Source organism: Pelophylax lessonae, assembly GCF_965119305.1.
Source record: "Pelophylax lessonae genome assembly, chromosome: 5".
NCBI classification, from domain to species: domain Eukaryota; kingdom Metazoa; phylum Chordata; class Amphibia; order Anura; family Ranidae; genus Pelophylax; species Pelophylax lessonae.
Window position 1 is genome coordinate 430,321,093 of NC_138772.1, and position 144,179 is coordinate 430,465,271.

The window sequence follows — 144,179 nt, forward strand, 5'->3', positions numbered from 1 at the left end:
TGTATAACCACCTCTATTTCAACATCATTGTTAGTTGTATCTGAACATTCCTGTTGTATTTTTATCATATACCCCTCCCAATCCTCCCCCAAGAATTCAGCCATATCACCACTACAGGGGCTCAACTCGCATACACTACGGACAGAGTCTGATATACAGACGTATAGGCAGATTATTGCCTGAATGTCTGAACTAACGGGACTGCTTTAATCTTCTTAACCATGAAGGTAAATTTATTACTCTAAGGAAATTTATATATAGAGATATAGGAAATTTTTTTATATAAGTGTATATTGACAACTTATATCATAGTAAGAATGATCGTACTACTCCCACATTGACACGGATAGGAAAGGGGGAAGAGAAGGGTGTGTTATCCACCCAAGTTGCAGACTATATAAAATTACCGTGTAATATAGGCCCTTACCCCTGTGAGGGATTTACAAAAACAAAATGATAGAAAAAGATGGGGCTTTGCGGGCCAGTGGGAGTAGAAGGATCAGACAGAGAACCGTTTATAAAACCAAAATTGCATTTTATTTGTATAAAGACCAATAAAACTAAGCATGGACTACCATGCATGTATGATAACAAAGGACTGACATAACATACAATGATAAAATCAAACAATTAACGTCACTATTTATAGAGAAACATATCCCCAGAAGGGGTTGTAACCAAAATCTGTATAAGGTGGAAATTGGGTCTCAAGCTGGATTCGGTCACGGTAGGTCCCCAGCAAGCCGACGCGTTTCGCTCAAGGCTTCCTCAGGGCCTGAGAGACCATAACAGACCGATGTTTTCTATGAACAACATAAAAGCATAATCAAATGAGTGCCAGTCAATCATAAATTCCATGATATATCATACATAATAACATTATATTTCAATTATTACATAGGTATATTTGGTTTTAGTTTTTGTACTGACCCTTCTTGATAGTGACTTGTGCTAGGCGACAAAGCTGTAGCGATACTAATGCTGCTTGGAGCTATATTGCTTCGGTATTTATCATAACAGACATCAAAAATGTATTTCTTGCATAGGATCCAATGTATTACGTCCCAGATTGTGTTGCCAGGGGCAAGGCTGTAAACCAAAATGCCAATAGATATATATATGTGTCTACCGTATGATTTCGATTTTCATATGTTTATAATCTCATAACCAACCTTTTTTGGCTATCCCCCTTATGAACTTTTTGGAGTGAGTCCCAACTCACAAGGTGAAGGTCCTCTCCTTGATATATTCGCCCTTATATATATATTCACTCCTAGATATAATAGATCTATGAACATGAGAGCATAGGTTATTCTTTATCAGTGGAAGAGGGAAGAGAGCTAGTGAGGATAGCTTATTGGTTGAGTGGAGACAGTTAGATGGATAGACTAATGATTTGATGGTAGTATCAAAAATATATGTAATATAATATAATAGTAAAGTCAAAGTGTTCACACCCACCTAGTATTGTGTTACATGGCTTGAATAGGATAGGCAGCACCTTTCTTTCTGTAGTTCAGAGATATAGTGTATATTTCCCCAGTTACAGGGTCCTTGATGGCAACACAACTGACCTAGAAGGAGGACCGGGATTGTGCATATAGAGGGTTGTTAATATTAAAGGCCACAGTGCCATATAACATAGTTAATGGGGGGAGGTTTATGTATGCTAGGAAAAAGATAAGGAAGCTGCATAGACGCATACATACCTTTCCTCAGTCTAAGGTAGACTCCAGGCAGGAAAGGGAGACATGCATACAATTTCAGCTATATGGACAATATGGTCCTGGGCTGTATAAGCCCTGAAAGAGATAATTATAGGAGTTAATGTCAGATCTATAAGTCCTCCAGTCTATATTACATAGAATGTAGCCCTACGAGCATCTATCCATCCTTCCATTACGGGGTTAGCGTTACTTACCTCTATGTCTGGTTCACTTAGCAGCCTGCCTGTTTGCCTCCACACTGTTAATCCTATATATAGGGGGAAGAAACGCCCACATTAAAGCGCATTGGCGCCCAATTCGGGGCAATTCATGTGGAACTGCTTACTACATAATTGCGGTCGGCGGTGACGCTGCCTGACCGCATCACTTCCGGTCGCTCCGGAAGTGAGGACACACTCTCCTCTGCCCAGGACTAGGCCGGCGATGGCGCCGCGCATCCACATCACTTCCGGTCGCGCCGGAAGTGAGGTCGTTACCTTAAAGGAAGTGTTGACCAACTCAGGACCCGCCCGGATGCCAGAATCCAGCATCCGATTGGATGAAATCATATTAAGGGCTGCGTTATTTTGTTGCTCAAGCTCCATCTAGTGGAATAATAGTAAAATATCTTGGCAATATTCCTACCTCCTGGAAACCTGCAGAAGACCAAACATCGGTCCAATAGTGCGAGGCCACATATATATAATTGGTATATCGGGGTATATAATAGTCCCAGGCAGTGCAGTATCAGATGGTTATTTTGATCGTTCCAACACAGCATATGCTACAACAGTGTCACCTTACAAGTCATCTATTATATAGCACAAAATACATATATGTGTTACGTCACTCTATATATACAGAATCATTACTTTATTGCGGTATCCATATAGGATCCATTCTTAATTTACTATTCTATTCTATATCTACTTGACAGTCCCTATTCCAATGGAAAATCTTCATCTGTCCCTTATAGTGATGCAAGGAAAAGGACTCCCTGGGGGGAGAAAAAGAAAAGAGGAGGGAGACGGATCTGTGGACTCAAAAGGAGGATTGTTTTAGTGGAGATACTATAAGAATGATTTATAGCTGATCATATCATTTAGGCCTGGATACACGGTCGCCCTTAGATCGTATATCCATCTGGCCTCTCGTGCTAACACTTTTTTATCAACATCTCCTCCTCTTATGTCCTCAGGGATAACATCTAACACAGTAAACTTAACCATGTTTCGGTCATATTTGTGTTTTAGCCCAACATGGCCACCTATCGGGGTATTGATTTGGCCGTTATTGATATACGATATATGGTCTGAGATCCTTTTCCAGAGGGGTCTTATGGTTTTACCCACATAGAACGCCCCACATGGGCATAACATTATATATACTACCGCCTTTGTTTGGCAGGTGATATGCTGATTAATATATCTTCTATGACCATTAGGCATTATGAAGGACTCTCCTTCAAGGATATATGGACAAAAATCACAGCATCCGCATTTGAATAGGCCTTTTATATGTGATATTTCATTGGGTCTCCGATAGTGACTCGTGACTAAATCATCTCTAATTGATTTCGCTCGTTTATATGTGATGTTAGGGTGATCATCTAGGTATTTTTTAAGGATTGGGTCGCTTGTCAGGATCTCCCAGTTCTTTTGTAAAATATTGCGAACCTCATTATATTGCCTAGAGTATGTGGAAATAAATCTGACCTTATCGTCTGTTTTTTTCGTTTTTTCTTTGAAAAGCAGGTCATGCCTCGTGTTTGCTTTTGCCTTATTATATGCTTTTCTGAGCGTTGTCGCACTGTACCCTCTCTGTAGCAGACGTGCTTTCAATTTGTCTGCTTCCCTTTTGTAATTTATATCTTTAGAACAATTTCGTCTCAATCTGAGGTATTGGGAGTAGGGGATGCTTCTGATTAACGCTTTGGGGTGGGAACTTTCCGAATGCAGTATTGTGTTTCCTGCTGTCGGTTTACGAAATAAGGTTGATCCAACACTACCATCATCCTCAAAATAGAGAGTGGTATCAAGGAAATCAATCTGTTCTCTGCTCCAGGACATAGTAAACTTCAAATTGAAAGTGTTAATCTGTAACTTTTGAAAAAAGGTTTCAAATAATTCAATATCCCCGTCCCATATGATGAGGACATCATCTATGTACCTGAGCCACGTGACTACGTGGCTCAGGTACATGGAGAGGTCCTCATCATTAAAAATATTTCGTTCCCATCCACCCAGGTGCAGGTTAGCGTAGGCCGGGGCACAACATGTGCCCATGGCCACGCCCTGCACCTGGATGAAATGGGAACCATCAAATGTGAACACATTATTATTCAAAATATGTGCCAGCCCATCCAAAATAAATTGGTTGTGTGGTTTTGCTTGGGGGCCTCGTTCATCCAGGAATCTTTTAATTGTCTGTAGCCCGAGTGCATGTGGGATCGAGGAATATAGTGCCTCGATGTCCAACGCAATCATGACACATCCAGGGGGCATTACTTGATCATATAACACCCTAAGTAAATCTGGTGTGTCCTGGATAAAAGACGGCAGACTGGTTACATGGGGCCTGAGATATTGATCAATTAATTTACTTAATGGTTCTGTGTAGGACCCGATTCCTGATATGATTGGGCGTCCTGGGGGATTTTGCGGGTTTTTATGCGTTTTTGGCAATGCATAGAATGTAGGGACACGAGGTGAATCAATTTTTATAGCTTCATATGTGTCTTTGTTAATTATACCATTACTATATGCTTCAAAGATAAGTACTTTATATTTACTTTGAGCAGACAGAATTTTTTCTTCATTGATGGGCTTGTACCACTCCCTATTTTTTAGGATGTCCCAACACATATTGCGATATTGTAGGTGATCCATGATTACAATATTGCCCCCCTTATCGGAGGGCTTTATTATAATCTGGGAATTCTTTCTTAGTGACTCAAGAGCTTGTTTAAGATGATCATTTAGATTCTCTTTCATAGGGTTACGAATTTTCAAACGGTTGATATCTGCTGTGGTCTTATTCACGAAAGCCAACACGTTCGGATTGGTTTGTAAGGGAGGGAACCTATTAGACTTTTTTTTTGGCCATAGGGGCTTGTATCATGTCCATTTTTTGCTGTGCTAGTGTCTGTATCCCTTCTATATCCATACACTCGTCCTCTGATTCTGTTCTTACTTCCTCTATGTCTGAAATTGTGGGGGAATCGTTCTCGTCCAAAAGTTGGATGAGATCCTTTAATGCTCTAAAATCTTTCACTGAAAAATCTTTCCATAGTTCAGATAGTTCTTTGTCTTTTTTAATTTGTTGTCTTTCTTTATCGAAAATATAACGGTAAGTTAGCTTTCTCGCAAACAACTGTACATCCTTGACGATGTCAAAGTGTGTTGTATTGCTGTCGGGGCAAAAGCTAAGACCACGGCGCAGGACCTCTAATTCGTCCTGTGTGGGAGTATATGAGGACAAGTTAATAATCGAGAAGGCCGATTCAACTATAGGCTCCGTGTTGTGTATCTGTGCATCTAGTGTTTCGTCAAGTCATTGTCTTTTTATACTTTTGGGTGTGGCGCCCAGATTCGCATTGTTAATCGCTCCTGCATATGATGTAATTAGTGCTTGTTGTGTACCTATGGTAGTGCTGTCATTTGCTCCTTGTATTTTAGTGCGAGTTTTCATATTACCTGCTTCTGTAAGCAGTGACCATAATATGATTTCATTTAATGTTAGCTGTAAGCAAAAACCGCATACAGGAAATACAAAAGCACTTAACTTTAAGAGAGCAAATTTTCCAAAGATGAGGGCTGCTCTCCAGGATTTAGACTGGGAGGGAATATTGGCATCGATGAGCTCAGAACAGAAATGGCAAATTTTTTAAAAAGACTTTATGCAAACTCACTGCAAAGTATATTCCCATGGGCAGGAAGTTTAAAAGACTAAAAATAAAACCTATGTGGCTCACGGCCAAAGTTAAAAAAGTCATAAATAAAAAGTATAAAAATGAAGGAACACTATCATTGTTTAATTGTTACAAAGAATATAACAGAATATGTAAAAAGGAAATCAAGGATGCAAAAATTCAAAATGAACGACAGATTGCAAAAGATAGTAGGACAAACCCCAAAAAATTCTTCAAATATATTAATAGTAAAAAGGTTAGGTCTGAGCATGTAGGCCTTTTACAAAATAATCAGGGGTGGGTGACTGGGGACAAAGAGAAGGCAAACTTATTAAATACTTTCTTCAGCTCTGTGTATACAAGGGAGCATGGGGAGCTCATGACCATAATGTGGATGGTATTGACACCGCCCCAAATGATCCACAATGGCTCAAAAGTGATATGGTCCAGAAATATTTGTTTCTAATTTTTAGGGACTCGTTAAGGACTGGAATAGTACTACTGGATTGGTGTAGGGCCAATGTGGTGCCTATATTTAAAAAGGGATTTTTGGAAGTCTTTGCCAAGTAACTATTAGTTTAACTTCTATAGTCGGAAAGATACTGGAGAGTTTAATAAAAAACCGCATTGATGAGTTCTTGCTGGAAAAAAATTATTTTAAGCAACAGACAGCATGGATTTATGAAAGACAGAAGTTGTCAAACAAACCTGATTTCTTTTTATGAGGAGGTAAGTAAAACCTTCAACAGAGGGGTGGCTGTGGATGTAGTATACTTGGATTTTGCAAAAGCGTTTGACACAGTTCCCCACACACGGCTAATGTGTAAGCTAAAGGCTACAGGCTTGGAAAGATCAGTTTGCAAATGGATAGAAAATTGGCTAAAAGATAGAATTCAGAGAGTAGTGGTTAATGATTCTTACTCTGAATGGTCTAAGGTTATCATAGGTGTACCCCAAGGTTCAGTGTTGGGACCCTTACTTTTTAATAACTTTATAAATGATATAGGGTCTGGGATTAAAAGTACCATTTCAGTCTTTGCAGATGACATCAAGCTTTGCAGTGGAATAACTTCTTTACAGGATGTCTCCAACTTACAAGCTGACCTCAATGCATTCTTTCATTGGGCAACTATGTAGCAAATGAGGTTTAATGTTGATAAATGTAAAGTTATGCACTTGGGGGCTAAGAATATGCATGCATCATACATACTAGGCAGAGTAGAACTGGGGGAATCCATAGTGGAGAAGGATCTGGGTGTTCTGGTAGATCATAAGCTTAATAAGAGCATGCAATGCCAAGCTGCGGTTTCGAAAGCAAGCAAAGTCCTTTCTTGTATTAACAGAAGCATGGACTCCAGAGAGAAAGATACAATTTTGCCCCTGTACAAATCATTAGTAAGACCTCAATTGAAATATGCAGTTCAGTTTTGGGCACCAGTTCTTAAAAAGGATATCGGGGAACTGGAGAAAGTGCAGAGAAGGGCAACCAAACTGATAAGAGGCATGGAGGAGCTCGGCTATGAGTAAAGCTTAGAGAAACTGATTGTATTCTCCCTTCAGAAGAGGAGATTAAGGGGGGATAAGATCAACACGTATAAATACATAAGGGGTCCATATAGTGAACTTGGTGTTGAGTTGTTCACTTTAGGGGCACTATAGCCTTTCACCAGATGCAGCTTGTCATTTGCTACTGTAAAGTCTGCCACCAGATGCAGCTTTGTCAGGGTTTTCTCTGTGCAGGCAAACATTTCTATTTGTATTTGCACACTCTCCCTAGTGCTAGAGTCTCAGGTCCACCTCAGATCAGCAGGCATCTGGCATTCGATTCTCAGGTAACAGGAAACCTAGATCCCGCAAATGCACAATTTAAAGTAGGGTTAATCTCCTCTGGGTTAGCCGCTGCTAATCTCACAGGAGGCGGAATCCTGGTAACTGAAAAGAAACATCAAGCCTCTCTGCTCCCCTGTCGCTCACCTCCTGTACTGCGGCCTGTGTGGCCCGGTTTTTAACAGGCTATGGACCAGTACTGGGGGCAGGGGCTGACTGGCAACTTTCAGCCCAGGGGGCAAGTACAGTCCAGAGGCCCATGGTGCAGCGACTCGACCCCCTCCCACTCTCCCTTTTCCTGGCCACCTTCTGACCCCCATTCCAGGCTGAAGCTCCGCTTCAGGTACTCTCTACCCACTGTCCGAATCAGGATTCACAACCTGGCCAGGTTGGGGCTGGCTGGGGGAGAGTCTCCAGTGGGGCATGGAACCGGTTTCTGCTCAGACACAGCTTACACCATCCATGCTGCGGGGGAGGCCTGCACTCTGTCCTTTTTCATCATCCTGCACTCAGTAGGTCAGCAGCGGAGGCTTTTTACTTCTCTTCACCAGGAATAATTTAGGCATGTCTCTGGCAAGGGGAAACATTTCTGATACTTTTTGAACATATAAAAATTTTGAAACATGAGCCCTTACATTATATGTACAATCTGATCCTCCTCTATGCTAAGAGAGATTTTGCTCTGAGCTTTTTGTCCTTTCTTTATCCACTCATCCGAAGGGTGATCTGGCCTGACTTCATTAATACATTTCCACATTACTGCTCCTAAGTAGCATTTTCATCTTGAATTTTCAAGACTGGTAGTTCTGGTTTGTTAGATTTGAAAATTAAAGCTTTTTTTTCAGCTGTGTAACTGTACATTTTCTTTTATATTCTGTTGCAGTCTTCTTTCTGTTGCTGTATCTTGCACTTCTGCTGTAGCTGGCTATGACTTTGCGTCTGTGTTATGTCTAGATCCATAACCTGTTACAAATTCTGTATATAGCCCTACAGAACAGACAGTGCACAGTCATTGGCTTTTTTACTACAGTGATACCTCGGTTCACGAACGCTTCTGTTCACGAACAACTCGGTTCACGAAAAGAAAAGTTCATAAAAATATGCTCCGTTTCACGAACTCCGCTTCGGTTCACGAACAGGAGCCGTGGCCATTTTAATGCTATTTCCAGGCTGTCACACGGTCGTGACTTCCTGTAGGAAGATCGTGGAGAGAAGAAGAGACACAGAAAGAAGTACTGTGAGTACTGTGAAGACACTTTTTGCTTTCTGGTGTGCTTTTTAGCACATACAGTACTGTACTGTACTACTGTACAATACTGTACTTACTGTATTGTATTTCACAGCCTCCCACCTGCCTTCCTCCATGCCAGAAGTCATCTCAAGCAAGGTTAGTGTTCTCTCTTTATACATTACTATACTGCACTAATGTGCATTGTAATTTGTTTCATATTTTTGTGCTTCAAAAACAAAAAAAAAAAAGGTCAGAATGGATTAACCAGATTTACATTGAACCCTATGGGAAAATGTGCCTCGGTTCACAACCAATTCGGTTCGCGACCAGAGTCAGTTCACGAATTAAGTTCGTGAACCGAGGTATCACTGTATTTTGCTTCTTTACTGCAAACAGGAACTTTTATTATACATAGAAAAGACATAGAGTATAACCATAGATGCAGCTACAAACAAAATAAACACTGCCATCTACTGGCTGAGTTGTTGCACAAAATACATGAACAATGTATTCCAACACAGACAGAACCCGCAAAGCTGGCCAAGACAGACATGTACACCACAGTCCTCATAGCCCTCTATTATTAAAATTGATTCACAGATGGGTGGGAGCACTCTTGTTCTTGGAGGATGTCATGTGACCTTCTCCTATTCTTGCCGTGCATGCCTGCCCTTGGACACAGTGCATCACTGGTCACGGTAAAGAGCCTATGACGTAAACTCTTTATCATGTGATCAGCAGTGTCCAGCCACAGCTGATCGCAGATTAAACGGGAAATGCTGGTTATCGGCATTCCTCTCCTCACGCTGACAGCAGGTGAGGAGAGGAGAGCCAGTAAGCGGCACTCCTCAGCGGAGACATCTACACTGACAATCAGGGCAATGATCATTAGTGCTCTGATTATCAGTGCAGCCCCATTAGTGCCCACTAGTGCTACCAATCAGTGCCCATCAGTGATGCCTGTCAGTGCCCATCAGTCCTGCCTTTTTTTGTGCCTATCGGTGATGCCTGTCAGTGCCCATCAGTGATGTCTGTCAGTGCCCATCAGTGCCATCTATCAGTGCTGCGTATCAATTCTGCATATTAGTACCCATCAGTGCTGCATATTAGTACCCGTCAGTGCAGCCATCAGTGAAGGAGAAAAATTACTTGCTTTCAAAATCTGGTATTTATGTTTGTTTAGCAAAAAATAAAAAACCCAGTGGTGAATAAATGCTAACAACAGAAATTCTGTCTCAACAAAATGATAACATTTAGTTTGGGTACAGCGTTGCATGGCGGCACAATAGCCAATCAAACTGTGACAGCACTGAAAGCTGAAAATTGTCCTGGGCATGGAGTGAAAGTGCCCAGTAGGCAAGTGGTTAAAGCCCTTGACTTTTCCAAAAATACGCCCACCAAACCATGAACTATGTTCGAGACACACAAAGATCTGAACCTTGTATATCGGTTTGAAAACGCCTCAAAACCATGTTTTTACACTGGGTTTGGATCTTTGCCAACATGCAGAGAAACTTGCTGTCCTTTAGCAGACTTGCAGTGGTGTCATGGTTAATAGCACCCCCAAGCCTCTGCCAACCTGCACAATTTCTGCATGCGCCAAACCACCACAGCATAGTTGCCAACATTTAAAAAAAATTTCCAGGGACACTTTGCAGCACAGCTATCAATTACCACACCCACTTCCCTGAAGCTCCGCCCACTCTGCATAATTAATCTCACCTATTTATCAGATTATAGTGTCTACTCAATAAAGAGAGAATTACAGGAAATTAAAAAGGGAATTTCAAACTTAAAGTGGAGTTCCACCCTAAAATGTAACTTCGGTCCATCTTCTTGTTCCGGGTCACCTGAAAAACAAATGGATAATCGCAATTTATTTATTTTTTTACTTACCTTGTTTTAGAAGATAATATACTTACCTTACTTCCTGTTCCTCCCTCGGCGGCCATGGCAAGTCGTCACTTCCTGGCTTGCAATGATTCCTGGGAGCTGAATGTCATCGCTCCCAGGAATCAATGCGCCGGCACCGGCCCCGACGTCAGTTCCGGTGCAGGCGCCGTCATACCCTTCTTAACAGCTTCTGGGCATGCCCAGAAGCTGTGCAGGGATGACGCTGCAGCCCCGGAAGTGCCGGCGGGGCCGGTGCAGTGCATCGTGGGACCGAAGAGGACAGAAGAGGACGCAGAAGAGGACGCGCTGGCTTCAGCTGCCCACACCTGAGATGGCAGCGCTGGACAATACATTTTCAAGGTAAGTATTTCTTCTAAAAGATAAGTGCAACCTGGGACACAGATCAGAGGTTATCCATTGTGGAATGCACTAGCCCTGACTGTCCCGGGGGTATTTTTTTTTGGTTTTAGGTGGAACTCCGCTTTAACCACTTGCCAACTGCGCACAGTATATTTACTGCGGCAGACAGCCCCAGTCAGGCAGAGTGACGTAGATCTACGTCGCTAGCCTGTCACCGGCTTTTGAGCCAATAGCGGCGAGCGCGCGCCCGCCCCGGCTCCTTCACAGAGGAGTCCGCGCGTGTGACCGGTGGACCCGATGTCCGCCGGTCACACTACGATCATTGGTAGAGCGGGAGAAAGGCGGGAGGCTTATGTAAACAAGCCGCCTGTCATTCTCCCTGGTGTAAAAATGGAGATCAGACGGTTCTACTATGTAGAACCGTTGATCCCTGTTTTTACAATAGTAGACATGTCCCATCACAGTTAGAAACACGCCCCTAGGACACACTTAACCCCTCCCTCTCCAATACAGTTAACCCCTTCCCTGCCAGTGTCATTTTTACAGTAACAGTGCATATGTATAGCACTGATTACTGCAGTAATGTCACTGGTACCCCCAAAAGTGTCAAAAATGTCATTCAAGGGTCCGATCTCCGCCGCAATGTCGCAGTCCCGCAAAAAAATCGCAGATCGCCGCCATTACTCGTTAAAAAAAAAAAACACCAAAAATGACAAAAATCTTTCCCTTTGTTAGTAAACGCGATAACTTTTGCGCAAACCAATCAAAATACGCTTTTTGCGATTTTTTTTACCAAACATATGTAGCATAAAACAAATTGGCTGAAAATGTTAAAAAATTTTGATTTTTAAATTTTTTTTGGGGAATTTCATATAAAAAAAAGTGAAAAATATTGTTATTTTTGCAAAATTTACGCTCTTTTTTTGTTTATAGCGCATGATCAAAAAATCGCACAGGTGATCAAATACCACCAAAAGAAAGCTCTGTTTGTGGGAAAAAAAGGACGTGAAATTTATTTAGGTACAGCGTCGCACGACTGCGCAATTGTCCGTTAAAGTCACGCAGTAAAAAATCGCAAAAAACCCCCTGGTCAGGAAGGGGGTAAAATCTTCCGGGGCTTAAGTGGTTAAGGCCACAGTAGCAGAGTTGGAATAAGTCTCCCATTCAGCTGCACTATTTCTGCGTAACATTAATGGGCAGCCCGATTAACAGGCGCTTCTAGGGACAATATAAATTACTTGGGACAGGCTCCTATTTGCAGGGACTGTCCCAGGAAAAAAGGGACAGTTGGCAAGTATGCCACAGCGCCATGCTGATTAGCACAACATGTTTATAGAAAAGAGGTTTCTCGCATGTAGGATAGCCTATTGAAATGAATGGGCTAATATGGCAAAAAGGGGAATTTACAGCTTTGGTCAGCTAAAAACGTCTTTGTACCAGAAAATATGGACAAGCTGGTGAAGAAAGGAAAACCATTGGCAACTCGATGGCTGTAAAACCGGTGAAAGGAAAATAAAGCTCATTTTGTGCTTCAGTTTTTATACTCAGGTCTTTCACCTTTTTATTACACAGTGAATAGGATAAGAAAATGTTCTGTACAGAAGGTTCATAGCAGCCTGTGTTTGATATGTGGATCCAGCCCTACAGGAGCTCCATGTGCGACGTAGGACAAGACAGACTGTTCAAACGCTGCGCACTTCCAGCTCATTTCTGTGGGAGGATGGGTAAACCTCCAGGCAACCGCCAATCCACGTCCACATTGAGCGCAATTTGTAAACCGCACAATCGCTGTTCACCTGCTACAGCTTGTGAACCGTCCATCTGACTTACCCTGGAAGGACCTCTACACCAAAAATACAAGTTGACCTCAGATACAAAATAAAGCTGAAACAATGTATCAAGAAAAAAGTTCCCTGTCTGTGGCAGAAATAAGTGGCTTGCTACACTCTGAGCTAAAATATCTTTCTGCTTTACATTGGAATAAAGTGAATTCATTCTATTTCATTGTAATAAAGTGTATTCTATTGTATTCATTGTAATAAAGTGTATTCAAGTATATTATATTGTATTACATTGTATTAAAGTGTATTATATTGTATTACATTGTATTAAAGTGTATTATATTGTATTCATTGTAATAAAGTTTATTATATTGTATTCATTGTAATAAAGTGTATTATATTGTAATAAAGTGTATTAAAGTGTATTATATTGTATTCATTGTAATAAAGTGTATTATATTGTATTAAAGTGTATTATATTGTATTCATTGTAATAAAGTGTATTATATTGTAATAAAGTGTATTAAAGTGTATTATATTGTATTCATTGTAATAAAGTGTATTATATTGTATTAAAGTGTATTATATTGTATTCATTGTAATAAAGTGTATTATATTGTAATAAAGTGTATTAAAGTGTATTATATTGTATTCATTGTAATAAAGTGTATTATATTGTATTAAAGTGGAATTTAACTTGAAAATAAAAAAATAAAAAACCAAATGCTGCCCTCGTGGTCTGTATTGGTGTCTTCCATCATAACTGCTTATTAGTGATAGAAGAGACTGTCTGTAGTTCTCAATGGAGCACAAGTGAGGTGATGTCACTGCCTTTGGGATCCATTGATACTTCCCGTTCCCAATCCCGTAACTGAAGGTCCATTCCAAAGGAAGGACCTGAGGCAGGAGGAATAGTTTGCAGGGACCATAACTCTGCTCCTGCGAGTCCCTGAGCACAGTTGCCATTCTTTGCTGGCTCCAGTGCAGAAATAATTATACATTTCTTGTGCATTTATTATTTTTTTGTGTGCAAAAAGTGGAACTAGCCTTTAAAGTACTCTTTAACTTGGAATTGGAGATGTTAAAGCAAAGCTCCATCCAAAAGGGGAAGCTCTGCTTTTTTGCTTCCTCCCCCCTGTGCTGCCACATTTGGCACCTTTTGGGGGGGGGGTACCTGGTTTTGAGAGGTACCCATCCCCACCTCTGGGAGACCTCCTCCTTCCACCGATGCTGGGCCATTCACAAAGCGCAATGCCCTTCCCTTTACATTTCAACTACAATGAATGGCAGCGGCACCCCGAGAGCCAACTAGAAAATGGCGGGATCTCTGGATAGCTAAGTGTCCTATTATTAAAAGTCAGCAGCTGCAGTATTTTTGCAGTATTTGTAGCTGCTGACTTTTCATTTTTTGGTGGGTTTTCCAAACTCCCAAACGTCACTTTTTTGAAGGTGATAGAAGGTTCCAGCAAGTTTCAAGTTGTGCCAATGCTTGCTGAAGTCTAGCAGCTCGTTTAAATTGCCCGTCGGCAGTCTCATTAGAACACGCCTTTCATGTCTCTGAAATGAAACTGAAGGGTGCTTTAACCACTTTACCTCCGCCCACAGTAATATTACTGCGGCAGAGTGGCTCATTATCGTCTGACGACGTAGTACTACGTCGTCAGACACTCCCCCTTCTGGGCGGCGCTTGCGCGCCGCCGGAGGCTCGCTCCCGCTGTTTTCATTCACAGCGGGAGTCGGGCCAGGGGAGGAGCAGCGGCGATCGCCGGGGATCTAGTGTGGAGATCCGCCCGCCTGTGTAAACACAAGCGGGCGGATCTCCATAGTGACAGGGAGTGACAGATCGGACTGTTCAGCATAGCTGGACATCCGATCTGTCCCTGTCTCACACAGTCACCTCCCCCCACACATGTCAGTAAGCACCAGGCATACATTAACCCCTCCCTCTCCAATAAAATTAACCCCTTCCCTGCCAGTGTCATTTTTACAGTAACAGTGCATATATATAGCACTGATTACTGCAGTAATGTCACTGGTAACCCCAAAAGTGTCAAAAATGTCAGTCAAGGGTCCGATCTGTCCGCCGCAATGTCGCAGTCCCGCAAAAAAAATCGCAGATCGCCGCCATTACGCGTTAAAAAAAAAACACCAAAAATGACAGAAATCTTTCCCTTTGTTAGTAAACGCAATAACTTTTGCGCAAACCAATCAAAATACGCTTATTGCGATTTTTTTTACCAAACATAGGTAGCAGAAAACAAATTGGCCAAAAATTTTTAAAAAAATTGGTTTTTACATCTTTTTTGGGGGGAATTTCATATAAAAAAATGTTAAAAATATTGTTATTTTTTCAAAATAAACGCTCTTTTTTTGTTTATAGCGCAAAAAGTAAAAATCGAACAGGTGATCAAATACCACCAAAAGAAAGCTCTGTTTGTGGGAAAAAAAGGACGTAAATTTCGTTTGGGTACGGCGTCGCACGACCGCGCAATTGTCAGTTGAAGTCGCACAGCGCCGAATCACAAAAAGTGGCCTGGACGGAAGACAGCAAAATCCTCCGGTGGTACGGTGGTTAAGGGTGCATTTCGCCATATTACCCCAAAAACTTCTCTGTTGTACTTTCTGATTTGTATGGGTTCAAAGCCAGATTCTGACGCCCGCCGTCTCTGCCCCTCCCCTTTTCTCCTTGATTTTCACCATGCTGTTTTGTTGACTTCACTGCTGGAATTTATTGTTCATTTTATTTTTACACAATACAAAAAGACGAGAAGCAAAAAAAAAAGAAGAAATGAATAGGCTGCCATACACACAAAAAACGCACAGCAATGCACTCCATGCTTGGTCGCACCTGTAGCTGTGAGCCAGGCCTTATTTCTGTGACTAGGAGCTCAGGACACTTCAATATTTTGTAGTAATTTGCAGGCTCTGATATTTTGGGATGGGCTGAGAAGGACAGGAAGGATTTATGAGGGAATTATCTGTGGGTATAGGAGTCAGGCCCAGAGCGGTACTACCGTAGAAGGGCACTGTGCAGTGTATCACATGGGGGAATGACGTCACTCGCAGCACACAAACACACGCGAAGAGCCTAGCGAGTCTGCGCGGCATGGAGGGTTGCTATAGCCACGGGCTGAGCGCCGGTTGGTGACAGACATGTCGGGGGAAATGTAGGCCAGCCTGTGACGTAAGCTGCGGGGACGAGCTGGCCGCAGCATTTTACAATAAACATGGAGGAGACAGAGAACGAGCTAGACGGAGAAGTTCCGACAGGAGAAGCGGGAGGAGCTGACGGCGGAGATGAAAGCACGAGGGAGGAGATAAGAGTGGGGGCGGGGCCACAGCTCAGGCCGTCAGTCCTGGACATTCAGGTGTGTGAATCGTGAGTGTGTGCAGCTCAGTGCATCTCATGTGTGTTCATAGAGCACGGCTTCATCAGTGTGTGTGCTGGCATTGGGTGTCACATTATAGAGGGCTGGGAAGGGTCCTGACCACATTAGGGGCAGGCTTGGTAAATAGCAGGGATAGAGCGAATGTTAGATCCAGGCGTAAATTGGGACTGAACATTTGATGTTTAGATTAGATTATCTGCACTGTAGGGACATTTGTGGGATTTCCACCTGCTGAATGTTCCATGATTCATTGTTTGACTAAGGACGTGCACTTGAAATTTGGCCAGTAGAAAGCTGCTCATAGATGGCGTAGGGGCCGATCATAGATGGCGTAGGGGCCGATCATAGATGGCGCAGGGGCCGATCATAGATGGCGCAGGGGCCAATCATAGATGGCGCAGGGGCCGATCATAGATGGCGTAGTGGCCGATCATAGATGGCGTAGTGGCCGATCATAGATGGCGGAGGGGCCGCTCATAGATGGCGGAGGGGCCGCTCATAGATGGCGGAGGGGCCGCTCATAGATGGCGGAGGGGCCGCTCAGGGCCGCTCATAGATGGAGTAGGGGCCGATCATAGATGGAGTAGGGGCCGATCATAGATGGAGTAGGGGCCGATCATAGATGGAGTAGGGGCCGCTCATAGATGGCGGAGGGGCCGCTCAGGGCCGCTCATAGATGGAGTAGGGGCCGATCATAGATGGAGTAGGGGCCGATCATAGATGGAGTAGGGGCCGATCATAGATGGAGTAGGGGCCGATCATAGATGGCGCAGGGGCCGATCATAGATGGCGTAGGGGCCGATCATAGATGGCGCAGGGGCCGATCATAGATGGCGTAGGGGCCGATCATAGATGGCGTAGGGGCCGATCATAGATGGCGCAGGGGCCGATCATAGATGGCGCAGGGGCCGATCATAGATGGCGCAGGGGCCGATCATAGATGGCGCAGGGGCCGATCATAGATGGCGCAGGGGCCGATCATAGATGGCGCAGGGGCCGATCATAGATGGCGCAGGGGCCGATCATAGATGGCGTAGGGGCCGATCATAGATGGCGTAGGGGCCGATCTTAGATGGCGTAGGGGCCGATCTTAGATGGCAGAGGGTGCATGTATACACACCCCTTGCATACATTCAGCTGTGGGGGTCCTTTTTAGGATGACTTTTTTGTGTGTCAGTGGCAGGTTCTGTTTTTTGGGGGTGTTTCCTTATCATTTCTTAATAGTATTTTTTTTTTTTTTTTTTTTTTTTTATTAAAACTGAACTAAACCCACGAAAACAGTAACATTCTAACTGTCACACGCCCCACATAGGAGCTTCAAGTTATAGCGATCCCCCACCCTTGCACAGCCAGGCACACCAAATCTTCAACAGCACTTTCAGAGCCAGAACAATCTATAGCTTTGCTTTTATTTCTTATTAGGGGATTTAAACTTGGATATAAATTGGGAATTATGGGATGCCCACTACAGACTTTGGGGACAACTTCCTTCACACTCCACTTCTTCCTCCTGCACAAACTTGCTTGCAGAAACCCAGCTATGTCACTCTGTGTTGATTGTAGCAAAGGCCCATTACAGGCAGGGACTTGCAACCCCCATACTTGTAGAATGTAGAGTGACACAGCTCACTCTTTCCCAGCACTTCCTGTCTGTGGTCACTGATCCCAGCACCACCTCTTCAGGCCCTGCCAGACCTCCTACAAGTAAAAAGAACAAAGAAAGGGCGCACCGACCTAGCGCATTATCCTCAATAAAAGGCTTTATTTATGTAACATTAAAAAATGGCTACTCACAGACGTAGATAAACATAAGGCGTGTCAAGCTGAATTGCTCAATTGTCCGTGTTTAGTCCATATGATCGTCCATGACCGATGAGATGACTGACGCGTTTCGAGGCCTAGCCTCTTCCTCAGAGCCACTCTGAGTGAATTGAGCAATTCAGCTTGACACGCCTTATGTTTATCTACGTCTGTGAGTAGCCATTTTTTAATGTTACATAAATAAAGCCTTTTATTGAGGATAATGCGCTAGGTCGGTGCGCCCTTTCTTTGTTCTTTTTACTTGTAGTACCGGTGGACGACCCCAGTCCGTTAAGGGCAGGAAGACCGTAGCCATTTGAGAAGCCATTTGTCAGTCCCGTGAGGAGTGTGGTTGAGGGGCTTGGATACCAAGCGCAGGAGAAGGGTGGTTTCACCTTATTGTTTCCTGCCAGACCTCCTGGCTGCAGCAGCCCCTTTACTAGCACTCCAGGCTAACTTTCTACACCGCAGTCCTCCAGACTGACACCAGCCTACTTAGCTGACTCTCAGGAGATCTCCTATTAGTGCTGACCTGCTCCAGCTGTCCTCTCTCCTTGCTCCCATGCCTTCAGAAAGGATTCCCTTTGTGTGCTGTGGTAAGGTCCTCCCAGCTCTGGAGCATCCCAAGGTCAGCCCCCCACACTAGGGGGCACCATAAGGACCACCAACCGCCTCCCCAGCACTCCATCTCCTACTGGACAGCCCCTGCTGGCATGACTCGTGTCTATTTATAAGGTGAATCTGCCCTTTGGTAGCCCATTTTGCTGGGGATTGACTAAGGCCCTCATAAATATGCCAAACAGCTCATCCTCACTTCCACCCACAAGCTCTACATCAGGGGTCTTCAAACTACGGCCCTCCAGTTGTTCATGAACCACAATTCCCATCATGCCTAGTCATGTCTGCGAATCTCTGAGTTTTACAATGCCTCATGGGATGTGTAGTTCTGCAATGGCTGGAGGGCCGTAGTTTGAGGATCCCTGCTCTAGACGTTTCTGCAACCTTCTAAACCAGGGGGAGGCACCAGAGGAGCTGTCTGGATGAGTCATTCAGCCTGACCTAAAGTAACCCTGACCCAGATTACACAGCTCAGTTCTGAGCTGAAACAAAGTTTTCTCTACACTAATAACAACCAGTCTAGCACACACTAGAGAGTGCTACACTTGTGTATCCAACCAAACTGTCAAATTATCAATTGGTGTCACAATTGATCACATGGGCAGCATCATAGCAGTTGAAGATCAAACAGAGGCCAAGATGGCAGCTTCCTTGGCTGAAAAGGATAGAAGGGTTTAGTTCTGCTTATGTGCATAAAACTAATGGAAAAGGCACACAGATTTTACATGCAGAGACACAAGTTTACATCATTTTTTCATGCTTGTTTCAGTGAGTTTTTATGCATGTTGACATTCGTTTTCATTTGCTTTTATTGCACAGATAGAGATCACACCCTGTCATTACTTTTTCTTCTGCGCTGTTCACACCACAATTTTGATGTTATGCCAGTTTTTTTTTTGGCACCTAAAACGACAAACATGTTGCTGATTTACCTGAAAAATAAATCCGCACGTGATACTAGTGTTGTGGTGTAAACAGGGCACATAGACAACAATTGCAGAACACGTGCAGAAAAACTCACGTCTCTGCATCATGGTGTGAACGAGGTCTTAAGCCAAAAAAAAAATACAGTTTTAGTTTGGTCGTTTTCAGGTGTGCTTGGGGTTTGTTTTTATTTTTTTTTTAATTTGACTTTCTTGTAATTTTTACCTTTTTATTTTGTTTTGTTAGGATATACAATATATTGTCAAAAGTATTGGGACGCCTGCCTTAGTCCGTAGGGTTCAATATTGAGTTTGCCCACCCTTTGCAGCTATAGCAGCTTCAACTCTTCTGGGAATGCTGTCCACAAGGTTTAGTAATGTGTCTATGGGAATGTTTGACTTAATTTCTGAATGTATTTGTTTTGGTTTCTTTGTATGTATAGATTGCATGGGTTGTAACCGACATGTGAAAATTCTATGTCATACCTCCCTGAGGGAAGCTATGGAGGTTATTACTACTTTTGGCTCTTTTTCGGGCCTGCTTATTAATTGGTCCTTGATGCTGCTTGATGATACCCAGGGTTCACAGTAGGGCTGGGGAATATAATCGAAAGATCGATGCATCGCGATTCGACCCTTCGCGATTCTGCATCGATGCGGGCTGCCGGAATAATCGATTATACGAAATGACGTCATCAGCCGCGGCCACGCCCTATCGCGCAAGGGAAAAAAAAAATCACAAGATCGCAGGATCGGCAGCTGATTGGTGGGTTAGTGGCGGGAGCTTAATAAAAAGGCTCCGCCCCTCCCCTTCCGCCTCTTTGACCCGGGCCGAGGCGCAGCAAGACATCCCCCGCGTGTATCGGCGTCCCACCTGCGGCCTAGAAGCCAGCCAGCCATCCAAGCCAGAAGCCGCCAGTCCAGTGAGTCCACACACAGGAGCGAGGAGCCCCAAGTGCGTCCCCATCGCAGCCAGCCAGCGCCGCCAGCCTCACCTCACCTCACCGTAGCCGACAGGCCCTGGAGGCCCAGCCCCCACGCCACTGCCAGTGACGCCAGCCGCCCGCCACAGAGCCCAGAGAGCAGCACAGCACCTGTCCTCCTCTGCAATGCAGTGCACAACAACCCACACAGTCACACAGCAGGTATGTCCGAACAAATAATTGTGTAATCATTCATGGGGGTCTCTCGTCTGTATCTCTGGGGGATGTCTGTGATGGGGGGGGGCCTGGGACAGGGGACGGTCGGTCGGGGCCCGGGGGTACTGTTCTGCTGTGGCAGTCTGGCAGCCAGGGGGGTCAGTCAGTGTCAGTGGGGGGGGTCTCTGTCAGTGTCAGTCAGCTATGGTTGTCTGGGCAAGGGGGGGACTCACTCAGTGTTTGTCAGTGCTGTGGGGGATTGGGGAAGGTGTGGGGGACATCCAGGTCTCTGTCAGTGTGGGGGTCTGGGCAAGGGGGGGGGACTCACTCTCACTCAAGTGTTTGTCAGTGCTGTGGGGGATTGGTGAAGGTGTGGGACTTCCAGGTCTCTGTCAGTGTGGGGGTCTGGGCAAGGGGGGGGGACTCACTCACTCTCAGTGTTTGTCAGTGCTGTGGGGGATTGGGGAAGGTGTGGGACATCCACCCAGGTCTCTGTCAGTGTGTCAGGCTGCAGTCAGCTCAGCTGTGGGGGGAGGGGGGTCTCTGTCAGTGTCACTGTCACAGGCAGCTGTGGGGTAAGGGGGGGCCCCGGGGGTTTTGGCTCAGTGCATGCAAGGAAGGGAGTCTGACAGACAGACAGACAGTCATATTTTATGAAAGATGTTGCTTGGTTGATTTGTTGCGGCTTAGTTTACAAGTTTTTTTTTTTTATTTTTTTTTTAAACACTGACAGAGTTTGGCAACTTACGTCATCCGTCTCCGTCACATACGTGGTAGTATGGTGGTAAATATGGCAGAAGGAGAAAAAGATCGAGAGATAAAAAATGCACCTAGCGTTTTAAGAGCAAACATCTGGGCACATTTCGGATTTTACGAACACACAGGGAAGCGTGAGTTGGACAAGACACACGCCGTATGTAAAGCCTGTCACACAAAAATTAAATACCTAGGGAATACTACGAACTTGAGAAACCATGTTAGCCATTTTCACTCTGAGTTAGTAACACCTGTCGCCACCAGCAGTGCCACCACTGCCAAGGAAAGACTGCTAGACCCAGATCAGCCAAGAATTGATGCCATACTGTCAACTTATCCGCCCAACTCAGAAAAAGGGAAGAAACTAACCAAAGCTGTGGCAGCTTTCATCGCCAAGGACCTACGGCCTTACTCAGTTGTGGACAACGCCGGGTTTCGCTACCTTGTGAAGACGCTAGAGCCACGTTATAAGATCCCATCATGCAGGCACTTTACAGAAAACGTTATACCTGCACTCTACCACGACACCAAAGCTCAGGTACTTGCGTCAATGAACCAAGCCAGTCGAGTCGCAATAACGTGTGATTCATGGACGTCAGTCACAACGGAGTCCTATGTTACAATAACAGCACATTACGTTACTAAGGACTGGCAGGTCTTGTCACATGTGTTGCAAACAAGAGCCATTTATGAGTCTCACACAGGTGCTCATCTGGCAGAGCTACTGTCTCATGTTGTGGAAGAATGGCAGCTGTCTGATAAATCTGTAGTGCTTGTGACCGACAACGCGGCGAACATGATAGTTGCAGCTCAAGTTGGTAAATTTCCTCATGTTAAATGTTTTGCCCATACACTCAATCTTGCATGTCAGCGGGCACTGAAAGGGGCCACGCTCTCCAGGCTTCTCGCCAGAGTGCGACGAATATCCACATACTTCCATCGCAGCACTAGAGCAAGCCACTGTCTAAAAGAGAAACCGAAATGTCTGGGCCTGAAGAATCATAAGCTAATAACTGATGTGCCAACAAGATGGAACAGCGCATATGACATGGTCGAGAGGTTCTTAGAACAACAACCTGCAGTTTGTGCCACCTTGCTGTCTCCAGAAGTCAGAAAAGGAGAGTCTGATCTCTCTCAATGAAACACTGCACTCTCAATGAAACAGATGTGTCAAATGCAGAGGACGCTGTGAGTGCATTAAAGCCAATGAAGGATGCAACCTTGCTGATGTCAGAAGAGCGCAACCCAACAGTGTCTCTCATTGCCCCTCTAAATGCACAACTGCTCCAGAGCATGACAGACACCATGGGAGACACACCCATGAGATCAAGAATGCAATCAAAACAGATCTCCTGAAGAGGTACAGCAGTGAGGCAGAGAAGAAGATCCTTCATACAGCCTCTGCTCTGGATCCTCGCTTTAAAGGACTGCCTTTTATTCTCACAGAGGAGGAGAGATCGGAGATATACAGAGGAGTGACTGAGGAGGCTGCATCTTTGGTAATTAGAATTTCATCATGTTTTCTGCCAGACAGCTAGAAGCTCAGCTACATTGTGTTGTGTAATAACATGCCCTGATTCACTGATGCGGTGTGGGAAGTGGAACTGTATGGTATGGATTACCGTGCAGTTTCCCACACCTCATCAATGAATCACGCTCTTAGTGAGTTCAGCTCTTCTTATACTATTATCTTTTGTTCAAACACACAGATTACATCTAATAGAAGGACAAATGTGGATGAAGTGCCTAGGGAAAAAGGAACTGTGGAAGAAGAAACAACACCCATTGAGGACAGCCATTCTCCTCCCAAAAAAAAGGCCACAACATCGCTGCTCATGACTTTGCTGGGGCAGTCTTTCACTGATGGTGCAATAGAACCTAAGACCCCCTATGCCAAGGCAGAAGACGAAATGGAAAAATATTGTAAAGCCCCACCTCTGACTCTCACTGAGGACCCTTTAAAATGGTGGCATGAGCATGAGGTCATATTCCCCCTCCTCTCTCAGCTGTCAAAGCAATACTTGTGTATCCCAGGTACAAGTGTATCTGCAGAGCGGGTTTTCTCTACTGCAGGAGATGTTATAACAGCGAAAAGAAGCAGTCTTAAACCTGAGCATGTGGATCATCTAGTGTTCTTACAGAAAAACCTACATGTTCCCAAATGCTAAGCACTGAAATAATTACTAATTCATGTTTTTAATGAATTAGTAATTACTAATTCAGTCTGCCGCCAGTCACCAGTCAGTCACATCACCAGTCTTGTTTTATAGCTTTATAGCACTGATGGTTTGTTTTTGAAGATTGTCCTGTCCAATGTGTCCATTTCCAATCCATAATCCGTTCCGTTGCTTCACACTAAAAGTGTCTAGGCAAGTACTAGGGGTTCATTTAACCCTCAACCAAATAAATAATATTAAAGTGTATTTTCTTCTAGACAACTGACACCAAGCCAGCCACGGTGCAGCATTATAGGAAGGAAAATCATTGAGAGAAATAACTTGTACATTTGAAGCTTAACCTTGAGTAAATCTTATCTTATTGGATTACAAACACCAATTGTGGATTCTTGTGTAATATACTATATTTGTGAGTTTGTGAATGTGACCCCCATAGGATTTCCTCAAGGTTAAGCTTCAGTTTACAATTTTATTCTCTCAAGGATTTTCCTTCCTCTAATGGTGGCTTGTTGGCTAGCTTGGCTTCAGTTACAGATGTAATCGACATGGTAGAGTGCTGCTCAGTGCAGTGCAGGTAAAGTTTTCTTTCTGTAACGTGACTGACTGACTGACTGACTGACTGTCGTGACAACTCAAGAGCTTATAACGCAGCTCTAGCATTAACTCAACACACACACACACAGTGTGTGTGTGTGTTGAGTTGATGCTGATGAGGCTGCGTATAAGCTTTTGAGTAGTCACGACACACACACACTGTGTTTAGTTGACTGGCAATGGCAGGGGCAAACACAAACGCAGTGAACCTGGAACATTTTATATTTTTTACAGCTTTTCTAGCACTGGAGAGATGGAGAATGGCTTGTTTTCAAAAATGGTCCATTCACATAAGTGAATTGATAATTATTTAAGCTTAAGCTTATATTTGTATAACTCCCCTCTAGCAGCCATCAACTCACTTCACTTGAGTTGACTGGCAGTTGCAGGGGGAAACAAACATCACGGTGAACATGGAAGTCATGCAGCAGTGCACTATTGCCAGGTTCACCTTTGATATTTGCTACTAGTCAGGAAGTGCTCTGTTTTGTAGAGGACAGGTTATGGCACACACCTGGAAATTATTGCAACGCATGTCTGTCTGCTGGTCTGTGGAACTCTGTAGCAATAGCAAGTGTAGGGGGTTCCCTCAACCAAACAAATACTAAAGGTAAAAGTGTATCTAGACAACTGAAGGCAAGCCAGGCAGCCACGGTACAGGAAAGGACATCCTTGAAAGATTAAATCAATCATACATTGAAGCGTAAAACCTTGATTAAATCTTTACTGGATCACAAATACACACAAACCTGACCTAACCTATATGCCCTGAGTTGTACCAGTGTGGCAATGCCAAACCTTTCTTCAGTTCTCATGATTCTGATGCAGACAATCGTGTTGTGTGTTTTTTTGTGATCCCATGAAGATTTACTCAAGGTTTAAGCTTTAGTTGATGATTTACTCTGTTAAGGGTTTTCCTTCCTCTAATGGTGGCTTTGGCTTGGCTTCAGTTGGGTTTAATCGTGGTAGAGACAGAGACTGTCTGCAGGACAGGTAACGGTTTCTGTAAAGTAAGTGACATAAAAGTGACATAAGTGAATTGATAAGCTTAAAGCTTATATTTGTAACTCCCCTCTAGCAGCCAATCCATCAACTCACTTGAGTTGACTGGCAGTTGCAGAGGGAAACAAACATCACGGTGAACATGGAAGTTATGCAGCAGTGCACTATTGCCAGGTTCACCCTTGATGTTTGCTACTAGTCAGGAAGTGCTCTGTTTTGTAGAGGACAGGTTATGGCACACCTGGAATTTATTGCAATGCATATTCACATAAAAGGATTTATATATAATGTTTTGTGGGAATTTATGATGACCATTTTCACAAGAATATTAGCTTGGCTGGCTGGCTGGCTTCTTCTATCTTGGCTTGCCTTAAAGTACAACTATAGGCCAAAAAGTTTGGCCTTTAGTTGTACTTTAAATGGTGGTAGGCCTGGCTTATATTAATATTTTCTTTTATGAAGCAGTAAACTGCACTACTACAGTTTTTTACTAATTTTACTGTTACTTCTAGTAAAATACTAGTGTTGTTGTCTGTCTCTGCTATGCTGTTTGCATTTTCAGACCTTCCTATATGTTTGCAGTGCAAGTGCACTAAAGTATGCAGGGCTTGCAGGCCATGACAGGGTCCAGGAAAGTGTCCTTTGAAGCAAATGAAAATAAAAAGGATTCTTTTATTTGTGACTGCTTGATTGTTTGTTTTTTTTGATAAAGTTTTGAAAACCATTGGGCAGTGGGCTGGGCATGGGCATTGGGCAGTAATCTTGATGCATCGTGATGCATCGCGGAATCGAATCGTATCGAATCGCGACCCTAATAATCGTAATCGCATCGAATCATGAGGTAAGTGAAGATGCACAGCCCTAGTTCACAGGAGGTGGGGGTGACAGGGATCCCCATATCCTCTGAGTTTCGTTATTTGGGGTTGCAGGTGACTCCGCAGCCCTTGGACTATGTCCGCCTTAACTTAACCCCCCTCCTCGCCTGATTCAGGGATAAGGTCAAGATCTGGTCTAGGTTGCGCATGTCTCTGCCGGGTAGGGCCAACCTCATAAAAATGATACTTATGCCCCAACTGCTGTATGCCCTTCAACTCTCTGGTGATAATCCCCTTGCGATTGTTTCAAATTATCAACACCATTTTTAGATCTTTTTTGTGGCTGACTAAGAATCCCCGCATAAAGTTGGAACACCTTCAGCGACCTAAGGAGCTTGGGGGATGAGTGAGAAGGGGGAGGGGTCGATTGCGAGCCTTCTAGCCCACACTGTGGGCCGAGGGGACTTGGCGGCCCATTTGGAATCTTTGCGGTTTGGGAAATCTAGTAAACGATATCCAACCTATGTTCTTGTGCAAAAAACTTGGAATAAAGCTCGCCAATTGCAGCAAGTAATGGGGTATACAGGATTTAGCCCTATATGGAAGGATGCTAGGTACCCTGAGTTGGCTGGACTGCCGTATGGTGCTAAGTGGTTGGGATATGGCATCTCTCATATGACCCACATATTCCGCAATGGAGTGCTCAGATCTTTTGCTGCACTGCTCCAACTCCCTCAGTCCATGCATTTTTATTATGTACAGCTGGTGCATGCCGTTGGGGCCCAGGGAGGGGATGACCTTTGGGTGCACTCTCCCACACCGATATTTCACTTTGTCCACTGTTTCTGACTTTAAGGGATTTATTTCCCATTGTTATTCTCTACTGATGAGTTCCTTCATGGACCGGCACCCTCTTCGAATGGTCCCCCAGTGGGAGAAGGATGTGGGAGCATTTGAGGATGAACAATGGGAGGAGGCTGTGCAGTTGAGCTCTCTGAATGTGTCTCAGAGACTGTCTCAGCTTTACATTTTGTACAGGACTCACTACACACCAGGCCGGCTGTATAGGATGGGAAGGAGAGATTCTCCCACTTGTGGCCGCTGCATGAGGGATCATGGGGATTTACTGCATCTCCTCTGGCGCTGCCCCAAGCTTCATGTCTATTGGAGGGGTGTGCTCACGACACTTTCAGGGGCCTTCGGGGTTCAGGTGCCAGAGGACCCTAAGGTTTGCCTGCTGGGTATTCTTGGTGGAGTCCAGGCCTCTGAGCTGGCTCTGCAGGCTATCGGCCGAGCATTATTTCAGGCGAGAAAACTAATTCTGAGGCACTGGATTTCTCAGAGGGCCCCACTGGTTAAGGAATGGGTTGCGGCTACGGGGGACACACTTAGATTGGAAAAATACATATACCAACATAGGGGCAGCGGAGGTAAATTTGAACGCTTGTGGGCTCCCTGGCTGGCTGTGCCGGGTCTTGCCCCGGTTGATCTGGTCCTCAATAATATACTGGCAGGGGTGGGTTGAGGCCTGCTGAACATTGTTGTATGGGCGGTCACTACTGGTTCTGTTTATGCATGGTTCTTTTGATGGGGCTGGGGGGAGGGGGGCGGTTGGGACGGATTTCTATATATTTTCCTGCTGATTGTGGGGATGTTTGCTGGGAAATTGTTATGCTATCGATGTATGCTTTTGGTACATTTGATGATTACTGACTGTGATGCGTATGTTCTGGACTCTGTGTTTTTCGTGTTCTGTTTTTGCTTGTGAACCTTAATAAAGTTTTTTTGTCTGATAAAAAAAAGAAAATTCTATGTCAATAACACAGGGTTCGTATGGTCATGAAATTCCTGGAAAAGTCATGGGATTTTGACATGACACTTTCCAGGCCTGGGAAAGTTATGGAAAATTAGTAAACCCCACTAAGTGTTAGAAAAGTCATGGAATATTGAGATCTCACCACTGTGGAGCAGATGCTTAATGATTTTATTGACACATTTTTTACATTGGTGTACATCGGAAGCGCATAGTCACTGGAGGGAGGGCCGGCTGCATTAACCCCCGCGTCATCACGTTCATGCGGCAGGCCCTCCCAGTGACTATGCACTTCCGCTGCCTGATTGGTTGTCATCTCTCGGCTGCTGCTGCTGGCCAATGACAGTCTCAGTCTCAGGGCAAACCGCAGACCCGGAAGGACGCCTACCAGTCCTATAGATGCTTGCATCAATGTAAAATATGTGCCAATAAAATTATTAAGCATCCGCTCCACTGAGTGGCGCCTTTCTGTTAACTCTTTTCTGCCTGTTCGTGGGACTGTGGCTTCAGCCTAAAGAGTAAGCGCCGCATTTGTGCATCTGTGCCATCCATACCAGTCCACCTGCACCTCCATCATGACTGTGGCTTGGGCCGAAAGAGTAAGCGCCGCATTTTGTGCATCTGACTGTGCCACCCATACCAGTCCGGCTGCACCTCCATCATGACTGCCTGAACTGAAGCTTTATCCCCAAGCAGGAGCGGCCATTAATCTTCTTTCTCCAGTTACAGTATATTGGTCAAATTACAAGTTAACTTTATGGGGGTAACACAGTTTTAGCTAAAGTTAGTGTGTTCACAGTGTAGCAATGCCAGGGAAATGCAGCTTTAAAAATGTATGGCTTCATAATGAAAAGTTTGAGAAAGATCAGGACCCAGGACGTGCTAAATGTACAGTGTGTCATAAAACGTCTGACTTTTCGAACATGGGAGAAGCATCGCTGTTTAGCCACGCTAAAGGGGCAAAGCACCAGTCTGCAGCTGCGTGCTCGACAGCTTCCAATCCGATCGCTGGCTTTTTCACCCGTGCGCCTGAAGTGACACCGGCTCCCAGCTGCAGCAGTGGTGCTTCCATCTTATCCACTGTAAAACAAGGGACCATTTTGAGTCACGCTGTATCCAGAAACGAAACCCTAACTGCAGAGGTACTGTACACTACAAAGCTTGTCATTTATTTTATTAAAAATATGCTGGGTGTGACATGGATTTTCTTCCTGTTTAACATGTATACATAGACATTTCATGAAACATTAGGTCAAAAATATATACGTGAAGTCATGGAAAAGTAATGGGATTTTATTGGTAAAAATGTGTATAAACCCTGATAGCACCTCTAGAAATACACTGCTCAAAAAAATTACATGAAATCCATCACATCTCAATGGGGTAAAATCTCATGCTGGATATCTATACTGATATGGACTGGGTAATGTGTTAGGAATGAAAGGATGCCATTTTTATTGAAGAATTTTAACAGATCCATTATAAAAAAAGCGCAGAGAGGTTAATGAGTACAACCATAAGGCACAGTAAAAGTAGTCTGGAAGGCATCTCGCTATATATCAAAATGAACCAAAAAAAAAATACTCGAAGAGAAAATAAAGGACAAAATCTCATAATTGACATTATTGCCAGATTTGTCTTGCTAGGATAATTCAGACCTGATGAGCAAATACAGATCAGAAAACACATACTGAAACAGTGTTGATGGTTAATAGGCCGACCAGCTTTCCCATTCATGGTCAAAAATAGACATGGGGTTCATGAGAGTATGATGCACCCTCTCAATTAATCTGATAGATGCCGTAAGGAGAAGCACTTGCGACCAAGGTACTGACAGGGAGAAAATCAAATGATCAACCTACAGAGGGCTGAATTCAAAGACACCCTGAAAATCTAAGTTTTGCCGAAATGTCATTGCAGCAACTCAAAATAGCACTTAGTAGTTTGTATGGCCCCCACATGCTTGTATGCAAGCCTGGCAACGTCGGGCATGCTCCTAATAAGATGACAGATGGTGTCCTGGGGTATTTCCTCCCAGATCTGGACCAGAGCATCACTAAGCTCCAGAACAGACTGAGGTGCAACCTGGCATAGGGTCTGACAGCAGGTCCAAGGATTTCATCCTGATACCTAATGGCAGTCACGGTGCCATTGTCTAGCCTGTAGAGGTCTGTTTGTCCCTCCATGAATATACCTCCCCAGACCATCACTGACCCACCACAAAACTGGTCATGCTAAAAGATGTTAAAGGCAGCATATTGTTCTCCATGGCTTCTTCGGGCTGTTTCACGTCTGTCACGTGCTCAGGGTGAACCTGCTCTCATCTGTGAAAAGCACAGGGCACCAGTGGTGGACCTGCCAATTCTGGTGTTTAATGGCAAATGCCAATCAAGCTCCACGATGCCGGACAGTGATCACAAGGCCCACTAGAGGACGTCAGGCCCTCTGGCCACCCTCATGAAGTTTGTTTCTGATTGTTTGGTCAGAGACAATCACACCAGTGGTCGGCTTGAGGTCATTTTGTAGGGCTCTGGCAGTGCTAATCCTGTTCCTCTTTGCACGAAGGAGCAGATACCGGTCCTGCTGATGGGTTAAGGACTTTCTACGGCCCTATCCAGCTCTCTTAAAGGAACTGCCTGTCTCCTGGAATCTCCTTCATGCACTAGAGACTGTACTGGGAGACACAGCAAACCTTTGAGCAATGGCACATTTTGAAGCGCCATCTTGGAGGAGTTGGACTGCCTTTGAAACCTCTATAGGGCCCAGGTATCGCCTCACGCTGATCTTTATTCTAAGCAAAAAAATTGTGATTCTCATTTTATCTAGAATCGTGCAGCTCTAATAAATATATATATATTAGAGATCGACCGATTATCGGCAACGCCGATGTATCGGGGGCCAATATGCACTTTCTCCGATATATCGGAATCGGCTTTTGTATTTACCGATTATTGCCGATATTCGTGACGTCATCGCGTATGTTGCGCCACGCGCCTCCACGCACTGGACAGCTTTTAGGCCTCCTCCCTCTGCCTCCTTACAGTGTCTTTTACCCGCCGCTGCCACACTGGAGTCTGCATGCGGCACAGGCGGTCGGTCGGGAGAGTCGGGACAGAGTTCTTCTACATCTAGTGAGTGCAGTGGCCAACAGTCTGACACACGTTCTGTATTCTGATCTGTGATAATTGATAACAGTGACCCAAAAAAAAAACACTCTCTCTGACACATGTTCTGTATCTGTTCTGTTCTGTTCTGTAACATAACTGCCGCAGCCACCCACCCACCCACAGCGTGCCTGGCCATCCACCACACAGGGTGCCAGCCAGCCAGCCACAAAAGGGTGCAAGCCAGTCACCAAAGCGTGATGACAGCAAGCCACCCACCCGGTGCCAGCCAGTCAGCCACTAAAAGGTTCAAGGCAGCCAGCCACCCACCCACCACAGGGTGCCACCCACCACATGGTGCCTGCCAGACAGCCACCCACCACAGGGTGCCAGGCAGCCAGCCAGCCACAACAGGGTGCCAGCCAGCCACCCACCCACCACACGGTGCCTGCCAGACAGCCACCACAGGGTGCCAGCCAGCCATTTTGTGTAAGCCTAAATTAGTGCCGGACTCTTGTTTCAATGGAGTTGGATGGAGATAGAAAAATTAACAGTGTGGTCTGGGAGTATTTCTCTTCTCCATCACCAGGAAAATCAGTAGCACTGTGAAACACATGCAAAAACAATGTGAGCATGGGATCAATAACTGCAAAAACCAAAAATACGTGTAGTACCCTACAGGTAGGTGCTAGGTGATTGTATAGAGGGCCTTGTCTGCCTAACAGCATGGCCATAATTTCTTTGGTTATGGCGTTATGGTTTCCAGGTGTGCCTGCTGAAGGGGAAGTCTCCCCACTGGCTCCTGTGAAAGGCTTCTCATAGGGTAGTGGAGGAAGCCCAATCAGGAGACACATTCAGGCTTGTAACTACCCCAGAAGGCAGATTATGCTGCAAAGGATTTTGGGAGTGGGTATAAGTTTGGGGGAAGCGCGTGACCCGGGGTCTTTGGCGGGAGCAGAGTCCCAGGAGAGAGAGAATGGCTGTCTCTCCTCCTGTCTGAGGAAGAGGATGTCTCGGGTGTCGCTCGAGAATCCAGAGAGTGCTAAGTTGAGCTTAGGGGATCCGGTGTGCCGAGAACCAGCGGAGAGTGAGAGGGGTTATGTCTGTGAGTACTGAGGATTGCCCCTGGGAGTCTTACTGGAGAGTTAGAGGAGACCACTCTGGAGGAGGTTCTGGGATCCAGTGTCAGCTAGCTGTATAGGGGGTGCCTAGGTTGAGGACCCTGAAGTAGCAAAGGGGGCACATAGTCAGTGGACCCTGAAGAGCTAAATGTGTAAAGGGGGGCGCCTGCGGTTTGGGCCCTGAATTGTGCAGAGTGCCAGTTGAGAGTTGCAGCTATACAGTAATTCACAGCAAGCTACCTCAAGCCAGTGCCAGGCTGGAGAGGGTGGTCAGTGACTTTGCAGTGCAGCAGTGTCAGTAGTTCTGTGCTTCACAGTCCTGAGTCTTCTGGACCTAGAGTCAAGGATTCAGCACTTCAGTCAAGATACAGTGTGTTCTAAGCGTCAGTGAGCTATGGCTAGCGTCGGCTGGCGTCAAGGCAGCGTTAACAGACATTTTCTGGATAAAGTCCCGAATTGTATTTAGTTAAGCCTAAAGGAGTATCCCACTCATTCCCTTCTCCCATCCCCTTTATCTACAATAAAACCACAAAAACCAAGATGCCGGAGTTGTCAATGTCTCAGTTCTCACACCCAGGGTCGCAGCTCACATGGGCTGGAGAGGTAACTGGTAACAATGGCAGACCCACATCAGGCCCAATGCCTGGAAAACCTGCTACATACGTCTAATCTTTGGGCGCATCTAAGAGTTCATCATCTTGAATTGTAAAATGCAACACAGAAAAAACCAAATGAATCACAAGGTGAATCATCCCTATGCCAGGCAACAATAACAGATATGTTTCAGAAAAAAAACAGGTGGCTAAAATCTGATGGAAGATCACAACTGCTGGAGAGAGTAATTACTGAGATGATGGTCACTGATAACCAGCCATTTACAATAGTGTCTGACTCTGGATTTAGGCGGTTGATGTCCATAGTTGAGCTAAGGTACACACTGAAGAGTGACAAGTTTTATCTAACTGAAATGCTGCAAAAGATCCACCAAAAGGTCTTTGACATGGTTAAGACTATGCTGCAACCAGAGAATGCTGGCAACTCACTCTCATTCAGAACGGACTGCTGGTCTGGACAAACAGAATCAATAAGGAGTCTTACATGCCACTACATTGACAGCGGATAGACAAGAAGGCATTTGGTGTTGAATACAAAAGTAATGCAAGGATCCCACACTGGGGAGTACATTAAAGAAAAGTTTCTAGGCATGCTAGAAGAATGGGGAATCAGCAACGACCGAATGATGCTTGTGCTGCGAGACAGTGGAGCGAACATGGTTAAAGGTATGAGACTTGCTGAAGTGTCAGACCTCAGTTGCATGGCACACACCCTCCAACTGGTAGTAAATTATGGTCAGTCACACCAGAAAGCTTTGCTGGACATTATTACCATTCTGAAGAAGTGCGCAGGCGATTTCCACCATTCTGTTCTTGCCAAGCAGCGACTGCGGTGCATTCAGGAAGACTTTGGCCTACCCAAAAACAACCTGATACAGGCTGTTCTAAACTGATGGAACTCAACGCTACACATGTTACAGAGGATGCTGGAGCAGAAGCGAGCTCTCGCTATATATTCTGGTGAATATGGACTTGGAGGACATTTTTGCCCTACTGCAGATCAGTGGGACATAGTAGCCAACATTATAGAGATGCTCATACCCATTGAGGAAGTGACACTGGAGGTGAGTCATTACAACTCATCTGTTTCCTCTGATCCCATGTGTGAGTCCTGAAGATGCTTCTTCAACAGAATGAAGGACCCAACACACGTGGCATCAAAGCATGTAGGCAGGCCATGAGGGACAGCCTCGCCAAAAGGTTTGAGAAGCATGAGGAGAATAAGACTGTTGTGCTTGCATGTCTTTTGGATCCTCGATACAAGAACCATCCTTTCTCTTCTGATGATGTATTGGCCAAGGCAAAGCAATGGTTGACAGAAGATATTCAACAGAAGGTGCAGGAGGTTCCTCCTGATGAAAAGAAAAGTCAAGGACAAAAAGAGAAGGTTTCTGATGTGGAAGAGCAGGATGCAGGAGAAAAATGTCCCAAAAGACAATGGACAGAAGAGAAAATTTATTGTGGTCAAAAAGATGCAATGTTCAACGTTTTATTGGGGCCTCATGCAGAGGATTCATCAGAATCGGCAATAATGAGCCTGGATGATGAACTTCATCTCTATTTGAAGGAACCAGTAGTTGACAGAAGAAGTGATCCTCTTCAGTGGTGGAAAGAAAATGAGCCACGCTACAAAAGACTGGCTTCTCATGCTAGAAGATACCTTTCTGCTCCTCCTTCCTCAGTACCAAGTGAGCGTGTTTCTAGTGAAGTGCCAGCAATTTATGAAAAGAAAAGAAGCCGTTTAACTGGTGAACATGCTGAAACTTTATGCTTTCTGCACTAAAATATTGTTCTACTTAACTGGGAGTATTGATTTGAAAGTGTAGCTAGTCTATAGTAGTGTCTGTTCAATCCACTGTCTAGCGTGTTTCCTATTTTTTTTTTTTAACAGTTTTGCACTAACTGCGCTGCAGTCAGTGCAAAAGTGATAGGAAAAAAAAAATAGACCTAGACAGTGGATTGGAGTCAATGCTAGTGGACTACTGCTGCAGTAGAATGCCACTCACTGCTGCAATAATTTGAAATCGCTACTGCAGTAGTGATTTTAAAATTATTCCAGTGAGTGCCCTACTGCAGGGGTAGTACACAGTCCGAACTGTAGCTGTTGCCCTGCTTTTCTTCTGCAGTGAGTGCCATACTGAAGTGCAGATAGTCCTCCACTGACTCCAGTCCAATCCACTGTGACATGTGCAGCTGTTGCCTACTTACCTTGCTTTTCTTCTAGCAGTATTGCACTGACTGCACTGCAGTAGTTGCAGTGAGTGCCATACTGCACACAGAGGTAGTCCTCCACTGACTCAGAGTCCAGTCCAATCCACTGTGACATATGTAGCTGTTGCCTTGCTCTTTTTATAGCAGTTGTGCAATGTGTATGTATATTTTATTGTGTAGCTGCTATTGTTGCCTAGTTTTTTTCCTAGCAGTTTTGCGCTGACTGCACTGCAGTAGTGAATTTAAAATTTTTATATTGCAGTGAGTGAGTCCACTACTGCAGCACTTTATTATACATTAATGCACTGTCCGATGATGTGAAATGCTAATGTCCAACTCCTTGCAATTGAAGTTTTCCTATCGGTTTTTATGCAGTTAAGGTGTGAAGAACGAGCACTTAATGTTAAAAATGTTATTAATTAAAGAGTAACATGTTTGTTAAGGGTCCTTTCACACGGGCGTTCCGTATGTTGACATCCGTTTTTTGTCAGTTCCGTTCAGTTCCGTTTTTTTGAACGGAAGAGAACCCTATTTTTTCTTCCGTTCAAAAAACCGAAAGGACGCAAAAACGGATGTCAGTGGTAGCGATGCACCGAATGTTCGGCAACCGATCACAGATCGTGGTGAATGGCCAATCACAGCGGCCATTCACCACGTGATCAAGCCGTCCAATGAGAGATGATCTCATATGTAAACATATGAGATCATCTCTCATCGCCGGCGCTCCTTCCTCACACAGACACTGCAGTGTGAGGAAGGAGGGGGAGCCCACAGCCGCCGGGGACACAGCAATGTAATCAGGGCACTGACGCAATCAAATAACCCGCATAGAGTGAGAGGCGCGCGCTTTATGCAGCAAACATGTCAGCAGTGTGGAAGCATATAATGGAAGCAAATGAATGGAAAAAATGCGAAACACCGCGTTCGGTATTCGGCCAAGCATTTCATTATTATTCGGCTTCGGCCAAGAATTTCATTTCGGTGCATCCCTAGTCAGTGGTGTCATCTGCTGACATCCGTATTTACATAGACATACATTATGTCCGTTTTTCATCCGCAAACGGATGGGATGAAAAATGGACATACGGACCGGATGACACAAGTGTCATCCGTGTCCGTTTCAAAAAAAAAAAAAAGGAACTGATCGGGCATAAAAAACTGAACGCCCGTGTGATAGGAGCCTAAGAGATTTGTATCGAAATTTTGTGTTTTTTTGGGAAAATTTTACATGTGTAAAAATATCGTCCGACACCGATATGCGATCGGCGAAGTATCGGCAACCAAAAACAATATTGGTCGATCACTAATGTATGTATGTATGTATATATATATATGTGTGTGTGTATGTATATACACACCATACACTATATTGTCGAAAGTATTGGGATGCCTGCCTTTATACGCACGTGGACTTTAATGACATCCCAGTCTTAGTCCACAGGGTTCAATATTGAGTTGGCCCACCCTTTGCAGCTATAACCACTTCAACTCTTCTGGGAAGGCTGTCCACAAGGTTTAGGAGTGTGTATATGGGAATGATTGGCCATTCTTTGAATTTGTGAGGTCAGGCAATGATGTTGGAGAGAAGGCGTGGCTTGCAGTTTCTGCTCTAATTCATCCCAAAGGTGTTCTATCAGGTTGAGGTCAAGATTCTGTGCAGGCCAATCAAGTTCCTCCACCCCAAACTCACTCATCCATGTCTTTATGGACCTTGCTTTGTGTACTGGTCCAAATCATTTGGTGGAGGGAGGGATTATGGTGTGGGGTTGTTTTTCAGGGGTTGGGCTTGGCACCTTAATTACAGTGAAGGGAAATTTTAAGGCGTCAGCATACCAAGACATTTTGCACAATTTCATGCTCCCAACTTTGTGGGAACAGTTTAGGGATGGCCCCTTCTGGTTTCAACATGACTGCCCACCAGTGCACAAAGCAAGGTCCATAAAGACATAGAGGAGCGAGTTTGAGGTGGAGGAAGTTGACTGGCCTGCACAGAATCTTGACCTCAACCTGAACACCTTTGGGATGAATTAGAGCAGAGACTGCAAAGCAGGCCTCCTCTGGAACATCCGTGCCTGACCTTTACAAATGTGCTTCTGGAAGAATGGTCAACATCCCACAGACTAAGACTGGGATGCCATTAAAGTTCATGTGTGTGTGTGTGTGTGTGTGTGTGTGTGTGTGTGTGTGTGTGTGTGTGTAGGCAGGTGCCCCAGTACTTTTGACAACGTATGTATGTATGTATGTATGTATGTGTATATATATATATATAATTATATTCGGGTGAAATTTTCACCACATGTCGGTAACAACCCATGGAATCCATACACACAGGAAAATCAAAACAAATAAGTTCTGTGTAATAAAATGGAATGACACAGGGAAAAAGTATTGAACACATGAAGAAAGGGATGTGCAAAAAGGCATGGAAAGACCAAGACACCAGCTGAAATCAAACAGTAATTAGAAAGCAATCCTGCTGCTTGCCAGTGCAAATTAATATCAGCTTGTTCAGTCTCATCTGATGGTAAAATAAAATGGTGTCCCATTACCCATTACCAAGGTGTCACACAAGAAACATCTCATAATGGGTAACAGCAAAAAGCTCTCTCAAGACCTTTGCAACCTTATTGTTACAAAACATACTGATGCCATTGGTTATAGAAGGATTAGAGAAGGATTTCTAAACTTCTAAATGTACCAGTGAGCATTGTTGGGGCCATAACCTGGAAGAAGAAAGAACATACTTTTTCTATAATCTGGCCCCGACTAGGTGCTTCTCACAAGATTTCTTACAGAGGAGTGAAAAGAATTATCAGAAGAGTTGTCCAAGAACCAAGGACCACTTGTGGAGAGCTGCAGGAAGACCTGGAATTAGCAGGTACATTTGTTTCAAAGAAAACAATAAGTATGTTGAAGCTCATTTCAAGTGTGCTGCACAACATTTATACAAGCATGTGAAATAATGGGAGAATTTTAGTCTGGTCAGATGAGACCAATATTGAACTCTTTGGATGCCATAATACACACCATGTTTGGAGGTCAAATGGCACTGCATATCACCCCAAAACACCATACTAACAGTAAGGTTTGGAGGTGGGAACATCATGGTGTGGGGCTTTTTTAAGCATACGGTACTGGCAAACTTCATGTTGTTAAAGGAAGGATGAATGGAAAAATGGCATGAGGGGGGAAGGTGTGGGACTTTATATGAGGCGCACGGGGGGATTATACCATGCACCTCCATCCCTAATTCAATGAAAATGGGAGAGGAAGTTGAGACTTTAAATGAGAGACATTGCAAGGCTAGTTGGATCAAAATAAACACATTTAATGGTACATACAGATATGCCAACATGACAAAATAGTGTATAAATACAAAGTAGTTTGAGAGCTGGTAAGTGATCCCCAGATCCAGATACAATATAACCAACAAGGCAAAAAATATAAAAGTATTAAAATACAAATCATGACATCATAAACTCTACGCGTTTCGTGGATTTAGTACAACACTTCTTCAGGAGTAGATGTGTGATATGTATATGATAGCTCTAGTAGCACTGGCACTGGAGGTAAAGACACGACCCTGCGTGTCTCCCACGGGAGCTGAGGGAACACAGAGAAGGCAGGCAGGGAGAGATGCCACACAATAAGTAGGTATGAGTTGTTCAAGAAGAGTATTGGCAGTAGTAGCAGCATGATAGTATCTATGGGAAATAAAAATATATATTGCTGTATATATCAATGGGAATACATGATGCTGCTTGCTGAAAATATGAGAGAGGTGAGGGTCCGATAGAGTGAATAGTGAAAGTAAGGAATAGAGAATGGTGTCTGGTCAGCACCAAGAAAAAGTATGTAAGCCCTGTAGTGAAATCAAGAAACCATGTGAAGGAGCTCAAGAAAGGGGGGAAGAGAAAGAAGAGTATTGGACCCCAATTGAATGAGTATCAGAAACAAAACCAAGAAAGGAGGTGACCAGAACCAAACCCAGAGGGAAGGAAATAATGAAGGGGAATATACCCATGAAACGGAACCCGAATCTCAAGCATGTGTGTGTCCAGTCTGCACCAAGAGCCGCCAATTGCTGTGGTCCCAGCGTCACGTCGGTGTATTGGAAGGGAGGTATCGCGGGACCGGTAAGAGCCATGGCAAAACCGTCCCGCAGGCCGCCTAAAATACACTAAGGTGGACAAACAGCCGTCGGCGCAATGGCGCCAAAATGACATCATGCGCCACGCAGGGCGTGGCGCCGATGCGCGGCAGGACCGCCCACCAACCCCCCACGTCACCGGGCGGGGAGGGAGAAGGAGGACACCCGCTGAGCATCGCAGCTCCCAGAGGAGACAAAGCGGTCGGTCTGACCAGCCAGTGCATGTCAAGGTGCTGTGTAGAATATGGTACTGAGATCATGGAATTGCCTAATGTGTACTGTATGTACATCGATGGTCTATAATCGTAGACGAGGTATATATACAACCCCCTACTAGTACAGGGGGAATGTGTGACACAGCATGTAGGCTGGGAAATATCAGCCATCACATGCAGTCAAAGTAACATCGTATAAGTGTATGAACCAATCTGCCAAAGAAATGTCTCTCCATCCCTGTTTAGCATAGCATGAGGGGGGAAGGTGTGGGACTTGATGAATGGAAAAATGTACCAAGACATTTTTGATAAAAATCTACCAGGATGATGAAGATGAAACAAGAGTGGACATTTCAACAAGACCATGATCCCAAACACAAAGCCAAGGGAACTCTCAACTGGTTTCAAAGAAAATAAAGCTGCTAGAATGGCCCAGACAACCACCTGACTTGAATCCAATAGAAAATCTATAAAAATAAATATATATCAGAATTCATAGAAGAGGCCCACGGAACCTTCAAGATTTGAAGATTGTTTGAGTGGAAGAATGGGCCAAAATCACACCTGAGCAATGCATGTGACTAGTTTCTCCATACAGAAGGCATCTTGAAGCTGTTGTTACCAACAAAGGATTTTGTACGCTGTATTGGGCCCCTTTCACACTTGTGCGACCTATATGAGTCGCGCGATTTTGACTGGACTTGAAGCAATGCCTAAGTCTATGAACCTCAAAACACGTCAAAGTCAGACCAAAGTAGTGCAGGGACTACTTTTGAAGTCATTGCAACTTGAAGTCACACAGATATGAACGGTACTTATTGGAAATCATGAAATACGACTTGTCATGCGACTTTGCAGTCCCAAATCGCAGGACAAGTGGCACAAGTGTGAAAGGGGCCTAAAATAAATTTCAGTTAGTGTGTTCAATACTTTTTTCCTTTTGTCATTCCATCTTATTACACATAACTTAATTTCTGAACTTATTTGTTTTGCTTTTTCGTATGTACGAGTTCCATGGGTTGTTACCGACGTGTGGTTAAAATTTCATGTCAATAGCACCTTTTGGAAATATATTCACCTAGAAAAATGGCGACGTGTCCAGTACTTTTTTTACTCGCTGTATGCACAGTGCATTCATAAAGTATTCAGACCCCTTCACCTTTTTTCAATTTTGTTATGTTGCAGCCTGATACTAAAGTTGTTTAAACTCTTTTTTTTTTTTTTTTGTTTTTTTCTCATTTACACCCAGATTCCCATAATGACAACACAAAAACAGATTTTTAGAAATGTCTGAACTTATTAAAAATGAAAAACTGAAATATCACATTGATTTCAAGTGTTCAGACCCTTTGCAAATTTAACTCAGGTGCCTCCTATTTCTCGATCATTGCTGGGATGTTTTGTACACCTTGATTGGAGTCCACACGTGGGAAATTGTGTAAATTGATTGGCCATGATTTGGAAAGGCTCACACCTCTGTAAAAGGCCTCTAAGCTGACAAAGCATACTGTATCAGAGCAAAAGCCAAAAGGTCAAAGGAACTGCCCGCCCAGCTCAGACACAAGATTATTGCAAGACAGATCTGGGGAAGGCTACAAAAAAAATGTCTGCTGCGCTGAAGGTTCCCAAGAGCACAGTGGCCTCCATAATTCCCAAATGGAAGAAGTTTGGCACAACCAGGACTCTTCAACGAGCTGGTTGTCTGGCCAAACTGCGCAATCGGGGGAGAAGGGCCTTAATAAGAGAAGTGACAGAGAACCCGATAGTCACTCTGACTGAGCTTCAGAGATCCTGTGTAGAGATGGGACAGAGTTCCAAAAGGACAACCATTACTGCAGCCCTCCAACGAACTGGGCTTTATAGCAAAGTGTCTAGACATAAGCTTCTCTTCAATGCAAAACTCATGAAAGCCCACTTGTAGTTTGCAGAAAAGCACCTGAAGGACTCAGTCTTCAGACTGTGGAGGAACAAGATTCTCTGTTCTAATGAAACCAAGATTGAACTGTTTGGCCTCATTTATAAATGTTATGTCTGGAGGAAACCAGGCACCACTCAACACCCACCCAATAATATCCCATTAGTGAAGCATGGTGGTGGCAGTGTTTTTTTTTTTTTAGCAGGAGGGACTGGGAGCTGAATGGAGCAAGGTACAGAGATATCCTCAATGAAAACCTGTTCCACAGCACTCAGGACCTTTTTAGACTGGGCCGAAGGTTCACCTTCCAACATGACAATGATCCTAAGCACACAGCCAGGACAACACATTAGTGGCTTAGGGACAGCTCTGTAAATGTCCTAGAGTTGGCCAGCTAGAGTCCTGACTTGAACCCTATTGAAAATCTCTTGAGAGACCTGAAAATGGCTGTCCACTGACAGTCCCCTTCCAACCTGACTGAGCTTGAGAAGATTTGCAAAGAAGAATGGCAGGAAATCCCCCAATCCAGGTGTGCACAGCTTGTCATACCCAAAAAGACTCAAGGCATTAATTGCTGCCAAAGGTGCTTCAACAAAGTACTGAGTAAAGGGTCTGAATACTTAAGTACATGTAATATTTCAGTTTTTTTTGTTTAATAAATTCAGACATTTCTAAAATTCTGTTGTCATTATGGGGTACTGAGTTCAGATAAACAAGTAAAAAAATGAATTTAAACAAATCTAGTATCCGGCTGTAAAAGAACACAATTGAAAAAAAGTAATGGGGGTCTAAATACTTAATGAATGCAGTGTATATTGTTTATTATCATTAAGGAGCTGTTTAGTACACCCAAGCACCACATTTTACAGGGCATGACGGCTTACTGTACACCCAAGGAGCACTCCCGCCCAAACACCATACAACAATCCCAATATCTGCAAATAACATTCTTGAAAAAACCCTGCATCATGTCTGGGAAGCCAACAGGGGGAGGCAGAGGTTTCTGTTCAGCTATAAGGGGGCAAGCAGTCTCTGTGTCCACAAGTCAAAGTGGTGGCTGTGGACTTGGTACGCCATCTGCAGGTAGGGCACATTTTCCATTTTTTTTTTTTTTTGGTGCTGGGCGTGCTATATAGCCACGGCACATGGAGGAGGTGGTGGAGTGACTAACCAAGCTATCCTCATTCTCCCCCTCCACTGTCACTTAGGCCAAGACTAGCTTGCAGTCCACTACAGCTCCTAAAGCAGCATATTTGGACTCCTCATCCACAGCTACTCCTGCTGTTTCTGCGCCAACTGACAAAAAGGAGATTAATTAATTCAGTGGTTCTTAACCACTTTACCGCTGAGTACCGTAGTACTACTGCGGCAAAGTGGCTCTTGTAGGTCTGACGACGTAGACCTACGTCGCCAGACTCCTCCCCCTGTAGGCGGCGCTCCCGCTGTTTTCATTCACAGCGGTAATCGGGCCAGGGGAGGAGATCCGCCCGCCTGTGTAAACAGAGCGGGCGGATCTCCTCAGTGACAGGGAGTGACAGATTGGACTGTTCAGCATAGCTGGACATCCGATCTGTCCTTGTCTCACACAGTCACCTCCCCCCCCCCCCCCAACACGTCAGTAAGCACCAGGCATACATTAACCCCTCCCTCTCCAATAAAATTAACCCCTTCCTTGCCAGTGTCATTTTTACAGTAACAGTGCATATTTATAGCACTGATTACTGCAGTAATGTCACTGGTACCCCCAAAAGTGTCAAAAATGTCAGTCAAGGGTCCGATCTGTCCGCCGCAATGTCGCAGTCCCGCAAAAAAAATCGCAGATCGCCGCCATTACTCGTTAAATAAAAAAAAACACCAAAAATGATATAAATCTTTCCCTTAGTTAGTAAACGCAATAACTTTTGCGCAAACCAATCAAAATACGCTTATTGCGATTTTTTTTTTTACCAAACATAGGTAGCAGAAAACAAATTGGCCAAAAATTTAAAAAAAATTAGATTTTTACATCTTTTTTGGGGGGAATTTCATATAAAAAAATGTTAAAAATATTGTTATTTTTTCAAAACAAACGCTCTTTTTTTGTTTATAGCGCAAAAAGTAAAAATCGCACAGGTGATCAAATACCACCAAAAGAAAGCTCTGTTTGTGGGAAAAAAAGGACGTAAATTTCGTTTGGGTACAGCGTCGCACGACCGCGCAATTGTCAGTTAAAGTCGCACAGTGCCGAATCGCAAAAAGTGGCCCAGACGTAAGACAGCAAAATGCTCTAGTGGTAAAGTGGTTAACCTGGGTTCGATCGAACCCCAGGGGTTCGGTGGGTCAGTCTCGAGGGTTCGGCACACCCTCCGCTAGTACCACTTCGCTGTCAGGGACTATTTCTCCAGTTTCGGGCATGTCCTTCCACTCCCGCTCCGTCATCATGGAAATACATAACATCCAGTGGCGTAGCGTTGGGGGTGATGGGTGCAACATCTGCCTGCTGTAAGGGAGGATCTATATGGGGGACCTGGGATCTATATGGGGGACCTCACCCTGGCCTGCTGTAAGAGGGGATCTATATGGGGGACCAGGTCCCCCATATAGATCCCCCCTTACAGCAGGCCAGGGTGAGGTCCCGTCCCCCATATAGATCTCCCCCTTACAGCAGGCCAAGGTGAAGTGATGTCCCGTCCCCCATATAGATCCCCCCTTACAGCAGGCCAGGGTGAGATGACATGAGACATGATAATGACATGAGAGTGGCACTTGCCAAGATAAAGCCGCGCATTTCTGAACTGGTCTCTGAAAGACAACAGCAGAAGTCACACTAATTTGCAGTAAATATTCATTATTATGTTTTTGTTTTTGTGTGAAAATCATGTTTTAATGGTTTTGTTCATTTTGTGCACCTATGTATAAATATATACCTAAAATAATATATACCTATGTTTTAAATTTGAAAAAAATCATATTTTATTTTTCCAATTAAGAAGGGTTCGGTGAATGCGCATATGAAACTGGTGGGGTTCAGTACCTCCAACAAGGTTAAGAACCAATGAATTAATTATTTGAGCATAGTGTCAACCACTTGCTGCAAGAGGATGCACAGCAATTATTTGGCCTTGATGTTGACTTTGAGGATGAGAGTATTAGGAGCCTGCAGGAAGGGGACACCAGTCATCGACAACCAATAGGCAATGATGTTGCCACAGCAGTAGCATACTGCCATGTTGCCTCCAGTGATGAGGGATGTGATGATGGGGTCTCAGAGTATACGTGGATGTTCAATAGAGGAAATTGAGGAAGAGGCACAATCCCAACGAGGCAGGCTGCCATCCCTGGGCAGCTGGCAGAGAAGTCAAGGGAGCAGCTGCCCTATTCCAGCGGATGGCAGATCTCCATGGGCACAGGGCACAGTTGTCCCCTGGTCCACTCCCCAGAGCTCAGCTACATGGGCCCTTTTCAGCACATGTGCAGCAGATAACACTGTTGTTGTTTTGCAATCTCTTCCTCAACACACCTGTATGCTATTTCCATTGTCAGCGTCCATTTTTACAGATGCTAAATGCTGAAGTTCGCAGAAATTACGGCCTCTCTAGCCTTGCCGAACGTGTAAGTGTGATCCGCAGTATGGATAATGAAATAAAATAAAATTATAAATAAAGCTGCTGCCCCCACTTTAACTACCAAGGTAGTGTCTGGTGTGGATTTTTTTTTTTTTTTTTTACAGGAAATGCTTTTGGTGCGGCTCTGTGCATAATACAATAGTGTTAGAACCGACCAATTGTGATAAAGCCAATCTTTCACAAGACCTCAGAATAACAAAGAAATATCAAAACATATATATAGTGCAGCTAAAAACAGTATATCAAAATTCATATAACGTATCTCATAATGAAAAAATAGTGCATAAAATGATGTATTAAAAGTGCTAGTGCCAAGTGAAAGTGCCCAGTGTGGAAAATCAAACCTATTACACCTAAAACATCAATCAATCTAACAAAATTTGTATAAAATAACAAGGAGTTATATAAAGTGATGAGTGCTCTAGATGGAAAGTTTATACATAGTAAGCAATAATCCTTCCATTAGTCCAGCATTCCAACCATCATGTGTCAGCACTGCAAGTCCTTATAACGGTGCTGCTAGAAAACGATGTTTGGTGGTGTTGCTGCATGGGGAGTATCATGCAATGTGCCCCGTGTCTCCACACGTGACCCCCCCCCCCCCTGTTGCTTCACTCACTAGAAAACTCTCCCCTCAAAGGGGTAACCAGCATTCACAGCTCCACCTGGCTGTATATGGATATCCAGGACCATCTCTAAGATGTTTTCTCCTTAACGTAACTTCCAATCCCCACCAATCTCAATCATACATGTAAGTGGTAGAAACAAACTCCATAGCATAATAATGTCGATATAAATCTATTACAATAAATAGTATTGCACTTACATTGCTTTAAAAGTCATTCAGCATGAAACAAAACAAGAAGTCCGGGACGCAATGCCTTTCCATCAATTTCTGATCAATTTATATCAGCCCTTGTTATTTTATACATATTTTGTTATATTGATGTTTTAAGTGTAATAGGTTTGCTATTACACTGAGAACTTTCACTTGGCACCAGCACTTTTAATACATTATTTCTAGCTTTGCTATCTTGGCTGTAGATGCCATCTGAATAAAATGAAAATTGGTGTCAGTCATCTGACTCCAATTAAATTGTATTAATGCACAAAAAATACACATTTGATGTTCAATAAAAAATAATATGGAGCTATAATATAGTTTTTGATATTTATAATTTAATTTAAATTGCTCTTCTGAAACCTGTTTTTTTTAGTCATGTGACCGGTACAGCACCAACCAGGGCTGTGCAGACACAGACTCGCACTGTAGAGATCATAGATCAAGAGAGTAAATGAAAGCCCCTCCAAAGGATTTTCTCTGCAGATGTCAAAGAACAGGGAAAGATCATGTGACCACACAGCAGCCCTGCAGGAATGAGGTACTAAAAAACAAAATGTATACCCACCAGTAGAGATGGGCTCGGGAGTGTTCGGGATCCTAGTCCCAACCCACCTGCTCGATCCCGCCAGGAAGCCGACACTGCACACCGCTTATCACAGGCAGTGAGACATTTCCAGGTCTGCAGCTGCACAGACTGGGAAATGTCTCACTGCCTCTGATTAGTGGTGTGCAGTGCTGGATCGGGCAGGTGGGTTGGGACTAGGATCATGAAAACCCCTGAGCCCATTTCTACTCACCAGCTACTTTATTAGGCACACCTGTTCAATTGCTTTGTAGCACTAATTGCTAATCAGCCAATCACATGGCAGCAACTCAATGCATTTAGGCATGTAGACGTGGTGAAAACGACGTTCAAACTGAGCATCAGAATGGGAAAGAAAGGGGATTTAAGTGACTTTGAATGTGTAATGGTTGTTGGTGCCAGACAGGCTGTTCTGAGTATTTCAAAAACTGCTGATCTACTGAAATTTTAACGCATAACCATCTCTAAGGTTTACAGAGAATGGTCCAAAAAAGAGAAAATATCCAGTGAGTGGCAGTTGTGTGGACGAAAATGTCTTGAGGTCAGAGGAGAAAGGCCAGACTGGGTCGAGATCATAGAAAGGCAACAGTAACTCAAATAACCACTTGATACAACCAATGTATGCAGAATACTATCTCTAAACGCATAACATGTCAAACCTTAAAGCAGATGGGCTACAGCAGCAGAAGACCACACCGGGTTCCACTCCTGTCAGCTAAATACAGGAAACTGAAGCTACAATTTGCACAGACTCACCAAATTTGGACAGTAGAAGATTGGAAAAACCTTGCCTGGTTTGATGAGTCTCGATTTCAGCTGTGACATTCAGATGGTAGGGTCAAAATTTGGCGTAAGCAACATGAAAGCTTGGATTCATCCTGCCTTGTAGCAGCGGGTCAGGCTTGTGGTCGTAGTGTAATGGTGTGGGGGATATTTTCTTGGCACACTTAGTAATTGTGCGTTGTTTAAATGCCACAGCCTACTGAGTATTGTTGCTGACCATGTCCATCCCTTTATGGCTACTTCCAGCAGGATAATGCACCATGTCAGAAAACTCAAATCCTCTCAAACTGGTTTCTTGAACATGAAATTGAGTTCACTTTACTCCAATGGCCTCCACAGTCACCGGATCTCTATCCAACAGAGCACCTTTGGAAAGTGATGGAACTGGAGGTATGCATCATAGATGTGCAGATGGCCAACCTGCAGCAAGTGCGTGGTACTATCATGTCAATATGGACTAAAATCTCTGAGGAATGTTTCTAATACCTTGTTGAATCTGTGCCATGAAGAATTAAGGCTGCTCTAAAGGCAAAAGGAGGTCCAACCCGATACTAGCAAAGTGTAACTAATAAAGTGGCCGGTGAGTGTATATGATATATAGTTTATGTGAATGAATTAGGAAAATAAACACTTCTTTGTTTATTATCACATTATGACATCTGCATCAACTTTTTACAATTGTATTGGTATACTTTCTGAGGAAAAAAAGGTATTGGGGGGGGGGGGGGGATTAACAAAGAGCGGTGCAAGCACAATGCTTTAAAAGACAAAAAATGGAGCAGATGCTGCTCCCAATTAACAAAAGGGGGTGCAAGCCCTTTTATTAACCACTTCACCTCCTGGAAGGTCTACCCCCCCTCATTACCAGGCCATTGTTTGCGATACGGCACTGCAATACTTTAACTGACAGTTGCGCGATAATGCAATGCTGTACCCAAATAAAATTTGTCATTTTTACCCCCACAAATAGATCTTTCTTTTGGGGGTATTTGATCATTGCTGCATTTTTGATTTTTTGCGATATAAGCAAAAATAAATCTAGTTTATTCATAAATTTAGGCCAACATGTATTCTGCTACATGTTTTTGGTAAAAAAAACATTCCAATAAGCACATATTGATTATTTTACGTGAACGTTATAGCATCCACAAGCTATGGTATACAGTACTTAATGTACACTGAGAATATGGTTTGGATTACTTTAAATGAGACAGTAATATTTATCAACAATATCCCTCAAATATATGAAGATTTAATCCCACCTTACACTGTGAGACTTATAGCCTGTTGTAGACCGTTCCCATGATGTGACGCCTAAATAAGCAAAGCATTGCTTTGGTTAAATGTGTCACCTATTGTTTGTCTGTCTGCTAGTATTGTGTGCACTCCACCTAGGCTGATTTAATTGATTAGTTAATTAGCTTAAGTTAACTAAATCACTGTCCGCTATTAGTTGCTAGTGGGAAAGTAGTATACTGTTTATGTTTGTTGTTCCTTGGATATGTTAATTATATTCTGTATACAATTTCATCTGCATACGATAATGTAATCAGGCACCTGACCTGGTGAGGTATACAGTGCCTTGGAAAAGTATTCACCCCCTTTGCATTTTTCATGTTTTGTTGCCTCACAACCTGGAATTAACATGGATTGTTTGAGAATTGGCATCATTTAATTTACAGATCATGCCCACAACTTTTAAGATTTTGTGTTTTTTTTTTTTTTTTTTATTGTGAAGCAAACAACAAATAGGATAAAATAACAGAAAAAGCCAATGTGCATAACTATTCACCCCCCCCCTAAAGTCAATACTTTGTAGAGTCAACTTTTGTGGCAATTACAGCTCCAAGTCGCTTTGGATAAGTCTCTATGAGCTTGCCAGATCTTACCACTGGCAGTTTTGCAAAACTCCTCCAGCTCCTTCAAGCTGGATGGTTTGCACTTGTGAACAGCAATCTTTAAGTCTGACCACAGATTTTCTATTGGATTGAGGTCTGGGCTTTGACTAGGGATTCGGTGTACCGGAAGGACAGGGTAGGAAAAAGAGGGGGAGGGGTATGTCTCTATGTCAAGAACAATATAAAGGTGATAGAAAGGAGTGACATTACGGATGGGATGAGCATGGATTTAGAATCTGTGTGGGTTGAACTCCATAGGGACGGAGAAAAGGGAAAAGTAGTTGTGGGGGTTTGCTATAGGCCACCTAACCAAGGGGAGGAGGTAGAGCTGGAATTTTTAGCACTTTTGGGTAAAGTGGCAAGATTGGGATCAGTCATCATATTGGGGGACTTCAATTATCCCGACATTACAAAAAAGGGACTTCCAGCGCTAACTGTGATATCTCTCACTCTCAGGAATGAATAAAGTCAAATTACCGTGTGGTGCTGCTGCTAATTAATGCTGATTCAGCATAAGTCAGTGAATGGGGGGGGGGGGAGGGGCAGCAGCGCTATCCCACGGTACATAGTCTACAATGTAACTCAGGCAGGCTTGATGGAAAACCTTGAACAGTTTATTTATAAAAATTATATATATTGATGATTAAAACATAATAGAATGTATTCCAAACCAGATCTGTGGCGTTGCTGGGGGTCACAGGATGACCGAGCCGCTGGGTGAGCCGGAACTGTGTAGATGATCACAGCAGGGAACCAGGCATAAGGGAGAAGGATCTTATGTGCCAAAAGCAGACCGGACCAGCCGGTAAGGTGGCGTGGCTTCCTCCCACCCTTGACAAAGCACAGCAGTGCGAAACATGTCGTCACGGCAACTCTGATGCTTTCCAGGCCAGGTCCCAACGCTTGCTGACGCCGCTTACGAGTAGCGGCCTCCGCTGTGGATACCTCTGGTTGGCGGCTCCGCGGCACGTCTACACTGCTTCAGTGCGAGCAGCCACACTATCGGGTGGGAGGAAGCCACGCCACCTTACCGGCTGGTCCGGTCTGCTTTTGGCACATAAGATCCTTCTCCCTTATGCCTGGTTCCCTGCTGTGATCATCTACACAGTTCCGGCTCACCCAGCGGCTCGGTCATCCTGTGACCCCCAGCAACGCCACAGATCTGGTTTGGAATACATTCTATTATGTTTTAATCATCACTATATATAATTTTTATAAATAAACTGTTCAAGGTTTTCCATCAAGCCTGCCTGAGTTACATTGTAGACTATGTACCGTGGGATAGCGCTGCTGCCCCTCCCCACAATTATCCCGACATTGACTGGGATGAGGGGACTGCACACTCTCAGAAGGCCCGTCTATTCACGGAAAACTTACAGGACAACTACATGTCACAGTTGGTGGATTCCCCTACCAGAGAAAACGCAGTCCTGGATCTATTGATCACTAATGACCCAGACCTAATCTCGGAGGTAGGAGTCCAGGACAACCTGGGCTCTAGCGATCACAGGATGATCACATTAAGTATAAATAACAATATAACAAGGCAAGTTGGGAACATAAGAACCCTAAACTTCAGAAGGGCAAACTTTCCAAAATTCATTGATGGAAAGGGTAAACTGGGACCAAACCCTGGGATCACTGACCACAGAGGAAAAATGGGAATGCTTTAGGAACATATTAAGCAAATGCATCTTGCAGTGCATTCCTATGGGAAATAAATTTAGAAGAGACAAAGCCAAACCTGGCTGGCTAAACCGTAGCGCTAAAAAACTTATTAGGGGAAAAAAATTGGCCTTCAAGAAATATAAATCAGAGGGCACAGTATCGGCTTTCGAGCAATACAAGGAGGCTAATAGGAAAAGTAAACAAGAAATCAAGATGGCTAAAATCAACTTTGAGAGACAAATAGCTGAGGATAGTAAAAAAAAAACCCAAAGAAATTCTTTAAATATATCAACAGCAAAAAAACTAGGGCAGAGCATATTGCACACATAATTAACGATGATGGGAGGATGGTTACAGAGGACACTGAAAAAGCAACCGTGCTGAATGCTTTTTTCTCATCAGTCTTTACACAGGAAAAGGAGGGGTACACTGACCATGACTGTATGGTTAGTAGTAATACACAGGACTTGCCACTATGGCTAACAGAGGGTGAAATCAGGGAAAGGCTGGATAAACTTAACACAAACAAATCACCAGGCCCGGATGGCGTACATCCGAGAGTATTCAAGGAACTCAGTAAGGTTATATCTAGACCACTGTTCCTGATCTTTGCTGACAGTATTAGGACAGGAGATGTACCAGGGGATTGGAGGAAAGCTAACGTGATTCCGATATTCAAAAAGGGGCAGAGGCATATCCTGGGAAATTATAGGCCTGTCAGTTTGACATCAATAATATGTAAACTTCTGGAGGGGATGATAAGGGACTATATCGTAGAGTATGCTAAAGACAACAACATCATCAGCAGTAATCAGCACGGGTTTACAAATGGGCGTTCTTGTCAAACCAATCTCTTAGCATTCTACGAGGAGGTGAGCTGTGAGCTAGATAGGGGCAGACCAGTGGATGTGGTGTACTTGGATTTCGCTAAGGCGTTTGATACAGTTCCCCACAAGTGCTTAATTTATAAAATAAGGTCTGCAGGTATCGACAGCAGGGTTTGCTCTTGGATACGAAACTGGCTAAAAGGCCATGTCCAAAGGGTAGTAATAAACAGCGCATACTCAGACTGGTCTGAGGTAGTAAGCGGGGTGCCCCAGGGCTCAGTCCTGGGACCAACTTTGTTCAATTTATTCATAAACAGCATTGAGGACGGGATCAGTAGTTCGTTATCAGTTTTTGCAGATGACACAAAATTGGCCAGGGCAATAACTACATAGCATGAAGCAGATATCCTACAGAATGACCTGGACAAAATAACGGAGTGGGCAACGACATGGCAAATGAGGTTTAATGTGGAGAAGTGTAAGGTTTTGCACTTGGGGACTAAAAACATAAAAACACAATACACGTTAGGAGGGGAACCCTTGGGGGAATCAAAAATGGAGAAAGATCTGGGAGTCTTGGTTGATGATAGATTAGGCAACAGCATGCAATGTCATGCGGCAGCTGCCAAAGCCAGCAGATTATTAGCATGCATAAAGAAAGGGATGTATTCCAGAGATAAGACTATAATCCTTCCACTTTTATAAAACTCTGGTCCGACCGCATCTGGAGTATTCTGTCCAGTTCTGGTCGCAAAGTCCTCAGGAGGGATGTGTTGGAGCTGGAGAGAGTCCAGAGAAGGGCAACTAAACTGATTAGGGGGTTGGAGGACCTGAACTATGAAGAGCGGCTGCAATCGCTCGGTTTATTCTCCCTGGAGAAGAGACGTCTGAGGGGGAACATGATAGCAATTTATAAATATCTTAATGGGGATCTCAGCTTAGAAAAAAAACTGTTCATTCGAAGGAATTGCATGAGGACTCGAGGACATACAATGCGATTAGAGGAGAAACGTTTTAACCTCAGGCAACGAGGAGGGTTCTTTACTGTTAGGGCTACAAGATTGTGGAATTGTCTACCACAAGAGGTGGCTTCTGCGGGAAGTATGGTGGCTTTCAAAAGACTCTTAGACTTGCATCTCAAGGATCAGGACATTAAGGGCTATGTGAGATGATTACGGCCACACACACCTACACAGGTTGAACTGGATGGACGATTGTCTTTATTCAACCTCACCTACTATGTAACTATGACTAGGCCATTCCAACACATTTACATGTTTCCCCTTAAACCACTCAAGTGTTGCATAGCAGTGTGTTTGGGGTCATTGTCCTGCTGCAATGTGAACCTCTGTCCTAGCCTCAAATCACGCACAGAGTGGTACAGGTGTTGCTCAAAAATATCCCTGCATTTAGCACCATCCATCTTTCCCTCAACTCTGACCAGTTTCCCAGTCCCGGCTGCTAAAAAACATCCCCACAGCATGATGAAGCCACCCCCATGTTTCACTGTGGGGATGGTGTTCTTTGGGTGATGTGATGTGTTGGGTTTGTGCCATACAGTGTTTTCTTTGATGGCCTGAAAAGTTAAATTTTAGTCTCTTCATACCAGAGCACCTTCCTCCATACATTTTGGGAGTCTACCACATGCCTTTTTGCAAACTCAAAACCTGCCATTTTGGTTTTTGCTGACAGTAATGGCTTTCTTCTGGCCGCTCTGCCATAAAGCCCAACTCTATGGAGCTTACGGCTTATTGTCGTCCTAAGTACAGATACTCCAGTCTCTGCTGTGAAACTGCAGCTCCTCCAGGGTTACCTTAGGTCTCTGTGCTGCCTCTCTGATTAATGCCTTCCTTGCTCGGTCCATGAGTTTTGGTGGGTGGCTGTCTCTTGGCAGGTTTTCTGTTGTGCCATGTTCTTTCTATTTGGTTATGATAGATTTGATGGTGCTCCTGGGGATCATCAAATATTTTGATATTTTTTTTTATAACCTAACCCTGACTTGTACTTCTCAACAACATTGTCCCTTACTTCTTTGGAGAGTTCCTTGGTATTTGTGGCAGTATTTGGTTAGGTGTTGCAGCCTCTGGGGCCTTTCAAAAAAGGTGTGTATATGTAATGACAGATCATGTGACACTTAGATTGCACACAGGTGGACATAATTTCACTAATTATGTGACTTCTGAAGGTAATTGGTTGCACCAGAGCTTTTTATGGGCTTCATAACAAATAGGGGGGGGGGGGGGTACATACACACATGCCAATTTTCTGTTTTCTATTACTAAAAAATAGTTTTATGTATTTATTTTTCTCATTTCACTACACCAACTTAGACAATTGTGTTCTGGTCCATCACATAAAATTCAGATTAACAAAACATTGAATTTAAGGCTGTAATGTAACAAAATAGGTAAAAAGTCAAGGGGGTGAATACTTTTGCAAGGCACTGTATATTCTAGGGATAGACCGATATGTTTTTTTCAGGGCCGATATCGATATTTTGGTCGCAAAGTATCGTTATCAGCCGATATGGGCCGATATTTTGTACATTTAAAGTTTTGAAAAATAAAGACAATTTTTGACACAAATTGTACTGGACAGGTTCATGTTTGTTTATTAACATTTTTAACATTAAAGGCTCATTGTTCACACCTTACCTGCATGAAAACTGATGGGAAAACCGCACAGCTTTCACTTGCAGGGACATCAGTTTCACATCATGTGATTGTGAATGGTGCATGAACTGCTGCAGTAGTGCACTCACTCACTGCAATGATTTTAAATCACTACTGCAGTCAGTGCAATACTGCTAGAAATAAATCTAGACAAAAGCTAGACAGTGGATTGGAGTAGACACTAGTACTACTACACTTTTCAATACTCCCAGTTAAGTATAACAATATTATAGTGCAGAAAGCATAACATTTCAGTAGGGCTGGACGATAAATCGATTTATCGATTTTTTTTTTTTTTTGGTTGGAAACGATTTTTTTTTGTTAAACTCGAGTTTTTTGTACAATACTAGCCACCGAACTCCCCACCGCCGCGCCTGGATGTGACGTCAGCTGCGGGGCGGGCTGTGCGCTGTGATAGGTAGTCTCCCTGGCATGGATGTGACGTCAGCTGCGGGGCGGGCGGTGCGTCTGTACAGGCCGGGGCTGCGGCACGCTGTGATGATCACAGCGCGCCGCAGCCCCGGCCTGTACAGACGCACCGCCTGCCCCGCAGCTGACGTCACATCCAGGCCGGGGAGACTGTCTGTACCTATCACAGCGCGTCGCAGCCCCGGCCTGTACAGACGCACCGCCCGCCCCGCAGCTGACGTCACATCCAGGCGCGGCAGTGGGGAGTTCGGTGGCTAGTATGTGGCTAGTATGGAGAACAGCATATGAAGTGGCATACAATGTGGACAACCAGGGATGGTGGAAATGAGGGAAAACTATCTAGGTCCGCTAAAACTGAAGTGGTAATCCCATTTTGGAACCAATATTCCCAGTGATATGAACACACTTTGCATCTTCCTAAAGCTGAAAACACCAAGTTAACTTGTAATGAGACATGGACATTGAATATAAAACATGTAATAAAGTCTGAATTCTTCTTACTGCAGCATTTTAAAAAAAACAAACAAACATACTAAGTAAAAAGCAGTAGAACTCAAAAAAAAAAAAAAAACTCGAGTTAAACAAAAAAAAAAACCGTTTCAAACCAAAAAAAGGTCAAGTTTTATAATAAAAAAAAAAAACGTTTCAGCCCCGGTTCACACTACTGCGAGTGCCGGGTTCGCATGTAATGTCGGAGCGCACTGCTCCTTCATTACATGTGATCGGCTGTGCGGTGCGAGTTTAGCCATACACTTTGTATGGCTAAATTCGCACCCGCACCCGCAGCAAACTCGCACAGGACCCTTTTTGGAAGCCGCATCAGGATCGGATCGCACAGCGGTTCACACTTGTGCGATCCGATCCTGTGCGAACTGCACTATCGCACTGCGATATGCGATCAAACTGGGGGTGTCGTTAAGATTACATTGACACCCCCAGCGTATCGCATATGGCAGTGTGAACTGCCGGGGGTGCGTGTGCCATGCGGGAACAGACTGCGAGTTCGCAGCCTTCCCGCATCGCATAAGGTCCGGTTCACACTTATGCGATGCGGGAAGGCTGCGAATTTGCAGCCTGTTCCCGCATCGCACACGCACCGCCCGCAGCTGACGTCACAACATCCAGGCGCGGCGGTGGTCCGTCAGAGTCAGACACACATATACAGCGCTTCTCCTTCCTCAGTCCTCCCTCAACACAGTGAGCTCTCCTCCCTCCCCGCTCAGCGCGACGCCCCCGCGTCTTCTTTTACTCTCTAATGTCTAGTAGTCTATTAAAAGAACAACACAGTCAAAAAATTCTTCGCATTTTAACTCTTGAGGAGTTAAAATAGCAATAAAGTTGCACTTTTGACACTATATCTGATGTCTGCAGTCATTTTTTAAAGCGGTAGTATCCCGCTTTTTGACACTTTTACCTACAGGTAAGCCTATAATAAGGCTTACCTGTAGGTACAAATAATATCTCCTAAACCGGCACGGTTTAGGAGATATTTACAGTGCATGCAGCCGCTCGCGTGAGCGGCGCATGCGCTCTGAAGGTCCGGGGGACCTTCAATTAAGTTGCCGGGAGCTTGCCGGAAAAATCACTCCCGCGCGCATGCGCGGGAGTGACGTCATCGCGGCTCCGGCCAATCATCGCGCCGGAGCCGTCTCTTCCGGCCAATCAGCGCGCATCCCGAACCCGGAAGAGACGACGAGGGATCATGGCAGCGCCCGCAGCGATGTCCGGGGGTCCGTGTCGGGGCTTCGTTTTAAGGTAAGTTACACATAATGGGCTAGTATGCAATGCATACTAGCTCATTATGCCTTTGTCTTGCAGGTTTTTTTTTTTTTATTATAGGGTTTACAACCGCTTTAAGTGCATTGGAAAAAAAAATCGAATCGAAACTCGAATTTTTCTTTAAAAATCGAAGATTTTTTTTTTTAGGCCGCCCAGCCCTACATTTCAGCATGTTCACCTGTTAAACGGTTTCTGTTTTTTTCATATATTGCTGCCACTTCATTAACACGCTCACTTGGTACAGGAGAGGAAAGAGGAGCAGAGAGGTATCTTCTAGCATGAGAGGCAAGTCTTTTGTAGTGTGCCTCATTGTCTTTCCACCACTGAAGAGGATTACCACTTCTTCTGTCAATTACTGGTTCCTTCAAATAGAGATGAAGTTTATCATCCAGGCTCATTATTGCAGATTCAGAAGAATCCTCCACATGAAGCCCCAATAAAACACTGAACATGCCATCAATTCGACCACGATGAAGAAGATTCTCTTCTGTTCATTGTCTTCTTTTTGGACATTTTTCTGTTTTTGCAGCAAATGCGGTTCTGGACTTGACTTTTTGGCAGGAACCTCCTGCACCTCCTGTTGAATATCTTCTGTCAGCCATTGTTTTGCCGTGGCCAATACATCCTCCGAAGAGAAAGCATGGTTCTTGTATCGAGGATCCAAAAGACTTGCCAGCACAACATTTTTAATCTCTTCATGCTTCTCAAAAAATATATATCGATCAAAGCTCTCTGGCTTGACAGACCATCATTTAGAAGTTGGGAGGGTGTTGTGTGCCATGACTGAGGTCTGACACATCAGCAAGCCTCATTCCTTTCCGCATGTTTGCTCCGCTGTCTTGAAGGAGCACAAGCATTGCTCAGTCTTTGTTGATTCCCCAGTCTTCAAGCATGCCTAGAAGCATTTCTCTACTGTACTCAGTGTGGGATACTTGCATCACTTTTGTATTCAACACCAATTGCTTTTTTGTCCATCCGCTGTCAATGAAGTGGCATGTAAGATTCATTAGTGACTCTGTTTGTCCTGACCAGCAGTCAGTCGTGAATGAGAGTGAGTTGCCAGCATTCTCTGATTGCAGCATAGCCTTTACATTCTCAACAACATTTTGGTGAATCTTTCCCAGCATTTCGGTTCGATAATACTTCTCACTCTTCAGTGTGTACCTTGGCTCAACTAATGGACATCAACCAATTAAATCCAGAGTCAGGCACCATTGTAAATGTCTGGTTATCAGTGACCATCATCTCTGTGATTACTCTGTCCAGCAGTTGGGATCTTCCATCTGAATTTATCCACCTGCTTTTTTTCTGAAACATATCTCTTATTGTTGCCCGGGATAGTGGAGGAGGTATTTCACATTGTGATTGTGATTCATTTTGTTTCTGTGCTGCATGATGAAATTCAACATGATGAACTCTTAGATGGGCCCAAAGATTTGATGTATTTTGTTTTTTTTGCAGTTACTGATCCCATACTTACATTGTTTGTGCATCTGTTGCACACTGCTGGTTTTCCTGGAGATGGTCTGTCTGCATCCATCTCCATTGCAATTTGAAAGAGACAATATAAGGTTAAAAAAAATAGCTGGCTGCTGGCACCCTGCTGTGGGTGGCTGGCTGTCATCCTGTTGTGGGTGGCTGGCTAGCTGGAACCCTGTTGTGGGGTGGGTGGCTGTCTGGCACCCTGCTGTGGCTGCTGGCTGGCTGGCTGGCACCCTGTTGTGGGTGGCTGGCTTGGTGTCACCCTGTTGGGGCTGGCTGGCTTGGTGTCACCCTGTTGTGGGTGGCTGGCTTGCTGGCACCCTGTTATGGGGTGGGTGGGTGTCTGGCTGCTGGCAACCTGCTGTGGGTGGCTGGCTGTCACCCTGCTGTGGCTGCTGGTTGGCTGTCACCCTGTTGTGGGTGGCTGGCTTGCTGGCACCCTGTTGTGGGTGGCTGGCTTGCTGGAACCCTGTTGTGGGGTGGATTGGTGGATGGCTGCTGGCACCCTGTTGTGGGTGGCTGGCTGTCACCCTGCTGTGGCTGCTGGCTGGCTGTCACCCTGCTGTGGCTGCTGGCTAGCTTGGTGTCACCCTGTTGTGGGGGTGCTAGCTTGCTGGAACCCTGTTGTGGGGTGGGTGTCTGGCTTGGTGTCACCCTGTTGTGGGTGTCTGGCTTGCTGGCACCCTGTTGTTGTTGGCTGGCCTGCTGGCACCCTGTTGTGGGGTAGGTGGCTGGCTGGCACCCTGTTGTGGGTGGCTGGCTGGCACCCTGTTGTGGGTGGCTGGCTTGCTGGAACCCTGTTGTTGGGTGGCTGGCTGCTGTCACCCTGTTGTGGGGTGGGTGGCTGCCTGACACCCTGCTGTGGCTGCTGGCTGGCTGGCACCCTGTTGTGGGTGGCTGGAACCCTGTTGTGGATGACTGGCTTGGTGTCTCCCTCTTGTGGATGGCTGGCTTGGTGTCACCCTGTTGTGGGTGGTTGGCTTGATGTCATCATGTTGTGGGTGGCTGGCTTGCTGGCACCCTGTTGTGGGGTGGGTGGTTGGCTGTCACCCTGCTGTGGCTGCTGGCTAGCTTGGTGTCACCCTGTTGTGGGTGGCTAGCTTGCTGGAACCATGTTGTGGGGTGGGTGTCTGGCTTGGTGTCACCCTGTTGTGGGTGTCTGGCTTGCTGGCACCCTGTTGTGGTTGGCTGACTTGCTGGCACCCTGTTGTGGTTGGCTGACTTGCTGGCACCCTGTTGTGGATGGTTGGCTTGCTGGCACCCTGTTGTGGGTGGCTGGCTTGCTTGAACCCTGTTGTGGGGTGGATGGGTGGCTGGCTGGCACCCTGTTGTTGGGTGGGTGGCTGGCTGGCACCCTGCTGTGGCTGCTGGTTGGCACCCTGTTGTGGGGGGCTGGCTTGCTGGCTTCTGGCACCCTGCTGTGGCTGGCAGGCAACCTGTGGTGGGTGGCTGGCTTGGTGTTATCCTGTTTTGGGGTGGGTGGCTGGCTGGCACCCTGCTGTGGCTGGCTGGCTGGCACCCTGTGGTGGGTGGCTGGCTGGCACAGGGGCTGTGGGTGGTTGAGGCCAGGGCCTGTGGGTGTCTGGCTGTCACAGGGCTGCTGTGGGTGCCTGGCTGACTGGCTGGTACCGAACTGCAGTGGGTGGCTGGGTGGCTGCTTGCTGCCGGTCCGTGGCGATACAGAATTGCGGATGCATAGCCCAGTGCACTATGAATGCACATTGTCCGAGGCTGTCCAAGGCGAGGGAGGCGGCCTAAGAAGGTAGAACATGTATAATTATAGGCCCAGCGCACAGAGACACGTCAAGCAACACACGCAATGACGTCACGTGTGCTCCGCGCAATATCGGTAATATCGGCAAGTTCCGGGGCAGATACCGATATATGGGGAAGTAAAAATCGGCCCTCCAATAATCAGCTTTGCCGATAATTGGTCAATCCCTAATATATTCTTTTTTGAGTTTGTTAAATAAACAGTTCCAGATCTCATTCAAAGAAAGTTGTCGGCTAGTCTCGTATGTTATGCGGCTATAATATCTGATATCTATGCTCAAGACTGGAGGAAGCAGTATACTGATGGAAGAACTCCAGCACAGCGTGGGTCGGTTCTGTCACACAGACAATCAGGGCCTGACGCTAACTGACACTGGCTGGGAGGGACACTAACTGACGCAACTTTTGCAATCGATACTAAAAAGAGGGATTATTAATAATACTGTCGCTGCTCTAATGACACTGGCTGGGTTACAGGGGTGACTTCAACATGTTTTTTGATGTCTTTCTGATGCTTCTGTGATACTTTGGTGGTGCTTCGATGATGCTTCAGTGGTGCTTTTTTGAAGCTTTAGGGCTCATTTACACTTGCTTCGACTTCAACACACATTAAAGAGCCTACCACTTAAACATGCTTTTTTGATACTTCTGCAATGCTTCTGTGGTGCTTCGATGATGCTTTGGTGGTGATTTTTTTAAGCTTTAGTGAATCTTGGCAGGTGTGTGTGTGTTGATATCTCATACCTGCAATACCTCCAAAACAAAGCAAAGCTAAAGCTGAAGTAAAGCCTCTCAAAAGCTGCAGGCGCTTCAAGCGTGCTTTGTCATAAACTTCTCTGGAGCCTTTGAAGACGCTTTGAAGTTCCACTAAAGTGACATGGTGTATCAATTTTGATGCAAAGCAAGCACAAGGTGTAAACTGGACTCTAAGCTAACCATTTTAATTAGTGACAGGTGCTTTGACTGGCGTTCAGAGATTTAAAAAAGCGTGTCCGAAGTTATGTTTTAAAGCAAGTGTAAACGAAACCCTAATGTAACATGTAATATGCATGGCAATGCATTCAATATAACAAATACCGGTAGATAGTTTACATAGTTAGGTTGAAAAAAGACACAAGTCCATCTGGCTCAACAAATAAAAAACAAAAAACGGTAAAGAAAACCCAACCATACAATCCCATATACACAATACTATACCCGCATAGTGTGTATGGACCTTAGAGAACAATTAGACTTTTTTTATATAAAATTGACACTGTAGTCAGCAAAATTGTGATGTTACAATGTATGAGGCTACACGTCTCACATGATTATCTAATGTCATGCTTGGTGAGTTCTCCTAGCAATGCATGTTCTACTTTTTTTTCATTTAGCTGGCTTTGGAACGCCTATGTGAGGATCAGTCCAGAGACCAACCATCAGAGTCTGATGGGCCTGATTCTTTGTTGGAACCTCATCCAGAGCACCATGAAGAAAGGTAGATAATATATGTACATATTGTTTAGTTGACATTTTAATCATGAGAAACACTCTCAGGGAATTTCTTTAAAACTGGTATAGGCGGAATCTGCGGCAGCTGTACATGGAAACCAACCATCTTCCTTTTGTTTAGTTAAAGCCGAAATTAACCACCTCCCGCCCGTCATATAGTAAAATGATGGGCGCAAGGTGGCTCTTTCGTTCTGGGACGATGTCCTAAAAAGTCACCCTACTCTTGTCATGATTGTGTGCCCGCGGGGGGTTGCACAGTGTGGTGATCAGCAGCCGATCTCGGTAAAGAGCCAATGACAAGGCTCTTTTACCCATGTGATCAGCTGTGTCCAATCACAGCTGATCACATGTAAACAAGGAAATCCCGGTTATCAGCTTTCCTTTCCACACACTGACAGCATGTGAGGAGAGGAGAACCGATCAGAGGCATTTTCTCACAGGGAAGACCTGTACTGATAATGAGGGCACCGATTTTCAGTGCAGCCCCAACTGTGACCAGCAGTGATGCCAATTAGTGCCCATCAGCGATACCAGTCAGTGCTGCCTTTCAGCGTCAACCGGTGCAGCCTGTCCTTGTTGACAATCAGTGCCGCCTATCGGTGCCCATTAGTGCTGCATATTGGTGCCTCCTCATCAGTGGCCTTCAGTGCTGTCTCATCCGTGCCCATAAGTACAACCTATCAGTGCCCATTAGTGCAGCCTCATCAGCGCACATCAGTGAATGAGAAAAATTACTTACAGTATTTACAAATGTTGTAACGGAAACTAAGAAAAACTTTTCTTTTTTTGTTTTTTTCAAAATTTTCAGTCTTTCTTTCGTTTTTTGGCAAAAAATAAAAAAACCCATTGGTAATTATATACCACCAAAAGAAAACTCTGTCTCAAAAAAATTATAAAAATTTAATTTTGGCACAGTATTGCATGACCACGCTATTGTCAATCAAAGTGCGATTGGCCTGGGCAGGAAGGGGGTGAAAGTGCCTGGTATTGAAGTTGGTAAACCTCCACATTTTTTTTTAACTTGGGCCCCAGAAGCTTTTAGCCATACTATGTTGGTAAGCACAGCATATTCGCACATTATGGTAGACTTTCCTGCCTAGTGATCTCCTCCAGCACTGCTCTATCAGCATTTCAGTTAGTCACAGATGCTGCCATCTTTTTGGAGTTTTCCTTTTAGGTTCTGACTTTTCAGCTGCTTGGTAGGCTGGGCTATGATTTCATTCTCGCTCATGCACACAGGAGTCACACGGGATTGCAGATCCCATAAACACCCTTTTCCCAATGAATCTTCTGAAATAAAAGGTGTTATTTAAATTAAACAGCAAACACAAATTTCTTTGTGTGGGGTTCAAAGCTTCTAAGTAAATGTTTTTAATAAACTTCCCTTAGTCCCCATTCACACTAGCGCGACTTGTCAGGCGACTTGGTCGCCTGACAAGTCGTGGTGGGTCGCCTGCCATTGATTAGCACAGGACCCGTTCTAATAGGAGCGACACAAGTCGCTCCGGCTTAGAAAAAGGGTCCTCTACTACTTTGGGGCGACCTGGAGGCAACCTGCATTGACTTCAATGATATGAAGTCCGTGCTTGTCGCGGCGAGGTCGCGGTGCACGCTGTGCTCCGCGACTTCACAGGTCGCCCCGGCAAGTAGCGCCGCCCCTGTCTGAACGGGCTCTTAAGCTATTTTAAATTACTATAAACAGACCAATAATATTTTGAACAAATGGCTAACCTAAAGCTCAGTCACCATTACTCGAACTGAATGTAACAGTCGATTAAAGGATAAGTCCACCCTAACACTAAAATCTCTCTCTATCTACAGACATCCACAATCAAAGACTAACTTTTCTAACCCTGTAAAGAAGATATCAGTATACATACCTTTTCTGAAGCTGCTCCGTTCTGGTCCCACAATCTGTGGCGGTTCCAGTGTGTAAACAGGTGCAGAGGAGGCAGCCGACAATGGAAGCCCCATAGTAACTCTATGGGTGACCTCACTTCCCATTCATTTCCCAGCCATTGGTGGCTGCAGAGCTTCCGCCGCTGTGCTGGAGACTGGACAGAATCGGCTTCAAAAACAGGATGTATAGCGATTTTCTTCAGGGCTTTTACAGGGCTAGATAGGTTAGTCTTAGAACCTGGATGTCTGTAGATGTAGAATTACACTGTTCACCCACAATAGTGGGCGACCTAACCCCCAACAAAGGGTAGCCGTGACTAAGGGCAAGGTTGGCGGGACAGTTGGTCTTGATTGAAGATCACCTCAGGAGACAGACATTATATAGGTAGGTGAAAATCCTAATTGGTTCCTGTTTTTTCCTCCGATTCTCCCTAACCAATCCTAGCTCAATGTGCAACGAGCTGATCTGCTTAGCGACAGAGAGTCTGCCAGGATACAGATCAGGGGAACCTGAAATAGCTCAAAGACCTTAACAGCTAAATAAGCTTTATTTCATTTTAACAAGGGTGCCAGGGTCCTGTCAGGGTTTTTTTTGCACTTTGAAAATGAAATATAGAAGCTGATTGGTTGCCATGCACAGCTGCTCCAAGCTCTGGCTGCTCAAGTTTTGATTATAATAAATCAGATTACGGTTAATATGTCCAAGTCTTTGGAACTCTCATATTTGTTTCTGGATAGGGTATGGCAAAGCAAAACTGTCTGGTCACGAGAAGGCAGGCCTACTTCTGCAGTATCTTAATAAAAACTGTTATAGAAACATCTCGTTTTTTTGTCTCATTGTTAACAAGTCAGTGCAGAGAGACAATTTACCTCAGGGACCTCAAATGAAAACTTTATTTAGAAATGTTTTGTGTATTGTTACCCATAGTTCTGTTTCACACTTTCCTGGTTTCCCTGCATGCTCCTCTTCTGTTTATCTTCAATTTCTAAAGACTACAAATCCCATGGTACCTTGCTGCCAGCATTTTGAAAAGTTGACCATGAAAGTAAGTGCTTGGCGGATTAATGTATCCCCTATTTCTTTTACAGTACATTATTAAAAAAAAAAAACTATTTGGTAATTTTCCCCCAAATTTAAAACAGTTTGTTTACTATAGCAGTGATAGGCAAGGTTATTGTGTGCATCCACAAATCAATGAAGCACATTTCACTTTTCTGTGGTTTAGTGTGAGTTAGTTAGGTAGCTGCGGGTTCCAATACTTTGCACGTTGCTCTTTAAATGGTTCCCGTACGCCGTATAGTGACGGCCAAGCGGGACCGCTATAGTTCTGGGAGGACATCATACTGTATGACACCCTCCCACTCTGTCCGTACATATGTGCCCTCGGGGGGGGGGGGGCATGCAGGGATTGGTGGTTAGCTGTGTCCCTAGCATACAGTGCATCACTGATCAGGGTAAAGAGCTAATGATGGCGGCACCTCACCACGTAATCAGCTCTGTCTAGTCTACAGTTGATCGCGATGCAAACACACTTGCTGGTTATCGTCCTTCCTTTTCTCACGCTGTCACAGCATGAGTAGAGGAGAGGGACTGTAACAGGCTAGTGGGAATGGGGACATCTGCACTGATATTCAGGGCACTGATCATCAGTGTCCTGAATATCAGTGCAGCCCCAAGAGTGCCCATCAGTGTTGCCTGTTGGTGCCAACCTGTGCCCACCTGCTGCCATTTAGTGCCCATTAGTGCTGCCAATCAATGCTGCCAATCAGTGCCCATCGGTGCTTCCAATCAGTGTCTCCTATCAGTGCCCATCAGTGCCGCCTATCAGTGCCCATCAGTGCTGCCTATCAGTGCCTCCTGTCAGTGTCCATTAATGCTGCATATTAGTGCAGACCCATCAGTGCCTCCTCATCAATGCCCATAAGTGCTGCCTGTGACAGGAGTCACTTTGGGTGTGGGACTTGTGGAATCCAGCTTACCTTATAGAGGTCAGGAAACCCCTGTTTTGGCTTTCCAGGCCCTTCTTATGTTTAAGTCAACATGTGTCTATTAGGGGCACAGGGTGGCCGAGAAAATGATTGACAACTACTTAATCCCTGTGGCCAAGAATGGAAATCATGTTGACTACCTATGTGAGTTCACTCTGCCCTCAACTAACAAAAGATGGATTTCCTGTGGTAGTGGATGGGACTACGGTCTCCACTTGTATACCCCAGGGATGCTGGGCAGTTGGGCCAGATCCCCAACAGCATGACAGAGTGAGCCCAGCCACCCTGTCTTCTCTCCAGTGGTTGAAAGGACTCGAGGAGTGGGTATATTCTATGAGAGAGGCAGAGGTTGGCTGGGTAAGTAATGCTCTGTTAGAGACAATTTGTTTGCGCTATGGTGTGGGTACGGGCATTGGGGGAACTGAACCTACGGACTAATTTTGAAGTCAACCCGTCTAGGGTCTCCTTCTGTGTTAGTCTCCTTCCAAAAGAGACAGATGTGATGGGAGTCACTTTGGGTGGAGGACTTAGAGAGGTCTGAAAACCCCTGTTTTGGCTCTCCAGGCCCTTCTTATGTATAAGTCACCCTGTGTCTATTGGGGCATGGGGTGACTGAGAAAATGATGGACAACTACCTAATGGACACTGAGAATATAGTTTGGATTACTTCAAATGGGACAGTAATATTTATCAACAATATCCCTCAAGAAATATATGAAGACTATTCCTGGTTTGTTAGATTCTGAACCATACATGTTCATTGAAAGAGCTGGTCACATTGATCTCTGTTACACGTACCCCAATGTAGGAGCTGGACAGTCTGCTATTGGGGTCTCCTGCTATTGTCTCTTTAATAAGGTGTTCTGTGTTTATACGCAGGATAATGTGTAATATACTTTGTTTTAGCCTTGTTGCCGAAGTCTGGTCACCCAGGCTGGTTTAAGTGCTGAGTTAATTAGCACGTTAATTATATCATTATCAGCTAGTAGTTGCTAGAGGGGGAGATCACTGTTTGTATTGGTAATTGTGCTAATTAACTCACCTATTGTCTGCTAGGGGATGTATTTACACTTGTAATAATGTGTATTGTACAAGTGATGCCGGCAAGTCTAACATGGAATGAGATCCCAGGTGGCTAGTTTAATTAACTTAATGTTTAGATATGGTAATTATATTCCTGCGTACAGTTTGTATTGTTAGGGTAATATAATCAGGAGGGACGATGTCCTCCTGTGGGATATATATTCTGTGTGAGTTTGTTCAATAAAAGTTCCAGGTCTCATACAAGCTATTTGTCGGCTAGTCTTGTATGTTATGCAGCTCTAATATCTAATATCTATACTGGTATACTGACAGAAGCACTCTAGCACAGTGTGGGTCAGTTCCGTCAGTGCTGCCTATTAGTGCCCATCAGTGCAGCATCATCAGCGCACATCAGTAAAGGAGAAAAATTACCTGTTTCCAAAATTTATTAACAGAAACTGTGAAAAATTGGTGTTTTTTTTCTCTAAAATTTTGTTTTTTTCTTTTGTTTAGCACTGTTGCCTAAATACCAGCGAAAGAGAGCTCGATTTGTGTGAAAAAATTATAAAAATTGAATTTGGTTACAGTGTTGCATGACCTCATAAATGTCATTTTTAAATTGTGACAGCACTGAAAGCTGAAAATTGGTCAGGACAGGAAGAGGTTAAGGAACAGGGCAGGAAGAGAGGTACTGTGCTCAGTAGGCAAGTGGTTAAAGAATAGGTTCACCTTTTTCGGGCAGAATTTCAGTTTTCATATTAAATTAAAGCGTTTTCCAATATCATCTGGGCCAGCTATTCCAATAAGCTTTTCTCTCACTTACCTTATCCACTGGAGGTTTAAAATCTAGTCAGTATATTTGTATTTTTAAAAGGATTTTCAGATTCCATCAATTTCTGTAGCTTGTATCAACTTTCACGTCCTGTTAGTTCATCTTGTTGCATCACAGAAGAGGGTGTGATAGGGTGTGTTTCCCACTGTGGACAACACCTCCCTCATTACAATACCACCTGCTATACAATCTGATTTGTACAATCTCCTTTAGATCTCTCATCAGCTATGTAGTACAAGGGCCTGTCTGATTTGATACAAATTGAATGGATTGTTTAGGTGTGTCGCCTATCCCATAGTTCTGGTAAATCCAAAGGAAAATGTACAAAGATTGTACAGTAATATTTAATAGTGTATGGTCTTCTTTATACAAGTACATAGGAGGGAGTAGACAGAGACACTTATTTGTCAGGCCTCATTCACATCTCCACGTAGCAAAAACTCACATTCCTGCATGTGTTTGTTTTGGGTGCTTTTAATCATTTTCAGTCATCATGCATAGGGCAGCCCATTCACTTAAATGGGCTGCCCTACACACAACAATCACCCCAGAGAAGTTTCAGAAGTTTTGGAGCGGAGTATGGTTCGTTACCGCAGTTTTAGTGGCTTTTACCACTTTTGGGGCACCTTTCACATGTAATGACAACACAAGCACGATGTGGGATATTTTGGTGCGGTGTGACTTGTGCGTTTTTTTTATTGCATTTGTCACCTGTTTTTTCATGTGGCAAAATGTGTGTTTGCTTCTGTGTTTGGTGTGCTTTTAACCACTTCTTGACCGGAAGGTTTTACCCCCTTTTCTGCCACTTTTTGTTTACACAAAAAAATTATTTTATTTTACTAGAAAATTACTTTGAACCCCCAAGCATTATAAATTGTTTTAAAGCAGAGGCCCTACAGAACAAAATGGTGGGTGTTTTTTGTCATACGGTATTTGCGCAGAGATTTTCCAAACGCAATTTTTGTGAAAAAAAAAAATGTCTTTTATTTAAATTGTATGCACAAATTCACTATATATTGCCCAATTGTTTGGTAAACTATAAAAGATGGATCTTATGCCAAGTACATAGATACCAAACATGACATGCTTTAAAATTGCGCACACCCATGCAGCGGCAACAAACTACGTACATTTTTAAAAGCCTTCACAGGTTACCACTTTAGATTTACAGAGGAGGTCTACTGCAAGAATTGCTGCCCTCGACGTGACATTTTTGGCGATCCCTCACATGCATGCTGCAATTGCTGTCTACATATGACACCACCAAAACGATGCTTGCGTTCGCAGGGGTGCTTGAATTCTTTTTTTATTATTATTATTATTTATTTTGCTTTTTATTTTATTTTGACACCTTCCCTTTTCATTTTTTTTTAAATAATTTTTATTGTTATCACAGGTAATTTAAATATCCCTTAAGATAGCAATAAGTAGTGACAGGTACTCTTTTTTTTAATTCTATTAGACTCTAGATCTTTCCTCTAACCTTAAAGCATCTGACCACATCAAGATAAGTGTGATAAGATGCTTTCCCAATGGCAAAACCGAAGTCATGAAATGCTCGTAGCTTCCGGTATCTTGGGCCATAGAGATGATTGGAGCCATTCTGGTCTCTAATCAACTCCATGGTCAGCTGACTGAACCACCGGCTGCAGTCTTGGGTTACCCGGTGGGACAGGAGAGCCCGAGAAAATTGTGAAGCTGGCGGGAAAGGGGGGGGGGGGGTCCCCTCCCGCTGCTTGTAAAAGCAGTCTAGTGGCTAATTGCTTTTACATAGCTGACCGCTGGCTGTAAAAGATACCAGAAAGTGTGTGGAAAGTGGGGTCCCCCAGGGTTCTGTCCTGGGACCAATCCTGTTTAATTTATTCATAAATGATCTGGAGGAGGGGATATCGAGTACAATCTCAGTATTTGCAGATGATACTAAATTAGGCATGCCAATATCTTCTATGCAGGATGTGGAAACCTTGCAAGCGGACCTGAACAAAATAACGGAGTGGGCAACTACATGGCAGATGAGATTTAATGTTGAAAAATGTAAAGTAATGCACTTGGGGGCCAGAAACCAGAAAGCAAGCTACTCGCTAGGGGGGGGAACCTCTGGGTGAGTCTAGGATGGAAAAGGACTTAGGGGTACTGGTAGACAACAGGCTTGGCAGTGGCATGCAATGCCAGGCCGCCGCAAGCAAAGCCAACAGAATACTGGGATGTATATAAAAAAGGGGATTCACTCCAGAAATAAAGAGATTATTCTCCCGCTCTACAAGACTCTGGTCCGGCCACATCTGGAGTATGCTGTCCAGTTCTGGGCACCGGTCCTCAGAAAGGATGTGCTGGAACTGGAGAAAGTCCAGAGAAGGGCAACAAAAATAATTAGGGGGATAGAGGACATCAGCTATGAAGAAAGACTACAAGCCTTGAACTTATTCTCTCTGGAGAAGAGACGATTGAGGGGGGATATGATATCAATGTACAAATACTGTACTGGCGACCCGAGCATAAGGAACAAACTATTCAGAGAAAGGAGATACAATAAGACACGTGGCCACTCACTAAAACTAGAGGAAAGGCGGTTTAACCTTAAAGTGCGTAAGGGGTTCTTCACTGTAAGAGCGGTAAGGATGTGGAATTCTCTTCCACAAGCAGTCGTATCAGCAGGGAGCATTGATAGTTTCAAAAAACTGTTAGATGGACACCTTAAAGACCACAACATACAGGGGTATACAATGTACGGCTAAAAGCAAACACACACACACACATCATAGGTTGAACTGGATGGACTGATGTCTTTTTTCAACCTCACTAACTATGTAACTATGTAACTATGTGTGGCATGCCCACCATTAAACCTCCCAGCATCCACCCACTTCTAATGATGGGCATACATGCAATGTTCTTTTTCTTTTCTTTCAGCCCATGGACTGATTCCTCCATTCGTATAGATCGATGTGGATGAAGAAATCTCTGCAGAGAAAAGTGTTAAAAATATATGGTGAAGCATAGGGGAGATGCCCCCTCTATGACCACCCCCATCCCCTATGCTTCACTATATATACTCTTTTTTATTATAAACTGTGGTGGTGAAATCACCTCCTACAGCGCTGCAATCATTGATTTACGTATATACTGAGAGCAAACGCTGTTGCTGTCAGAATAAACAAATCAGTTCTGCAGCTGATGGGCGTACCTGCAAAGCAAACAATGGTTAACAAAAAACACACAATAAAACATTACAATATAATAGTATGCAGTGCAGTAAAACAGTAGAATGGTGGTATCTGCAAAGAAAACTATGGTTGCCAATGAAAATCACAGCAACAATAAAACATTACATTATAATAGCATAAAGTACAGCAGAATGGTGGTATCTGCAAAGAAAACTATGGTTAATAATGAAAAACGGTAACAATAAAACTTTACAGTATAACAGTATATTATATAAAGTACAGTAAAAGTAGAAAAGTAGAGTAGGAACATAAAATTAACTCAATAAAACGACAACTATTTTTGGCTTTTTAATTTTTTAATTTTGTTTTTTATTTTATTTTTTTACACTTTTTTTTTAACTGTAAAAAAATTGTTCCAGGCTATAGTCTCTAAAAATGCAAAAGCCATCTAACATCTTTTGAGCCCCTTTGTGAAAGTACCCTATACTATTAGCCTACTAGTGTGTGGTAGCGATGGAAACAGTCCCCGATGCAGAGACCAGGTTGACCAGGACAGAAGGGACAAAAATAGTATGTGTCACGCCAATATATCCACGTTTTCTACAGACACGACATCTTCGTTGGGGTGCTCTTTGGGTAGGGATACCAGGGAGGTCATCTGGAAATGCCTCTAATGCAGCTGGCTCACTGCATCTGGATTGTGAATTTGGGCCACAGCACCTTCTGGATACAGAAGGGCTGTGATGATCTCTTCCTGGAATTTTAGGAAGGATCCACCTCCGTTCAGCAGAGCCAATTAGAATAAGTACGCAGACACTTATTTGTACCAAAGTCTGGCCTTACAGGCAATTAAGTAAGGCGCCATCATCTGGTCGTTGAAATTCATCCCTCCCATGTTAAGGTTGTATTCGTGGACAAAGAGAGGCTTCTCAACAACACAAGTCGGCTTTGCAATTTGAACTGTTATATCACTGTGAATGGAAGACAGAACGAAAACATTCAGTGTGTCCCTCTACTTCACTGCAAGCAATTTATTACCATTCAAGCAGGCGCTCACCCCCCCCCCCCTCCATCCTAAATCAGAAATCTACAAGCCGTTGGGGAGGGGGGATGCCACATGCCTCAATTCCAAAATCAAAAAGGGGTCTAAAAAGTGGCATGCTTGGGGTGCTTTTCAAGGGTGACACCAAGTCCCAAACAAACTTGCCACTGCTCCCCATGTAGTCTGGGCTGTTGTGGGGCTCCACATTGCTATATTTTCCCTCGTAAATCGGGAAACAACATGTATAGCCTGTTGTCCTGTCACAGAGCTTATACATCTTGACCCCATATCTGGCACGCTTGCTGGGCAAAACTGTTTGAAAGCAAGGCGGCCAGGAAATGTAATCAGGGACTCAACACAGACAGCTTGTTGGGGTGTATGCAAGGCTGAAAACTTCTGGTTGAAGTGATTTACAAGGGGCTGAATTTTGTGGAGCCGGTCACCCCGAGGACGACAGAGTTTAATGTCACTGAAGTGCATGAACCGCAAGATTTGCTCGTATCTAATTCTTCCCATGGCAGTAGAAAACACGGGCATATGATGAATTGGGTTAGTGGACCAATATGACCTCAACTCACTCTTTTTAGTAATGCCCATGAGGAGGGATAGGCCCAGAAAGGTTTTAAATTCATAAATAGTAATGCGTTTCTATGCATAGTCTCTGGCAAGGGTCAAATTTGGATTTGTGGCGATGAATTGATAGGCATATAAATTGCTTTGGTCCACAATAGATCTGTACTGATCATCTGTGAAAAACAGCTCATAAAAAAAGGGGAGTAAAATCCGCTGTTTCCACCTGAATTCTGGGTTGGCCAGTGAATGAGGGAAGTACATAGGATATGCCTTCAAATTATTTGTGGCTGCAGAACACTACTTGTGCTAGCCACCGCACCAGCTTGAACTGCACTTATGGGACTCGCCACATCACCAAGTGTTACTGCAGTATTGGTTTGACTATGACCAGGATGTACTAGGCCGCTGGTGCTTGCCAGTTCACCTGAAGGTTGAGCGGCACTAGTAATGACACTCTGCTGCATACGAGAACCCTGTGGTTGTTGCACCTCAGCAACAGAAGAACGGGGTCGAGTACGCCTGACAGCAGGGACCACTACTCCGTAGTCAGAGCTGTCTGTCAGGGTGCCGCTGCTCTCTACAGGTTCGTATACTGAGCCTGATTCTGACAGTGAGGACTCCCCATCGCTCTCATCTGTCATGCTCAGCATCGTGTAGGCCTCTTCACCAGTATACCCCTGTTTGGTCATTTTGGCCAATAAATTTATAGGTACCTAGTGTAACTCACAGGTAAAAAATCACGTGGTTGTCAAGAACTGTTTGAACCAAAAATTGTAACTGCTAGTGCTAGCAGAGATCTAGTGAATCTAACTAACGCTGCAGTTTAGTGTGCTGTGTATTGGAAGTGACAGTAATCTGCTGATTCTGCACTTCTTGGGTGGGCAGAGGGGCTAAACGGAGGTGCTGGGAAGGGGTGGGGCTGATCCTGCTAACACTGGGTTAAAATGTATTGCTAAATATGCGGCGGGCAATTTGACGCTATCCTGTATTGACGCTAACTAACGTTAACTGATGTCACCTGAGACACTAATACAGTGATCAGAAAAAGATCTGTACATTATAATAGTGACACTGTAATAGGGAAATAAAGGGGTTAACTAGGGTGATCAAGGGGTTAAATCTTTATTAGGGTATGTATGGCGGTACCCTAAACTCTGCAATTGGTCAGAACCGATCACCAGGTCCAGGCCAAAAATCATTGGCCTGGACCTGACGACTGATCGGTTCTTAACTGAATCAGAAAAAAAACAGCGGGCACATGCGCACGCCCCCTAGCCTCATGTGCGACCGACATAAAGATATGTAGATTCACGCAGCCAAGCCACCTTGCCGCAGTAAATCTGTGACGGGCAGTCGGCAACAGGTTAACGAATAATGACACTGAAAGTGCAACTAGGTAATTTTAGGTGTATAAATGTGTCCATACACTATACAATCTGATTGTACAATCTCCTTTAGATTTACCAAAACTATACAATAGGAAAACACACTATCTATCCAATCAGGCACGCCCTTGCACTACACCAGGAGTGTCCTGTGGGTTGCATGTGGCCCTAGGGGTTTGATTGTAGGGAATTTTCTTTATAGGCCTCATTTCTTTTTCTGAAAACAGTAGAATGATGGGCTTTACCAAAAATATGTAATTTTGTTTCGTCTGTCCACAGCACATTCCCCCAAAAGGATTTTGGCTTCCTCAGGTAAGTTTTGGCAAACTCTTTGATCATTTTTTCTCTCAGATTAGCTTCCTGCCATGCTATGGGCTTTAAACTTCTTGACATTGTTGAACATTAAGATCTCTGGAGATGGATTTATAACCTTGAGATTGTCCATACTTTTCCATAATTTTTGTTTTCAAATCCTCAGACAATTCTTTGCTGCTCTTTCTTTTCTCCATTCTCCATGTGGCACATAGAGACACACAACAGAAAGGTTGAGTCAGTTTTTCACCATTTTAACTGGTTAACGTGTGATTGCTATATTTTCAGGACCTGTTTATTAATGCAAGTGAGTTAAATACAAATTACAGGAGCATCACACACTTGGAATGCAATTATTTCTTACAATTTTAAGAAGGTGCCAATAATTTTGTCCAGTCCATTTTTGGAGTTTTGCGTGGAAAGTGTCAGATTTGGCTTTTTATTTCTCCACTTTCTCCTCTTTTTTGTGTCATACCAATACAAACAAAATAAATAAACATGAGAATGCCTAAACATGTGTAATTGCAACAATTTCTTTATCGTACATCACGGGACACAGAGCCCTAAATCATAAAATGGGTTATACAGCCACCTTCAGGTGAAGGACACTGGTAACCATCAGAAAGGATGCCCCCCCCCCTATATAACCCCTCCCACACAGGAAGTTCCTCCCGTTTTTTCGCCAGTGTCTAAAGGGGAAGGTCACTGTGGAGAGTCGCTCCACATATTTTTTATGTTTTAAAGAAGAAAAAAAAAGATTATGCTACAAAACCCGATCAAAGATCACTGAATCTAAGGGGTTAGCTATCAGATCCATCCTAAACAGTCAATAGACTAAAAAGATGGTACCTGTGCCTCGGGTAGCAGATACAAGGTTTTGCCTGTAATGCTGTCCTGTTTAGGGGCTGGACCCTGGGATCCAGACCTTTGGAATACCAAACCCCAAAGGCGCTTCGTGCAGGGTGCTCTACAGGTCCAAGGCCGTGGCCCCTCTAAAACAAGGGGAGCCAGTCCTTGAAGGTCTCCAAGACAAAGCTTGCAGTGATGGGTGAAGATTGGATTCCTGTTTCATATAGAATCCTGCAGCAGGACTAGTGAGTCCAATTTAAAATATTTACACATACAGAAAACTTTGAATGTAAAAATTGCTGGCATAATTGCAGATTGTAAATATTTTTTGCACTGTTCCCTTTAAAAGGATAACAGAGACTGAGTGCCATGTGAGTCTCTGCATGAGACTAAGGATGTTAAGGCATAGGCAAAATACATCTTGTCTGTGCTTGTTTTTCTGACACACTGTTTTCACCTGTGCTGATTACCTGAAAGGTAGAATTTGTGGCAAACCAATGTGTGCATGAAACTCTGGCTTTTTCTCAGGGAGTAAAATGTGCTATTTATATCAATGGTGATTTCATAAGCTTGTGCAGTTGTGGGATGATGAAAAGTTTGTTTAAACATTATTTCTTTGCCTATTGTTTTCACACTGTTTTCTTGCCCTGGGCTGATCACCTGAATGGCATGAGCTGTGACAAACAAAATTCAACCAAAGCTGCTCTCACCCCATGTGGTGGCTGTTTTCACCTTGGCGCATAAGCGCCCTTATGTTCATCTCCTCCCTTGATAGCGTGTCTGTGGTGAAGGCTTTTTTGTATGCGAGAATCTTCGTTTTTAAGTACAGTCGCACGCCGCATGGAGGGCATGTTTCAACGCAATTGGCGTGCATGTGGACGCAACATAGCATGCTGCGCAGTACAGCATAAATGGGCACAATTTAGAAGGTACTGTTTCTAATGTGCTAGCCTCTGCTGAGGCTGAAGGGGACACAGAGCAGCAGCAGCAGCTGGGTTGCGTAAGTCACTGTGGGTGTATGATTACTGGCACAAACAGCTCCTGTATCTTGGGATAATCAGTGCTATGTGTCATAAGCTGTATAAGCTTGGCACAAGCCTTGGGTACACTTAAGTTAGTACCTCAAGTCTGTCTTGCTATAAAGCAATGTCTGCCCCAAAGAGGGCTGCGGGGGGGGGGGGGGGCACAGTTGGAAGGCGCACTGTAATTCCACCGTCAGGCCTTAAAGGTCCTAGCCTAGCTTTCTATGTGTCTACTCCCCTGAGCAGCCAGAGGCGGCTAGCCAATCTGAGCCATTACGGTTGTCAGCCATAGTAGCTACCCCAGGTGCTTCTGCCGCAACCTACGTCACTAAGGACAATTTGGCATCGGCATTAGCCAGCGTTGAGGGTAAGATTGCTGACATAATTGCAGCATCACAAAGAGGGAAGAAACGTGATAGATCTCCCTCACCTGAGCCACCCCCTGAATTCAGTTCGGGATTGGGCAGAGGAGTGGAAGAAGTAGCTGATGATGAACCTATAGAAGGTCAAGCTGAGGTTTCCACTTCTGGGGAGTCGGGGTCAGAGGAGTCTGTCAGCCTCTCAAACCCAGAGATTGTTGGTTCAGTCTCTTACTAAAATGGTCCAGTATGGACACAAATTTTCTTCCTTAGCGGCTGAAGTCTCTTTTTCCTCTCTAGGCTCATTGAGCCCTCCTCATAGTCTTTGGACATTTCCCATATATCTGCTCTTGGAATAAGAAATGTATAATAATTTGAACCATCCTGTTAGGCTTTTTTTTTGTTCCTTCTAAAAAAAATGTTTTTTTGTATCCTATGGAGGAAAAAGTTTACTAAGAAATGGTATATACCCACTGTGGATGCTGCCATTTCTTTGGTTAACAAGAGTTTAACCTGTCCTGTGGCTAATGCCCATCTTTTTTTAAAAGCTCCTTTGCGATCGCAGGATCTGCGATACAATCAGCAGTAGCGACCATAGGAGTTTGTCAGTCTTTAGAAGATCGCATGAAGCGAGTGACCAAGACAGTTCTCCTTCTTTCCCAAGGAGAGTCTGTGGAACATCTGTCAGATCTACCTCACACTTTGTTTCGCAGTGGATGCTATTATGGACTCCATAAGCCTAATGTCACGAGTTGTTCTGATCCTTTGAAGAGTAAAAGTTACTGGCTGGCTTCCCTTTCCAGGGAATGTTTGTTTTTGTTTTGTTTGTGATGATCTGGATAGGTATATCCAAAATATATATCGGGGGGGGGGGGGTTTGGGTGGAGAGTACATTGCTACCTGTGAAAAGGAAGAGCAAGAATTGTTTTAGGATTCCAAGGACTCATACTACCAGTTCTTCTAATTCCAGATGGGGGCGACGGCCTCAACCATCTGGGTTCCCTGAAAAGGTCTCTCTTTCTGGGATTGGATCTCAAAGATGTTTCTGAACGTTCGTACCTTCCATATGGAGTCAATTCGTTCAGTCATACCCTCCCTTCAGGGAGAGGAATTTCTAGCATTCATAGTCATCAAGGATGTATATCTTCACGTGCCTAAATTCCAAACCCATCAAAGGTTTCTATGCTTTGCAATAGGAAACCGTAATTTTCAGTTTGTGGCCTACCCTTCAGGTTAGCAACAGCTCCAAGAGTGTTCACAAAGATCATAGCTCCAGTATTGGGAGGAATATCTGTAATAGGATATCTGGACGATCTATTACTAATAAGATCGAACGGCTTCGGCTCTAAGCCAAAATTTCTTCCACACAGTACAATTTCTAGAATGTCTGGGTTGGATACTGAACTTAGTAAAGTCAGCATTACTGCTGGTCCAGTGTCTGGAATACCTGGGTCTTCTTGTGGACACCGTACAGGCAAAGATATTCTTGCCAGCAGGTCTCGGACCTAAAGGATCTGGTTCGGTCCGTAGTAAGGCGGAGATGTCCTTCTATATGTCTTTGCATGATGTTACTAGGAAAGATGGTGTCTGCATTCAAGGGAATTTCCTATGCTCAATTCCATGCCAGACCCTTACAGAACAACATTCTGTCTACATGGACCGGAAGGGTTCAGTCTCTGGACTGGTCCGTGCCTCTGGTACCAAGAGTACATCAGAGTCTGAATTGGTAGTTGCTGATCAGTTATCTGGAAAACGGGAAATCCTTTCTTCCAGTGACCTGGAAAATGGTGACTACAGAGGCCAGTCTCTCCGGCTGGGGAGCGGTTCTGGAGGAAGCCACTCTTCAGGGAAAATGGTCTTGGGTAGAGAGACGTCTCCCCATCAACATTTTGGAAATCCGAGCAGTCAGGCTTTGAAATACTGTACACCCAGACTTCGGGGTCCCTTCGGGGTGCAATCCGACAATGCCACGGCATGGCTTATGGCAACCATCAAGGAGGCACAAGGAGTCAGTCAGCCCAGAAAGAGGTGGATATCATCCTGTCCCAGGCAGAGGAGTTTGTGCCAAGCCTGACAGTGTTTTATTCCAGGAATAGAGAACTGGCAGGCAGATTTTTTGAGCCGTCAACAGATGTTTCCAGGGGAATGATCCCTACATCCCAAGATTTTTCAATCAATCTGCGTTCGCTGGGGGGTCCCAGACATGGATCTGTTGGCATCCAGGTTCAACAACAAGTTGAAGAGATTTGTGTCCAGGACCAGGGATCCACTCGCAGTCGAAGTGGATGCTTTGGTGACTCCTTGGGAGGAGTATTCCCTGATTTATGCCTTTCCCCGGTACAGCTGATAACGCATTTACTGCGCAGGATCCAGCTAGAGGGGAAACCAGTAATTCTGGTAGCTCCTGCATGGCCAAGGAGGGTTTGGTATGCACAAATCCAAGGGTTGGCAGTGACGAGGCCTTGACTTCTTCCACTGCATCTGGACCTACTCTCTTAAGGTCTGATATTCCACCCTGCTGTACAGTCTAGCTTCCTTCAAGCAGGGATAGATATGAAATTACCCTTGAGCACTATTAAAGCGCAAATTTCAGCCTTATCGGTTTTCTTCCAAGAACCGGTCATTTCCAATTTGTTGGTTCAGACCTTCATCCAGGGAATGTTACATTTATTTCCACCTGTGAAGCCACCATTGCGTCCTTGGGACATAAATTGGGTGTTGGCAGTTTTACCAAAACAGCCTTTTGAACCTCTGGGGCAGGTTCCCCTGGATCTTTGACCAGAAAACTGATCTTTCTGATTGCAATAACTTCAGCTAGAAGGGTATCAGAACTAGCAGCTCTTTCTTGTAAAGAGCCATTCTTGATTTGTCATGAAGATAGAGTGAATTTATGTCCACACCCAGGTTTTTTACCCAAGGTGGCATCAGCCTTTTATTTGAATCAGGACATTATACTACCTCCCTGTTTTCCAGATCCTCACTCAGAGGGGGAAAAGTTTTTTGCATTCTCTTGATGTAAATAATGCGTGCACTTAAGTTTTACTTAGAAAAATCATCTCGTATTTGTAAGACCTAGAGCTTGTTTGGGCTACCAGAAGGGCCCAAGAAAGGGTTGGCATTATCTAAGCCTACGATTTCTTATTTGGATTTGCCAGGTTATTACCCAGGCGTATGAGTTAGTAGGGAAGGTTCCACCTTTTCCTGTAAAGGCACATTCTACCAGAGGAGTAGGTGCCTCCTGGGCACATCGCCATCACGCCTCTATGGCTCAGATTTGCAAGGCCGCGACCTGGTCGTCGGTGCATACATTCACTCGTTTCTATCGAGTGGATGTTAGGTCCCAGGAGGAATCTGCATTTGGCTGCAGTGTTCTGAAGGCAACGGTGTGATCCTTTTGGTAATCAGATGGCGGTATTTTCTGGTCTCCCCCCTCCCCTCAGATGCATTGCTTTAGGACATCCTATATGTTATGATTTAGAGGTCAGTTTCCCGTGATGTACGATAAAGAAAATAGGATTTTTCCTACAGCTTAATTGTAAAATCCTTTTCTTGGGAGTACATCACGGGATGCAGAGGTCCCTCCCCTCTTCTATGGGGTCTTTATTGTTTGCTACAAAACTGAGGCACTTCCTGTGTGGGAGGGATTATATAGGGGGGACATCCTTTCTGTTTGGTTACCAGTGTCCTTCGCTTAAAAGTTGCTATATAACCCAAATGTTATGATTTAGGGCTCTGTGTCCCGTGATGTACTCCAAGAAAATAATTTTACAGGTAAGCTGTAGGAAAAATCCTATTTTTCTGGGTGAAGTGGTGCATTATCTGACAGAAATGCAGGGGTGCCAATATGTTTGGCCATGACTGTATATTTTTTTATAAATCAGTAACTATTTTAAATAGATACTGTTACCTCAGTCACTTTTAGCCCCGGTTCACACTGAATGCAGATTTGAAATCGCGCTACTTCAGTGCAATTTCAAAGCCGCCTGTCAGTGAGATTTCATGTGCGGCTTGCCAACATCTGTGAGACTTCATGCACAGATATTTATGCAAGTCACACATGAAATCACCAAAATTAGTGCAGGAACTATATCAAAATCGGTGCACTGAATGAAACAGTTCCATAGGCCCAAATAGGGTGCAACTGATCATGTGATTTAATAAACTGTCCAAAATCGCATGACAAGTCACACCGGTGTTAATTGGGTCTTAATTAAACTTCTGGAGTTTCCTTCCAGTATAATATAAGTGGGTTGTGACCTCCCAATGTTTCTCATCCATTGTCCTTTCATAGGCAGGGGAGGTGGCTTGGTTATAAAGTTGTACTGCTTATATTAACATGGCTAAGCTAGCCTAAGACGGTGCCAGAATCAAACAGCTGGCTTCATTAAGTTAGTAATTTGAAAATGAATTTGTTAATGCATATGTATTTCAAATTGTGTATTCAATTTTATACCTGGAGTTCAGCTTTAACAATTGTATGTTAGGGAATAGTATAATGTATCCTTACTGCATTTGAACAAGAAGCAAAGACACCTTGTCCATCTAGCAGTTCACAGCCTTTAATGTTATTGTGGCTTACAAAAAAACTGGTGTTAGTCCTAGATTAGTACCGTACATCATTGTGGTCTTTAACAGCTTCTGGATCTCCCGTAATACAATACAGTACATTTATTGCGTGCGGGCGGCACGGCCAGGCTGGCTCTCGTACCTGTACATCATCCAGCCAGTTTTGGGTTAGGGGTGCTCCTGTAACAACTTCAGAAACATTGCCATGCCTCTTACTAAATACTTTAGACTGTCTACTTTCAAAAAGGGGTAATTTGGGGGGTATTTGCGCTGTCCTAGCATTTTAAGGGCCTCAGTACACCATTGATCAATTTTCAAATTGATATACCATCATTTGTAGACGCAATACCTTTCACACAAACCAATTAATATACACTTATTGGGATCTTTTTTTTACCAAAGACATGGAGCAGAATACATTTTGGCCAAAATTTATGAAGAAATTTGATTTTATTGGATGCGTTTTATAACAGAAAGTAGAAAATATCTTCTTTTTTTTTTTCTTCTTTTTCTTTTTGTTTATATAGCAAAAAATAATAGAGTGGTGTTTAAATACCACCAAAAGGAAGCTCTATTTGAGAAATTGGGGAGGGATCTGAGCTAAATGTCAAGTGTTGCTGCAAAGGGTCTGAATATTTAAAACCAATGTGATATTTCAGTATTTAATTTTTTCATACATTTTGTAAACATTTTTAAAATTCTATTTTCACGTTGTTATTATGGAGTACTGAGTGTAGATTAATGAGAAAGAGAAAATGAATTTAAACAACTGTAGTATCAGGCTACAACATAACAAAATTTTTAAAAAAATTGACGGAGGTCTGAATATATTATGCACTGTATATGTACTTACACAACAAAAATGTGCATTTAAAACAAAAATGAAAGATTATCCATCGACATTTGAAAACTTAATAGTATAGGTGCATGCTTCAGTCTTGATATGCTCCACCACCAACCCTTGTGGACACTTGCTCAATGTGATGGGTGGATTTTTCAGCCAAAAATAGTCCAAAACCGCATGTTTTGTTTTCGTTTATAGGAAATTTTTCAACTGTACAAAACAATTTGCAGTATAAAATACAGAAATTGTGGCCACATCGATAGTGCAAGTACAATTCAAGTAGAAACATATTAATAAATCCCCTAGATCAGGGGGATAATTATCTATCAACTGTGGCTGCTGCAGGGCTCTAATGAGGGAAGCTGCTGGGCCTGCATCCCTTTAGACGTGCTCCTATTGGGAGTATCTCACCAAAAATTACATTTTTGTTGCAGGGGATGCCTGAAATCTGACTTGTATCTTAGGCAGACTTCTGGGAAAAGTTTGACATCCATTCAGAGTTTGACCATCCCTAATGGGGAACAGTGTTCTTTGAGTCTTGTGAAACAGGAGCCAAAGCTGAATGTGAGCTGCTAGGAATCACTGGTGGTGGAGTCTTTTTGAGCACCTGTTTTTGAGTTGATTATCTCACACAGAGGTGGTAGGATTATCCGTTGATCCTTTGAACTGATTACATTTATTATCCCTCACAGAGGAGGCAGGATTCATTTGTTTGTTTATTTTTTGGATCGATTGAATATCACTGGAGACTTTTTTTTACTTTGAATATGATGTAATACATACATTGTATATTTATTTTTCTTGGAGTTTTTTGTATTTAGTCACTTTGTATCGATCCTTACTTACGATACTTAAAGATCTTTTTGTGTAGAAACAATGTTGGTTATTCACAGATGAGTTGAGATTGCGCTGTATTTTTATTACAGTTATATCTATTGGAATGAAGTGAAAGCACTTTTTAATACGGACAGCAATTTAATAATTAATAATAATTTTTGCAGTTGTGCACTAATATTGGGGTAGAGGCTATTGTGTGGTTTATATTTTTTAGATACGGTATTGCGCTGATTAATAATAATAAAATATTGTACATTGTTCTTACTTTCATGTAAGTTGATAATAATCAATAGGATTTATAGCATTTCTAGGCTCCATTCCCCTGGGAAAATTGTGAATGAGCTTTTTAAAGAAGCAAAAGAACACGGAGCTATGACTGCAGATGAAGTCAGCAAATCTTTAGAAAATAATGTCCTTAAAGCTAAGGTAAGCTCTTCTGTGCATATCTATTGCCTGGGTTTTTAAGAAGCATTTTACTGAACTTTCAGACAAAAAAGAGAAATAGGAACCAATCCCCTGTGTGTCTCTCCCTGCATGCAGCAGCTGAAAGCCTGCGGGAGGGAAAGGAGGAGAAGCAGACTTTCAGCTGCTGCAGAGAAACATCGGATCGTCCCTGTAATTCCCCGCCTGCTGCACTGATGACCCCCTCTTTTGCCCACATCCAATTCCTCTGCTGCCAGGCCCAGTACAGGAGGACCAGTGCTACCTCCTTATCGGAGGCCCTATGCAGACCAAATATAGGGGAATTTCTATGATAGTATGCTAATTTGTCTTACAACAGAGCAAACAAAAATAGAGAAAGATATGTTATATATTGTATATTAGCCATTATTTTCAGATTATACAGTATGAATAATTGTATTTAATATAACTATACTAATAGTAAACTATGCATTAACTTTGTAAAATACGGTATGTATTTCTTGTTTCTTTTTGTGTTTCTAGTCATTTACTGGAGGTGGTTATAAACTGGGTGATTCAGCCATAAAGCAGTCTGAATATATAAGAGATGATGAGCTTTTTCCCGGAGGACCAGATGTAAGAGTGTCCTTCATATCTGTCGTTTGGTTGACATTATGAGTGTGTTGCTGCTACTATCACAGGCTGAGGGAAGGGGGACCTGCAACCAGTCTCTATTACCTAAATGCTGCGTAGTCTGCAGGAAGATCCAGGACCTTACATTATTATCTGGAAAGGTTTACTAGACCACAAGAATAATGTGCAAGTATAAATCAGATCTTTCAGCATGTAACTCTGGTTGAGTGCTTCTACAGTGAGGGAAAAAAGTATTTGCTCCCCTGGTAATTTTGTACACTGACAGAGAAATGATCAGTCATTTCAATCATAATTTTAATGGTAGGTTTATTTTAACAGTGAGAGACAGAATGACAACAAAAATATCCAGAAAAACACATTTCAAAAAAGTTATAAATTGATTTGCATTTTAATGAGTGAAATTAGTTCATGACCCCTTCCTAAAACATGACTTAGTAGTTGGTGGCAAAACCCTTGTTGGCAATCACAAAGGTCGGATGTTTGTTGTAGTTAGCCACCAGGTTTGAACACATCTCAGTAGGGACTTTATCCCACTCCTCTTTGCAGATCCTCTCCAAGCCATTAAGGTTTCAAGGCTGACGTTTTGTAGCTCAAACCATCAGCTCCTTTCAAGCAATTTTCAATGGGATTAAGGTCTGGAGACTGGCTAGGCAACTCCAGGACCCTAATGTGCTTCTTCTTTAGCAACTTCTTTGTTGCCTTGGCCCTGTGTTTTGGATCATTGTTATGCTGGAATACCCATCCACTACCCATTTTCAATGCCCTGGCTGGGGGAAGGAGGTTCTTACCCAAGATTTGACGATACATGGCCCCGTCCATCGTCCCTTTGGTGCATTGAAGTTGTCCTGTCCCCTTAGCAGAGAAACACCCCCAAAGCATAATGTTTCCACCTCCATGTTTGACGGTGGGGATGGTGTTCATGTGGTCATAAGCAGCATTTCTCCTCCTCTAAACATGATGAGTTGAGTTGATGCCAAAGAGCTTGATTTTGGTCTCATCTGACCACAACACTTTCACCCAGTTCTCCTCTGAATCATTCAGGTTCATTAGCAAACTTCAGTCGGGCCTTTACATGTGCTTTCTTGAGCAGGGGCACCTTGCGGGCGCTGCAGAATTTCAGTCCTTCATGGCGTAGTGTGTTACCAATTGTTTTCTTGTTGACTATGGTCCCAGCTGCCTTGAGATCATTGACAACATTCTCCTGTGTAGTTCTGGGCTGATTCCTTACCTTTCTTATGATCATTGAAACTCCATGAGGTGAGATCTTGCATGGAGCCCCAGACCGAGAGAGATAGACAGTTATTTTGTGTTTCTTCTGTTTGTGAATAATCACACCAACTGTTGTCACCCTCTCACCAAGCTGCTTGGCAATGGTTTTGTAGCCCATTCCAGCCTTGTGTAGGTCTACAATCTTGTCCCTGACATCCTTGGAAGCCTCTTTGCTCTTGGCCATGGTGGAGAGATTGGAATCTGTTTGATTGATTGCTTTTGTGGACAGGTGTCTTTTATACAGGTAACAAGCTGAGATTAGGAGCACTCCCTTTAAGAGAGTGCTCCTAATCTCAGATTGTTACCTGTATAGAAGAAACCTGGGAGCCAGAAATCTTGCTGATTTATAGGGGATCAAATACTTTTTTCATTTATTAAAATGAAATTTATAACTTTTTTGAAATGCGTTTTTCTGGATATTTTCGTTGTTATTCTGTCTCTCACTGTTATAATAAACTTACCATTAAAATTATAGACTGATGATTTATTTATCAGGGGGCAAACATACAAAATCAGCAGAGGATCAAATACTTTTTTCCCCTCACTGTACTTCTGCACTTCACTAATAGTGTTCAGTGAGTCTGCTTATCAGATATAAGGGCAGGAGTGCTGTCTTCCTGCTTTTGCAGTTTATTAAACCAAAGCAGGTAGAAACCATGTTCCTAGTAGGTCTGCTGTGGTCCTAGATTTGAGCCCTGCCAGCTGCAATATGCCGTGGTAGAGCAGAAACCATATGTGGCCCCTATTTTTAAAAAAACATTTCCCAAGCACACATACACTTTTTTTTTTTTTTTTAGATAAACCTATCATATATTTATATCATTTAATTCCTGAAATTATTCTGTATCCTCAGTTTTCTCTGATTTTAAATTTACCTGTGCATAAAGTGAATTAAAGCTGGTATCTGGCACTGTGCATGATTGGCAGTTATAATTAGGTTGGGGTGATTCCAGCTACCATTTGTTTCTGCACATCCAGTTGCTCCTTGTATGTGTTAAAAGCCATGTCAAGCATTAAAATTGGGTGGGAGGATTTCCAGTACTCACAGGCCTACAACACCCTTAGGGACGCCCTAGATGAGCAACTGTGACACTGTGCATGCGTACCCAACCCCCCCCCCCCCCCCCCCAAAGTTATTTCCTATAGAACCTGTTCATTCTCATTTCCTTTTCACTCTTGCTTGCTTGTCATCTAACCTCAGTGATGTCATGTTTTTCCTTTTTTCATTAAAAAAAATTTCTTGTACATCAGCCTTGGGCTGAGCCTATTGTTCCACACTGTTGCATTTTCTTCCAGAGTACTGAAATTCTTGGTTGCTGCTCTGGCATCATCCCTCATGTTTTGCACTTTGCTTATGGTTTCATTTTATTATATATTTGTGTAACAGTTCATAAATATTGTACCCTCTATCAATACTGGAATTGTATTGTTTTTCTGGGGTGCAAAATAAAACTTTAAATGAAAAAAAAATGGGTGGGAGGGAATAGCAGGAAGCAGTATTTAATGGATTGTGGAAAGTAGGTTTTAAAAAGGTACAGGTGAAATATTACACGTTTAAAATGTGAAAACTGTCACCTTGGGCTTTAACACTAGCTACTTTATGCTTTATTGTGACATTTTGTGATTACAGTGGTGTAGAGTCGGTGTCATCATGTTTTACCTTGAGACTTTTTAGTTTGACTCTCTACATATAACTGTTATCATTTAGCTGCGTCACTGATTGTCATGTCAAGGCTGACTGACCATTTCAAGGGCATTTCTCTGTGTCCGTGGTAATCCCTATCTCCTCTGATGCCAGCGCTACCGATTGTCCATGACCTTTACCATAGTTCTGCTGAAGCTAACAGCAAAAGTCCAAAAATCCACAAAAGCAAATACAAAGCTGCATCATTTGTGTTTAATTTTTTTTTCTATATGATGAAGAGATAATTGAGGTGTTTTAGTATACTGTACTTTATTATATACAGTTAATCTGTAGTCTGAGCCTGGTCTTTAGCTTACCACATGTATAAATAATATGCCTTTAATGACATTGGTGAATTTAATCAGCTTTATTTTGGCAGGTTCAAATATTGCTTAAACTCTGGAGTAATGGGTTCAGTTTAGACGATGGAGAGCTGAGACCTTATACAGATCCAGTAAACGCCCAGTTTCTGGAATCCATTAAGAAAGGGTAATATTTTTTACAATTATGTGGAAATGTAGTTGTATACAGCTGGTTACATTATTTAAAGTAGAGCTCCATTCTACAGGTAACATTAATGAAATATTGCAGCTGTGCTTAAGTTAGAAAGTCTGTTAAGGGTATCTGTGATATGATTTTATGGAATCTATTGTAACCAGATTCAGCAGGTTGTTTGGCAGATTTACAGCCTTTATAACATGATTCTGTGTTTTCTCAGTTTCTATTATTCTAAAAAAATATTAAGGTGGATCTAAAGTCTAAAGGTTTTTTACCGTAACGCATTCTTTACATCAAGGTAAAAAAATCTTGCACAGTGTGTGTCCCCCCCCCCCCCCCCCCCCCAAGGATTACCTGACTCCTGTATTGATCCAACGCTGTGCTTGGCTGTAGGTCTTCTGTCCTTCTGTTCTTGGAATTCTCAGACTTTGCCATTGGCTGCTGCTGCTGTCAGTCAAGTCCAGTGAGCAGGGAGCGGTGGCCAAGCTGCAGTGTGTGTGTCTCTGAACACACACAGCTCGGCTCATTCCTGAGCCACATGTCTGTCCCCATAGCAGATTGCTTGCTATGGGGGCAGACAAAGACAAGGAAGAGCCAAGATCACTGACAGGGGACCCCAGCAGAGGAGGTTAGGGATTGCTCTGTGTAATAGTGTGAGAGCCGGTTCACACTGAGGCGACACGACTCCTTACTACTTCGAGGGCGACTTGTGCATTACATTGCACCACGACTTCGGAGCGAATTGCAGGGACTTCACATAATGGAAGTCTATGCAAGTCGCTCCGAGGTCGCCCCGAAATAGTACAGGACCCTTTTTCTAAGTCGGAGCGACTTGTGTCGCTCCTATTAGAACGGGTCCTGTAGCGGTCAATGGACCGCGAGGGAGCGCGACTTGTCAGGCTGACAAGTCGTGCTAATGTGAACCGGCTCTAATACTATTTCACAGAACCGGTAAGCATAACTTTTATTATTTTATTTACAAAAATAGACTTTACAATCACTTTAAATACTTATGGAGCAGTTGTGGATAAAAGTAGTTTCCTTAATTGCCAAAAGGTCTAAATTACATAACAATAAAAACTTACAACAGCACTCACATAATTAGTAAGGATGTAAATCCTAATTTTAATGCAATCCAATATAAAATATCCTATATTTATTATATACAGCCATGCAATGAGAAAACAAACTGCCAGAACCTATAATAAAAATGATATTTGCATCAGAAAAGTTTCATCCTCAAAATAAAAAAATATAAAATTAAAAAACAAAAAGTATATTCCACTAATAAAAATTTTGCAGGTAATCCACAAATAGAGTCTTAATTTCTAATTTGAAACAAAAGCCTCTAATTACAGAATACTATACCAAATGCTCCAGTGGTGCACAAAAGTAAAGTTACTGCCTTAATCTTCATACCACCATTGATAGACAAATGTAAATATACAGTGCATCCGGAAAGTATTCACAGCGCTTCATTTTTGCCACATTTTGTTATGTTACAGCCTTATTCCAAAATAGATTACATTCATTATTTTCCTCAAAATTATACAAACAATACCCCATAATGACAATGAGAAAGAAGTATGTTTAAAATCTTTGCAAATTTATTAAAAAATAAAAAACAAAAAAAAAATCAAATGTACATAGGTATTCTTAGCCTTTGCTCAATACTTTGTTGAAGCACCTTGGGCACCAATTACAGCCTCGATTTTTCTGAGTATGACGCTACAAGTTTGGCACACCTTTTTTGGGCAGTTTCTCTTCTCTTCTTTGCAGAACCTTTCATGCTCTATCAGGTTGGAGGGGGAGCATCAGTGCACAGCTATTTTCAGATCTCCCCAGAGATGTTCAATTGATTTCAAGTCTGGGCTCTGGCTGGGCCACTCAAGAACATACAGAGAGTTGTCCCGTAGCCACTCCTTTGTTATCTTGGCTGTGTGCTTAGGGTCATTGTCCTGTTGGAAGATGAACCTTCGCCCCAGTTTGAGGTCCAGAGCGCTCTGGAGCAGGTTTTCATCAAGGAGGTCTTTGTACATTGCTGCATTCTGACTAGTCCATGAGACCATGAGAGGTCCTGCAAAGAAGAATGGGAGAAACTGCCCAAAAAAGGTGTGCCAAGCTTGTAGCATCACACTCAAAAAACTCGAGACTGTAATTGGTGCCAAATGTGCTTCAACAAAGTATTGAGCAAAGACTGTGAATACTTATGTACATGTGATTTTTTTTTTTCCGTTTTTTATTTTTAGAAACATAGAAACATAGAATGTGTCGGCAGATAAGAACCATTTGGCCCATCTAGTCTGCCCAATATATCTGAATCCTATGAATAGTCCCTGGCCCTATCTTATATGAAGGATAGCCTTATGCCTATCCCATGCATGCTTAAACTCCTTCACTGTATTTGCAGCTACCACTTCTGCAGGAAGGTTATTCCATGCATCCACTACTCTCTCAGTAAAGTAATACTTCCTCATATTACTTTTAAACCTTTGCCCCTCTAATTTAAAACAGTGTCCTCTTGTGGTAGTTTTTCTTCTTTTAAATATGCTCTCCTCCTTTACCGAGTTGATTCCCTTTATGTATTTAAATGTTTCTATCATATCCCCTCTGTCTCTTCTTTCTTCCAAGCTATACATGTTAAGGTCCTTTATCCTTTCCTGGTAAGTTTTTTCCTGCAATCCATGTACTAGTTTAGTAGCTCTTCTCTGAACTCTCTCTAGAGTATCTATATCCTTCTGGAGATATGGCCTCCAGTACTGCGCACAATACTCCAAGTGAGGTCTCACCAGTGTTCTGTACAGCGGCATAAGCACTTCTCTCTTTCTACTGCTTATACCTCTCCCTATACATCCAAGCATTCTGCTGGCATTTCGTGCTGCTCTATTACATTGTCTTCCCACCTTTAAGTCTTTTTAATGAATTTGCAAAGATTTGAAACAAACTTCTTTCATATTGTTATTATGGGGTATTTTTTGTAGGATTTTGAGGAAAATAATGAATTTATTCCATTTTGGAATAAGGCTGTAACATAACAAAATGTGGTAAAAGTAAAGCTCTGTGAATACTTTCGGGATGCACTGTGGGTAGCAGGCAGTCCATTATGCCTAACGGTTCCAATCCTCTGCAATAAGACAGATGTATTTTGAATACAATGTCAGACACTGGGGTTTGATTTACTAAAACTAGAGAGTGCAAAATCAAGTGCAGCTGTGCATAGAAACCAATCAACTTCTAACCTCAGCTTGTTCTATTAAGATTTGACAAAAAAAACTGAAGCTGATGCACTCAACATTTTTATTCAATCAACCCCTATGTTTTTGGCCAATGAGTAGCAGTCTTGGCTTGTAGGCTCCAACTGCATGATAACATACCCATATCTGGACAGCTGACAGCTGGTAGCAACACATTTCAGGAAGATTCCATTCCCTTTCTTCAGGGGTAAGTCCGTTATAACATACCATTTTTTGTGATAGTCATCTTTTAATTGCAAAATCTTGATGTTTAAAGTGAAACTAAAACATTCGTTTAAAAAGAGAGCATTTTATTCAAGTATATATTAACCACTTTGCCACTGAGTACCGTAGTACTACTGCGGCAAAGTGGCTCGTTATTGTCTGACGACGTAGACCTACGTCGTCAGACACTCCCCCTTGTGGGCGGCGCTCGCGCCGCCGGAGGCTCGCTCCCGCTGTATTCAGTCACAGCGGGAGTCGGGCCAGGGGAGGAGCAGCGGCGATCGCCGCTGCTCTGCCCCGATCGTCGGGGATCTAGTGTGGAGCTCCGCCCGCCTGTGTAAACACAAGCGGGCGGATCTCCCAAGTGACAGGGAGTGACAGATCGGAGTGTTCAGCATAGCTGAACACTCCGATCTGTCCCTGGCTCACACAGTCACCTCCCCCCACACACGTCAGTAAGCACCAGGCATACATTAACCCCTCCCTCTCCAATAAAATTAACCCCTTCCCTGCCAGTGTCATTTTTACAGTAACAGTGCATATATATAGCACTGATTACTGCAGTAATGTCACTGGTACCCCCAAAAGTGTCAAAAATGTCAGTCAAGGGTCCGATCTGTCCGCCGCAATGTCGCAGTCCCGCAAAAAAATCGCAGATCGCCGCCATTACGCGTTAAAAAAAAAAAAAAAAAAATGATAGAAATCTTTCCCTTTGTTAGTAAACGCAATAACTTTTGCGCAAACCAATCAAAATACACTTATTGTGAATTTTTTTACCAAACATAGGTAGCAGAAAACAAATTGGCCAAAAATGTAAAAAAATTTTGATTTTTACATATTTTTTGGGGGAATTTCATATAAAAAAATGTGAAAAATATTGTTGTTTTTTCAAAATTTACGCTCTTTTTTTGTTTATAGCGCAAAAAGTAAAAATCGCACAGGTGATCAAATACCACCAAAAGAAAGCTCTGTTTGTGGGAAAAAAAGGACGTAAATTTTGTTTGGGTATGGCGTCGCACGACCGCGCAATTGTCAGTTAAAGTCGCACAGCGCCGAATCGCAAAAAGTGGCTCAGATGTAAGACCGCAAAATGCTCTAGTGGTAAAGTGGTTAAGTCAAAAAAGTAAATTTTTTATTGTTCTCTGCCTCCCCCAAGTCTCAAAATTCTTCTTCTTTTTTTTTTTATTGCTGCTGTGATCTGACTTCCATTTAGAGAGAGGCTACTTTTTGTTCTTGAAGGTCCCACTCTATGTTGAAGAATACCCTCTCTTGCTTTCCCCTGAGATGGACTATGGGATTTGTGCACGTGACTGCAACAAACTTGCACTGTTTGTTCCAAGCCAACAGAAGTGAGGGGGAGAATAAGGATAATTTCAAATTATGCTTTTACTCACATAAAAATCATTTTTAAAACTAGTAGGCTTTGCCATGGAAACCACACGAGGAAATGTACTCTCATAACACATAGCACTTAGGCTACATTCACACTTGCCAAAAATTCTAATGCTGACACCTATAGCCTTTAGGAGGCCTATAGCATGAACATGCTTTTTTGATGAGTTTAAAGTGTATACAAAATGTACTCCAGTCACCCTCCAAGTGATATTTTATTAAGGGGATTAGAGTTTTTTTCCACCTAATTGATATTTGATAACCGCTTGTCAAACACGCTATAAATGTCCTGTAAATGAGCTGTAAATGCTCCAGGCACAAAGCAGAAAAGATGAAAAGTGCCTCTAAATGTAGTATGAACAGAAAAAATGTATTGAACCCCTAAATAGCGCTACTCACACATAAGCTCATCACAGGCTCATCTGTCATGAAGAGGGATCCATGCGTTCATACACATAAATCCCTGTTCATAACAGATGAGCCTATGATTTTAACACTTGTGTGAGTAGCCCTATTTAGAGTTTCAATAAATGTTTAGTGTACATACTACACTTTGAGGCGCTTTTCTTCTTTTCTGCTTCTTTCCATTTTACCAACACAGCTACATCTCTTGGATCAGCTTGCCCTAAGTGTTTTGGACTTACTTATGGTAAAATTTACTTTTACCAATAAACTTTATTGGACTGGGTTGTTGCCTTTGCGCTTACCATTACCCAAAATACTGCAGGCTTAAATGGATGGATCTGAAAGGCTTAAACCCCTTCCAGACTTGACATGTAGCTCCGCTTTTGTCACACAGCGACGTGAAGCTCTGTTTACTGTCCATATTATCCATTGTAGGCTGCTCTGCTAGGCATTGGGGGAGCTGCAAAAACGTGCCCCAAAAGCCTTTTTCTAATGCCAGTGTGAACAGGGACTTAGATTAAAATCAATCAAAAGGCAGCGCTAACAGGTATATAAATATATATGATGTGAATATTAATAAATAAATCCGTGCTTAATGTAATCATTGATCCTTGATTTGAAAGTGGAGAGGAGCCATTATAGAGATATCCTAGAGGCTGTGCTGGATCCATCCATCTGTCCAGGGGACAATGCCTCAGCTTAAGGCTTGTTTTTATCCTTGATTTGGTGAGTGCATCCCCATAGGGGGTTTCCTTCCTGAGAGCACCTGGGCACTTATGTGGATCACTTGAGCACCTTAGTTCCATTCAAGGGAACCATTTTTGGACTGCACTTAAATTTAATATTTTTGCACTACTGCATATGGTTGCACTATGGACAATTTATGATTGCACTTTACTTATGCACTTTAATATATATGAATTCTATATTTATTGATCACATTATGCACTTTATTTTGTATGAATTTTATAATTTTTGATTACATTAAGCATGGATTTATTTATTAATATTCACATCATATATATTTATATACCTGTTAGCGCTGCCTTTTGATTGATTTTAGTAATTCTGGTCTTTTACCTAGTGAGTAGCAGCTTCAGGACTTACACCTTTTTATTCATATCTAGTTATGCTCTTTTAGCGCGGGTTTTAATAATTTTGTTTTACAGGGACAGGAGATTGGTAACTAGGTGTTAAATTTGATGATTAGTATACATGATACATATTGACAAATAACATGAGAGATCTAATCACAGACTGTTCACAGAAATAATTACAAAATAATATTGATTGAGTGATTACAGTTGAAGATGAAAAGTGGCCATTCCCCAGGGGACTTTGACATCGCTGTTTAGGTATAAAAATGCAAATGATATTTGAGCTGAAAGATTGTTTAAATACTGTTTTGTTTCAGGGAAATCCCAGTGGAACTCCAGCACTTGGTTCATAGTCGCCAAGTCAGCTTAGATATGAAAGACCATCAAGACCAAGAATATATTAAGCCAAGATTACATTTCAAAGCCTTCAGTGGTGAGGGGAAAAAACTTGGAAGGTACACATGTAGCCTGTTTTGTGTTTTATTAGCCTACTAATTCAGTGACGGTCGACTTGAAAACTATAACACTTCCAGATGGCAGCACAATAGCAGCACATTTTCACGTCTCAACACCCAAAAATGTCAGTCTTGTTGCATTTTTTTTTTGGTGGTAATGGCAGTAAGAGTTACCCCCCCCCAGATCACTTACCTGATCACACGCTCACATACCGCTCTATTCGCTCAGGCCAGGAATTTACTGTATGAAAAGATAACTCACAGAACAGTACAGTCCCTTTTTCAATGCTGGGTGGTGGAACACAGACAGTGTTTCAATGCTCAACACCCTGCTGCCTATATGGTTCCTAATAGCCAGGCTGCATGCAGAGGGCCTTGCATTAAGCACCAGGATACTAATCACTCATTTTGCTATAGCATTGAAAACCCATATTTGATATACAGTAAATAACGTAAAACCTTTTTACAATATAATTAGCATACAGTATAACTAAAGACAACACTTTCCAAGAGGGATTACAACACCTTTCAGGCTGTTTTTACTGCCTGTGCCCCCACAAGGGAGTTTCTCCATCTCCATTTGTCATGTTTATAGTACTGTTATCACCAAGAGTGTAAGAGAAGGAACATCCCCAAACAGTAATCAATGGGAAATTTTCTAGTGGGGATAATAGTTCTGGTAACAGTCATTGATTCCCTCACTTTAGAGAGATTTTCCCTCATTTCCTGTTTTGGCTATGGGATGTGAAATGAAGGTAAATCTCCCCAATGGGGCACATTGCAAAAAAAATAGACTCCTGTTATAGCCCTTACCTTTGCCTTTAGACCTCTTGCACATGGTACTGATGTTTGAGCATCAACATTTCTGCACGTAATTTCAGGCATTTTTTTTTGCATGTATTCGTGCGTATTTATGCACGCATTTACGTGTACAATACATTTCTAGGCAAAATAGTTAATATTTATGCTCATATGCACGTTTACGCACATTTGCACGTACCGGCACAAAATACTGACCGGGAACGCAGATTTTTCTATTTTTTTTTTTACTCAAAAATAAGCAGCGCTTGTAACATTGTAAACATTAGGCTGCATTTAAGGCTACATTTAAGAACAGTAAAAAATAAGCTGTACTGAACTTTTTTAAGCTGCAGTGTGCAAGAGGCCTTAGTTCTACATTATTTTATAATTATAAAGATAATGTTTTGCAAACAGTTCATATACTATATATGTATTTCACCCATGTATTTAGCTGCTTGCTCAAAGTCCTGCGTTAGCTTAAAAAAACTTGACACTGTTCTTGTTTTGTACTCTTATAGCTTAACACCTGAAATAATAAGTACACCTTCATCCCCGGAAGAAGAACACAAGCCATTTTTAAATGCTGAAGTTGAACTTGATGAACATGTGCCAACAACAAAAATTCAGATCAGACTGGCTGATGGGACTCGTCTAATCCAAAGATTTAATCTCAGCCATAGGTAACTGTTACTAGATGCACGCAAAAATGATGTACAGATCCAGAACTAATGTGTTAGCAATCTGTAATGTTCATGATTTTTTTCTGTAACTCAATAAGCATAGCATAGCCTCAAATTAAAATGTTTTTGCTGAATTGTATATAGTTAGGTGAAAAAAAAGGTTTACGTTATTTTACAAATCATCTGCCCATTGGTCCTCAATTTCTCTTGTTAACCAATATATTTCTTGTAATTTAATATAAAATCTAATGATCACAGCGAGCATGTTATATCTGTGCCGGAAAATGATTTGTCTGCAACATGCTCTGTGAACCCCCCCGTATCGCACATAATTGGACAGTGTCAAAGATGTAACTTTCTGTCTTTTTTCAAAACCATGAACATTTATTGAATGATAAGAGTTTTTTCACCTAACTATATACAATAAGAGAGGTAAGGGGATCCACTACAACCCAGCAGAAATGAGTTACGGGTGTCGGGTGATGTGTGGGGATGATTAGGAGTTGAGGGTGGCGAGGGAAACCAGCAGTAGAACCCAAACAGTCATCTCAAGGATGACAAGCTCTTTCCCTTGATCCTGACTAGTCTCCCAGTTCCTGACACTGAAAAACATCCCCACAGCATGATGCTGCCACCACCATGCTTTACTGTAGAGATGGTATTTTCTCCAGGTGAGAAGCATTGCCTGGGTTACTCCATACATGACACTTGCCATTTAGACCAAAGAGTTCAATCTTTGTTTCATCAGACCAGAGAATTTTATTTCTCATGTTCAGAGTTCTTCAGGTGCCTTTTGGCAAACTCCAGGCGGGCTATCGTGCCTTTTACTAAGGAGTGACTTCCGTCTGGCCACTCTACCATACAGGCCTGATTGGTGGAGTGCTGCAGGGATAGATGTTCTTCTGGAAGGTTCTCCTCTTTCCACAAAGAAATGCTGGAGCTCTGTCAGAGTGACCATCAAGTTCTTGGTCACCTTCTTGACTAAGGCCCTTCTCCACGATCACTGAGTTTTGCCACCGCCCCACTCTAGGAAGAGACCTGGTGATGTCAAACTTCTTCCATTTATGGATAACAGAGGCTACTGTGCTCATTGGGACCTTCAATGCTGCAGACATTTTTCTGTACCCTTCCCCACATCTGTGCCTCAATACAATCCTGTCATGGAGGTCTACAGACAATTTCTTGGACTTCATGGCTTGGTTTGTGCTCTGACATGCACTGTTAACTGTGGGACTTTATATAGACAGGCTTGTGCCTTTCTAAATCATGTCAAATCAACTGAATTTACCACAGGTGGACTCCAATAAAGTTGCAGAAACATCACCAGGATGATCAGTGAAAACAGGATGCACCTGAGCTCAATTTTGAGTGTCATGGCAAAGGCTGTAAATACTTATGTACATGTGATTTTTTTGTTTTTTATATTTAATACATTTACTAAGATTTCAAGTAAACTTCTTTCACATTGTCATTATGGGGTATTGTTTGTAGAATTTTAAGGAAAATATTGAATTGAATACATTTTGTAATAAGGCTGTAACATAACAACATGTGAATACTTTCCGGATGCACTGTATTAATCAGACTACACTATAGAAGCTGTCTGCCACATAGACCCATTTGTAGCTATTTAGGGTGATCTAAACCCATACTGTGGAAATATGAAAAAAATAGAACTGACATCCTCCATTAGTAACACATCTTACACAGCAATAATGGCAGCATTATTTGACAATTATCTGCAATAAAATGTAATTTGTTTACAGGAAAGCATTTTACATTAAAGTTTGGAGACCCCTATCTTACAGGAACAGTAGTAATATAAGTAGGCTACAGATTAATGCAGGTGCCATTTTTTCTTATTTGCAGCAGGTTTGTCTTACATTTATAAAATGCATTTTTTTTTCCCACTTATAAAATGTATTTCTTTCTTGTCCATTAAGGGACACAGTCATATACTATCGGTTACTGCATACAGGATGATTGGAAACTGGCAAACAAAAACATTTTAGGCTGGCCCAGGATAACCTCTCCCACTAGTTTTTTGATAGTACCCTAGGAGGATGGATGTCTTTTTTTTTTTTTTTAAGCTCCGCCTTTAAAAGTCTAACTATGTTTTTACTAGGATTTTTTCTTTGATTTTCTTCAATCCAGATTCCTCACTACATTGCTGCTCGTGCTGGTCTCTATATAGTAGCTATGCAGACCTGCCTTTCCTCAGGCTAGCTTTGTAGTGCTATACCTAAACCCTCTGGACTGGGCTGTTGCAGGGCTACTAGGAAGTGGCACAGAGTGCATTTCAAACCCAGAGCCATTGCATTGTCTCAGAGCTTGCTCTGTCTCTCAAGACTCACTTTGTGAGTAGGCCATTTGGTCTAAGCATTGGGAGCCAACTCATTATTTCGACTGCTGAGAGCCTTCAAACTTTTAGCTTTTTACCAATTTTACCACAAATGGGATTAACGTAGAGGAATTGTTCACTGACATCATTTACTTGGTAAGGTGGAGTGTCACTCGCACTGTCTTTCCCACCATTCAGCATTGAGTTGGCATTTTCCTGCTGCTGTTCCTGCTTGAATGAGGCATGTGGAACTCTGATTTAGTGACTTGATCATCTCTGGCCGACTGACCCTACACCTGCATCCAGTGGTTTTGGTTTGTGAGTACCTGAGGCTTTGCCTTGTACCTTGTTCCCTTTGTGCCTCGCAGGTGCAATTTTTACAATTCTAGACATGGGGGGCAGTCCTGCTGTTACATGTGCCTACAGCTTACACTCCACTAAGGACTCTGGTGCTCCTTGCAGCATACCTACTAATATGGCTGAGGTTTGTCCTCTGCTGGAGTCTATGCCAGATGTTTACTGACTCTTACCGCAGAGGCCACAGATGCTCCATTTGATCTGCTTTAGTGGCCTCTCAGCCATTAGGACCATAGACTCTTTCTGAATCACACTTCTTTGATGCCTGCCACAGACTTTCCATTTCATCTGCTTTAGCGGCCTTTTGAGCCATTTTTTACTGAAATTATCTCTGAAGCTGAGTCTCTCCAGTCCCTGACGGACGTACCTGCCTCTGAAGAGTTACAGTCTTCTGCTATCACTCCCAAAAGTAACAAGACCACTTCAGCCGTTATTGATTCCGTATGCACCATTTTAAAACTAGAGAATAAGCCTGTTGCCTCCACAAGTGTTGTCCCCAGTCTAAGATTCTTTAGAGCTCCTAAGACCATCAAGACCTCGTGCCGGCTGCCCCTACCAATGCCAAATGTCATCCAGTTTTTTATTGAACCGGCCGAAATTCGGCCCAGGTGTACTAGGCTTAAGTGTAATGGGTGTGTAAACAGTTATTAATGGAAAACAATTAGCAACACACAAAGCAATACAAATTATGCTTATCATGGTTTTCAAAAATATTCCCAGCTGGGAAGGACACCATGGAAACTGTCACAATGGATTCACTGGATATGGTCTGGATGGCACCTGCAGTAGCTAAGAGAGACAGCAAATGGGCACTAATCTAAGTGCAGCAAGGTGGAGAGGTGGATACAGCACAGAATAATTGGCAACTCACGGTATTTGGATGATCTCATGCATTACAGCCTTTGGTGCATCTGCAGCTGGGAGGAGGAGACATTCAGGGTCCCAAGATGGAGCTGCTGCTGCAGCCTCAGGACAGGAAGCAGCATGTGTCCTGAGGCTACCTGGTCATCCCAGCTACCACACTCCACTCCTTGCAGCAGCCGGTTCTTCTTGGGATCCTGGATGCCTCCTCCTCCCAGCTGCAGATGCAACAATGACTGCAATGCATGAGATCATCCGCATGCTGTGAGTTTCCAGTTATTGTGTGCTGTACCCACCTCTCCACCTTGCTGCACTTAGATTGGTGCCCCATTGCTGTCTCTTTTATTCTTTGCACTACATAGTTGATGTTATATCTAAAGGATATTGTACAATTCAGATTGTATAGTTTATGGTGAGCTTTACAGACTTCCAGGGAAAAACTTCTCCCGTTTTTAACACTACAGCTCTGCTCAACATAGGCTGTTATCTGGTTGCTCAGCTCCTGCATACTCTGCCAAATGAACGATCTATGCAAGATGAAGGAGAGAGAGAGAGAAATTGATGGCTGTGTATTCAGTAAAAAAAGTGATTGCATTGTAAAAGCATGAACCTGCACAGGTAGGCAGGAGCACTCTCCTGGAGGAGGGGGAGGACAGGTGCAGGGTGTGTGTTAATGCGATCAGCTGGTGAACTGCTTCCTTCTACTGGTTCTTCCATCCTGAATACCAAATTCAGGAGGGCTAATGGAGGAGTTTTTAACAGAAGACTGAGGTAATTCCTAATCTAGGACAAATAGGAAGCTTTTTCTTTTCTACAAAAGAGGTTAATTAATGGTATATTGATACAGAGGGAAGCTGGAATTTAGAGGAAAAAAAAGTGAACCTAGCCTAGTCAAGTGTGGAGTACAAGGAGAAAACCTATGCTAGCAGTGGGAGATAATGCAAATTCCATGCAGATCGCGTCCTGGCAGAAATCTAAAGTGAGGGCCTCTGTACTGCAAGACAAGTGCTAACCGACCAAAAAAGAAAGGTCCTTTTCTTTACTCCACTGCCTCAGATTCCTGTTCAGACTCTGGTCTCCAGTCCATCTGCAAACCTTACATGTTAAGGTTTAAGGTTACAAGTATCCCAAACCTGCAGAAAATCATCTTCAGCATGAGAGCACGTCCCCACTTTAGAAAAGTGGGAAGATGTCCATTAGCTTTTGTGAACACTTAGGCATCCTGCATGTCAAATGCTTGGGTGCAGGACATGGTTTCAAGGGGCTACAAGCTCTCCAGTTCATCATTTGCAACCTCCTGGTTACACCGCACAGATCAGCAAATCTCCAGGTAGCCCTAATGTGTTTTCTGGATCAGTGTCTCACTGCAGTCCTTGTGTCAGAACAGTTTCCCTCTTGCATCTCAAAGCACTTCATTTGGGCCCAGGAATTCAGCAAAGAATCCACCAGGTTTGTCATAGCCTCCCTCCATTAAGGAGACTTTCTAGCCTCTATGGACATTAAGGACTCCTACCTGTATGTCCCCATTTTTCTTATGCATTTCCAGTCTTTAATTAATCCTATCTTCTGAAACCTGGGTATTCACTAAAGTGTTTGCTCCAGTACTAGTCTTACCACGCTCTTGAGGCATTTCCATTGTGGGGTATCTAGACAATCTTCTACTCGGGGAACAGTCACATTCTGTCAGACAGCATAACCCTGACCTTACAGAAGTTTAGTTAAACCCTGAACCTTTAAAAATCTGCTCTGGAACTAACTCATTGCTTGGAATATATGGGTCTAATAATTCTACTCCAAACTCTTTTTTCCAAGTCTCATACTCCTCAGTCTAGGAGTCGCCTCACTCTTAACTTTTGCATGAAAGTTCTGGGGCTGAGAATAGCCTCCTTTGAGGCAGTCCCATTTGCCCAGTGTCACTCCAGACCCCTTTGACACAATTTACTGTCGTCGTGGGACAAGTCATTGCTGTCCTTAAACAGACTAGTTTGTCTGGCACTGGAAGAATAGGTTGTCCCAGGCTTGATGTTTCAGGAATCTGACTGTGGAGGTGGAGAATTCCTTACTTTCTTTCCTATAAATGTTCCTTTGTGTGGGGTGCCATCCTGTCGAGCTGGGGAGGAGACCCTGTCACCCTGTTGATGCAGGGAATTAGGACTTTGGAGGAATCTCATCCCCAGATCAATATTCCGATACTTCAGGTGATTTTGGTTGTCTCTGAAACATGACCTCCCAGCTGGATGGTCCCCATTTAATCCCGATTTAGCCAAACACTACAGCAGTGGCTAATATCAATCACCAGGAAGAAACCAGAAGTCTTGCTGTGGTAAGAGAGGTAAAGTGGATCCTGTCCTGGGCAGAACTTTAGGCTACAGCCTTGCTCGCCATTTATATCACAGGTGTAGGCAATTGACAGGCAGACTTCCTCAGCCAGCAGATTTTGCACCTAGGAGAGTGATTTTTACACCACACCTCTTTGCTTTCAGGTTCAATAACAAACTATAGGTTCCTATCCAGGTGCAGGGTCCTCTAGCAGAAACAATGGATGCTTTAGTGGCTCTGGGATCAGTACATCCTTATCCTGTGCTTTTCCTCTTCTAAAACTCCTTTCTAGCCTTTCTTTGCAGGATCAAGATGGAGGGCATTCCAATTGTCCTCATAGCTCTAGATTAGCCTAAGTGGATTGGACTCTCTCACTTGATAAAACACATGGCAAGACACCCTGCAGGCTCTTAAGATCTTCTGTCTGGACCAGCATTTCACTCTCCGCACCAATCAGTGGCTCAGACAGAAACTCAAAGCTTATGGTCTCAAGAGTGAGATGCCACTGTTTCCCATCAAACATGTTCTAACTAGATCTGTAAATGCCTCTTGGGCTCTTTGGGATTGAGCTACTCTTTCTCAAGGCTGCGACCCTGTAGTCTTCTGTTCATATGTTTTCCAAGTTTTACCAGGAGCATGTTTAGGTCCCATCTGATGCCACCTTGATGTGTAAGGTCCTTCAGGTGGCTTAATGAGCTGCAGGCAGTTCACAGTTCTGTTTTTTGTTGTTCATGGGCCTGTTAATGTTTCGTTTGCTGTTGCCCACCCATTATTTTGACTGCTTTTGGACGTCGTGGACAGTATATGATTTATGTCCCTCAATGGACTCCAAGAAAAAGATATTATATTGAGTAAAAAAAATCCTATTTTCTTTATCTGATTTCTTCCAGGATCATGGATGTGCGCCAGTATATTACGCAGTCTCGATCAGAATTTGCACACACTGACTTTACTTTGGTCACCACTTTTCCAAACACAGAACTGACAGATGAGAACCAGACGCTGGAAGAAGCTGATCTACTGAACACTGTGCTTCTTCAGATAATAAAATAATGATGTTTGTTCATGAGCTATAGCTGAAGAAATATAAAGTGCCCTTCACAGCCTCCGACCAGTAAAAGCCAACTCAGACTCATGTGACTGTTCCATTTATGCATTTGATTTTTGTATTTTGTTGGTCTCTAGAAATTTGATTGCAATTTTATCATTTGTTTTGATAGCAAGTTGCATTTCAGAAGGTCCTGCTAAACTTGATGAGGTGTATAGTGTGTTACTCCTGTTTGAGATCACTGCATTTTAATGCAGATCTGGACAGGTTCCAGGAGACAGGTATACAGTTCATTCTGGACACTCTAGATGGTGTTTCTTTATTTTTCAGTATTGTCAGTAGAAGCACTTATTTCCTGGCAGCTTAACCCCTTTAGTCCTGGAGCCACTATTTCAAGCATTTCAAGCCTTAAAATTGTGTCCATCTTAGAAATGGCGGAAAACTTTCATTACCCTATATTTTGCAAAAGCGACACTTCAAAAGCCCCTACAGGTCATTACACACAAGCTCTGGTGCTAAAATGATTGCTCTCAATCTGATGTGCGTGGCGATATGTAACATTTAGGGCAATCGCCATTTTCATACGTAGGGGTCACAGTGCATGTGTTTTCGTGTCTGTGGGGCCCCAAAAAAAAATTTTATATGCTTTTTTTCAATTTTTTTTTTTTTATGTATCTATCTAAATGTTTTAAATCTTCTTTTTTTTTTTTTTTTGTTTTTTACATAACTTTTATTGTTCTCACATAGGGACCAACAGCCAACTATGTAATAACATATAGGTGACAGTTTTTTTTTTTGAGACATCTGGGGTCTATTAAAGCCACTGGTATCACTTCCACATGAAAGCCAACAGTCAGTTTTACAAATGTAAACACACTTGCGGCCAGTATAGCAGCAAGAATGTGTTTAAAACACATGTTGCCAGTGCTGTCCCAGCGCTGTTTTAAAATGGAACTGGGACTAAAGTAGGTAACATGCTGTCTTTATGAATTTAGATTGGACTGATTGGATTCTTCTGTCCTTTGTTCAGCCAGATTATGTTTTCATAACTAGGACTCCTTTTCCTAAATTTTGTTTGAAACTTTTATTCGATACACTGTTTTAAAATAAAATCTATATTTAATGTAATTTTATTTATTATAATTGTACAGTACAGGGCAAGAGGTCATATACCATGGGTCATATTTCTACACCTTTAAGTGATTGAACAATGGCAAAAGCTTTGCTGGGAAATGCCCCCAGTGCACCCTCCTACAACCTCATCTATTCCGTGGGACTCCAGTTTTTTCTAATGCATTTAGGTGACTGACATTTCCTATGGGTAAGTTTTTCTTTTTAAATTATTTTTTCATTTTTCTTTACTACTTCACCAGACACTTTTATCAAGATCCAACTGCTTATTGGCTTGGAGCTCAGTAATAGTTTCCAGATTGGTTACCCTCGATGTACATCTTCGGAACTGTACCTAGACTGAGCAGCAGCACATGCAAGCCTGCAATGTTTGCTTCAGACACTGGTTACTGCATTAGGAGCACACCTTGGCATGCAGTACAACAAGTGTAGTTAGCTGAAGGGTGCTATACAGATTCAGGGCTATGTTCCATTCCTATGGCACCCAGACTGTGAAGACTTCTTTCAGGGTATGCCCACTGTGACGTGGGAAGTTTGGCTCCCACTGAGAACCTGCAGTGGGCATAAAGTGAGACAGGGTTTCCTTGCATATGTGACTATGTCCTTTTTTTACATATGGGTGTTATTCAGTGAGGTGGAACGCAGAACATCAACAGTGTGAGCTCGCATGTTGATGCAGTGCATACTACCTTTTGCCTAGCAGCACCAGAATCTCCTCAGTCTACAAAAGCTCCTATTGGCACTAAACGGCTGACAAATTCTGGAAACACTTTTCTATTGCACACACATATTAACTGTGCCTTGTATGAGAATGGGCCACATCGTAAAAAGGTATTCATTCCTCCTAAACTCTTTGCATTTTATTCTGTGGAAAAGGAATTTATGAAAAAATGTCCTGGTGGTGGATCCTGCCATTCTCAACAAGCATCTTACTGTTGCTGTTGAAGATATTTCCTCCTTTAAGGATTCTGTTGATAGACACTTTAAAAACCCTATTTGAAGGCAACCTTTGGGTTTTCACTTGCTGGTCAAGACCTTTATACAAGGTGTTGCTTATGTTAAATCCCCATTCCAACTTTCTGTGTCTCCATGGAATCTGAAACTGTTACTTTCAGTTATTTATTAACCTCCCAATAACCAATTAGGGATATTCCATTGAGGAATAAAGTGGCCTTTTTTGTGTCCATTACCTTTGTCAGACTTGTCCCTGAGTGGGTTTCTCTCAAACTAAGCCTTTTCTTGTCTTATATATGGACAAGGTGGTCCTGCAACCCAGACCCTCATTCCTCCCCAAGGTAGTCTCTTCCTTTCACCTCATTCGGAATATTGTCCTACCTTGCTTTTGCTTCAAGGAGATTTTTCTCCACAGCCTGAATGTGGTAAGAGTGGTTAGGATCTACCTAGCTGCAACATCTTTCTTTAGAGAAACTGAGTCCCATTTTGTCCTCCCTGAAGATCTCAAGATGGGACATTCTGCTTCTTCTTCCACTTGTTCTTAATCTAGGTGGCTTAGGCTGCTCGTTTCCAGAGCTCAAGCCTTCAAGTAATGGGTTCCTCCTTTCCCTATCATGGCCCATTCCACCAGATCTGCGTGTGTTTCTTGGACCTTTCAGCAACTGTTTTACAGGTTGCCACTTAGTCTTCTGTTCATGCTTCCTAAAGTTTTTCTGAGTGAATGTTTAGGCTTCTTCTGATGCAAACTTTAGCAAAAAAGGTGCTTCAAGTTATCATCATGAGTGTTTCGGGTCTGTTGACTTCTCCTTTGTTTATTACTTGGGACAGCCTATGGTCTATATCTTCCTGTTCTGTACTGTACAATTTTTGTAATTAGTGAAAGAAGCATTTACAGGAATGGGAACAGGAACATTATGGGTGGGAAGCCGTTAACCACTACACATTGTATTTTAACCACTTCAAATAGCAATGTAAACCACAGATAATGATCTCTAATAGTAGATTTTTTTCTCATTTGGTGGTTCCAACTTATTCATTGAATAAATTGTTACACAAAGTGGTGAGAGAGCCAAAAATTTACCAACTAGGTTTTTACATTTTAGTCCAAGTCTTCGTTGTGAGTGCCATTAATCCAACATCATGCGTAATTAAGTAATTGACTAATGTAATGGGAATGTCTTGTACAGTATGCACATAATTGTTTAGGTGTCCTTTAGAAAGGAAGGTTTCATGGTCAAAAACCACCAATCATCTAGTTAAAGGAAAGTACATTCCCTGTCTGTGTGCGTGGCAGTCCCCTATCTCTATTCGTGGATTACACAACCTGCAGCTCTCCCCAATTTACAATCCCTGCTGGTTAGTTCCTCCCTCCTGCCCTGAAGCTGCTTCCCAACTCACACATTGCCCTAACTACACTCACTCTATCTAACAATCATCGCTTCTCGGCCTTTTGGCTAAGATCAAGTGTAGTATCTGTTCTTATCAGTTGGTATGGACCCTGAAGGTTAGTAGGGGCAGGGGCTTAAATGAACCAGGGCGCCTCAGGAGAATCTGGGGGACTGGGAAGTAGGCACTGACATAGAAAGCCAGATGGGTCCATTGCCTTCTGATTTGGATGGGATCCGCCCCTATCAGTTTGAAGGGAGCGAGAAAGCCGGCTTAGTACCATCGGTTAGTACTGCTCCTGGATGTGATTGGTAAGGAATGGTGATGGCGGTGGGAGGGCTTTTCCTCCTGGGTTGAATCTGGTCTTGCAAAAGGCTTGTCCCCAGTTGAAGGTAGGCTCTTCCTAAGCCATCTAAAGTTCCTGATGCCTCCTGGTAGGATGGGCTACACTGGGTCTGGCCGGGGGCCGAGACCGAAAAAAGCTTGTGGTATACGTGCCCCTGGGGTGGCAGCCCAGGGGTGCCTTAATTCTGACTGGTGAGGGGCAGCTCGCTTAGAGTTTATCGGCACCTTGGTCACTGCACCATACACACTTTTCACACCTGCCTCTTGGGCCAGGCCTTTTGGCTTAGACCAGAGGAATTTTTTATTCCGGCCGAAAGGCCTGCCATTGTATCTCACATTGGCACTTATGCACTTCCCCACCTTTTTGTTTGTGTGTGTTTTCTTTGTTGTGAGTCACTGCACTATCAACTTTTTTTCCATGCACGACTTGGAGGGTGTGGGTCTTCGGGCCCAGCCTTGAAAGTCTTGGGAGGGGGTGGATATGGCCTTCTGGCTTAGTTCGCCCTCTCTCCCCCTTCGGGGGAGCCCCAACTAGTACTTGGGGTGGGCTGTTTCGGCAGTCCCCCTGGAGAACGGGGTTTGCCTGGTTTCGGCCAGGCAAACCATTGGAAGTACCTCAGTCCCTGTCAGGAGTCATGCGCTCCGGGGGATCAAGGTCAGGGTCCAACCTCTTCGGAGGGAACGACCATTACGCACACCCTGTGCATTTTTTGTGTTTCTCACGTTTGCCTGTGTGCACTTTTTTATGCACCTGGTGTTAGTTTTTGAGTGTGTTCACACACCACAGGCTTTAGGAAAAAAAAAAAAAAAAAACACAATCTGGCCAGACTGCAGTCCTCTCAAATCTCCTGTAATAGCTTCTATCATTTCCTGTGGCTTACAGCTGCTTCTTTACTGATCCAAATCCATTGGGCAGTTTCTGCTTATTAGGTGACAGCTCAAACACAGTATTGAAGAACTTCTGTGTGCACTGTAGTTTTGATAGTGCGGCTCCACTGTCAATTAACTGAGCAGGACTGGGAGGGGGTTTGGCACTAAACTAACTACAGCAGATACAGGACACCGTTTAAAACAGGAACTGGCAGGATCACCAGATATTTTTTCTAGCAACATGCTCAATAATAAAGTTACAGGCAACACTCACTAAGCAGTTTTTATAATTGAAAGCATATATAGGTTTTTAATTATAGGGGTAACAAACACTTTACCCACTTGCTGACCAACCGCCATAGTTTTACTGCTAAAGGTTAGCTCTGTCCCGCGAACCGACGTACCTGTACGTCGGTTCGCGGGACTGCTAGTTGGGGCGCACGCACGCACGCACCGATTGGCCACAGGCACCCGCGATCACTCCCCGTGGAGACAGAACGGCGACCTGCCGTTGTAAACACGGCAGATCGCTGTTCTGTCAGTATGTCAGTAATGAACACAGAGATCCTGTGTTCCTCCTATTTAGGTCTCATTAGGACCCATTAGGTCTCTGTGTTCATTTAGCAAGCCCATCCCCCACACAGTTAGAAAGCACCCCCTAGGGACACATTTAACCCTTTGATCGCCTCTGGTGTTACCCCCTCCCTGCCAGTGTCATTAGTCAACTGCATATTTTTAGCACTGATTACAGTAGTAATGTCACTGGTCCCCCCCAAAAGTGTCAAAAATGTCAGGTGTGCGATCTGTCCGCGGCAATGTCACAGTCCTGCTAAAAATTGCTGATTTGCTATTACTAGTTTAAAAAAAATAAAAATTAGATAAATCTTTCCCCTAGTTTGTAGACTCGATAATTTTTGCGCAAACCAATCAGTATACACTTATTGGGATTTTTTTTACCAAAAATATGTAGAAAATTACATATTGGCCTAAACTGATGAAAAAAATTAGATTTTTAAATTTTTTTATTGGAAATGTTATATAGCAGAAAGTAAAAAATATATATATTTTTTTTTTCAGAATTTTCGCTCCTTTGTTTATAGCGCAAAAAATAAAAATTGCAGGTGATCAAATACCACCAACAGAAAGCTCTATTTGTGGGAAAAAAAGGACATCAATTTTATTTGGGTACAGCGTTGCACGACCGCGCAATTGTCAGTTATGGTAACGCAGTGCCGTATAGCAAAAAATGGCCTGGTCATTAAGGGGGTAAAACCTTCCAGTCCAGAAGTGGTAATGTGTCTGTTTCATGAAATAAATTGTATTTAGCAGATTGCTGGTCTGGGGGTGTCGTTAACTTTGAATTGACACCCCCAGCATATTGCATATGGCAGTGTGAACTGCCTGTTCTGCGGATGCGAAGCGGGAACACGCAGTATATTCGCAGTGTTCCCGCATCGCAGTAGTGTGAACCGGGACTTAAACATTTAAATTCTCAAGGCCATTCATAGCTGATGTTCTGTGGTTTAAGTGATCCACCAGCCTATTTTCTTTCTTAGGGTCTGTGATTTGAAAGTGATTGTAAAGTCTCTTTTTTTGTTAAAAATAATAAACAAGTTATACTTCCCTGCTCTGTGCAGTGGTTTTGCACAGAGTGGCCCAGTTCCTCCTCTTCTCGGGTCCCTCTTTGATGCTCCTGGCCCCTCCCTCCCGTTGAGTGCCCCCACAGCAAGCAACTTGCTATGGGGGCAGCTGAGCCACAGCTCCGTGTGTCTATTCAGACACTGAGCCACGGCCCGCCCCGCCCCTGCCCCCCTCTCTCCTCATTGCCTAACTGAATTTGATTGACAACAGCAGGAGCCAATTGCGCCATGCTGCCATCTCAGCTAATGAGGAGGGAGAGTCTCTGGCAGCCGAGACACTCCTGCAACATCGCTGGATAGAGATGGGCTTAGGTAAGTATTAGGGGGGCTGCTGCAAACAGAAGGCTTTTTATCCTAATCCATAGAATGCATTAAGATAAAAAAATCTTCTGACTTTACAACCATTTTAAGATATCCTTTCTACACCTTGTGACACCAATGCAGTAAGGCTAGTGGTGCTGTGGAATCAGAAAATATCTTGCTATTGGAGTGGCTAAAAAAATGAGGGTCATTTACCTCCATAATATCCATTAAATACTGAAGTATAATTTCTTTGTGTCCTTGCTCTTTATATATTTTCACATTTAGTGATAAAAAATATAACTGTAATCAACCTCTTATCCAGAAGCTAGTAAGCAGCTACAATGTACAGTAACTGCCTGTTTAATGTTAACTAAAGGTAATATCACAGTCCCTATGGTGCTGGTTCTCTGGTTCTGAAATCTTGTTTACACCAAATTTGAGACCTTCTGTCTGGAACAGTGTTGTCAGTTTGACTGGGCTGCTGTTGAACAGTCATGGGGAGGCAAAGAGGATCCAGCCAGTGTGTTTTATTATAAAGGCAGTGCAATCGCTTTTTTTTAAGTAGATCATTTTTGAAAATGGAAAAAAAAATGCCACCTGTTCTTTTAATTTTTACTTTAATTCCACATTAAATCATGTGATTCCACTTGCTAACAAGTTTTCAGAACTTGAGTCACGTTTGGGTGGAGGTGGCAATCTTAGCACTACACACCACTGGTCCTAAACTGGACCAAGTAGGAAAAAAAATCAGTCTTTTAAAGATCGCCTGACAGTCCAGTTAAATTACCCTTCTTGAATGTTTTGATCACCTAATTCTATTGTTGGTGCCAAACTGTGTAAAAAATCGATGTTGTATACATTCAGGGCCTACACAGGGTTAATAATATCCTTCACATCTTTATGTGAGTGTTTAGGCCAGGTGAATGGACAGTCCTACAAGCCCTGTGTTGCTTTGGGTGAAATAAAACCCCGATTTTCTCAACCAACAAGCCAGCCTGAGCATTGCCACACTGGAACATGTATATAGATATGCAACTGAACATCATAAAGTCACTTTCCAATCAATAAAGATTGGAGACTGACGAGGAAAAAAAGCCAGCGCAGGATAAACCCTTCTACTATCAGCATGCCTCAATTTTTGCTAGTGTCCTGGGAGGATGGGCATCTTTTCTTAAACTCTGCTGGGAAAAGTCTTGACTATTTTTGCTAGCCTTTTTTGTTTCTTTCTTCAGTTGTTTCTTAAATTAAGATTTTTCACTGCATCACTTGCTGATGTCTACTATGGCAGCTATCCAGATCAGCCATTCCTAGGCTTGGAGTGCTGCACAGGGATAGCCTGGAAGTGACCTTTGATCACTGGATTCTTTCAGATCCCATTCTGTTTTCAAGAAATCGCAGTCTTCTGCCATTACCTCAGATTTACAAGAGATTGTTTTGTCCCTTAATTATTATTATGTATGTACTAGTTATCAACCAATATCGTTTTTTTTAATGCCGATACTGATATTTTGGTAATCGGATATCGGTATCGGCCGATATCTGCTGATATTTTTGGACATTAAAAATTATGTTTTTATTTATTTTTTTAGGTACTTCTTGTGGAGGGATCTGGGGGTCTTTGAATTTGGCGCCGAGTACCCGGAAGTGATGTAATGACATCACTTCCTGTTTTTTTACATGGAGACCCGATCAGAGCGGAATGCAGCTTTGATCGGGTCTTTTCTTCGGCGGCGGTGGAGGTAGGATGCCCGGGTCTCCCGGTGGGACGGGAGACCCGGGCGAGCCACAGAAGTCCCCTCCCGCTCCTTTTAATGACAGCTGAGTGGCTTCTTAGCCGCATCGGTTGTCATTACAAGTCAGCCGACCGTCGGCTATGGACACCGGTCCCGGGGTGATGCCTCTAGCTGCAGGCATCAGCCCGGTACATGCACGTTCCCTAAATATCGGCAAATCCAAACGCCAATACAGATATATCGGGGAAAGTGCATATCGGCACCCGATATATCGGTGTTGCCGATAATCGGTCGATCTCTAGTATGTACTACTCTGAATGATTAGCCTGCTGTCTCCTGTCTTGGGTCTTTCAGATACCCTACAGTGGCAAAGACCTTCCCATTGCACCTTCTCTTTGAGATATTTCTCAGTAAGGGTTGGAAGCACCCCAAGGGATTCTAGACTCCCTCTACTGTATGCTGGGTCTGTACCTGTTTGGAAAAAAATTTGTTAAACAATGGTAGTTACCCACTGTGTGCATGGAACTGACCATTCTAAAGGCAGTAAAAATCCAACAAAAAAAAATATAAAATTAAATTCAGTATGAAAGAAGTCATAAAGGAGAAATGTGTTTGATAATTATGATCAATGTGTGTAAAATACATGGCGTTATTATTTCCCAGCTGCTGACAGCAGTGCACCGGGTTCTTTTTAGCTGGGGCTGCTGTCAGTCAGTTGTGCTGCTCCAATGATGTACTCTTCCAGAAATTAGAAAAAGGAGCCAGGAAGTGCTCAGTGGCTTCATACCCCGGCACTCTAAAAAAGGCTATGATTTATGTGATCTGAGCCTTCCCTCACCAAAGGAGACTCTGTCTACCTTTACAAGGACATTGTTTGAAGTGCCTCTGTTCTATCCCAATTCTTAGAGAGGTGTTCAATTTTGGTCACACTAAAGGCTCGTACACACTTGACGAAAATCGGACGAAATATCCTCCAATTTTTTTCTCTCTCATACTCAGCGGTCATAACCATTTTTAGTTGACCGTGCATAATGTTCAGGAAATTTCTCGTCCGATTTTTTTTTTTTTTTTTTTTTGGGACATTTGTTCCTAGACTTCTGGGTCGTCAGTAACTTCAGATCATGCGCTGTCTTTCGTATCCGTTTTTTCGGGTGGTCGTGCTGGGGACGGACGATAAAAATTTTGGTGTTTGTCCCTCCGTTTTTTTCGTTGAAAATGCCAGCATCGGATCCTGAAAGTTGTGTACACACTAGCCAAAAATCGTACGATTTTACCTCGGACAGGAATATTCGGCAGATTTTCTATAAGTGTGTACCCCACTTTAGGCTGTGAGCCCTTTCCTGTTGTTTTTAGTTTCTTCTCCTGTTTAGATCAGGCAAAACCAATTCAATGTTATGGGGAATGTTTAGGTGTGCCCCCACTAGAGTGTGTTTTCTTGATCTTCTGGCATCAAATCTCGTGTTATTGCCACCTGGCATTGTTCTCTTCTTGCCAGGTGAGATGTTCAACCGTATCCAGTGCTAGCTTCTGGAGTTAGTCTTTAAGAAGCTTTTTGAACCAAACATAGTCCCCAGTTGTTGTGCCTGATAACGGTTGTTTGCAGTTTCCCACCCCTCAGTTGAACTGCTTTTGGACAACCTGATACTATATGACTTTCTGTATCTCTCAATGGACAAGAAATAAAATTATTTTTTTGTAAATTCCTGTAACACTCGTCTGCGTTTATGATCATGCACTTAGCACTGCTTTGCTACAAACTGAGGCATGCTGATAGTAGAAGGGGTTATCATGCTGGCCTACAGTATTTTGTTTGCCAGTGTCCATTTCAACTGTAGGCAGCGGTATAACCCGACTGTGTATGACTTGCTGTGCCCGTCAATGTACTCCAAGAAAAAGATTTTATGGTGAGTACAAATAAACAATTATGTGCACAAGGTTCTATGTGGCATAGCTCCCAACTGTCCCTATTTTCGAGGGACTGTCCCTGATTTTGAACAAAGTCCTTCTGTCCCTCCTTTCCTTCTCATTTGTCTCAATATTTTCTTTCTACTGTCCAGTTACAGTGCATATGCAAGTAAATAAACCTATATTGCAGTTGGTTTCTAAATTCCTAAACCTTTTCTAGCTTTTGTAAAGTGTTACTTTGTTAACATAGCCTGTACCTTACCTTTGTATAATTGTTCACCTCAGGACTCATGGAAAAAACCTTTCCATGACACTTAAACAATGCTTTACTCACTATTTAGTGTAAGTGCTGTGAAAGAGTTGGTGCGGTCTTCTTCTTTTTTTTTTTTTTTCAAAGGAAATTTTGTGCTTTAGCTTTTTATATGAAATTGTGATTTTTAAATGACTAATCCAGCCACAATTATTTTCTTGATTTGTGGGTGGAGTGGGCCTAGTTTGATCTCCAGAAGGTCTTTTCTGTTATTCATCACCATTCCAAGATAATTTCTTCCCACCCCCACAACACTCTGATAAGCCTGTATATTTCATAGAATCCTATAGAGATCCTTATTGATATTTTTTTCTTTGTTCTGTCTTCTATTCTTTGTGGCAGTGTTTAATAATGGTGTAAATGTATAACATTTTCATTAAATACATTTTGATAAAAATGAATCCTATAAAGCGGGGGTCTATGGCCCTCCAGTTGTTCAGGAACTACATTTCCCATCATGCCTAGTAATGTCTGTAAATATCAGAGTTTTCCAATGCCTCATGGGATGTGTAGTTCCACAACAGCTGGAGGGCCATATTTTGAGGATCCCTGCTATAAATGGTCTGCTAAAGGGTGCAGGATACTGAAAAGCAGTATCTTTTTCCCTCTCTGTAGATAAGAATATGGGGAGTCATCAGGCAAGTGACACATTTACTCACTGAAGGTGGGAAAGAGATCCCGCAGCTGTGTGGCGGAGATCCTCTAAAGATAGAACCATGAGCATTTCACCCAAATTAAAAAAAAATCAGCTTAGGTGTAGCTGTAATGTAATGTTAGCATTGTTTCTTTTCATCCAGGCTATGTTAAGGCTCATTCACACAAGAATACATATTGCAGTGACATGCATTGACGCACATCGTCAATTCTCTCTTTTATTTGAATGGAATGGCAGATTCTCTTTTATTTGAATGGAATGGCAAATTACATTTTCCCACTGTATTCTAAAAGATGAGGTTGTTTTACTAAAGAGGTAGAAGCTTTTCACTTAGCAAAGTGAAAATAAACTTAGCAAAGTGAATGTTCGTTAATAAGATGAAGCTGTGTTATTTTTAAATACAGTTACATAGTTAGTCAGGTTGAAAAAAAACAAGTCCATCTGGTTCAACCAACAAAAAAACACCAGTATTGAAAACCCAACCATACAATCCCATATACAAAATCCTATACCCGCAGTTGATCCAGAGGAAGGCGAAAAAACCCAGCAAAGCCTGATCCAATTTGCTACAGCAGGGGAAAATAAAATCCTTCCTGATCCCCCAAGAGGCAATCGGATATTCCCTGGATCAACTTTACCTAAAAAAAAAAAATTTTAGTACCCACTTACTGTATATTAAGTACACCCAGGAAAGAATCCAGCCCTTTTTTAAAGCAATCTAGTGAGTTGGCCAGAACCACTTCTGGAGGGAGGCTATTCCACATTTTCACAGCTCTTACGGTGAAGAAACCTTTCCGTATTTGGAGACGAAATCTGTTTTCCTCTAGACGTAAAGAGTACCCCCTTGTCCTCTGCGTTGACCTTAAAGTGAACAACTCAACACCAAGTTCACTATATGGACCCCTTATGTAGTTATACATGTTGATCATATCCCCCCTTAATCTCCTCTTCTCAAGAGAGAATATATATAGTTCCTCTAATCTTTTCTCATAGCTGAGCTCCTCCATACCTCTTATCAGTTTGGTTGCCCTTCTCTGCACTTTCTCCAGTTCCCCGATATCCTTTTTAAGAACTGGTGCCCAAAACTGAACTGCATATTCCAGATGAGGTCTTACTAATGATTTGTACAGGGGCAAAATGACATCTCGCTCTCTGGAGTCCATGCCTCTGTTAATACAAAAAAGGACTTTGCTTGCTTTGAAAACCGCAGCTTGACATTGCATGCTATTATTAAGCTTATGATCTACCAGAACACCCAGATCCTTCTCCGCTATGGATTCCCCCAGTTCTACTCCACCTAGTATGTATGATGCTCGCAAATTCTTAGCCCCAAAGTGCCTATCTTTACATTTATCAACATGAAACCTCATTTGCCACATAGTTGCCCAATGAAATATGCACATGGATATTTAAAGTGAAAGTCTCTTCACCTTATTCACTAACATTAACTTTCACTTTGCAAAGTAGATTTTTTCACTACTCCTTTAGTAAATAAATCCCCATGCACTGGGGGGAACAGACCCTATTGTAGACAATGGATTTTCTGAGGTTGAAAAATGCTTTGGAAAATTAATGCATGACAGCACATCTGGATAGGAGCCCTCAAGGTTGCATCTGTCTGGCATTGCCAGTTATTATTAGAAAGACATTTCTTACACCAGCTGGATCTTTGTAATTTTATGTTGAATAATGTTGTTGCATGTTTCCTTATGCACTTTAATACTATTAGCTTTCAGTGAAAGCCTGGTAAAAAAAGAACTATTTGTGATTCTATTTAGTAATGTGTTTATTTAATTTTATTACATAAGTTGATTTGTGTTTTAAGCTGAAATCTAAGGGCTCATGCACATGGATGCAATTGGGCATATACTGCAAGAATTTAGAGTATTTCTATGCCTGGTATTCACAGGTGTTGGCAAACAGCCATTGACAGTGAACTGTCTGCATCCAGGGACGCTCATCCATCCTGTACATGTGTAACAGGCGTACAATCGCAGAGTCTAACAGCCTGTCATTGACTTGTACAGGCTGCTGGCCATGACTGTATACCAACACCTGTGACCCCCGTTTGCAGAAATACGCTGAATTCTTGTGGTATATAGCTGGATTAGTCCAGTAGACCTAAACATCCTAGAGCATGTGCACGCTACATATTAGCTATTAATCATGCAAGTTTGTGTAGTACATTGTAGTTTATTGTACACGAATGGTCCTATTATGGCCTTATTTAGTAAGACAGCACTTTAAAGGTGATCGCTGCTTGGCTACCTGTTGCCCTTTGCCTTTTAAATTAAGGCCACATCAAAGAACCCAGAACGTAAAATGTTTAAACACATCATTATAGGCTCTTCATCTGGCAATGTGTTCTAACAAGGTACAATTAGCATTTAACATAAAATGAATAGTGTTTGCATGACATAATCACCTTTAGATTGCATGACACTGTTGTTACTATTACTAAGCTTGTTTGAATAATTTTGATGATGTATGTACCATCTCCTGGCTGTAAATGCACTGCACAATGTCACAGTGTGCAAATAGGAAAACTGAACATGTCTCATGGATGAATACCTATGACTATGTTTTATATTTTATGTATTGCATTAAAAGCAAATGTTCAATACTCTTTTTATTTTAGACACCGTATTACAATAAAAACATATTAAAATGACCACATGCTTCCTTTTTCAGTTTTGGCTGAATTGTTATGGGGCAACATGTTAGGTGGATTGCAACTGAAAATATTGCAAAGGCATGAACACCCTAGATGTACCCAAGTGCAAGAAAAGGTTGGCAAAAATGAGAATTAAAGGATAAGTCCACTCTAAGACTAAAATCCCTGCATCTATAGATCTCCACGATCTAACACTAACCTATCCAGCCTTGTAAGGAAGAAATCAGTATACATACCTTTTTTGAAGCCGGTCTGACCCGATCCCACACTGAGCTGTCAGCTGCAGCTTCGCTGTGGAGGCGGGTACAGAGGACACGGCCAACAATGGAAGCCCCATAGTAACTCTATGGGTGACGTCACTTCCCATTTATTTCAAAGCTGTTGTCGGCCATGTCTTTTTGCAGAGCTTACTCTGCTGGAGACCGGGTCAGATGGGCTTCAAAAAAGCAGAGAGGGAGAGTCTATACCCACGAGGCAGCATCCTCCGGCGAGGTAAAGAACTTTGTGGTGTCCCCACATGACATTTAGTGGGAAATAGCATACCATATTGTATCCCCTTGGCATAAACTATGGCTTATACAGCATCAAACAAACAACAAAGTCTCTTAGTTTCCACAGAGTAGTCTGGGAATAGTCTGGGAATAACATCAGCTTGGCATTTTCATAGCGCAGCTCACCCTGAGCCCTGGCTTCGCAGAGTGCAAGGTTACTGTCCCAATAGTTAAGGAGCTTAAAGCAGAAGCTTTTCCTCCCCCAAAAAACAGATGCATTATGCATGTATATGAATCACGACCCCACTGTAGGTTTTTCTGTATCTTACCTCATGTAGCTGTATACAGCAGGTTTCTGTATCTGTGATGTCACTCCTCCTCCTGGCTGAATTTCTAAGTTTTCTGACTTCCTGTTTCCTTGCTATGCCAGTCCTGATACTATATGTCCCATGATCCTATGAGCCTCTGTAGTTTCAGGGCAGGCTATGGGAGTCACTTAGAGGAGTTGTGGGAGTTGATGTGGGTGGGTCTAAGGGTTACTCTGGGTGGTGATTAGGGAAGGAATGGAATTGTGTTATCCCCGCCCACACTCTATTCCTCTCTGCAGTGAAGAGGGAAGAAGCAGGAAGTGGAACTATAGTCAGAAAATGAAAGTGATTCTAAAGGCATTTTTTTTTATTTTGAAAAAATAATAAACATGTTCTACTTCCCTGCTCTGTGTAATAGTTTGTCATACTTCCCTGATCTGTGTAATGGTTTGTCATACTTCCCTGCTCTGTGTAATGGTTTGTCATACTTCCCTGCTCTGTGTAATGGTTTGTCATACTTCCCTGCTCTGTGTAATGGTTTGTCATACTTCCCTTCTCTGTGTAATGGTTTGTCATACTTCCCTGCTCTGTGTAATGGTTTGTCATACTTCCCTGATCTGTGTAATGGTTTGTCATACTTCCCTGATCTGTGTAATGGTATGTCATACTTCCCTGCTCTGTGTAATGGTTTGTCATACTTCTCTGCTCTGTGTAATGGTTTGTCATACTTCCCTGCTATGTGTAATGGTTTGTCATACTTCCCTGCTCTGTGTAATGGTTTGTCATACTTCCCTGCTCTGTGTAATGGTTGTTCATACTTCCCTGTTATGTGTAATGGTTTGTCATACTTCCCTACTCTGTGTAATACTTTGTCATACTTCCCTGCTCTGTGTAATGGTTTGTCATACTTCCCTGCTCTGTGTAATGGTTTGTCATACTTCCCTGTTATGTGTAATGGTTTGTCATACTTCCCTGCTCTGTGTAATGGTTTGTCATACTTCCCTGATCTGTGTAATGGTTTGTCATACTTCCCTGATCTGTGTAATGGTTTGTCATACTTCCCTGCTCTGTGTAATGGTTTGTCATACTTCCCTGCTCTGTGTAATGGTTTGTCATACTTCCCTGTTATGTGTAATGGTTTGTCATACTTCCCTGCTCTGTGTAATACTTTGTCATACTTCCCTGATCTGTGTAATGGTTTGTCATACTTCCCTGCTATGTGTAATGGTTTGTCATACTTCCCTGCTCTGTGTAATGGTTTGTCATACTTCCCTGCTCTGTGTAATGGTTTGTCATACTTCCCTGCTATGTGTAATGGTTTGTCATACTTCCCTGCTCTGTGTAATGGTTTGTCATACTTCCCTGCTCTGTGTAATGGTTTTTCATACTTCCCTGTTATGTGTAATGGTTTGTCATACTTCCCTGCTCTGTGTAATACTTTGTCATACTTCCCTGATCTGTGTAATGGTTTGTCATACTTCCCTGCTATGTGTAATGGTTTGTCATACTTCCCTGCTCTGTGTAATGGTTTGTCATACTTCCCTGCTCTGTGTAATGTTTTTTCATACTTCCCTGCTCTGTGTAATGGTTTTTCATACTTCCCTGTTATGTGTAATGGTTTGTCATACTTCCCTGCTCTGTGTAATGGTTTGTCATACTTCCCTGATCTGTGTAATGGTTTGTCATACTTCCCTGATCTGTGTAATGGTTTGTCATACTTCCCTGCTCTGTGTAATAGTTTGTCATACTTCCCTGCTCTGTGCAATGGTTTTTCATACTTCCCTGCTCTGTGTAATGGTTTTGCAGAGAGCAGCCCTGATCCTCCTCTCCCCCCCCCCCCTGCTGCTTGCTAAGAGGGCACTCATGCATGCTTGAATCACACAACCCACACAGAAAATGCATGGCTATGCCCACCAAACACGCGTTGCTCTCAATGTGTCATTTAGGCTGGGTTTGCATCTGCGTGTTTCCGAATGCATGGCAACCTGCACAGAAAACACACGCTTTAAGGGCTCTTTCACACGGCCGTTCAGTTTTTTTTCGGCTCCGGTGCTTTTTTTTTTTTACACGGAGCGGATGACACTTGTGTCATCCGCTCTGTATGTCCGCATATCATCCCATTCCTTTGCGGATGATATACGGACATAATGTATGTCAATGGGATTGCGGATGTCAGCGGATGACACCGCTTCCTAACAAAAATAGGGTTCTGCTCCGTTCCAAAAAACGGAACAGAACTGAAAGGACGAAAATCGGATGTCAGCGGATGGTCATCCGCTGACATCCGCAATCCCATAGACATTCATTATGTCCGTATATCATCCGCAAAAAAATAGGATGATTTGCGGACATGCGGAACGCCCGTGTGAAAGGGCCCTAATGTGCATTTCTAAAATGCGTGGCAATCCACGATGCACTTTCATTACCATTCTTTGGCATCCAAATGCACAGCAAACTGCAAGAAAACATATGCTTTGCCATGTGTTTGAAAATGTGTGGCAATGTGTTACCATTTAGGCTGCATTCGCATCTGTACATTTCCAAACAAGTGGCAACCTACACAGACATTGTGTGCTTTGCTGTGCATTTCGAAAACCCGTGGAAACGCATGTCGTGCTTGGGTTACCGTTCGTTCACATATACAAGTTTCCGAATGCAGGGCTATCTGCATTTTCTGTGTGATAGTGATAGTCTGTGATAGTGGTGCTGGAAGTCACGTGACTTTCATGTGGTGCCGTGTGAACTGGGGCTGTCTATTCATCCCTCCCAGCAGCACATCTAGCTTTCAGAACAGGCTGTATATGAAGGCATGTATGTACAATACTATGTGAGTTTGAATAATGCTGGGATCTGTGAGGAGGGACTTAGGAGGTTTAGACTCTGTAGATGTGACTGGATGGGACTGCATGCTAATTAGGATGTATTCCATCCCACCCACCATCAGATCTGTGAAGGAAGTTACATCATTTGCAGATTCTTAGACTACAGAGGGGTGTGTCCTAGGCTAGAGATAGAGCAGGAAGTGGCTATGGAAGTCATTCTGTCTATATCCAGACTATATAAAATGTCACATGGTACAAAGCCTCAACTAAAACTAGTTTAGGAAATCTGGAGATAACAGGGCAACATGGTACACAGGTATGATCTATGCTGGGACTGATCATTCTATTTAGGTCTAGTAAAAAGAAAGTTGGAGTTTAGCTTTAAAGATGAATGTACGTAGCAGGGGCTCCGGGCAGCCGGCATATGATGTGCACATTCCACCCTAACAACGTGGCATGAAGCAACAGAGTGCAGAGCAGGTTTTTATTGAATCAAAGAGGGTATGCACTAGTGATGGACTAATATCATTTTTTATTGCCAATACCGATATTTTGGTCATCCTATATCTGTATCGGCCGATATTTTCAGGTATATTTAACATTTTTTTTTTTTTTTTACAGATACTGTTGTGCAGGGATCTGGGGGTCAAACCCAAACCCCTCCTCTGCACTTAAAAGCACTCAAAATGCCAAATTTGGCTGTTTTGAATGCTGTAATTTTTTTAAATTTGGCGCTGAGTACCCGGAAGTGATGTCATGACATCACTTCCGGGTTTTTTCATGGAGACCCAATCAGAGCCGAATGCGGCTTTGAGCGGGTCTTTTCTTCAGTGGCCTTGCAGGTAGGATGCCCGGGTCTCCCGGTGGGACGGGAGACCCGGGCGAGCCGCAGAAGGTGGGATGTTCCCTCCTGCTCCTTCTAATGACAGCCGAGCGGCTTCTCAGCCGCATCGGTTGTCATTACAAGACAGCCGACCGTCGACTATGGACGCCGGTACCGGGGTGATTCCTCTAGCTGCAGGCATCACTCCGGTACAGCACTTTCCCGAAATATCGGCAATATCGGTAACCTCAGGGGCCGATTCCGATATATCGGGGAAAGTGCAGATCGGCCCTCGATATATCGGCTTTGTCGATAATCGGTCGATCCCTAGTATGCAGGAAGACTGACAATGAGAATATTCTAGTGTTGATTCCTGTTTTCGGTATCCTCTGCTCTAGCCTATAGCGCCTTCTCTTTAACCTTTAAAGTGTGCAGGGCAGCAGAATGATCCCTGGAAGTATCCTCCACATCCCCCACATGATGCTCAGCCGCTGCGATCCGGTCTCTAAAGCCGTCCAGATCCTGGTACATTTGCAGCTGTTCTATGTTAGTGGTCAGTACTGTCTGCCAGGTGTTATTGGCGAGCATGACAGCAGCAAAGTCCGCCAGGGGATCGGCAGCAGGGGGTTCAGGTGCAGTCTGGGTCGCCATGTGAGAGGCTTAGGTAGGCTGTGAAGAAACCCTGGATGTCGTAGTCTTTGGTTTCCCTGTTTTCTTACCAGGTGCCACAGCTCTGTCCATGGGCATCCCCAGGGACCTCCAGAGGGAATGGCAAACCAAGTAAGGCAGGTTACGGTGAAATCACACTGCTGGAATTGGTTGGATAAAAAAGTACAGGCGACTGAGCTCCATATTACACCTCCAATGTAGTCGCCATCTTGGAAATCCCCATTATTGTATTAATAACCACTTAAGGACCGCCCACCAGAGATATGCTGTGGCAGGCAGCCCCTCCTGTGCGAACCGACATAGCTGTACCCTGCCCCCCGGCAGCGGGGACTCCGATGCACGGGGCCGGCGGCTCCGATTGCTGCCAGGCCCCCCCCCCGATTGTTCCCCGCTGAGAGAGAAGGATGGTCAGCTGTTGTAAACACAGCTGACCGTTCTTCTCTCTGTAATGATCACAGAGCACCTGTGATCCTTCTATATAGGATCACAGGTCTCTGTGATCATTTCAAAAGCCCAACCTCCATACAGTTAGAAAAACTCCCCTAGGGTTACATTTAACCCCTTCATCACCCACTGTGTTAACCCCTTCCCTGCCAATATCATTATTACAGTAACAGTGCATATTTTTAGCACTGATTACTGTAGTAATGTCACTGGTCCCCCCAAAAGAGTCAGTTAGGGGTCCGATCTGTCTGCTGCAATGTCGCGGTCCCGCTAAAAATCGCAGATCACCGCAATTACTAGTAAAAAATAAAAATGACATAAATCTTTCCCGTAGTTAGTAGATGCGATAACTTTTGCACAAACCAATCAAAATACGCCTATTGCTATTTTTTTTTTTTTTTACCAAAAATATGTAGCAGTAAACAAATTGGTCTAAAATGTTAAAAGAAAAAATTGATTTTTAAATTTTTTTTGGGAATGTTATATAGCAGAATGTGAAAAATATTGTTTTTTTTTTTTTTTTCCAGAATTGTCGCTCTTTTTTTTGTTTATAGCCCAAAAAATGAAAATCGCAGAGGTGATCAAATACCACCAAAAGAAAAGCTCTAAAAGGACATCAATTTTATTTAGGTACAGCATCGTACGTCCGCACAATTGTCCGTTAAATTAACGCAATGCCAAATCGCAAAAAATGGCCTGGTCATTAAGGGGGCAAATCCTTCCGGTCCAGAAGGGGTTAACATTAATTAGGTAAGGTCCTAAGGGGCTACTGTTACCAATTTCACTACCATTTCTACGACCGCTTGCAGTCTATGGTAAACTTTCTTGCATTTTTTGGAATGTTTCTTCCACCATTGCTTTCCATTTGGTCTTTTCTTTTGCCAGGTTAATGTTCTCCCTTACACCATGGCTGCCAGTCATTTCCGGGATGTCATCTATCCACCATGTTCATCTGCCTCTCTCTTTTTTAAGTTGATTTCCTGTACAGTCTTCCATATGTAGCACTGTCACCATAGGACTTGCTGTGTGTTGACTTCTTGGGCCTCCCTCTGATTACCTGCAGACAGTTGCTGGGGTTTTTTCACATATCCCTCCTTACTCCTGTTTGCTCATTACTCAATAAACAGTTCAGGGTATTTGGTTTTTATATTTATTGTGGAACTTGGATGGGAGAAGGGAATAGTGGGATACTCCAACTGAACTATTCACAGTAGATAAGGACAACTCTCACTTGGCCTCGCTAGATTACTTGTGGAAGCAGACACACTGCTTTGACCATACTGCCACTTGTATGGAAGAATTAAGTCTTCTTTCTCTCCAGCAACAGACTTGATGCAACTGCTTTATCTTTGGGACACTCTCTAGCATCCCCTTGACTGACACCTGTCCACTGACTCTTCTACCTGAAGGGATGACCCTCACAGGACAGGCCTCACAGTACAGGCCCCACGACACAGATCTGTACTCACTTTAGGCAGATTTAGATCCTTTCCAGTGTCTCCCTTCCAGTCAGCTCTGCAGGACATCTGGGTTCAGCTCCTCTCTAGCAGCAGGCCGCATGGCAGCTTCTACAGAGGAAGGGCAGCCGCCCCCTCCCTCCAGGACCCTGCTCTCCAGCCAAAGCCCCCCGAGCACATGTGCTCTTGGCATTTATACAGTCATCCACCATGCACCGAAGCACTTTCCCCTGCCAATAGCCAGAGCTGTAACAATGCCTGTGCCCTCACTTGTCAGGTTTCTTCCCACTGTCCAATATGTCTCTCTATAGGACCAGTGTGAAACATTCAGACAAGCTGAGCTGCACCTGAGCACCATGAGCAGACCCTATCAATAGATCCTGCCCCCTGGTAGGCAGAGAGCACTTTAAAATTACCTGGCAATCTTCCTGTAAGCAGAAAGACCCAAAAACTATACTCTCTTCTAGCACCTACCTAGAAGGGTGCTACACAGTGGCGGCTGGTGCGTTGGGGGCGCAGGGGCGCCGCCCCCCCTATCAATGCGTCCGGCCCCCTAATCTACATACGGGGCACTGGACGCATGGAGTTCAATGGGGCTTTTTTTTCTTTTTAGTCACCTGATTAGAGCCAGAGGTTCTAATAGGCTTCAGCAAAGGGTGGACCTGGGGTGCAGAGCAGTGCGCCCCAAGCCCACCCATTGTGTGACAATAGCGAATGAAAATTTGCTATTGTCACATGGATCCTCCTCCTGGCCAATCAGGAAGCGGGTCCGATACGCGCTTCCTGATTGGCCGAAAGGCAAACCCCATGCCATTGTTCGAGGAGGAGGTGGGAGGACTCAAAGAGAGGCCGGGGGACTGAAGAGACGCCGCTACAGGTAAGTGCACTGGTCTCGGGGAGGGGGGGGTGGGCTTGGCACTCTGTTCACTCTGCATTGTAAGGGGGCATGCTGGCATCTCTGCATTGAAAGGGGGCATGCTGGCACCTCTGCATTGAAAGGGGGCACGCTGGTATCTCTGCATTGAAATGAAGCACGCTGGTATCTCTGCATTGAAAGGGAGCACACTGGCATCTCTGCATTGAATGGGGGCACGCTGGCATCTCTGCATTGAAACAGGGCACGCTGGTCACTCTGCATTGAAAGGGGGCACGCTGGTCACTCTGCATTCAAGGGGGCACGCTGGTCACTCTGCATTGAAAGGGGGCACGCTGGCATCTCTGCATTGAAAGGGGGCACGTTGGCATCTGTGCATTGAAAGGGGGCACGCTGGTCTCTGTGCATTGAAAGGGGGCACGCTGGTCTCTGTGCATTGAAAGAAGGCACGCTGGCATCTCTGCATTGAAACGGGGCACGCTGGTCACTCTGCATTGAAAGGGGGCACGCTGGCATCTCTGCATTGAAAGGGGGCACGTTGGCATCAGTGCATTGAAAGGGGGCACGCTGGTCTCTGTGCATTGAAAGGGGGCACGCTGGTCTCTGTGCATTGAAAGGGGGCACGCTGGTCTCTGTGCATTGAAAGAAGGCACGCTGGCATCTCTGCATTGAAAGGGGGCACGCTGGCATCTCTGCATTGAAAGGGGGCACGATGATCTCTGCATTGAAGGGGCACGCTGGTCTCTGTGCATTGAAAGGGGGCACGCTGGTATCTCTGCATTGAAAGGGGGCACGCTAGCATCTCTGCATTGAAAGGGGGCACGATGATCTCTACATTGAAGGGGGCACGCTGGTATCTCTGCATTGAAAGGGGCACGCTGGCATCTCTGCATTAAAAGGGGGCACAGTGATCTCTTCATTGAAAGGGGGCACGCTGGTCTCTGTGCATTGAAAGAAGGCACGCTGGCATCTCTGCATTGAAAGGGGGCACGCTGGCATCTCTGCATTGAAAGGGGGCACGATGATCTCTGCATTGAAGGGGCACGCTGGTCTCTGTGCATTGAAAGGGGGCACGCTGGTATCTCTGCATTGAAAGGGGGCACGCTAGCATCTCTGCATTGAAAGGGGGCACGATGATCTCTACATTGAAGGGGGCACGCTGGTATCTCTGCATTGAAAGGGGCACGCTGGCATCTCTGCATTAAAAGGGGGCACAGTGATCTCTTCATTGAAAGGGGGCATGCTGATCTCTGTGCATTGAAAGAGGGCACGCTGGTCACTGCATTGAAAGGGGGCATGCTGATCTCTGTGCATTGAAAGGGGGCACGCTGATCTCTGTGCATTGAAAGGGGGCACGCTGGTCTCTGTGCATTGAAAGGGGGGGCATGCAGGTCCCTGTGCATTGAAAGGGGGCACGCAGGTCCCTGTGCATTGAAAGGGGGCACGCTGGTCTCTGTGCATTGAAAGGGGGCACGCTATGCCTTAATTACTGAATGCCCCTTTCACACTTTTGTGACCTCAAAGTCACGCAATTTTTCACAGCGTTTTTTGCCGCAAAGCGCAATATCACCAAGAAAATTGGAGTTTACTCTTCGATACTACTTCCAAAAGATGTGGTTTTGTTTTGTTAACTCTTCAGCTCCCACATTTAGACTAGAAACATCAAGTGTATGTAAATTTGTAGTGATGTAGTTTATTAAAATAAACATTTAGGCTAACTTATGGCTAACTTAGGCTATCTAATGAAGTTCTTTGTGATAAAAGGTGGTTTATTTAAAATAGCATCCTACAGCAGTGGGTTTGTAATGTATTTATTTATTAAAGGTATTTATATAGCATTGACAAAATACGCAGCACTTTACATATTGTACTTTCACAAATAATCATGGGTGTGCGCAGGGGGTGCCTAGGCCCACCCTAATAACCAGTGCCTATAAGCATATGTCTATGTGTCCAAATGCTCTTTCAGCACCCCCAAATTCTCAGTCCATTATTGGATGTCTAAAAACTATTTTTTAATCATATGTCCAAATTAATCAATGTGGTATATGTAAGGCAGAGGACTTTTTTTTTTTTTTTTTGTGGAGGGATACAGCAGCTCAAAGCCGCAGAAGCCAATAGTGTTTGCATATTTCCAGCTGCAGGGGTCAGGATTGCCACTTCATTCGGCAGAATAATATCCTTCTGTGTTTACATAGGAAGCAGAGCAGTGGCAAGATTGTGTTTGGAAGTGAGAGAAGGTGGATAGAAGATGCCAAGGGTAGAGTTGCCACCTTTCCTGGATTTATCCAGACAGCCCGGGTTTTGAATCGTGTCGGGGTTTCAGTCTGCCTGAAACTTGGACACAATATGCAGACAGGAATGTGGCTCGGAACAGGGCCTGACAGGAGTGTGAGGGGGCACTATGCACGCCACATTACTATTTTTTTTGGAGTGTCCATAGGTGTTCCAGGCATGTTACAATCCTATAGTGTATGCTTAAAAAAAAAAAAAAGACTGTGCGCCAGTAAAGCATTCGGGTTTCGCTTGAAGAAGGAGTGGCAACACTAGCCGAGGTAGGTTTTGTAGATCGTTCAGGTGATGACCAAGGTCAGTGGTCAGACTGATATAAACCAGATGGTACATTTGACCTAAAACTGGTCTGCTCCGTGCATTTTCTTTATTATGAAGTGTCTGAAAGCTTAAAGTGGAGTTACACCCTAAAATTGAAGTTCGGTCCATCTTCTTGCTCCGGGTCACCTGAAAAACAAATGGATAATCGCAATTTTTTTTTTTTTTTTTTTTTTTACTTACCTTGTTTTAGAAGATAGCATACTTACCTTACTTCCTCTTCCTCCCTCGGCGGCCACGGCGAGTCATCACTTCCTGGCTTGCAATGATTCCTGGGAGCTGAACGTCATCGCTCCCAGGAATCAATGCGCCTGCACCGGCCCCGACGTCATTTCCGGTGCAGGCGCCGTCATACCTTGCTAAACAGCTTCCGGGCATGCCCAGAAGCTGTGCAGGGATGACGCTGCAGCCCCGGAAGTGACGGCGGGGCTGGTGCCATGCATCGTGGGACCAAAGAGGACGCAGAAGAAGATTGCGCTGGCTTCAAGCTGCCCACACCTGAGATGGCAGCGCTGGACAATACATTTTCAAGGTAAGTATTTCTTCTTGCAGGTAAGTGCAATCCAGGACAGTTCAGAGGCTATCCATTGTGGAATGCACTAGCCCTGACTGTCCCGGGGGTATTTTTATGTATTTTGTTTGGTTTTAGGTGGAACTCCGCTTTAGGTTTAGTTATTTTTTTTAAATCAACACCAGGAACAGTACTTACATTTACTTAATAAGTGTCCCTTGTGCTGGCTGCTATGTTCATTGAAATCTTCATTCCTCTGCCCCCATACCTAAACACACACACACACACGTGTGTTTGGGTTTTGAGGTGCACACCCTAATGTAATGGGCTGCGCACACCTATGCACATAATATAAGGTGCTCAGACACTAAAAGTACATTAACTCCCTAGCAATTGATTAGATTTAATAGGTAATATAAGAAGCTAAACTCTTATTGGTTTCTCTGGGTAAAAGGACTTTGCATATAGTGATTGCACTTGAATTATTTTTTATTATAGACCGTTAGGCTGTGAAGCTGTCACAACACTCAAGATGTGGGGCTGCATGAAATGTATTGAAAATTTCTAGACAGACTGCTCCCTTCATATCATATAATTTAAAGGTAATTATTACTACGGATCGTAAGTGTTAAAATGGATTATGAGAAATCCAGAGTTATTTGTGAACAAGCATTAATTCTCAGAACAAAGAATGTAAATGACAAAGATACAATTAATGGAATTTGCACATTATGGATAAATCATGTCTGTTTCAGGGAGCTTACCAAGAACTGTATGCATTCAAGTTCAAGTTTTGCATAATGCAGCATGATGAAAGAGTTATTGGTTATTGGAATTCATCCAAGAGATAGCCATAGGTCAGATTAAACCATGTTAACATGTCAGTATAGAATGCTATGTAAATACTCTACACGAAGATGTGATGTCACGATTTTAAAGCCTGTTAATCTTTAGTAGCTGCTGAGCTACCTGAGGTCAAACTGGCATGATGATGGGGCTTTGCTGCTTACAGGCTGCTGCTTACTAGTCTACTGTTGCTTCTAGCTTATTAGAAAGTTTATGACTATGGCAGTTGAAGTACTGTTAAACCCAAAGACCGAAACATATTATATTGCAAATATGGTGGACACATTTTTTTTGTTTTTATAAGCAGTAACAAATACATAGTCCAAGTGAAAAATTACATAGCAGCTAGTAAAATGCATAAAGATACACACTCCATTGGCAGCATAACAATGAAAATGACACTATTGAATTTGTCAATATCGTAGAATAACAATGTATGTCTAATGACTATAGATTATTCATCATATAACAATATATTAATGCATTTCAATGAGTCGGAGGCAAAAAAAGTATTGAGCAATATCCAATGAGAAGCTAGCAGAGGATAGCAAAAGAAGTTTTAGTTTCCAAAGTAAAATCAAGGAAACGTAGGGAAAAAATTCATAGTACAACTACTGAAAAATTTGCCGCTTCAATACAAACTTTTACCCCCTTTCTGAGCAGGCCAATTGTTTAGCTTTCAGCGCTATCACACTTTGAATGACAATTGCCCGGTCATGCAACACTGTACTCATATGAAATTCTTATAATTTTCTGCTCACACAAATAGAGCTTTCGCTTGGTGTATTTGATTACCACTGGATTTTTTTATTTTTTTGCTAGAAAAAAGACCGTAAATTGTAGGGGGAAAATTTGTCTAGTAAAAGTCTCCATTAGTAGAGATCAGGGCTTTTTTTCAGCTGGAACTTTGTGGAACCCCCTTTGGCTCAGGTCACCACTATGACTTGTAAAGACAGAGGTATGGCTTTTGTGTTTACAAGTGACAGCTTGTCTCCCAACGGCTCCTAGAGATCTGAGTTCCTCAGCGTCTCCCACTGGGTTTAGGATGGGGACAAGAGAGATGCAGGTGCCCAGGGTGGAGTGTGGATGCCGACACCCGCATTGGATGATCTCCCTGCAAGTGAAAGAGGCAGAACCACCTACAATGTGTGCGGAGGTACTACTGTAGCCGGCTAGAAGCTTAATCTTAATAAAGCAACAAAAGTAAGACATGTAGAAGATGGTGGAGCTTTTAAGGAGGTGGGGGGGGGGAGATGGGGGCAGTGGAGGGGGGGTTGCATGCAGAGTTCCGAGCTGAAGAGGGGTGAATGTGAGATGTGGATGAGGGATGCAGAATTAGGCAGCTGTGGAAGAGCACCTTGAACGCTGTATGCGGCACACCCCTAAACTCTGCCCTCTGTGTGTAACACACACCAACCCCCACAAACTCTGCACATTATGAACTTAGCCGGGGCTGTACGGGAGGCTTTCCCTCTGCATGTTAGACTCAGCCGTAAGGCATGTGACAGTAACCCTCTGGTGATGGTATCATTAAGGCCCTCACTTTCCAGGGCCAGCAGATATAGTGCAGCCGTTTAAAGAAAATTGTTTACCACAGGAGCCAAAAATGCTCATATAGTGTAGTTTAGAAACTGGGTTTAACAAACCAATATAGAAAGCAAGTATCCAAAACTCTGTTTCGTATACTTTGCTTTGCCTTAAGAAAATAAACAACTTTCCTGAAGTATCGTGACAGCTGAGAAGTCTATTTCGAACAATACTCGCCTGCTCCACACAATGGTATTGCAGAGAGTGGTCCTGAACCTCCTCTTTTTCGATCTCCCTGCCCCCCCCCCCCCCCCCCGCTCGCAATCTCAGCTCCTCCTCCTCTTCGTTTGCCCCATAGCTGCTTGCAATGTGGACACACATGTGCTCGCTACCGAGCTGTATGTGTTTATAGAGCCGCGCACCATAAACACACAAAGGAAGGCTTGGCCTCACTCACCCCCCCCCCCCCCAACCCCTGCTTCATTCTCATATCAATTAATACTCCCAAGTATATTCACTTTGTTGTACATTTCATACTCCTGACCACTGCACTCTGACTGTATATGACTTACTTCTAACCACTGTACTCCTAATGCTATATTTTACATTACATACTTCTGACCAAAAGTGTTACCTCTTTCAGCAGTTGCTGGTTGCTAAGTAGTCACTGACCATTTTGTGTGTAAAAAAATATACTAGGTATATTACACGCGCCAAAAGAGGGAACCTAAATAAATGTATGAGGACCTGGTAATGGTATTGTATAATATAAGAATAAAAGTGAAGAAAAATAAATGTGTGAGTAAAAAATGTTATGCAGCTGCTATAGTAAAGTGCTAGTGCTGATGATGAAATGATAGTAATCACAAGTGTGTGGTTAACTATAGCGCTTGCTAAAGTATATCACCCAAATAGTGAAAAATAAATAACAATATAATGTGACAGTAGAAAACTTGCTGTAAACATTAAATATAATAAAAATTAATGTGGTGCTCCATAAAAATTGCAATATCTGAGAAATATTCTCAATGAATGGTGACTAAAATTCATGTGCACGAATAAGTTATTAAATATTATAGGACAGTCCTTGTAAAATAGTATCCACCAAAAAGTGAAAAAAATGTGATAAATAATAAATATAGAAAATTGGAAATATTAATAATAAAACAGTCCAAAAATTATATATATGAAGTGCAGGTGCTTCTTTCTTTCTTTCCTAGATATCCCTTCACCGTGGGAATAGACAAAATTCAAACTCACCAGAAAATGTGGGTCCTATATGCCTTACGGCATTAGGACCAATCGTGCTTGAAAGACCCTCTCCAGGTCCAGGTACGATCCCTCCTGGCAAATAGAGCTATCCCTCTGCAGTATCACTCTGGCTGCTGGTAATCTCCAGAAACGGGTATATCGCCTTCAAACACAATGCGCCTCCTTGGAATGATGCTCCCCCTGTAGATCACCTCCAAACACGGGTGTCTGATAAAGGAATAAAAAGCCGGATAGTGGATTCTGGAGATTACCAGCAGCCAGAGTGATACTGCAGAGGGATAGCTCTATTTGCCAGGAGGGATCGTACCTGGACCTGGAGAGGGTCTTTCAAGCACGATTGGTCCTAATGCCGTAAGGCATATAGGACCCACATTTTCTGGTGAGTTTGAATTTTGTCTATTCCCACGGTGAAGGGATATCTAGGAAAGAAAGAAAGAAGCACCTGCACTTCATATATATAATTTTTGGACTGTTTTATTATTAATATTTCCAATTATCTATATTTATTATTTATCACATTTTTTCACTTTATGGTGGATACTATTTTACAAGGACTGTCCTATAATATTTAATAACTTATTTGTGCACATGAATTTTAGTCACCATTCATTGAGAATATTTCTCAGATATTGCCATTTTTATGGAGCACCATATTAATTTTTATTATATTTAATGTTTACAGCAAGTTTTCTACTGTCACATTATATTGTTATTTATTTTTCACTATTTGGGTGATATACAGTACTTTAGCAAGCGCTATAGGTAACCACACACTTGTGATTACTATCATTTCATCACTGACCATTTTGTAAAGTTTTTCTTTAAACTTCAATACTGGGCACTTTTACCCCCTTCCTGCCCAGGCCAATTTTCAGCTTTTAGTGCTGTCACATTTTTAATGATAATTATGCTATCATGCATCATGCAACACTGTACCCAAACTAAATTTTTCTCATTTTGTTAACACAAATAGCAGTCTCTTTTGGTGTGTTTTTTATTTTTTGCTAACTAAAGAACAAAAAGACTGAAAACGTTAAAGAAAAAAAAAAGGGTTTTACTTTGTTTCTGTTATAAAAGGTTGCAAAAAAAATGTTTTTTCATAAATTCAGCCCAAAATGTACAGCTACATTTCTTTGGTGAAAATAACCAAGTTCAGTGTATAATATTCACTCTGTGAAACATTGTATATATCTTAAAAATGATTAGTTCGGATGTAGTGACAAACTCATAACAATGCAAGAACAGTAGAAATATCCCCCAAATTACCCCTTTTTGGAAAGTAGACAGTCCAAGGTATTTATCAAGAGGCATGGCAGGTTTTGGAAGTTGTACTTTTTTTGCCATAGTTTTTGGAAAAATAAAGAAATTACATACTGTCACCAGTGCAGTACAGTGCCATCATATAACTGGTGTGGCGGTGATGAGGGACACTGACTGAAGACAGTATGAAAAAAAAAAATGTGTTTATTTATTTTTTACTTTTTTTATATGATTTTTTTTTTTTATTTAACACACTGTGACCATAGCAATATAATGTTACCATAGTAACATTGTGCAACTCTGGGTTAGTAATCAGGATTTTTTTTATGTTTTTTTATTTCCAAACTAAAGTGTATTGGATAAAAGTAAAGGAAACAGTACATTGACAAAGTGGGGTGTACAAAATCCAGAAGGGATACAGTGTGAAATCTGTATGGTTACAGCACATTTTATAATATATGGTTACAACATAATATAAGAAAGAAACAGAGAGAAGAAAAATTACAAGCCAAAAAGAATGAAGAAACAATTGTGTAAAATATTCACAGGAAGTGCTGCATTACAGAATATTCTTGGTGAGGTCTTCTTATATAGGTATATGTTTATATAAGCATATGCACACTCAAACACATGCCTAATCAACTCTATGTATTTCTTTTTTTAACACATTTTGTGTGCTTATAGCAGTGTATTACATTGCTATAAATAAGCATTTTACTGAATGGAACTGAATAATTCAGTCTGATTTGTTGTCATTAGCTATGATTAGGTAAAGCTAATCACATGGTACAGATGGGCTATGATTGGCCCTGTATGTACCAAGTGATCAAATTGCCCTACCACAGCTAGCAATACAATTGTATACAATGGATGGCATGAAAGGAAGCTGGTACTGCGATCAGTCATCGGCTGTGTCCCGTGTGCACGGCCAGTGACAGATGGTGCCCCTGCGTGGCCTCGCGATCGGCGCTTTCTGACATGACGTCATATGATGTCCACTCAGGATAATAAAGCCATCGCCCAGCCGTCAATCTTATATTGGCTAGACCGGAACTGTTTAAGTTAGGCTGAAAGCAGATGTAATGGAGGATTTTCATTTTTAAATAATTGTGCTATACATGTCTGTTATACTGTCGCTTGTGCGCAGAAATTAAAGCATATTATGTGGGTACAAGGACTGCAGCAATGTGTGTGCCATGTTTACAATGAGTTGGCTCAGGTGACATTTAACCATGCTTCTTTAAGTCCATCCCACTGTTGGCACAATTTGGCCACGCCCACCATCTGGCATTGTTCGCAACATTTGGCTGCTCTGCCCCAGGGCAAAGGAGATATGATTACCTGCACCTACTCTCTGGAAAAAAAAGCACTGCTTGTAATAATAACAACACTGCACTATTAATAAAGGGTCGATTGACTATGTGCACCACTTTTTGAACTGAGATGTTTCATCCTTCATTTTTTTTTTTTTTACTAGTTATAAAAACATATGTTATTTTAATTTTTTTTTCACTAGGAGAATTTATCGTCCTATTTTCCAAGTCTAACATTTTTTTGGCCATTTCTGCCATAACTTGCTGAATAACATCACATTCTGAAAGAGGTGTGCATTGATTATTAGAACAAATAGTCAATGTTTTGTACAATACTCTGACACAGGTAAATGTAATTACTTTTATTACATCTTCCATCAGAGTTTAGCAGGTTTGTTCCGGTTTGTGGAAATATGGTACTTTTTTCAGTGTTTTTGCAGTATGGCCAGTTAGCAATTTAATTCTTTAAAATAGAACTATAGGCAAAACTTTTTATTCCATTTTGGATAGAGTAGGGGAGGGTTATAACCCCTGTCAGATTTTTTTATTTGATTTTTTTTTTTCGCCATCTGTGGCTCATTGCGGAGATTTCCCTTTACCGGTCCAATAGCCAAACAGCAAGTGAGGGGAAATCTCTGGAAAATAAGGGAATTCCTTCAGGACCCCCAGGTCACCAGAACTAGCATTCACATTGGAAGATTTCCCCTCTATTGCCTTTCTGGGGACAATCCAAAATTTGGGATTTTCTTTTACTTTCACTTTCAATGATAATGGTGTAGCACTGCCCCCACAGGAGCTGCTGGATACTGTCTTTAGGGGCTCCCCTGGTTACCAGAACAGATTTACTTGGGAAAGTCTCTGAACCCTCCCTGGTTCTCAAAATCTCGACACATGAATGAACAGTCCAGGGTGTTGTTTCTTTTGTTGTTTTATTGTTAATTTGGGATGGGAGAAGGTAATAGTGGGATACTCCGATTGAACTATTCACATCGTTTGAGGACATCTATCTTTTGATCTCTGTTGGTAGACATGGAACAGCCAGGCTGTTAGCTCACCCTGACACTAGGGTGAATGGGGTTAAGTCTCTTGTTCTGCTTGCTCTCTAACAAGTTCCTGTACTCACAATACTGTAGAAACAGGTCCTCCAGTGTCTCCCCTCTCAGTCAGCTTCTCTGGACCTCTGGGTTCAGCTCCTCCATGCTACTCTTCCGGCCCTCAGGACGACCTCCTGAGACCGCATGGCACCTCTACAGAGGAGGAGGCAGCCGCCCCCTCCCTCTGGAACTCCACTCTCCAACGAAAGACCCCGAGCACATGTGCTCCTGGCTTTTATACAGTATCCCAACATGCACTGAGGCAACCTGCCCTCTGCCAATCATCAGGTCTGTATCAAAAGCCTATGCTCCCATTCGTCAGGTTTCCTCCCACTGTTCAACATGCCTCCCTATTGGACCAGCATGAAACACACTCTAGACTGAATGAATTGCATACTGGAGACAATGAGCAGACCTCACTAACAGGTCCTGCTCTCTGGTAGACAGAGAACAATATAGATTTACCTGCAGTCCCTCTGGTAAGCAGACAGAACTCAAAACAATACTTCTCACTAGCACCTACCTAGGAGGGTGCTACAATGGTAAACAGGACAAATAGAGAGGGTCAATCTCCCTAACGGGGGGCAAAAACAGCAATAAAAAAAACTAATAGCCATTCTAGCCCTTTTCCACTCTATCCAAAACTAAAACAAAAAAGCTTTGCCTTTAGTTACACTCTAAGTATGTATGCTTTCTGGCACGTGGGGAACAGCACACACCACGTAAGGCCACCAACACAAGTTATTGACTGTAGATTAATGTGCTTGGGTAAAGGCCAATGGCTTCTCATCAGGATTTATCTGCACCTACCCATACAACACTTATCTCCAGAAACTCCACTTTTGTCTTCAGGAAAAAGCAATGCATGCAAATGCATGGGTAAATACTAATGCAGAAGCCATCAATGTTTACCTGAACATGCCCATGTACAGCCATTCACTTGAATTCCCACTGGTTCACACCAGTATGATTTATAATGTGATTTGACAGTTCAAATCGCATGACAAGTCCCACCCTTTTTCCGGCAATGAAACCGTTCAAGTCATTGCATTTCAAGTCACAGCGACTTTGAAAAAGGTTCGGTCACAATTTTTTATGATTTCATTGCGACTTGCATTGACTTTTGTTAACCACTTCCTCATCGCCAGCAGTACATTTACTGCGGCAAGTTTGCTCTATTGCAAGAAACGATGTTTCTGATTGGCCAGAGGGGGAGCCAATCAGCGGGTCCGGTGGACGCAATTTCCGCCAGCCACTTGTGATCGATCCCCAGAAAGACAGAATGGCAGTCTGCAGATGTAAACAAGGCAGACCGCCATTCTGTCAGAGATGAACACAGGGATCTTGTGTTCTTGCTATTTTGGAACACAGATCTCTGTGTTCATCTAGTCAGTCCACCCACCACACAGTTATAAAGCGCCCCCTAGGGACACCCTTAACCCTTTAATCGCCCCTGGTGTTAACCCTTTTTCTGCCAGTGTCATTAGCAGACATGGGAGTAAGTCACACATGTGCAAGTCACAAGCAAGTCTCAAGTCTTAACCTTCAAGTCTCAAGCAAGTCCCAAGTTACTGTGGCAAAAAGCAAGCAAGTTGAGTCCCTGCTGGAAGTCAAGCAAGTCAAGTCATTTATTTTGGTCAAGTCACAAATCAAGTCAAAATACTGATCTACCCCAATTTTCACCTTTAAATTAGTTAAAAATCAGTGGTCAGGAAAGGTTTTGTTTTATTTTCAACATTAAGAAAACTGCTTAGTGCTTTTTTCTTGGCGTATTAAAGAAACACTTTGAATGCCCAAACAGCTCAAAATCCTTTGCCCGGTCATGTTTCAACACCACAGTCACTAAACACATGTTAAGTATTTCCATTGTTAAACAGCCAGTGTCCTAAAAATCAGAACACACTGAGGTGTTTTAAGTGACTGTGGTGTCAGAAACATAACCGGCACATTAATTTTGCTTTAACACATCTTGAGAAAATGCAAATATTTAATAATTTAAAAAAGTAAAGTCATTTCGAGTTATATGTCTCAAGTCAAAGTCAAGTCATGAATACCAAGTCAAAGTCAAGTCGAGTCTTTTATTAATTTTAGTCAAGCAAGTCTCAAGTCCTCAAACTGGTGACTTAAATCTGACTTACGTCAAGTCATGTGACTCAAGTCCCCCACCTCTGGTCATTAGTGCAGTAAAAGTGCATATTTTTAGCATTGATTACTGTAGTAATGTCACTGGTCCCCTAAAAAGTGTCAGTTAGGTGTCCGATCTGTCTGTCGCAATGTCGTAGTCCCGCTAAAAATCGCTGATCTCCACCATTACTAGTAAAAAAATTAAAAAATAAATAAAAATGCCATAAATCTATCCCCTAGTTTGTAGACGCGATAACTTTTGTGCAAACCAATCAATATACACCTATTGGGATTTTTTTGTGGCAGAATAAATATTGGCCTAAAATGATGGAAAAAAAAATGTTTTTATTGGCTGTGTTTTATAGCAGTAAGTAAAAACTATTGTTTCTTTTTTTTTTTTTCAGGATTGTCGCTCTTTTTTTGTTTATAGCGCAAGAAATAAAAACTGTATAGGTAATCAAATATCACCCAAAAAATGTTCTATTTGTGGGAAAAAAGTATATCAACTTCTTTTGGGTTCAGCGTCGCATGATTGTGCAATTGTCAGTTAAAATAACGCAGTGCCGTATCGCAAAAAATTGCCTGGTCATTATGGGTGTAAAACCTTCCGGAAAAACCGTCCAGAAGTGGTTAAATGAATTTGCAAGCTGCAATGAAATGGCACATCAAAATCACACTGATCGAACGGCTTTGAAATCGCTCTGAAGTAGTGTGATTTCAAAGCCAGACTGGTATAAACTAGAGATTGACCGATTATCGGCAAAGCCGATATATCGAGTGCCGATATGCACTTTCCCCGATATATCGGAATCGGCCCCGGAGGTTACCGATATTGCCGATATTTCAGGAAAGTGCTTGTTACCGGAGTGATGTCTGCAGCTAGAGGCATCACCCCAGTACTGGCGTCCATAGCCGACGGTCTACTGTCTTGTAATGACAACCGATGCGGCTGAGAAGCTGCTCGACTGTCATTACAAGGAGCGGGAGGGGATGTCTCCCCCCCCCCCCCCCTCCCACTGCCTTCTGCGGCTCGCCTGGGTCTCCCGTCCCACCGGGAGACCCGGACAACCAGCCTGTACGGCCGCTGAAGAACCGATCAAAGTCGCATTCGGCTCTGATCGGGTCTCCATGCAAAAACCCAGAAGTGATGTCATGACATCACTTCCAGGTACTGTCTGGCTCCAGATTTAAAAAAATGACAGCATTCAAAACAGCCAAACTTGGTGTTTTTAATGCCTTTAAGCGCAGAGGCGCGGTTTGGGGTCTTTTAGACCCCCGGATCCCTCCACAAGAGTACCTGAAAAGTAAAAGAAAAAAAATAAATGTTTTTAATGTACAAAAATATCGGCCGATACCGATATGCATTGACCAAAGTATCGGTATTGGCAACGAAAAACCGATATCAGTTGATCACTAGTATAAACCATTAACCAAGGCTTGGTGGCCGTACATGGCAAGAGCGGCTCCCTGGGTGCCAGGAAGCCTCTGGGCAATAGGCATGCACAGGGGGGTGTGCCTGGGCACACCCTAATCACTACGTGCGGTGCAGCTTCCCCTATGTTGGCCGCCCCGCAGTGCTGCTGGCTTCCCTCCTCACCTCACCTTCCCCCTGTTGCGGGGGATGTTTCAGGATGGAGAGCAGGAGAAGGGGCTAGTAAATATGCAATTTACTAGTGCCTTCCTTTTCTAAATGACCACAGTGTACACACTCACTCACTGTGTTCATTCATAAATAAAACATAGTAAACTGTGTTTATTATGCTTCTGTTTGTGAATAATTAGGAAGCCGCTCAGCCCAGAGCACTTTCTATTCATCCACTGCCCAGTACAGCTGTGTTTGGGATTTGGGGTGCGTTTGGGATTTGGGGTGCACACCCTAATGCAATAGGCTGCTCACACCTATGCTCAGGACGTTGGAGCTGCTAAGGCTCCATTCACACCTGGGCTTTTTTGAGTGTTTTTCAGTTCCAAAAACGCTAAAAAAAACGCCCAACAAGTAAAACCCCATTCATTTAAATGGCCCCTGTTCATATCTGAGCGTTTTGCAAAACGCCTGTAGCTGAAAAAAGTACATGAGCTTCTTTTTGGGCTGATTACCAGCATTTTTTGATAAATATCAATGCCTGCCTCCAAAAACGCCTGAAAAAAACGCCTTAAAATCGCAGTAAAAATTGCGGTAAAAACGCGGTAAAACGCTACGCTCAAGTGTGAATGCAGCCTTAATGTCCATGTGTATTAGGCCAAAATAGACCCCACTCATTACAATTGCAATGTTTTTTAGACTTGGTTGTAACATATTTTATTTATATTGGCTGTTCCAGGTTTACAAATAGAGCAAAGTGAAAATTTGTCTGAGATCAGAGTCAGCTATCAGATGCAATACCAGGAAAGCTAGTAACTTGAACTTGCTTGTATTTGGCCTTGACCATAGTAGATGGCTATCTAAAACCTGTGAACTCTAACTACAGTGCTTACGTAGACTATTGGGCAATAAAAACCAATATAGAAAGGTGCTCTGCTATTCAGCACATTTTGAGCCTTTACAGCAAGGAAACATAAAAAAGGACAAAATAAGATATAATACAAGCCCCTTGTGGTTTTGCAAGTAGTATAGTATACCATATACAGTAAACCCCCCTCCATCGTGGGGGTTACGTTCCGGACCCACCCGCGAAAAATGAAAATCTGCAAAATAGAAAGACCCTATTTAACCACTTGCCGACCGCCGCAAGTACATATACTGCGGCGGTCAGCCCCGGCCAGGCAAAGTGACGTACCGGTATGTCACTAGCCATCGCCGCTCTGGCGCGCGCGCTCCCGCAGCCCTGCCCATGACTCGATTGGGTTCAGAACTGATCAGTCTTTAGGTCCAGGCCAATCATTTTTGGCCTGGACCTGTTGATCGGTCCTGCCCAATCAGATTACACTCTGAGCCTGTGAAATGTAAACACAGGCTCAGAAAAGATGTGCCCTCCCATCATCCTTTTTGGATCCAGCGTGAGAGGAGAGCACATCTAACTGTAAGTACTGCATCAAGCACACACTTCTACATTTAGATAGGCACATTTAACCCCCGATCACCCCCCAGTTAACCCCTACACCCCCTGTCACAACACACACTGTATACAGCATATAGCATTTTCCTATATACCTGTATAAGTGTGATTTGTGAACAGGTGTTACGCTTGCGACCCCCCCCCTTTTTCACTAAAAATACCCGCCACCCCCCCCATTAAGATTTAACCCCCTGATCCCCCCTGATCACCCCCAGTTAACCCCTACCCCCCTGTCACATTCAACACTAATACAAACGTAATATACTGCATTTCTGTATTTTGTATTAGTGCGATTGTGACTTGACTTAGCGCTAGTGACTTTGTTTCTCTCCCAAAGGAGGTTTAGGGTCCCCGCCACCCCCCCAATAAACATTTAACCCCCTCATCCCCCCCTGATCACCCCTCCTACACCCCATGTCACAACACACACTGTATACAGTATATAGCATTTTCCTATATACCCATATAAGTGTGATTTGTGAACAGGTATAGCGCTTGCGGCCCTCCCTTTTTCACTTAAAATACCTGCCACCCCCCCCCCCCCAATAAATATTTAACCCCTGATCCCCCCGATCACCCCCAGTTAACCCCTTCCCCCCTGTCACATTACACCCTAATACAAACGTAATATACTTTATTTCTGTATTTTGTATTAGTGTGTTTGTGACCTGAATTAGTGCTAGCAAGTTAGTTTCTGTCCCAAGGAGGTTTAGGGTCCCCGTCACCCCCCCAATAAATATTTAACCCCCTGATCACCCCTACACCCCCTGTCACAACACACACTGTATACAGTATATAGCATTTTCTATATACCCGTATAAGTGTGACTTGTGACCAGGTTTAGCGCTTGCCACCGTTCCTTTTATCCTTAGGATACCCGCCACCCCCTCCCAATAAAGATTTAACCCCCTGATCCCCCCCTGATCACATCCAGTTAACCCCTTCCCCCCTGTCACATTGCACACTAATACACACGTAATATACTGTTTTACTGTATTTTGTATTAGTGTGATTGTGACTTGAGGTTGCGCTAGCGACTTAGTTTCTATTCCAAAGGAGGTTTAGGGTCCCTGCCACCCCCCCCCCAATAAAGATTTAACCTCCTGATCCCCCCCAGTTAACCCCTTCCGTGCGCTGTCACAGTGTCACTTTTATAGTGTACAATTTTTTTTCTGATCACTATTATTAGTGACACAGGTGACATTAGCTCACACACACACACACACACACACAAACACACACACATACGCACACATACACTTCCATTACTGGTATAGTGTTTGAACAGATCAATATCTGATCCGATCAGAACTATGCTAGCGTCCCCATATTTTAGGGTTCCCAAAACGCCGTGTTTGCACGGTCAGCACTGATTCCTGCCAGCGCCTGCGTTTAACCCTTTTCACCCAGGCAAGTGCAGTAATCAATAGAAAAAAAATCACTTCCAAAAAAACACAACACACAAAACCACTGTGTTAGCAGAGTCAGGCCTGATCCCTGCTAGCATTAGCAGTTTTTTTGGTAGCGCTTGAAATAGTCCTTGACAACCAGGTGCTTTTATTACCTGTGAGTCAACACCACTGCACAGGTAAATTTAGTTACCAAAATGTCCAAACGTTTGTACAGTGGTGAAGAGGCTTATAGTATACTGGCCATGTCAGATGATAGCGATGGGGAAGCTACACTCTGGCCGAATTACTGTCAGTATACGAACCTGATGACAGCAGCTGCGCCCTGACAAATAGCTCCGACGACAGATGGGTCCCTGTTAGACCCAGGCGTACCCGACCCCATTCTGGAGTTGTTGAGATGCAGGAATCGCAGCGTGCTCGTATGGAGCAGAGTGTGGTAACTAGTGCCGCTCATCCTTCTGGCGACCTGGCAAGCGCCAGCGGCCTAGTTCACCCTGGACCTAGTACAACCAGCACTGCAGTATCACTTGGTGACGTGGCGAGTCCCATTAATGAGGTTGAAGCTGGTGCGGTGGCTAGCACGAGGACGAAGACAGGCCCGTAGAGTCCATAGTGCCCTCCCTGATGCGCTGGCATATCCCAATTGGCAACCCACTGATTCTACAGCGCCAGTACTTCCCCCATTCACTGCCCAACCTGGAATCCACGTGGAGACAGCTGGTTTTACGCCCCCTGAACTTTTTTGAGCTGTTCTTCACGGAAGATCTTTACAGATCTATTGTGGATCAATCAAATTTATACGCACAACAATTCATCGCTGCCAACCCAAATTCGCCCCTTGCCAGACCATTCGGCTGGAAACCTATAACGGTTTCCGATTTTAAAATCTTTCTGGGCCTTTCCCTCCACATGTGCATAACTAAACAGAGTGAATTCCGGCTATATTGGTCCACTAGCCCAGTTCACCATATGCGCATGTACTCTGCCTCCATGTCCAGGGCGAGATATGAGCAAATTCTGCGATTTATGCATTTCAGCGACAATGAAATCTGTCGTCCTCGGGGAGAGCCTGAATATGATCGGCTCCACAAAATTCGGCCCCTCAGAGACCACTTCAATCAGCGGTTTGCAGCCTTGTTTACCCCCGAACAAGTTGTATGCGTTCACGAGTCCCTGATTAAATTTACTGGCCGCCTTGCTATGAAACAGTACCTCCCCAGCAAGCGTGCCAAGTACGGGGTCAAGCTATATAAACTGTGTGACAGGGCCACAGGTTATACAGTTAGTTTCCGGGTCTATGAGGGAAAAGATAGCTGTGTGGACCCCCCGAACTGCCCAGACTACATAGGGAGCAGCGGCAAGATTGTTTGGGACTTGGTGTCACCCTTATCCGGAAAGGGGTACCATTTGTACGTGGACAACTTTTACACAAGCGTGCCACTATTTAGTCATCTTTCTGAATTACAAATTGGCGCATGTGGCACCGTGCGACCTAATCACCGGGGCTTCCCCCAATGGCTTGTAAGTCGGGGGGGGGGGCGAGAGCCTGCTTGAAAATGGACAAATTGTTTGCAGTGAAGTGGAGGGATACACGGGATGTTTATGTTCTGTCCTCCCTTCACGCAGACACGACGATCCAAATTCCTACGGCAACTGTCGTTCTGGAGAAACCCCTCTGTGTCCACGAATATAACCTTAATATGGGAGGGGTGGACCTTAACGACCAGCTTTTGGCGCCGTATTTAGTTGCCCGTAAAGCCAGACGCTGGTACAAAAAAGTGTCTTTTTACCTTTACCAATTGGCTATGCTGAACGCCTTTGTCCTGTACAGGGCGTCAGGACGAACTGGATCCTTCCGGGAATTCTAGGAAGCGATCATCCTTGCCTACCTGTACCCAGGAGGCATGCCTGCCCAACTTCCAGATGCAGTGAGCCGGCTGCATGAGAGACATTTTCCATATGTCCTCCCGAGTACCCCTACCCAAAGACGACCCCAAAGACGATGTCGTGTCTGTAGCAGGCGCGGATGCAGGCGTGACACCCGCTATTATTGTCCCAAATGTCCTGGTCTCTGCATCGGGAATGTTTCGAGCGCTACCATACACTAGTGGAGTTTTAGTGTAGGGTACAGCACGACACAGTGTAGGGCACACAAACACAGGGTCTCGAAAGATGTTGGATGTCCATCGACATTTTGAGAGACCCAAGCTGGAGAAACGCAGTCGCAAATTGAGAAACAACAGTTAGAAAGAAAAATAAAAGGATCCAAAAACTGTTGTTGTGTCAGTCATTTTATATGTTCTTCTACTCTTCCTGCTGTACTTTTACTGTACTTTGTTTGTTTTTCATTCTTTTGTGACCTGTTTCTCTTGCAGGTACTCGTCGGCTGCCACATTGATTTTATATATTCTGACACAAACAGCGTTTGCGCTCAGCATATATGGATACCTTTGCTGGCAGCAGCTGTGGTGATTTTCTGATTTTAGCACTGCAGTTAAAATCCTATTTTGGTATACATGGAATAGTGTCGTGTATACCCATCATTAAATTAAGTGGGTGGATGTTTGGGCGGTTAATGGTGGGTAATACTACACATTATTCCTGTGCTGATTTCCCACAGGCTGCATGAAAAAAAAAAAACCTACGCTATATGCCAAACAATAACCAGCAATGTACTGGTACGTTGCTGGACTTTGAGTGGTTATACCAGGATGATGCCTGCAGATTTAGATATCATCTTGGTATCGTTTTTTACAGCCAGCGGTCGGCTTATATGTAAAAGCAATTCTAGCAGGCCGCTAGACTGCTTTTACATGCAGTGGGAGGAGACCCCCCCCCACCGCAGCCTTCCGTGGTTTTTCTCAGGCTCTCCTGTCCCACCGGTTAACCCAAGAGTGCAGCCGGTGGTTCAATTATATAACCATAGAGCTAATTGGAGATGAGAATGGCTCCAATCATCTCTATGGCCTAAGATACCGGAAGCTACGAGCATTTCATTACTTCTTTTTCGCCAGAAATAAACAGGGCCATTGGGAAAGTATTTTATCACACCAATTTTGGTGTGGTCAGATGCGTTAAGGTCATAGGAGAGATATAGAGTCTAAAAGACCCCAATTTTTTTTAAAGAGTACCTGTCACTACAGATTGCTATCATAAGGGATATTTAAATTCACTGTGATAACAATAAAAATGATTAAAAAAAAAAAATGAAAGGAAAGGTGTCAAAATAACATAAAAAAGCAAAATAAAAAAAAAAATTAAATCAAGCCCCCCCTGTCCCCCCGTGCTTGCGCGCAATGGCGCAGGCAAGCGTTGGTCTAGTGTCATATGTAAACCGCAATTGCAGCATGCATGTGAGGTATCGCCGTGAACGCCAGGTCGAGTGCAGTAATTCTTGCAGTAGACCTCCTCTGTAAGTCTAAAGTGGTAACCTGTAAAGACTTTTAAATGTTTTTAAAAATACTGTATACATACTTTGTTGCCGCTGCACAGGCGTGCACAATTTTTAAAGCATGTCATGTTTGGTATCTATGTACTCGGCATAAGATCATCTTTTAAATTTTACCAAACAAATGGGAATTATATAGTGTATTTGTGCAATAAATTAAAATAAAAATAATTTTTTTCGCAGAAATTGCGTTTGGAAAATCTGTGCGCAAATACCGTGTGACAAAAAAATTTGCAACATCCACCATTTTATTCTATAGGGCCTCTGCTTTAAAGAAATATATAATGTTTGGGGGTTCAAAGTAATTTTCTAGTAAAAAAAAATAAATTTTTTCATGTAAACAAAAAGTCACAGAAAAGGCTTGGTTTTCAAGTGGTTAGAAGAGTGGGTGATGTGTGGATAAGATTGAGCATAAAATGCCGGGACAGTTCAAACACCCCCCAAATGACCCCTTTTTGAAAAGTAGACACCCAAAGCTATTTACTGAGAGGCATGGTGAGTCCATGGAATATTTTATATTTTGTCACAAGTGTCGGGAAATTTATGATTTCTTTTTTCTTTTTTTAACAGAAAGTTGTCACTAAATGATATATTGCT

At 43.2% G+C, this 144,179-nt stretch overlaps 1 protein-coding gene across 2 annotated transcripts; it reads left to right on the forward strand.

Annotated features, from left to right (window-relative positions):
- Positions 1-15,780: 15,780 nt before the first annotated feature.
- On the forward strand, positions 15,781-101,666 carry UBXN2B (UBX domain protein 2B). 2 transcript variants are annotated; one of them, XM_082259326.1, is made up of 9 exons: positions 15,781-16,076; positions 60,781-60,884; positions 73,085-73,117; positions 81,897-82,020; positions 82,540-82,632; positions 85,983-86,092; positions 92,771-92,908; positions 94,228-94,389; positions 101,158-101,666. In XM_082259326.1, the coding sequence occupies exons 1-9, from the start codon at positions 15,936-15,938 to the stop codon at positions 101,318-101,320; spliced, it is 1,068 nt and encodes a 355-aa protein (XP_082115452.1). In that variant the 5' UTR covers positions 15,781-15,935; the 3' UTR covers positions 101,321-101,666. The 2 variants fall into 2 exon arrangements, with proteins under 2 accessions (XP_082115452.1, XP_082115453.1); XM_082259327.1 differs by lacking the exon at positions 73,085-73,117.
- Positions 101,667-144,179: the final 42,513 nt, after the last annotated feature.

Excerpts from the sequence above, each read along its gene's own strand:
- UBXN2B (XM_082259326.1), top strand. The coding sequence starts at position 15,936 with ATGGAGGAGACAGAGAACGAGCTAGACGGAGAAGTTCCGACAGGAGAA. Across the intron at positions 16,077-60,780 it reads CGTCAGTCCTGGACATTCAG|CTGGCTTTGGAACGCCTATG; the intron begins GTGTGTGAATCG and ends TTTTTCATTTAG. Across the intron at positions 82,021-82,539 it reads ATAATGTCCTTAAAGCTAAG|TCATTTACTGGAGGTGGTTA; the intron begins GTAAGCTCTTCT and ends TTGTGTTTCTAG.